Source organism: Mytilus edulis, chromosome 7 (genome assembly GCF_963676685.1).
Source record: "Mytilus edulis chromosome 7, xbMytEdul2.2, whole genome shotgun sequence".
NCBI classification, from domain to species: Eukaryota; Metazoa; Mollusca; class Bivalvia; order Mytilida; family Mytilidae; genus Mytilus; species Mytilus edulis.
Window position 1 is genome coordinate 5,469,840 of NC_092350.1, and position 131,760 is coordinate 5,601,599.

The 131,760-nt window shown below is 32.9% G+C and overlaps 4 protein-coding genes and 1 long non-coding RNA gene across 10 annotated transcripts; 4 read left to right on the forward strand and 1 right to left on the reverse strand.

Annotated features, from left to right (window-relative positions):
• Positions 1 to 27,863: 27,863 nt before the first annotated feature.
• On the reverse strand, positions 27,864 to 81,548 carry LOC139529789 (putative ankyrin repeat protein RF_0381). Of its 6 annotated transcripts, XM_071325688.1 has the most exons (30): positions 81,396 to 81,548; positions 76,775 to 76,973; positions 76,051 to 76,174; positions 75,264 to 75,284; positions 74,850 to 74,870; positions 73,614 to 73,724; positions 72,416 to 72,523; positions 71,695 to 71,841; positions 64,754 to 64,786; positions 63,212 to 63,306; positions 62,382 to 62,463; positions 60,948 to 61,037; positions 60,483 to 60,609; positions 57,693 to 57,772; positions 56,908 to 57,012; positions 56,420 to 56,543; positions 47,822 to 47,901; positions 46,891 to 47,133; positions 46,432 to 46,542; positions 44,496 to 44,595; positions 41,451 to 41,571; positions 40,454 to 40,607; positions 39,478 to 39,636; positions 38,228 to 38,403; positions 37,326 to 37,406; positions 34,886 to 34,963; positions 34,148 to 34,341; positions 33,473 to 33,559; positions 31,480 to 31,505; positions 27,864 to 29,864 (listed from the first exon to the last, which is right to left on the reverse strand). In XM_071325688.1, the coding sequence occupies exons 2-30, from the start codon at positions 76,945 to 76,947 to the stop codon at positions 29,853 to 29,855; spliced, it is 3,063 nt and encodes a 1,020-aa protein (XP_071181789.1). In that variant the 5' UTR covers positions 76,948 to 76,973; positions 81,396 to 81,548; the 3' UTR covers positions 27,864 to 29,852. The 6 variants fall into 6 exon arrangements, with proteins under 6 accessions (XP_071181789.1, XP_071181785.1, XP_071181786.1 ...); XM_071325684.1 differs by lacking the exon at positions 31,480 to 31,505; XM_071325685.1 differs by lacking the exon at positions 31,480 to 31,505 and having other exon boundaries at positions 81,360 to 81,525.
• LOC139529790 (uncharacterized) lies at positions 51,216 to 53,711 on the forward strand. The gene is made up of 4 exons (XR_011665891.1): positions 51,216 to 51,720; positions 52,564 to 52,769; positions 53,254 to 53,320; positions 53,631 to 53,711. It is a non-coding gene; the product is annotated as an uncharacterized lncRNA (long non-coding RNA).
• On the forward strand, positions 80,476 to 81,291 carry LOC139482913 (uncharacterized). The gene has a single exon (XM_071266938.1). The coding sequence runs from the start codon at positions 80,476 to 80,478 to the stop codon at positions 81,289 to 81,291; it is 816 nt and encodes a 271-aa protein (XP_071123039.1).
• A 2,191-nt stretch (positions 81,549 to 83,739) lies between the features above and the next one.
• Positions 83,740 to 109,052, forward strand: LOC139529791 (arylsulfatase I-like). The gene is made up of 14 exons (XM_071325690.1): positions 83,740 to 84,547; positions 86,609 to 86,720; positions 91,807 to 91,858; positions 92,776 to 92,879; positions 95,539 to 95,645; positions 96,459 to 96,523; positions 96,971 to 97,075; positions 97,933 to 97,996; positions 100,544 to 100,641; positions 100,965 to 101,101; positions 101,842 to 101,900; positions 102,168 to 102,273; positions 106,418 to 106,719; positions 108,527 to 109,052. Exons 1-14 carry the CDS (start codon positions 84,448 to 84,450, stop codon positions 108,694 to 108,696), a joined length of 1,581 nt encoding a protein of 526 aa, XP_071181791.1. The 5' UTR covers positions 83,740 to 84,447; the 3' UTR covers positions 108,697 to 109,052.
• Positions 109,053 to 117,139: 8,087 nt separating this feature from the next.
• LOC139482914 (craniofacial development protein 2-like) lies at positions 117,140 to 117,685 on the forward strand. The gene has a single exon (XM_071266939.1). It carries the CDS (start codon positions 117,140 to 117,142, stop codon positions 117,683 to 117,685), a length of 546 nt encoding a protein of 181 aa, XP_071123040.1.
• Positions 117,686 to 131,760: the final 14,075 nt, after the last annotated feature.

A 131,760-nucleotide genomic window follows, 5' to 3' on the forward strand; every position in this document is an offset into this window, starting at 1 on the left:
CATATCTATATACGTTCATTTTGTATTGCAAATTTTAGTGATTACCCAAAAATGACAGGAAAGTGCAATTTTGGTTCTATCATTTAAATTAACTTAGTTGTATCATTGGATAAAACTCAATGAAATAGGACATGAAAACCAGGACAGAGTCAGAGGAAACCGTCTCAGACAGTGGCGTAGTTTGAAATTAATCAGTACCGAGTTACATTCTATATAGATTTAATGTGCTTTGGAAATAATCATTATTTCCGGATAATTATTCCGCAAATTTTTAACAGTGCATGACCAATTAAATGGGAAAAAAATAAATAAAATTCACATTCAAGTACATTATTGTCAATTATCACTATTCAAAACAAATTATATTTCATTTTAGAAAAAGTTCATTTATTATAATATATCAGATGTACTGCTATCTGCTCTTTGAAGCCTTTCAATTCTCGTACAGAGGACAGCTGATGCTTGTAATTCATTGAATAGAAAAATAATTTGTTTGTAGTGGTAATTATAAAACTTAAAATGAAAACGGGGAATGTGCCAAAAAGACAACAACAACAAGAGCAGAAAACCACACAAGTTCACAAATCTTTCTTTAACACAGCGAGAAAATCTTACAACCGGAGGCAGACTTTAGCTTGCACCTCTGGTATTTTCAATTTTCTAAGGGTCACTCCTTTATGGGATTGCAGAAAACTTAGTACATTCAAATATACATCATAACTACTTGCGAAGTAACTATAGGTGTTAAACACAACCGAAAATCTCATTTTATCGTTATTGTCTATGATTGTGACTTTAATTTTCACTCAGTCTGTAGTAATAGCAACACTGACCGTTTTAATGTGTAAACCACAACAAAAAGTTCTTATTCTATGTCTCTTATGTTGTCATACTTTAATTTAACAATATGATGTAACATTTTTTTAGGATGAATCAAGTATAAATTGTAGGAATAAGTCCTCTTTTTCAAGTCTTTCAATTATACTCTCACTGTAGTTGTTTCTTTTGTACTGTTCTAATTTGAGCAGATATCTCCCTCTAATGCCTTTAAGTGCACTACATTCTAATAGGAAGTGTATGATTTCTTTACATAGCCCGTATATAACGAACACAGATCAGATTCTTTGTGTCCGGTGAATTTTGATTTGTCATGTTCTTGTCACTAGTGTCGCGTTAACTTCAGACCTTTTTGCACCTATTATATGTCTGCGACCATTTTCCAGATTTGATGAGGTTTCAAAATGGATTTCAGCATTATGCCAAAACATTTCATTGTTGATATTCTGTTTCTTTTCTCGGCCGATTTCATTTCGTTTCCTAAAACTTCCAAATGAATATTTTACTCTTGTTTATAATATGATCTATGTCGACATATTGCAGCAGAAGTCGCTCTTATTTGGATAGATGTATAATTTAGTACTTCGATACCAAATAGAATTCTAGGTAGAGCATATGTCTTCCAAAGCTTAGCGGCTATAAGTGGTGATATTTCATTTCGAGCATGTAGTCCTGGTCTTAGAAGTGCGTAGATAGTTCGCCTTGCAGTCTGCAGCCTGTCCTCAATAATCTTTTTTATCATCTCCAAAGTAAATGTCGAATTCATGATAAGCTTTTGTAATTCAATATTGGTACAATGTCAAACTTTGTAAGATTGATAGTAACTAGATCATGTTATATTAAGGTATATAGGGGAAAAATTCTGAGACGAGTGCCTGTGCTGGATAATCAGCAATAAATCAATCAATCCTACTGGAAAAAAATCTTTCTGTATTATAGAATGCCTAAATTAAAAGCCTTTTGCGACGCAGGATTCGTCCTTGAACTATATATCCAAAAATCATTTCGGTTCTTTACCGCGCTTGAGGATAATTTAAACTCCCAACAAGCAAATATTGCATGATCTAAATAGATATTAACGACAAAATCACGACCAGCTAAGATGTTGCTACATATGATACGGAAAGTTGACAAAGAAAAATTAAAATGATTGATTGATTGGTATTTAACGCCACTTTCAACACTATTAAACACTAATAACGGAGAACCGTAAAGGTAGAGAATAATGTTAGCTTCTTTTAATTGTCTTATATAAAGTCTGCTTAAAACTATTCATTAAGAAGGGGAAATCGGAATGACAAGTGTGGGTCGAAAAACAAATCCACCAGACGTAATACATATAAGTTTTGCATCTATAAGATTATGGTTGAACATATCGTCTTGTTTGAATCAGTGTGGTATTTACAAAGAATAATTTGTCTAACTCATATGTATATATATTTTTTTTTTTTTATTTTTATTTTTTTTTTATTTTCATTTTTTATTGAAATCTGTACATTTGTTAGTAATGAAAACATCGAATACCGGTACCTTATCCCGGCCTCGTTAATGTTAGTAATAGATCATGCAAATATATATGTGTTAGTATTTGTTAGTTCATTTTACAAAAAAATATATCAGCTGTAGTTACAATTTAATATCTCATTTTTTATTTGCATTAAGAAATAACATATATAAAAGTTCAAAAATAAGGACCACAAATAAATTTATCTTACCTCCTATACATTTCCAGGAATATGATTGGTTAAAAGCGTCCGCGTGCAAACCGTGTATATTTGATATTAGGTTAGTAGGGAGGCGGGGCTTATCTCATACACGGTTAGTAGTGGAGTTACGTCCCTTTATATTCCTTATTAGGTAAGAAGGGGGCGGGGCTTATTTCATACACGGTTAGTAATGGTGTTATGTCCCTTTGTAAAAACAAAACGGTACTGAGAAAAATTCTTAAAAGTTCCAACAGACGAAGAAATTGATGATTAAGATTGAAACAAATTCATAAAACACATTTAAACCTTACAAGTCGTTATTGTTGGCATCTGTTTTTGTAGGATAAATGGAAGTATTTTCTTAGCGCTAACAGTATTGAAGACTTGCTCATTTTGAGAATCACTAGTCTTAATTTCACACGTTAAGATAGTCGGTAAGATAAATTCGTTACATAGTGTGCTAGTGACGTAATACGGTATATATGGGGTCAGAAAATTCCATATGGGGATTCGAGCTTCGCTCTCACCCCATATGGAATTTACTGACCCCATATATACCGTATTAGGTCACTAGCACACTATGTAACTAATAGTATTCATCATATTACAATAATTGTTTAACAAACATACAGATATTCTAAGTTTTTATAGTTTTTTTAAGAATGGAAATTTTGAGGAAAAATAGGTTAAATAAAATTTAAAATAATAAAACAAGAAAAAAATAACACAGAAAAAAAAGAAGAAAATAAATATAAATATAATGTTCTGATGAATATTTTTGATGTAACTTTTTTGTTAGTTCACAAATTAACATTCTATCATGTTTTTCACATATGAATTATAATAGGACTTTAATTACAATCGAACAAATGAGTAAATTGAATCCACAATTTATTGAAACTCTCAAGCTTATTGTTTCTTACTGCTATACACTTCTCTAAATTATAAAGATCTTTTAGAACTTTCTTCACAGCATGAATTGATAAAACTTTCTGGAAATATCTTGTATTATAAATATATTGTTTAAGACACAGAAAAATCAGGTTTGAAATTTCACCCTTGTATACATGTGAGACATCACCAAACAAAAAATTCTTTTTGGTGAATGAAATACTTATACCATTAGATAAAAACCATATATCTATTTCTTCTAATAAATTCTGGACATTTTCACAATTCCATAGTACATGTTCTATAGTTTCTATTTCTTCCTTACAAAAATTACATAGCTGACTATTTATGACATTAATTTTACACAAAAATTTGTTTGTAGCTAATATTCTATGATTTACTCTAAACTGTAACCATTGTAATTTTGTGTTATTAGTAACTGCAAAAGGAAGTTTGAAAATTTCTCTCCATTCCAAGTCATTCAGTTCCAAAATTTCATTCCACTTTTTTTCCCCATTAGGAACCACTTTAGGTATTAACATCCAATATATATCTTTAGTTCCCTTTTTTCTTTTTAAAATGGTTTGAACAAAAGAGGGAATAAAAGGTTCTGTGAGCTTATTATCTCCCCTTAAATACAGATTCTTAGTCTTATTTAATGCTGAAATGATACTATTATACATCATTATATTCCCAGAAATATCAAATTTGTCTTTTATTTCCCCATAGGAGAGAAAATATCCACTATTACTAATCACATCATTTACAAAAACAATACCTTTATTATACCAACTTCTATAAAATACATGTTTGTTGTTGATATTTATATTCTTATTCATCCTTAATGGACTAGCAAGAAAATATTCCCATGTAGAATTTATATCTTTATCTACAAAATATTGCCATGCTTTAAATACATCAATCCAAAATTTGTTTTTGACATTTGAAATAGTATTTGTTGTGTAATGGGCGTCAAGTTGGTTACCTATTCCCTATTCCCTATTCGTTACCTATTCCCTATTCCCTATTCGTTACCTATTCGTTACCTATTCCCTATTCCCTATTCGTTGCCTATTCGTTACCTATTCCCTATTCCCTATTCGTTACCTATTCGTTACCTATTCCCTATTCCCTAATTGTTACCTATTCGTTACTTATTTGATTTTTAATATCCTTCCCCCTTTTTAATTATGGCATGGAATAGTTTAATATGGCTGCCGTTACCATGGAAACGGCACAATTGTGAAAAAAATCAGTTTTTGGTTTTTGGTGAACTGTTTGAATATGCATCAACTCAGAATCATCATATTTTAAAACATTGTAGGTGCCCACTATATACAGGTGTTGGATGATTTTGGCGATCATTGGAACTACTATGTTGCCATGGAAACTACACCAAAATTTTCAAAATTCTCAAAATGCTCAAAACTTCATGAAACTTCACAGTAATGATGAGCAACATTGGTAGATGTGGCATTTGGAGTTGGAATTTCCAAAATAGGTCTTGTTACCATGGAAACAATGCAAAAAGGTCAAAAATTTCAAAAATAAGAATTCTGAGTAAACTGGATGAAACTTTCCAGGAATGGTAACTGGCATAGGCAGAGTTGGATTTTGAAGTTAGAATTTTCAAAATGGCCGCCGTAACCATGGAAACAGCAAAAATATCAAAAATTTCAAAATGTTCAAACTTAATGAAACTTTGCAAAAATGTTACTAGACATCTGTAGATGCTCTCTTTGACTTTGAAATTGTCAAAATGGCTGCCGCTCACCTGGTAATAGGGGGAAGGGTGCCATCCGTTATTGCTAGCAATTACAAATCTAGTTGTTAATACTCTTACATATGGTAATAGTTCTAAATTTGTTGAGGTAAAATGATCTTTTTATGACCTATGTATATGTGTTTGTGCTCAACCGATCCTGTTACTTCATGTTCGATACGCATTTGTTCCTTACTTGTTTTTTATACGTTCTACCTTTTAACTGCTTTATGTCCGTATGTTTGAAGATGGATCTTGGTTCGACGGGATGAAATCACCGTGTTAGCGCTTGCATAAAAAAGAAGATGTGGTATGATTGCCAATGAGACAACACTCCACATTAGACCAAAATGACACAGAAATTATCAACTATAGTTCACTGTACGGCCTTCAACAATGACCATAGCCCAAACCGTGTAGTCACCCATAAAAGGCCCAGACATGACAACCTCATACAATTCAAACAACAAAACTGACGTCCGTATTTCATATACAAAAATAAACGGAAATATGTAACACAAAAACAAACGATAACTACTTAATTTCAGGCTCTTGTCTAGAGACAGGCACATACTAACATAATGTGGTGGAGGTAAACATGTAAGCAGGGTGTACATCGTTTCGGAGCATGCTATTACCTTGTTTAATTCGTTCCATCACTCACTTATAATTCGCTTATAATACGAGTATCTTACGTTGCACCTTTTAAAACATCATTTTCAATTGTTTTTTTGTCTCTGGTGGAAGATTTGGGCTCTTAGAGGTGATATAACTCTATAAGTGCATTTGTATCCGTTCCAGCGCTCGGATAATACCCTGTTAAATATTCGTTACTTATTCGCTTTTAAAAAGATTGTTGTACGTTGCACCTTTTAGAAAAGAATTTTCAATTAAGTTCATATCTGTGGTGGTAATAATGTGTTCTTATAGATGAAATACCCCTATTAGCGCATATGTACTCGTTCCAGCGCTCGGATAATACCCTGTTACTTATTCGTTCCTTATTTGCTTTTAATGCATGAGGTATACGTTGCACCTTGAAATAAATCGTTTTTTAATTGTGTGTTCATGTCTCTGGTGGTACAATGTGTTCTTAGAGATGAAATGACCATATAAGCGCGCATGTACCCGTTCCAGTGCTCGGTTAATACCCTGTTACCTATTCGTTACCTATTCGTTACCTATTCACTTATAATACATTTGTTGTACGTTGCCCCTTTTAGAAAAGCATTTTTAATTGTCTCCATGTCTCTTGTGGTAACAATGTGTTCTAAGAGATGAAATTACCCTATTAGCGCGCATGTACCCGTTCCAGCGCTCGGTAAATACCCTGTTACATATTCGTTACCTATTCGTTACCTATTCACTTATAATACGTTTGTTGTACGTTGCACCTTTTAGAAAAGGATTTTCAATTGTGTCCGTGTCTCTGGTGGTAACAATGTGTTCTTAGAGATGAAATTATCCTATTAGCGCGCATGTACCTGTTCAAGCGCTCGGTCACAGTAATACCCTGTTACCTATTCGTTACCTATTCGTTACTTATTCGCTTTTAATACGTTTGTTGTACGTTGCATCTTTTAGAAAAGAATTTTCAATTAAGTTCATATCTCTGGTGGTAACAATGTGTTCTTATTGATGAAATACCCCTATAAGCGCATATGTACTCGTTCCAGCGCTCGGATAATACCCTGTTACTTATTCGTTCCTTATTTGCTTTTAATGCACGAGGTATACGTTGCACCTTGAAATAAATCGTTTTTTAATTGTGTTCATGTCTCTGGTAGTAAGAATGTGTTCTTAGAGATGAAATGACCCTATTAGAGCGCATGTACCCGTTCCAGCGCTCGGTTAATACCCTGTTACCTATTCGTTACCTATTCACTTATAGTACGTTTGTTGTACGTTGCACCTTTTAGAAAAGGATTTTCAATTAAATTCATATCTTTGGTGGTAATAATGTGTTCTTATAGATGAAATACCCCTATTAGCACGTATGTACCCGTTCCAGCGCTCGGATAATACCCTGTTACTTATTCGTTCCTTATTTGCTTTTAATGCATGAGGTATACGTTGCACCTTGAAATAAATCGTTTTTTAATTGTGTGTTCATGTCTCTGGTGGTACAATGTGTTCTTAGAGATGAAATGACCATATAAGCGCGCATGTACCCGTTCCAGTGCTCGGTTAATACCCTGTTACCTATTCGTTACCTATTCGTTACCTATTCACTTATAATACATTTGTTGTACGTTGCCCCTTTTAGAAAAGCATTTTTAATTGTCTCCATGTCTCTTGTGGTAACAATGTGTTCTAAGAGATGAAATTACCCTATTAGCGCGCATGTACCCGTTCCAGCGCTCGGTAAATACCCTGTTACATATTCGTTACCTATTCGTTACCTATTCACTTATAATACGTTTGTTGTACGTTGCACCTTTTAGAAAAGGATTTTCAATTGTGTCCGTGTCTCTGGTGGTAACAATGTGTTCTTAGAGATGAAATTATCCTATTAGCGCGCATGTACCTGTTCAAGCGCTCGGTCACAGTAATACCCTGTTACCTATTCGTTACCTATTCGTTACTTATTCGCTTTTAATACGTTTGTTGTACGTTGCATATTTTAGAAAAGAATTTTCAATTAAGTTCATATCTCTGGTGGTAACAATGTGTTCTTATTGATGAAATACCCCTATAATACCCTGTTACTTATTCGTTCCTTATTTGCTTTTAATGCACGAGGTATACGTTGCACCTTGAAATAAATCGTTTTTTAATTGTGTTCATGTCTCTGGTAGTAAGAATGTGTTCTTAGAGATGAAATGACCCTATTAGAGCGCATGTACCCGTTCCAGCGCTCGGTTAATACCCTGTTACCTATTCGTTACCTATTCGTTACCTATTCACTTATAGTACGTTTGTTGTACGTTGCACCTTTTAGAAAAGGATTTTCAATTAAATTCATATCTTTGGTGGTAATAATGTGTTCTTATAGATGAAATACCCCTATTAGCACGTATGTACCCGTTCCAGCGCTCGGATAATACCCTGTTACTTATTCGTTCCTTATTTGCTTTTAATGCATGAGGTATACGTTGCACCTTGAAATAAATCGTTTTTTAATTGTGTGTTCATGTCTCTGGTGGTACAATGTGTTCTTAGAGATGAAATGACCATATAAGCGCGCATGTACCCGTTCCAGTGCTCGGTTAATACCCTGTTACCTATTCGTTACCTATTCGTTACCTATTCACTTATAATACATTTGTTGTACGTTGCCCCTTTTAGAAAAGCATTTTTAATTGTCTCCATGTCTCTTGTGGTAACAATGTGTTCTAAGAGATGAAATTACCCTATTAGCGCGCATGTACCCGTTCCAGCGCTCGGTAAATACCCTGTTACATATTCGTTACCTATTCGTTACCTATTCACTTATAATACGTTTGTTGTACGTTGCACCTTTTAGAAAAGGATTTTCAATTGTGTCCGTGTCTCTGGTGGTAACAATGTGTTCTTAGAGATGAAATTATCCTATTAGCGCGCATGTACCTGTTCAAGCTCTCGGTCACAGTAATACCCTGTTACCTATTCGTTACCTATTCGTTACTTATTCGCTTTTAATACGTTTGTTGTACGTTGCATCTTTTAGAAAAGAATTTTCAATTAAGTTCATATCTCTGGTGGTAACAATGTGTTCTTATTGATGAAATACCCCTATAAGCGCATATGTACTCGTTCCAGCGCTCGGATAATACCCTGTTACTTATTCGTTTTTTATTTGCTTTTAATGCACGAGGTATACGTTGCACCTTGAAATAAATCGTTTTTTAATTGTGTTCATGTCTCTGGTAGTAAGAATGTGTTCTTAGAGATGAAATGACCCTATTAGTGCGCATGTATCCGTTCCAGCGCTCGGTTAATACCCTGTTACCTATTCGTTACCTATTCGTTACCTATTCACTTATAGTACGTTTGTTGTACGTTGCACCTTTTAGAAAAGGATTTTCAATTAAATTCATTTCTCTGGTGGTAATAATGTGTTCTTATAGATGAAATACCCCTATTAGCTCGCATGTTCCCGTTCCAACGCTCGGTTAATACCCTGTTTCCTATTCGTTACCTATTCGTTACCTATTCACTTATAGTACGTTTGTTGTACGTTGCACCTTTTAGAAAAGGATTTTCAATTAAATTCATATCTCTGGTGGTAGTAATGTGTTCTTATAGATGAAATACCCCTATTAGCGCGTATGTACCCGTTCCAGCGCTCAGTTAATACCCTGCTACTTATTCGTTCCTTATTTGCTTTAAATGCACGATGTATACGTTGCACCTTGAAATAAATCGTTTTTTTATTGTGTTTATGTCTCTGGTGGTAACACTGTGTTCTAAGAGATGAAATTACCCTATTAGAGTGCATGAACCCGTTCCAGCGTTTGGTTAATACCCTGTTACCTATTCGTTACCTATTCGTTACCTATTCGTTACCTATTCACTTATAATACGTTTGTTGTACGTTGCACCTTTTAGAAAAAGATTTTTAATTGTATCCATGTCTCTGGTGGTAACAATGTGTTCTTAGAGATGAAATTACCCTATTAGCGAGCATGCACCCGTTCCAGCGCTCGGTAAATAACCTGTCACCTATTCGTTACTTATTCGATTTTGATGCGCGGGATATACGTTGCACCTTGAAATAAATCGTTTTTTAATTGTGTTCAAGTCTCTGGTGGTAAAAATGTGTTCTTAGAGATGAAATGACCCTATAAGCGCGCATGTACCCGTTCCAGCGCTCGGTTAATACCCTGTTACCTATTCGTTACCTATTCGTTAACTATTCACTTATAATACGTTTGTTGTACGTTGCACCTTTTAGAAAAGGATTTTTAATTGTCTCCATGTCTCTTGTGGTAACAATGTGTTCTAAGAGACGAAATTACCCTATTAGCGCGCATGTACCCGTTCCAGCGCTCGGTTTATACCCTGTTACCTATTCGTTACCTATTCGTTACCTATTCACTTATAGTACGTTTGTTGTACGTTGCACCTTTTAGAAAAGGATTTTCAATTAAATTCATATCTCTGGTGGTAGTAATGTGTTCTTATAGATGAAATACCCCTATTAGCGCGTATGTACCCGTTCCAGCGCTCAGTTAATACCCTGCTACTTATTCGTTCCTTATTTGCTTTAAATGCACGATGTATACGTTGCACCTTGAAATAAATCGTTTTTTTATTGTGTTTATGTCTCTGGTGGTAACAATGTGTTCTAAGAGATGAAATTACCCTATTAGAGTGCATGAACCCGTTCCAGCGTTTGGTTAATACCCTGTTACCTATTCGTTACCTATTCGTTACCTATTCGTTACCTATTCGTTACCTATTCACTTATAATACGTTTGTTGTACGTTGCACCTTTTAGAAAAAGATTTTTAATTGTATCCATGTCTCTGGTGGTAACAATGTGTTCTTAGAGATGAAATTACCCTATTAGCGAGCATGCACCCGTTCCAGCGCTCGGTAAATAACCTGTCACCTATTCGTTACTTATTCGATTTTGATGCGCGGGATATACGTTGCACCTTGAAATAAATCGTTTTTTAATTGTGTTCAAGTCTCTGGTGGTAAAAATGTGTTCTTAGAGATGAAATGACCCTATAAGCGCGCATGTACCCGTTCCAGCGCTCGGTTAATACCCTGTTACCTATTCGTTACCTATTCGTTAACTATTCACTTATAATACGTTTGTTGTACGTTGCACCTTTTAGAAAAGGATTTTTAATTGTCTCCATGTCTCTTGTGGTAACAATGTGTTCTAAGAGACGAAATTACCCTATTAGCGCGCATGTACCCGTTCCAGCGCTCGGTTTATACCCTGTTACCTATTCGTTACCTATTCGTTACCTATTCACTTATAGTACGTTTGTTGTACGTTGCACCTTTTAGAAAAGGATTTTCAATTAAATTAACATCTCTGGTGGTAATAATGTGTTCTTATAGATGAAATACCCCTATTAGCGCACATGTTCCCGTTCCAGCTCTCGGTTAATACCCTGTTACCTATTCGTTACCTATTTGTTACCTATTCACTTATAGTACGTTTGTTGTACGTTGCACCTTTTAGAAAGGATTTTTCAATTAAATTCATTTCTCTGGTGGTAATAATGTGTTCTTATAGATGAAATACCCCTATTAGCGCGTATGTACCCGTTCCAGCGCTCAGTTAATACCCTGCTACTTATTCGTTCCTTATGTGCTTTAAATGCACGAGGTATACGTTGCACCTTGAATTAAATCGTTTTTTAATTGTGTTCATGTCTCTGGTGGTAACATTGTGTTCTTAGAGATGAAATGACCCTATTAGAGTGCATGATCCCGTTCCAGCGCTCGGTTAATACCCTGTTACCTATTCGTTACCTATTCGTTACCTATTCACTTATAATACGTTTGTTGTACGTTGCACCTTTTAGAAAAGGATTTTTAATTGTCTCCATGTCTCTTGTGGTAACAATGTGTTCTTAGAGATGAAATTACCCTATTAGCGCGCATGTACCCGTTCCAGCGCTCAGTAAATACCCTGTTACCTATTCGTTACCTATTCGTTACCTATTCACTTATAATACGTTTGTTGTACGTTGCACCTTTTAGAAAAGGATTTTCAATTGTGTCCGTGTCTCTGGTGGTAACAATGTGTTCTTAGAGATGAAATGACCCTATTAGCGCGCATGTACCTGTTCAAGCGCTCGGTCACAGTAATACCCTGTTACCTATTCGTTACCTATTCGTCACATATTCGCTTTTAATACGTTTGTTGTACGATGCATCTTTTAGAAAAGAATTTTCAATTAAGTTCATATCTCTGGTGGAAATATAGTGTTCTTATAGATGAAATACCCCTATTAGCGCATATGTACTCGTTCCAGCGCTCGGATAATACCCTGTTACTTATTCGTTCCTTATTTGCCTTTAATGCACGAGGTATACGTTGCACCTTGAAATAAATCGTTTTTTTTATTGTGTTCATGTCTCTGGTGGTAACTAAGAACACATTGTTACCACCAGAGACGTGGACACAATTGAAAATCCTTTTCTAAAAAGTGCAATGTACAACAAACGTATTATAAGTGAATAGGTAACGAATAGGTAACGAATAGGTAACAGGGTATTAACCGAGCGCTGGAACGGGTACATGCGCACTAATAGGGTCATTTTATCTCTAAGAACACATTCTTACCACCAGAGACTTGAACACAATTAAAAAACGATTTCTTTCAAGGTGCACCGTATACCCCGCGCATTAAAAGCGAATAAGTAACGAATAGGTAACAGGTTATTTACCGAGCGCTGGAACGGGTACATGCGCTCTAATAGGGTCATTTCATCTCTAAGAACACATGGTTACCACCAGAGAAATGGGCACAATTGAAAATCCTTTTTTAAAAGGTGCAACGTACAACAAACGTTTTATAAGTGAATAGGTAACAAATATGTAACGAATAGGTAACAGGATATTAACCGAGCGCTGAAACGGATACATGCGCGCTAACATGGTCATTTCATCTCTAAGAACACATTGTTACCACCAGAGATATGAACACAATTAAAAAACGATTTATTTCAAGGTGCAACGTATATCGCGCGCATTAAAATCGAATAAATAACGAATAGGTAACAGGTTATTTACCGAGCGCTGGAACGGGTGCATGCTCGCTTATAGGGTCATTTCATCTCTAAGAACACATTGTTACCACCCGAGACATGGATACAATTAAGAATCTTTTTCTAAAAGGTGCAACGTACAACAAACGTATTACAAGTGAATAGGTAACGAATAGGTAACAGGGTATTAACCGAGTGCTGGAAAGGGAACATGCGCGCTAATAGGGTCATTTCATCTCTTAGAACACATTATTACCACCAGAGACACGGACACAATTGAAAATCCTTTTCTAAAAGGTCCAATTTACAACAAACGTATTATAAGTGAATAGGTAACGAATAGGTAACGAATAGGTGACAGGGTATTTACCGAGCGCTGGAACGGGTACATGCGCGCTAATAGGGTAATTTCATCTCTACGAACACATTGTTACTACAAGAGACATGGAGATAATTAAAAATCCTTTTCTAAAAGGTGCAACGTACAACAAACGTATTTTAAGTGAATAGGTAACGAATAGGTAACGAATCGGTAACAGGGTATTAACCGATCGCTGGAACGGGTACATGCGCTCTAATAGGGTCATTTCATCTCTAAGAACACATTGTTACCACCAGAGACATGAAAACAATTAAAAAAACGATTTATTTCAAGGTGCAACGTATACCTCGTGCATTAAAAGCAAATAAGGAACGAATAAGTAACAGGGTATTATCCGAGCGCTGGAACGAGTACATATGCGCTAATAGGGGTATTTCATCTATAAGAACACTATATTTCCATCAGAGATATGAACTTAATTGAAAATTCTTTTCTAAAGGGTGCATCGTACAACAAACGTATTAAAAGCGAATATGTGACGAATAGGTAACGAATAGGTAACAGGGTATTACTGTGACCGAGCGCTTGAACAGGTACATGCGCGCTAATAGGGTCATTTCATCTCTAAGAACACATTGTTACCACCAGAACACGGACACAATTGAAATCCTTTTCTAAAAGGTGTTACGTACAACAAACGTATTATAAGTGAAAAGGTAACGAATAGGTAACGAATAGGTAACAGGGTATTTACTGAGCGCTGGAACGGGAACATGCGCGCTTATAGGGTAATTTCATCTCTAAGAACACATTGTTACCACAAGAGACATGATGATAATTAAAAATCCTTTTCTAAAAGGGGCAACGTACAACAAACGTATTATAAGTGAATAGGTAACGAATAGGTAACGAATAGGTAACAGGGTATTAACCGAGCGCTGGAACGGGTACATGCGCTCTAATAGGGTCATTTCATCTCTAAGAACACATTGTTACCACCAGAGACATGATCACAATTTAAAAAACGATTTATTTCAAGGTGCAACGTATACCTCGTGCATTAAAAGCAAATAAGGAACGAATAAGTAACAGGGTATTATCCGAGCGCTGGAACGAGTACATATGCGCTAATAGGGGTATTTCATCTATAAGAACACTATATTTCCACCAGAGATATGAACTTATTTGAAAATTCTTTTCTAAAAGATGCATCGTACAACAAACGTATGTTTTTATCCATTAAAACGTTTAATCCCGCTGCAAATGTTTGCACCTGTCCTAAGTCAGGAATCTGATGTACAGTAGTTGTCGTTTGTTTATGTAATATATACGTGTTTCTCGTTTCTCGTTTTGTTTATATAGATTAGACCGTTGGTTTTCCCGTTTGAATGGTTTTACACTAGTAATTTTGGGGCCCTTTATAGCTTGTTGTTCGGTGTGAGCTAAGGCTCCTTGTTGAAGGCCGTACTTTAACCTATAATGGTTTACTTTTTAAATTGTTATTTGTATGGAGAGTTGTCTCATTGGCACTCACACCACATCTTCCTATATCTATATAAAAGCGAATATGTGACGAATAGGTAACGAATAGGTAACAGGGTATAACTGTGACCGAGCGCTTGAACAGGTACATGCGCGCTAATAGGGTCATTTCATGTCTAAGAACACATTGTTACCACCAGAGACACGGACACAATTGAAAATCCTTTTCTAAAAGGTTTAACGTACAACAAACGTATTATAAGTGAATAGGTAACGAATAGGTAACGAATAGGTAACAGGGTATTTACTGAGCGCTGGAACGGGTACATGCGCGCTAATAGGGTAATTTCATCTCTTAGAACACATTGTTACCACAAGAGACATGGAGACAATTAAAAAACGATTTATTTCAAGGTGCAACGTATACCTCGTGCATTAAAGGCAAATAAGGAACGAATAAGTAACAGGGTATTATCCGAGCGCTGGAACGGGTACATACGCGCTAATAGGGGTATTTCATCTATAAGAACAAATTATTACCACCAGAGATATGAATTTAATTGAAAATCCTTTTTTAAAAGGTGCAACGTACAACAAACGTACTATAAGTGAATAGGTAACGAATAGGTAACGAATAGGTAACAGGGTATTAACCGAGCGCTGGAACTGGTACATGCGCTCTAATAGGGTCATTTCATCTCTAAGAACACATTCTTACCACCAGAGACATGAACACAATTAAAAAACGATTTATTTCAAGGTGCAACGTATACCTCGTGCATTAAAAGCAAATAAAGAACGAATAAGTAACAGGGTATTATCTGAGCGCTGGAACGAGTACATATGCTCTTATAGGGGGTATTTCATCAATAAGAACACATTGTTACCACCAGAGATATGAACTTAATTGAAAATCCTTTTCTAAAAGGTGCAACGTACAACAAACGTACTATAAGTGAATAGGTAACGAATAGGCAACGAATAGGTAACAGGGTATTAACCGAGCGCTGGAACGGAAACATGCGCGCTAATAGGGGTATTTCATCAATAAGAACACATTGTTACCACCAGAGATATGAACTTAATTAAAAATTCTTTTCTAAAAGATGCAACGTACAACAAACGTATTAAAAGCGAATAAGTAACGAATAGGTAACAGGGTATTAACCGAGCGCTTGAACGGGTACATGCGCGCTAATAGGGTAATTTCATCTCTAAGAACACATTGTTACCACCAGAGACACGGACACAATTGAAAATCCTTTTCTAAAAGGTTCAACGTACAACAAACGTATTATAAGTGAATAGGTAACGAATAGGTAACGAATAGGTAACAGGGTATTTACCGAGCGCTGGAACGGGTACATGCGCGCTAATAGGTTAATTTCATCTCTTAGAACACATTGTTACCACAAGAGACATGGAGACAATTAAAAATGCTTTTCTAAAAGGTGCAACGTACAACAAACGTATTATAAGTGAATAGGTAACGAATAGGTAACGAATAGGTAACAGGGTATTAACCGAGCACTGGAACGGGTACATGCGCGCTTATATGGTCATTTCATCTCTAAGAACACATTGTACCACCAGAGACATGAACACAATTAAAAAACGATTTATTTCAAGGTGCAACGTATACCTCATGCATTAAAAGCAAATAAGGAACGAATAAGTAACAGGGTATTATCCGAGCGCTGGAACGAGTACATATGCGCTAATAGGGGTATTTCATCTATAAGAACACATTATTACCACCACAGATATGAACTTAATTGAAAATTCTTTTCTAAAAGGTGCAACGTACAACAAACTTTTTAAAAGCAAATAAGTAACGAATATTTAACAGGGTATTATCCGAGCGCTGGAACGGATACAAATGCAGTTACAGAGTTATATCACCTCTAAGAGCCCAAATCTTCAACCAGAGACAACAAAACAATTGAAAATGATGTTTTAAAAGGTGCAACGTAAGATACTTGTACTCGTATTATAAGCGAATTATAAGCGAGTGATGGAACGAATTAAACAAGGTAATAGCATGCTCCGAAACGATGTACACCCTGCTTACATGTTTAACTCCAGCACATTATGTTAGTTTGTGCCTGTCCCTAGACAAGAGCCTGAAATTAAGTAGTTATCGTTTGTTTTTATGTTACATATTTCCGTTTATTTTTGTTTATGAAATACGGCCGTCAGTTTTGTTGTTTGAATTGTATGAGGTTGTCATGTCTGGGCCTTTTATGGGTGACTACACGGTTTGGGCTATGGTCATTGTTGAAGGCCGTACAGAGAACTATAGTTGATAATTTCTGTGTCATTTTGGTCTAATGTGGAGTGTTGTCTCATTGGCAATCATACCACATCTTTTTTTTTATGCAAGGCGCTAACACGGTGATTTCATCCCGTCGAACCAAGATCCATCTTCAAACATACGGACATAAAGCAGTTAAAAGGTAGAACGTATAAAAAACAAGTAAGGAACAAATGCGTATCGAACATGAAGTAACAGGATCGGTTGAGCACAAACACATATACATAGGTCATAAAAAGATCATTTTACCTCAACAAATTTAGAACTATTACCATATGTAAGAGTATTAACAACTAGATTTGTAAATGCTAGCAATAACGGATGGCACCCTTCCCCCTATTACCAGGTGAGCGGCAGCCATTTTAACAATTCCAAAGTCAAAGAGAGCATCTACAGATGTCTAGTAACATTTTTGCAAAGTTTCATTAAGTTTGAACATTTTGAAATTTTTGATATTTTTGCTGTTTCCATGGTTACGGCGGCCATTTTGAAAATTCTAACTTCAAAATCCAACTCTGCCTATGCCAGTTACCATTTCTGGAAAGTTTCATCCAGTTTACTCAGAATTCTTATTTTTGAAATTTGTGACCTTTTTGCATTGTTTCCATGGTAACAAGACCTATTTTGGAAATTCCAACTCCAAATGCCACATCTACCAATGTTGCTTATCATTACTGTGAAGTTTTGAGAATTTTGAAAATTTTGGTGTAGTTTCCATGGCAACATAGTAGTTCCAATGATCGCCAAAATCATCCAACACCTGTATATAGTGGGCACCTACAATGTTTTAAAATATGATGATTCTGAGTTGATGCATATTCAAACAGTTCACCAAAAACCAAAAACTGATTTTTTTCACAATTGTGCCGTTTCCATGGTAACGGCAGCCATATCAAACTATTCCATGCCATAATTAAAAAGGGGCAAGGATATTAAAAATCAAATAAGTAACGAATACGTAACGAATAGGGAATAGGGAATAGGTAACGGATAGGTAACGAATAGGGAATAGGGAATTGGTAACGAATAGGCAACGAATAGGGAATAGGGAATAGGGAATAGGTAACGAATAGGTAACGAATAGGGAATAGGGAATAGGTAACCAACTTGACGCCCATTTGTTGTGTAACTATTTCCTAGTTTGAACAATTTTTCTTTATCTATATTTGTAAATAAAATATTTAACCATTTACAGTTAGAACTAAACAATTTTCTTATCCATGTACATTTTAAAGCTATCATAAATAGATGAATATTTATCATCTTTAAACCACCATTCTTATAATCCACGTGTAACACTTCTTTTTTAACTCTATGAACTGGTGAGTTCCATAAAAAATAATAAATAGCATCATTAATTTTCTTAATCATCTCAGCATTTGGGTTTGGTAATGTTAAAAAGAGATGATTAAGTATTGGAAGAATAAGAGTTTTAACTACAGATATTTTACCAATAACTGTTAAGTTTCTTTTAGACCATGTATTAATCAAATTTTTTATCTGAAGATACCTATCAGTATAATTTAAGTTTAAAATTTTATCAAGATCAATATCAAAGTTTATCCCTAACAGCCTAAAAGAAGTTGACCCCCATGATAAATCTCTGTTCTGGCATAACATTTCTCTACTGTATTTTTTACTTCCAATCCATACTACTTGAGTTTTTGTAAAATTTATCCTTAGTCCAGAAAGTTTTGCATACCAATCTAGCTCTAATAAAGCTTCTTCCATAGATTCTTCACTTCCATCTAAAATCAGTGAAGTGTCATCTGCAAACTGAGATAGTTTATGTTCAACTTGAGAAATTTCTATACCCTGTATTTTCGTATTACCTCTAACCTTTATTGCCAAAATCTCTGCACATAATATGAAAAGGTACGGTGATAATGGGTATATGTATATATTTGTATCAACGTTGTCCGTTGTTTTATGAAACAAAGTTGAATTAATATTTTTTAAGCTGTCCTTAAGTTAACAAGAGTGCACACGCTGAAATATCTCGCCTATAATACTGATGAACATCGATAGTCCTATGTATAAAGTTGTACTATAAGTATCACATTAAAATTTATTATGATCCCCAAAAAATGAGGCCAAGGTCAGATAAATCAAGCCGGAAATACATGTACACCTTTAATACAATACTTCCATACACAGAATATAGATGACCTATTGCTTATAGTATAAAAGAAACAGACCAAACCATGAAAATTTTATATTGACCAATGAACCATGAAAGACAAGATCAAATGAACCCTGTTAGACAGACATGCAAACCTTAAAATCATTACATGCATCAGATATAGTTGACCTATTACTTAAAAGTTAAAAAAAACAAAACAATTCAAAACACTTAAATTGAAAATTCAGCATCGAATCATGAACATGAGGTCAAGGTCAAATAAAACCTTCTAAACTATAGATGACATATTGCATACAGGATTAGAACAGGACACTGAAAAGACATGGATGGAGAGTTTTCTCATTGGCACTCAAAGCACATCTTCTTATATCTACACACTGAAATGTCTTGCCTACTCTACCACTTCTTATATCTACACACTGAAATGTCTTGCCTACTCTACCACTTCTTATATCTACACACTGAAATGTCTTGCCTACTCTACCACTTCTTATATCTACACACTGAAATATCTTGCCTACTCTACCAGGTTTTATATCTACACACTGAAATGTCTTGCCTACTCTACCAGTTCTTATATCTACACACTGAAATGTCTTGCCTACTCTACCACTTCTTATATCTACACACTGAAATGTCTTGCCTACTCTACCAGTTCTTATATCTACACACTGAAATGTCTTGCCTACTCTACCACTTCTTATATCTACACACTGAAATGTCTTGGCTACGCTACCAGTTCTTATATCTACACACTGAAATGTCTTGCCTACTCTACCACTTCTTATATCTACACACTGAAATGTCTTGCCTACTCTACCAATTCTTATATCTACACACTGAAATGTCTTGGCTACTCTACCAGGTTTTATATCTACACACTGAAATGTCTTGCCTACTCTACCAGGTTTTATATCTACACACTGAAATGTCTTGCCTATTCTACCACTTCTTATATCTACACACTGAAATGTCTTGCCTACTCTACCACTTCTTATATCCACACACTGAAATGTCTTGCCTACTCTACCACTTCTTATATCTACACACTGAAATATCTTGCCTACTCTACCAGGTTTTATATCTACACACTGAAATGTCTTGCCTACTCTACCAGTTCTTATATCTACACACTGAAATGTCTTGCCTACTCTACCAGTTCTTATATCCACACACTGAAATGTCTTGCCTACTCTACCAGGTTTTATATCTACACACTGAAATGTCTTGCCTACTCTACCAGTTCTTATATCTACACACTGAAATGTCTTGCCTACTCTACCAGTTCTTATATCTACACACTGAAATGTCTTGCCTACTCTACCACTTCTTATATCTACACACTGAAATGTCTTGCCTACTCTACCAGTTCTTATATCTACACACTGAAATGTCTTGCCTACTCTACCACTTCTTATATCTACACACTGAAATGTCTTGGCTACGCTACCAGTTCTTATATCTACACACTGAAATGTCTTGCCTACTCTACCACTTCTTATATCTACACACTGAAATGTCTTGCCTACTCTACCAATTCTTATATCTACACACTAAAATGTCTTGGCTACTCTACCAGGTTTTATATCTACACACTGAAATGTCTTGCCTACTCTACCAGGTTTTATATCTACACACTGAAATGTCTTGCCTATTCTACCACTTCTTATATCTACACACTGAAATGTCTTGCCTACTCTACCACTTCTTATATCCACACACTGAAATGTCTTGCCTACTCTACACACTGAAATGTCTTGCCTACTCTACCAGTTCTTATATCTACACACTGAAATGTCTTGCCTACTCTACCACTTCTTATATCTACACACTGAAATGTCTTGGCTACTCTACCACTTCTTATATCTACACACTGAAATGTCTTGCCTACTCTACCACTTCTTATATGTACACACTGAAATGTCTTGCCTACTCTACCAGGTTTTATATCTACACACTGAAATGTCTTGCCTACTCTACCAGTTCTTATATCTACACACTGAAATGTCTTGCCTACTCTACCACTTCTTATATCCACACACTGAAATGTCTTGCCTACTCTACCAGGTTTTTTATCTACACACTGAAATGTCTTGCCTACTCTACCAGTTCTTATATCTACACACTGAAATGTCTTGCCTACTCTACCACTTCTTATATCTACACACTGAAATGTCTTGCCTACTCTACCACTTCTTATATCTACACACTGAAATGTCTTGCCTACTCTACCACTTCTTATATCTACACACTGAAATGTCTTGCCTACTCTACCACTTCTTATATCTACACACTGAAATGTCTTGCCTACTCTACCAGTTCTTATATCTACACACTGAAATGTCTTGCCTACTCTACCACTTCTTATATCTACACACTGAAATGTCTTGGCTACGCTACCACTTCTTATATCTACACACTGAAATGTCTTGCCTATGTCTTGGCTACGCTACCACTTCTTATATCTACACACTGAAATGTCTTGCCTACTCTACCACTTCTTATATCTACACACTGAAATGTCTTGCCTACTCTACCAGTTCTTATATCTACACACTGAAATGTCTTGCCTACTCTACCAGTTCTTATATCTACACACTGAAATGTCTTGCCTACTCTACCACTTCTTATATCTACACACTGAAATGTCTTGCCTACTCTACCAGTTCTTATATCTACACACTGAAATGTCTTGCCTACTCTACCAGTTCTTATATCTACACACTGAAATGTCTTGCCTACTCTACCAGTTCTTATATCTACACACTGAAATGTCTTGCCTATTCTACAAGTTCTTATATCTACACACTGAAATGTCTTGCCTACTCTACCACTTCTTATATCTACACACTGAAATGTCTTGCCTACTCTACCAATTCTTATATCTACACACTGAAATGTCTTGCCTACTTTACCAGGTTTTATATCTACACACTGAAATGTCTTGCCTACTCTACCACTTCTTATATCTACACACTGAAATGTCTTGCCTACTCTACCAGTTCTTATATCTACACACTGAAATGTCTTGGCTACGCTACCACTTCTTATATCTACACACTGAAATGTCTTGCCTACTCTACCACTTCTTATATCTACACACTGAAATGTCTTGGCTACGCTACCACTTCTTATATCTACACACTGAAATGTCTTGGCTACGCTACCACTTCTTATATCTACACACTGAAATGTCTTGTCTACTCTACCACTTCTTATATCTACACACTGAAATGTCTTGCCTACTCTACCAGTTCTTATATCTACACACTGAAATGTCTTGCCTACTCTACCACTTCTTATATCTACACACTGAAATGTCTTGCCTACTCTACCAGTTCTTATATCTACACACTGAAATGTCTTGCCTACTCTACCAGTTCTTATATCTACACACTGAAATGTCTTGCCTACTCTACCACTTCTTATATCTACACACTGAAATGTCTTGCCTACTCTACCAGTTCTTATATCTACACACTGAAATGTCTTGCCTACTCTACAAGTTCTTATATCTACACACTGAAATGTCTTGCCTACTCTACCACTTCTTATATCTACACACTGAAATGTCTTGCCTACTCTACCACTTCTTATATCTACACACTGAAATGTCTTGCCTACTCTACCACTTCTTATATCTACACACTGAAATGTCTTGCCTACTCTACCAGGTTTTATATCTACACACTGAAATGTCTTGCCTACTCTACCACTTCTTATATCTACACACTGAAATGTCTTGCCTACTCTACCAGTTCTTATATCCACACACTGAAATGTCTTGCCTACTCTACCAGTTCTTATATCTACACACTGAAATGTCTTGCCTACTCTACCACTTCTTATATCTACACACTGAAATGTCTTGGCTACGCTACCACTTCTTATATCTACACACTGAAATGTCTTGCCTACTCTACCACTTCTTATATCTACACACTGAAATGTCTTGCCTTCTCTACCACTTCTTATATCTACACACTGAAATGTCTTGGCTACGCTACCACTTCTTATATCTACACACTGAAATGTCTTGGCTACGCTACCACTTCTTATATCTACACACTGAAATGTCTTGCCTACTCTACCACTTCTTATATCTACACACTGAAATGTCTTGCCTACTCTACCACTTCTTATATCTACACACTGAAATGTCTTGGCTATTCTACCACTTCTTATATCTACACACTGAAATGTCTTGCCTACTCTACCAGTTCTTATATATACACACTGAAATGTCTTGCCTACTCTACCACTTCTTATATCTACACACTGAAATGTCTTGCCTACTCTACCAGTTCTTATATCTACACACTGAAATGTCTTGCCTACTCTACAAGTTCTTATATCTACACACTGAAATGTCTTGCCTACTCTACCACTTCTTATATCTACACACTGAAATGTCTTGCCTACTCTACCACTTCTTATATCTACACACTGAAATGTCTTGCCTACTCTACCACTTCTTATATCTACACACTGAAATGTCTTGCCTACTCTACCACTTCTTATATCTACACACTGAAATGTCTTGGCTATTCTACCACTTCTTATATCTACACACTGAAATGTCTTGCCTACTCTACCAGTTCTTATATCTACACACTGAAATGTCTTGCCTACTCTACCAGGTTTTATATGTACACACTGAAATGTCTTGCCTACTCTACCACTTCTTATATCCACACACTGAAATGTCTTGCCTACTCTACCACTTCTTATATCTACACACTGAAATGTCTTGCCTACTCTACCACTTCTTATATCTACACACTGAAATGTCTTGCCTACTCTACCAGTTCTTATATATACACACTGAAATGTCTTGCCTACTCTACCAGTTCTTATATCTACACACTGAAATGTCTTGCCTACTCTACCACTTCTTATATCTACACACTGAAATGTCTTGCCTACTCTACCACTTCTTATATCTACACACTGAAATGTCTTGCCTACTCTACCAGGTTTTATATCTACACACTGAAATGTCTTGCCTACTCTACCACTTCTTATATCTACACACTGAAATGTCTTGCCTACTCTACCAGTTCTTATATCCACACACTGAAATGTCTTGCCTACTCTACCACTTCTTATATCTACACACTGAAATGTCTTGCCTACTCTACCAGTTCTTATATCCACACACTGAAATGTCTTGCCTACTCTACCAGTTCTTATATCTACACACTGAAATGTCTTGCCTACTCTACCACTTCTTATATCTACACACTGAAATGTCTTGGCTACGCTACCACTTCTTATATCTACACACTGAAATGTCTTGCCTACTCTACCACTTCTTATATCTACACACTGAAATGTCTTGCCTACGCTACCACTTCTTATATCTACACACTGAAATGTCTTGGCTACGCTACCACTTCTTATATCTACACACTGAAATGTATTGGCTACGCTACCACTTCTTATATCTACACACTGAAATGTCTTGCCTACTCTACCACTTCTTATATCTACACACTGAAATGTCTTGCCTACTCTACCACTTCTTATATCTACACACTGAAATGTCTTGCCTACTCTACCAGTTCTTATATCTACACACTGAAATGTCTTGCCTACTCTACCACTTCTTATATCTACACACTGAAATGTCTTGCCTACTCTACCAGGTTTTATATCTACACACTGAAATGTCTTGCCTACTCTACCACTTCTTATATCTACACACTGAAATGTCTTGCCTACTCTACCACTTCTTATATCTACACACTGAAATGTCTTGCCTACTCTACCACGTCTTATATCTACACACTGAAATGTCTTGCCTACTCTACACACTGAAATGTCTTGCCTACTCTACCAGTTTTATGTTCATATTCACAAAAAACTTAACTAAAAGCACAATCAAAGAAAATGAGGTCCAGGTCAGATAACCAAACTGGAAATACATGTACATCATATAATCATCCCATTATTGCTAAGTTTCTTTTAATCCTAATAAGTAAATCTTAACATGAACCAATGAACCATGAAAAAAAAGGTCAAGGTCAGATGATACCTACAAGGCAAACATATACACCTTGCAATCATTCCATACACCAAACATAGTTGACTTATTGCTTATAAGAAAAGCAGACAAAAACATAAAATTTAACACTGAGCATTGAGTTCATGAAAATAAAACCTGTTAGATTGATATGTACATTGTAAAATATTCCCATACACCAAATATTGGACCTATTGCATATAGTATTAGATAAAAAGATCTGATTAATACACAAAAACATAACTTCAACCACTGAACCATGAAAATCAGGGCAACGTCCGATGACACCTGCCAATTGAACAGGACCCTGTAAGTTATGCACATACCGAATTTAGTTGTCCTATTACTCATAAAAAGGGATACATTAACATTACAAAACATTCAGATTTTTTTTTAAGTAGTCACCATGAAAATGAGGTCAAGGACAATGGACATATGACAGATGGAAACTTCATAACATAATGCATCTGTAAACAAAATATGAAGCATCCAGATCTTCTACACACTAAAATTTCAAGTCTTTGAGTAGTTAGTTAAAGCCACCACTGAATCTTTATTCCTATGTCGAAATTTCTGCAACAAAAGTCACAGGGTCGACAAAAAAATCAAAAATTTAACAATGAGCTATGAACCGTGAAAAATGAAGTCAAAGTCAAATAAAGCTTGTCAAACTGACATGTACATTATAAAACACAAAAATTTGTATTAAGCAATGAACCGTGAAAATGAAGTCAAGGTCAAATAAAACTTGTCTGACTGACATGTACATCATAAAATATTTCCACACACCAAATATTGATGCTGCATTCAGTATTAGAAAAAGAGACCCAAAACATGAAAACTTATCTTTGACAACTTAACCAATAAATTGAGGTCAATGTCAGATGACACCTGCCAGTTGGACATGTACATCTTACAGTCATTACATACATCAAACATTGTAGACCTGGTTATAGCATCTGAGATATGGACTTGACCACCAAAACTTAACCTTTTTCACTGATCCCTGAAATGAGGTTAAGGTCAAGTGAAAACTGACAGGCATGAGGACCTTGCAAGGTATGCACATACAAAATACAGTTATCCTGATATTCATATGATGAAGACATAATCTTTCAATCAGTTTAATTGAGGTCTGGAGCTGGCATGTCAGTTAACTGCTAGTAGTCTGTTGTTATTTATGTATTATTGTCATTTTATTTATTTTCTTTTGTTACATCTTTTGACATCAGACTCGGACTTCTCTTGAACTGAATTTTAATGTGAGTATTGTTATTCTTTTACTTTTCTACATTGGCTAGAGGTATAGGGGGAGGGTTGAGATCTCATAAACATGTTTAACCCCGCCGCAATTTTGCGCCTGTCCCAAGTCAGGAGCCTCTGGCCTTTGTTAGTCTTGTATGATTTTAAATTTTAGTTTCTTGTGTATAATTCGGAGTTTAGTATGACGTCCATTATCACTGTACTATTATGCATATTTTAGGGGCCAGCTGAAGGACACCTACGGGTGCGGGAATTCTCGCTACATTGAAGACCCATTGGTTGCCTTCGGCTGTTGTTTGCTCTATGGTCGGGTGGTTGTCGCTTTGACATATTCACCATTTCCTTTCTCAATTTTATCCTATTACTCATTATAAGAATAAACGTTACAAATCTTTTTTTACAAGTTGTCACTGAACCATGAAAAAGAGGTCAAGGACATTGACATAAGACAGATGGAAACCTTATACCATAAGGCATCGATTAAAGCATCCAGGTCTTTTACCTTCTGAAATACTTTAGCTTTTAAAAAGTTAAAGTCTTAACCTAGGGTTGGTGCTTTCAAACATGTCATATTCTACATATTCTATATGTTCCTGTCCCAAGCCTACATATTCTATATGTTCCTGTCCTAAGCCTACATATTCTATATGTTCCTGTCCTAAGCCTACATATTCTATATGTTCCTGTCCTAAGCCTACATATTCTATATGTTCCTGTCATATTCTACATATTCTATATGTTCCTGTCCTAAGCCTGTAACTCGGTGGTTGTCATTTGCTGGTGTATATCATGTTTGTTTTGTTGTTCATTTAAATCAGACAGTAAGTTTTCTCTTTCGAATTGTTTTCTTTTTCATTTAGGTGTTTTTTATAGCCGACTATGTGGTATGGGTTTTTGTTTTTGTTGAAGGCCCCACAGTGACCTATAATTGTTAACTTCTGTATCATTTGGTCTCTGGTGAAAGTTGTCTCACTAGCAATCATACCATATCTTCTTATTTTTATATTGTACATATGTATACTATACTTGACTCCGTTAACAACATTACTCTAATATATCATATTAAATTCATTTATAATAAATCCATGATGTTGACCTTTGAACTAGGCTCCTTGATCAATATTACTTAAACCTAAGTTTATGATGTTGACCTTTAAACTTGATTCCTTGATAAACATTATTCATATACGTTATATAAACCCTCACTCCCTGATTTTCATCTTTGAGGTGAGCCATTTGATACTTATTAATTAACAGGCTAGGAGATGGAAATCAATTATAGAAAGTATCATCATGGAACTCAAAACATTTCCCGAACTTATTGACTAAAATCAAATGGATGGATTGGTAATCCTATTACCATCTTGATCCTGATCAAACAGGGAGATAAATATTATATTTCAATATATTATTAATAATATTTCAACATATTAATAAAGTACAAACATAAAAAACGACGGAAGATTGGATTTTTATTGAGAAGATCACAGATTGTATCAGCTGTAACAACTAACATCAACATTTATAACATGATAATTGGACAACCAGCCATTTTGTTATTTTAACATTGGCAAATATACCAACTGTTCTTACACTATCACATTTAAAATATAGCTACAAATATATATTTCTGTAAATATTGGACGGAATAATACTATTATTATTAAAAAAAATTAATTAAAAAAAGATAAATACGTTTAAATAAAATTTTCATACAAATATGTATAATTCTTATATAAATCTAGATCTTACAGCTAAGAAAATTAAAATTTGGCATACCTCAGTGTTAAGTGTTCATTTGAAGAAAATTGAACTTTATGATTTTGGCAAAAAAAATTAAAAAAAAATAACAACTAATTATCATATCATTGTCTATTTTGACGGGTGAAATGTGAATTCATTTAAATTTTGCAAAGTGAAAGTGAAAATTTTGGCACATCTCAAACTGTGTAATAGAAAAACATATGGATCGATTAAAAATATGAATAATAAACTACTATGGAATGTACTGATAAACTAGAGCTGAAAGTAAGCTGTATCACTTAGCTTATATCTTTGCATAATGACAAATTCTGAATAATGAAAAAAACTCCAGCATATTCTAACAAAGCTTCATTAGCCTGAATACATTTGGTAGCTTTTACCACTTAACATGATATATTTTTTCAGATTTCTTATATTACTGTTATCTTTTTAAATTTTTTTCAATTTAGTATTTATGATAGCTACTATGTTCAATGGCCTCTAGAAGAAAAAACATGTAGTTTCTGTTTTTCAATGCAAAATTTACCTCCATTTCTACTTAGTGTATCAGGGTCGAGTATGTATATAACCTTATGCAATATACTTTAAATTTAAAAAAAAGAATAACATTTGTTATCAGTTGTTTATAAGTATGATATAATATATATTTGTTTCTAATCAATAAACAGCCTTTGTGTATAATATATTAAATGCCTTGTTCTCACAAAATGTTTGTACTTCTACTTGAAGTTTTAAGGAAGTCCACATCTAAAACTTTTTAAAGATAACAATAGTTTATAATTTTCTCATACAATGATTTAATCGTTCATACTTCCTGGCTATTTTTATTTAAGTTAAATACAACAAAATATTTCTTCACTGTTAAAATTATAATTTCTACAAGATAAGATATTTTGAATGTCTTAAATAAGGATGATAAATTACTTTTGTATGAATATTTTCTTACAGAAGAAAAACAATGTTATGCCCCAGCATTAGTGAACATTGCCTGTGCTGAGTGTGTATGTGTAACAGTAACAATAGACATTAAAGTCCCATGTGATAGGTACATAAGTACAGTATTGTATATACAGGAAATGTAAAACACTTCCTTATTAGTCACCATGAAACATATCAAGAAAAGCAGCCTTTAAAATTTCATTAAAAAAGGTTTATAACATGAATAAAATTTGACCAAGAGCAGTAAATTAATAAAACAATAAATATAAAAAAATGATAAAAATGTAAAAATACAGCATTAATCTTTATCCTATATGACAATACAACACATTATCAAGAATATTTTGACACCAGAGAAATCTATAGTGTGGTGATCATCAAGTCTGCTAATACTAGTGTTGTAATCTTAGAAGTCTAATTCAAACATTCCAGATATCTGACTGAGGACTTGAGTTGAGGTATGATATGGAATAACATCACACAAGTCCAAGGTTACCAGTATGGTGAAGATAGCCTACACCGACAGACTGTCTCCTATTTATTGGAGGTAATATTTGACTAAGTTGGCTGTAAGCTGAGATTGCCGAACCACTAGACAATGGTTTGGACTGTACTGGGCTGTGCATGGCGGACCCAGGAGTTGTTAACCCCATGGTGGATTCTGTTATCATTCTCTGACGTAACGGATGGAATGGATTGGTCTTCACTTTCTTAGATATAGCTCTGACCAAGTCTCTGGCATGCTTTAAACTGAAAGCTGTAATAACACAAATAAACATCAGTCACATTGTTTTTAAAACAATTTATCTATTTGCAATAAAATATTCCAACCGTTTAGCTGTTAATGGGATTCATCTTAAAAAGTGAAAGTGAAGACAGACCACTTTTGAAAAGATTGAAGAATTTTCCAATCGTTTAGCTGTTAATGGGATTCATCTTAAAAAGTGAAAGTGAAGACAGACCACTTTTGAAAAGATTGAAGAATTTTACAACTTTAGAAAGTTTAGCATCCAAATATGGACTCTTATTACATCTTCTCTTATCGGATATACTAGGTGAAATTTAAAAAATCTAAATTTGAAAACTGGGACTATAAGTACGATAAGCATTAGTTTTGTGATAATAAACCTTAAAAAAATGGCTGAAAAAGGCTAACTCTGACTTTTGGCTCATGTTTGCATTGGTACAGTACCTGGCCAAAAGTATTTGTCACCTGCATTTTTTTGCTATATATTTCATATAAAAACACATTAAAAATAAAATATTTTGAGGGCATTAATGGTTGGATTTTTATCAACAAGGCATTAAAAGACATAGAATCATCCAAAGTATGTTTGTTTATTTGGTAATAGTTTTGTCTTCAGGTGTTTTTTGTTTTCTCTTGATGTGAACACATACAATAAATTTTCATAATTTAATTTGGTTGAATATATAGCCAATTTCTAAACAGAAAATAATATTTGTGTTTATCTTGTGAAAAAATGAAAATGATCAACAAAAATATATAACCAAATAAACAAATAAACCTGAGACAATTCTGCTTCTATTGGTACCAAGTTGCCTAAAATCAAACCAAAAATGACCCCAAAATAATATTTTGAAAAATGTAGTTTTATATAGCCCATTTCTAAACAGAAAATAATATTTGAGTTTATCTTGTGAAAAAATGAAAATGATCAACAAAAATAATATAACCAAATAAACAAATAAACCTGGGACAATTCTGCTTCTATTGGTACCAAGTTGCTCAAAATCAAACCAAAAAGGACCCCAAAATAATATTTTGAAAAATGTAGTTTTATATACAATATATAGCGAAAAATCTCAAGTGATGAATACTTATGGCCACACTCTGTATTTAAATGTATTTGTGTCTTTTAAAAATCGAAAGAAAAGAAATCTATAATCTGCTAGTGCTTATATTTTGGTAAATGACCTTTTATGAGTTATTGAAGTCTTATATGAAAAGAAAAATGAGTGTTATTGGGTAAAACATTTTACCCTGTATCAGGTGAAAAAAAACAGGAGTCCGAACATTTGACATAAATTCATAAACCTCACTTAAATACATCCTTAAGACAATCAATGTTTTTAATACCACGTTACATTTCATGTCTGTAGATTTTCTGACTGGATAGTGGTTTGGTATCCACTGTAACAGCACAGTAAAATTATCATACCATTTAAATGGCCAGAATGGTTCTTAATTGTATGCTAGTACAGCAAACTCCATATTGGAAGTTAAAAGTATTCCTGTGGTTTATTGTTTTAAAAATAACAGCATAAACAGGGAAAACCATGCATCAATTAGTCCGTAAAAATTAAACATGCTTTAAATGAAATTTCAAAATGTTGAAAATCAAAATACTTACCATTAAAAGTTTGAAATTTGACCTTCCTTAAATAGAAAAAATATCAATCTAGCCTGTAGTAGCCTACATACTTTGGGGGTCTTTTAATTTTAATGGTAACAATTTACTTTGATTAAAGAAAAATAAATTTTCTTTGATACTGGATTTCTTGCTTTTTCAAGCTTTGCCAAGAAATCTTATAGGGAATTTATACTTTCACTGTGCTTAAACGGCTGTGGGTAACTTAAGTTACCCACAGCCCAAGATGGAGCCGCCTTGCGTCGGTTAGATACTTTTCTTCTATAGAATAACAATACCACGAATGTATCAATTAAACAACTGAATTTAAAAGTTCTATTAATCGTTTAGGTAAACCCCTAAACTGAAAAGGTGATAAAATTCTACAAAATAAACGATCACAGCACGATTTAAAAAAAACACTTAGGCTGTCCGTAACTTCAAAACAACTTGTCCGTAACTTTTTTCATCATACCAATAGAGATGTCCGTAACTTTCAAAGAATCGACATACGCGGATGTAATGTTTAAACTTATGATAGAGATTGCATCGAATACATATTCAGAAAACGAAGTAGATGTCTAGTATGATATAATTCATTGTATCGATGGAAGACAAAATTGGGAAAAATATGAAAAAAATCACGAAAAATCCGCAAAACTCGGGTCTCATTTTGTATAACGTCGGGGTACTAGTTCGGAGGGTTGTTTCCGATCATAGCAGATAAACTGTTGAAACATCATTGTTCGTTTTTATTTTTGAACAAGTAGACTACACATACTTGGACGTTGCGCATAATGATATTGAGGCACCCTGGCCAAGATTTACAGTAAATGGGAAAACTTTAAAAAAGGACATTTTGTATAAATGAATAAACCTGGTTTTACAGCTAGCTGCATATTTCATTTGTATGCAAGTTGCATTAAATCTCATTAAACTGAATAAAACTAAAAGACACAATAGGTAAAAGTCAGTGACAATAAAAGGAAAAGAGCAGTCAACATAGTGTAACAATTCGACATAGTATATACAAATATAAATAACTACGTAGGACAACAGGGTAATTTAATAGTCTAACAACCCCTGATAACATACAAAGAGAGAAAAAAAAACATACTAGGAAACATATTCAAAAAATCATAACACTATATCTAACTGGTGGGATGTATAAATACCGAGCCGCGTCAAAGAGTATTCATCAAAATACACATAGAAAGAAACAGAGGTGAAGGTAAACCGCAAACATATAATTAAACTCAAAACATTAAAGAGTATGGAAAAGCCTTGGTCTGACAAGCGAAAAACGTCGATAAGACGCACATCAGTAAATAAAAGTTCCAACCATAACCAGGATGGAGTACCACAAACCCCACATAAAACGTCTGTGGTGTAAGTATGATGCGTTAATTAAATCACATTTGGTGGTGAATTAGTAGTATAAACCGCCGCGAAGGTTACAAATATGATGTTAGTTGTCTTCTAATTGTTGAAATTATAATTCTTAAAATTTTAAATCAAAAGTTACCCACATCTAAAAATAAAGTTACGGACAGTCTGCTTAGTTTCGATCAAAAAGTTACGGACATCTTATGCATTTTTTAAAGTTGACCTTGCGTTTTAGTGAACTCTATATTAACAAATTTATTGTAATTGTTAGTCATTTCTTTATTCAATAATCCTATAAATATTTACATTCTGCATGAAAAACGTCGTAAAAGGTACATTTTGTATGATTTAAATATCAACGAGTTTAGAGTCCGCCATCTTGGGCTGTGGGTAACTTAAGTTACCCACAGCCGTTTAAGCACAGTGACTTTGTTGAACGTTTTGAATTTGTGGTTGGTATTACATTCAAAAGATCCACAATACATTGGTATCCAAAGATCCACAATACATCGGTATCCAAAGATCCACAATACATCGGTATCCACAGATCCACAATACATTGGTATCCACAGCGGGATAATGAATCCACAGTACGTTGATTTTCTCTTACCTTTTAATCTGGCTTTTATATCATCAGTAAAATATCCACATTCAATCCACTCATCATAATCCACAATGTAATCAAATGCTGTCAAACCTTCAAAAAGTAAACGTATAACATGTTACATGTACCTAAGCTGCAGAGAAAAAGTTGAAATAGGACAACATACTTACGTTTGATTACAACAAATTGTTATCCAAATGATTCAATAATTTAGGCTGTACATAAAAATCTACTTTTTACTGCATAATAAAATTTAGAATGGAAATGTGTAATGTGCCAAAGAGACAACAACCTGACCATAGAGTAGACAACTGCCGAAGGTCACCAATGGGTCTTCAATGCACCTGTTTAACCTAGAAGACATACTGAAGGACCCCTCCGGGTGCAGGAGTATCTCGCTGCATTGTTTAGTTTACACATATTTTATTTACTCAAAGTAAAATGGATTGGACACAAGTAAGCCATACTTAATGTTGAAAGTATGAAAAGGCCATAGAAGAGTATCTTATAACATTCAAAGTATTTCTTTCATTCAGACATTTAAGTTCATATCTATCTGGATTGTATATAACTGGTTTATCTCTAACTATTACTACCAAGACTTCATTCAGACATTTAAGTCCATATCTATCTGGATTGTATATAACTGATTTATCTCTAACTATTACTACCAAGACTTACCATGTACATCTTTCTGTCTGACATTAGCCCCTTGCTCCAGGAGAACACATGCAGCAAATTGATTATTGGCCTGGGTAGCATAAAACAGTGGGGTCCTTCCCTCCTCATTGATGGGGTCCACATCAGCTCCGTATGATAAAAATAGTTCCAGTATCTCTGATGTCCCATCCAGTCCAGCAGAATAATGTAGTGCACTGTAATAGAGAACAAGCCCACATACTAACAAGCCTCTCCCAATTAATCAGTGGTTGTCTTTTGTGACATATACAAATATTTTTGTTTGTGTTTAGATTGATTGCATATAAAGCTTAAGCTCCTCTTTAAGCCCTTTTGGCTATATCACTGCAGCCAGTTTATGTTGATGGAGAAGTCCAGCAATAAGTTTTATATACAAAATCATATCGCATAATGACTGAATCATATAACTTATCAATGATTCTTAGTCTCTTAGGATGTGTATGTGAATTTAGACAACAATTGGATGTAAGGGGACTCTTTGAGTTGAATAAGGAAGCACAAGTAAAGCTACTGATAATTGTATGATCTTAAAAAATTCTAAAAATCAAACTTATTTTAAGATTGCAAGTCATAAACCTGAAAAGTATGCTTTAAATAAAATATATATATATATTGTATAGTACTGGTACTTTATTTGTATGCATTAACTAAATATCAATTATTTAACTTACAAAATTTCTTTACATATGTATTATTCTTAACAAATATAATATCACTTACCAATTACCCCCTGGGTACCTTGGATTAACTTCAGCATCATTGTCCAGCAAAAACTGGACAGCATCTACTGAACTCTTCCTGTAAATATAGATACATTAAATATATTTTATCATAACTACATAATATGGTAAAAAAACTCATATATACAAACTCAGCTGATAATCACTTCAAATTCAGTAAGGCAAATACAGTATAAGTATGAGCTATACTCATATACAGTTATGGTCAAAGATTATAACCACTTTAACTAAAGAGACAAGTAACACATACTCTTGAAAATTACATATTCAGAACTAACAACATGTTGTCAAACGATTCTACCTTGAAGAAACAAAAAATATTATATTATTTATTTTAATAAGTAATAGATTTGTCAATAATAACAATAACTATTGGTTTCCTTCTCCTATAAGGGACACGTTAATGCTTATAAATACTTTTGAACATTACAGTTCTACATATATACACAAAATGTCTGTTTACAGAAAAATAACCAGAGAACAGCACCATTCTACTTTTAACACTAATAGCTAAGGGAGATAATTTGTTAATACAGAAACTAAATTATATAAATCTTAAGACTTTGATGACATCAGAAAAGTAGAAAAATATAAACAGATTTTTCATGGCTTTTATAAAGGAGACCTAAAAATACTGTAAAAACTTTACAATATTCATTAACCCTATCCTCCTGTCACCCATAACTTACCATGAATGTATGCCAAAGAAGTCGATTTTAGGTGGATTTTTACATCTAATAAAAATAGATTGTAGATATGACTTTCTGTTTTATACATGTATGTTTTACATCGAATGAAAATGTAATTTGTTTATACAGTAAACACAAGATTCTAAATGTTAAAAATCACTCTTAGGAGGAACTTTGAGAATACAGAGAAGACTCACCCACAATCACCATTGTTTTTTTCTGAATAGATAGGGAGTGATTTCTAAAAAAATGAAAATGGGTGTACTGTACAAAGAAAAAAGGTCTGAACATTAAAACTACGTCAAACAAGATTTCTACACAGTAGCATAAATGAGGAATGTGGATACAATACTCCAATATAAATTATTGTATCATCAACATATCAATTTTATAGGAAAATCTATAAATTGATAATCAGAGATTTGATAATTGTTTAGACTAATTTTATAACTTTTTTTCACTTAATTCCAATTCATAGTTCAAATAGCGAAAGGTGTAAAAACAATGGTACCAAAATCTGTGACATTACTCATTTACTGTAAATTACCCTTAAATTCTAACAAGAGTGCACACGCTGAAATGTCTCGCCTTCTATACTTATCACTGATATTATGTTGATAGTCCTAAGTATAAAGCTAAGCTTTATACAACTGTCACATAAACTTAACATTAACCAAGATAACTAAACAAAGACCAATGAACCTTGTAAATGAGGTCAAGGTAAGATGAACCATGCCAGGCCGACATGTACAATGCTTCTATACAACATATATAGTTGACCTATAACTTATAGTTTAAGAAAAATAGACCAAAACACAAAAACTTAACACTGTGCAATGAACCATGAAAATGAGGTCACGCTCAAATAAAACCTGCACTACTGACATAAAGATCATAAAATATTTCCATACACCAAATATAGATGACCTATGGCATATAGTATTAGATAAAAAGACCAAAACTCAAAAACTTAACTTTGACCACTGAACCATGAAAATGAGGTCAAGGTCACATGACATATGCCCGCTAGATAGGTACACCTTACAATCATTCCATACAACAAATATAGTAGACCTATTGCATATAGTATGAGAAAAACAGACCAAAACACAAAAATTTAACTATAACCACTGAACCATGAAAATGAGGTCAAGGTCAGATGACACCTGCCAGTTGGACATGTACACCTTACAGTCCTTCCATACACCGAATATACTAGCCCTATTGCTTGTAGTATCTGAGATATGGACTTGAACACCAAAACTTAACCTTGTTCACTGATCCATGAAATGAGGTCGCGGTCAAGTGAAAACTGTCTGACAGACATGAGGACCTTTCAAGGTACTCACATATCAAATTTACTTATCCTATTACTTATAATAAGAGTGAATTCAACATTACAAAAAATCTGAACTTTTTTTTAAGTGGTCACTGAACCATGAAAATAAGGTCAAGGACATTGGACACGTGACTGACGGAAACTTCGTAACATGAGGCATCTATATACAAAGTATGAAGCATCCGGGTCTTCCACCTTCTAAAATATAAAGCTTCTAAGAAGTTAGCTAACACCGCCGCCGCCGCTGTAGCCGCCGACGGATCACTATCCCTATGTGGAGCTTTCTGCAACAAAAGTTGCAGGCTCGACAATAAATCATTTGATTGTATCAAACAACTCAATTTGAAAGTAATAATGACCTATAAAATTTACTCTAACATTTCTCTACTTACAAATTTAACTGCTCTGTTAATATTCTCCTTAGTAAAATATTCTGTTCCTTTTCTTTGAAATAAAATCCATTTTCTATCAGCCTGTAAAATGTATAAAGTTGTTTTTCAAAATTAAAGGTATTTAAAACATTTTGAGCATTTATGGACAAGTGGCTCATTCTTATGTCATCTAACTAATCTTGATCTATATAATATAAAGTCCAAATCAGTAGATCTCCAAACAAGAGGCTCTCAAATTGACAGCAAACCCCATTTTCTTAAATGAAAATTATTTTTGCAAATCTGGACCCCCAAACAGGATCAAGTAAAAAAATTAATATTTTTTTTTAGGGTTAAAAAATGGAAAGGTCATAATCTTCCAAGTATCACTTTTCCGTGCTTAAAGGTTTTCCAACCCATCAACAATAAAGCTAAAATTGAGAAAGTTGACTTTTATTAAGTCACAGGAAACAACATATCTAATTTTGAAAAGGTTTCGTCAAAGTGTCTTCAAGTTATACACGGACAAAGCTCTAAGTATCACTTTTCACTACTTAAAGGTCTAAAATTCAACAACGGTGAATGGTTAAATGTGAAAATAGAACTTACCTTCATTTAATCACAGGAAACAACATATCTAAATTTGAAAAGTTTTCTTTAAGGCGTTATCAAGTAAATGCACAGACTCTGTATGGCAGCCACCCTCATGCATACATCATCAAATTAATACTGATATTTTTCTTCGACTCGGGTTAAAAATGGTTTGACAATATAACTTACAACTTTAAAAAACTGAGTCTATAAAATCATTAGCAACAGCTAGATAGGGCAAGCTTTGGATATATGTTACATACCACTTAGCTGAGTCTATAAAGTCATTAACCACAGCTAGATGTGGCACACTTTGGATATAATTTACATACCACTTAGCTGAGTCTATAAAGTCATTAGCCACTGCTAGATGTGGCAAACTTGGTGGATTCTGATCCTCCTCTGCATTAATTGTTTTTATCATTAACCCCTCCTGATCATTACGAATTAACATCTTCATCACATCAATACGTCCCTGCATAGCACAACAATGAATTGGAAGTAGGCTCTAAAAACAAAAAAAATAATCATATGAAGTTCACATCATCACAGCCCTGATAGGCATAGTAATGTATTACAATTAAAACATCAATCAATGCTTAGGCATGCTAAGCATACTCAACTAACAGATCCAAAATGCACAAATATATATTTGTCAACCAAATCCTAAGACACTCTGTTCAGAGGTATAGAAGAAATATGTGATCCAATATACTAAATTATTTAAAGTATTTGGCAACAAAATAGTAGGTACCTGACAGACAAAACAAATGCTGACACAATATAAGCCTCATCAAGTTAAGCTGCTGATCAAATGATCTTATTCTGTATTTTTAGTTTCTGAGAAGTGTGAGAAAAATGTTTGTTGGACAAACTAACAGATGGACAAGATGATTGCAATAAAGCCCCTACTCCTTAAATGTTGGTATAATGTAACACACACTAGAAGGACACACTAAAATCATATCTTTGACTCTTTTTAATATTGTTACTGAAGTCTCATTTACACATCCATAGGGGGTTCCCTTATAAATTGTATGCTATCCATTGGCAGTTGATAAATACACTAACAATATTGACAAAATAAAATTTAAAAAATAAAGCAAATTATCAAAAAATATCATAACAAAAAAAAACCCATCATTTAACAAATGAAGATCAATTTCTTATTTAAACAATATACAACATATTACACTGTTGTTCCTTTTACTATTGCATTAAATTAAGGATCCCACCTACTTATAACAAGCTATCAGCAATCTTAACCCCCTTTCAATGTATAATTTCCTTCTTTATACATAGCTTATCTTCCAAATGTGGAATGATGATACCAAATTTACTGGGGACCAACAGTGACAACAGGAAGTATTTCTGTAAATTTCAGAAGGAGAGCGGAAGGGGGGGGGGGCTATTACCATAACTTTAAATGTTAATTCATCCTTGTACATGACACATCTTTTTGTAGCGGTAAATAAGCATTCCCTAGTAATTCTATGGATAGAGTGTAAATGATTTGTGATTCCCACTCACAGATGGACAGACTAGCTGAATAGGAGGTGGCTTTAACAATCAGATATCTTACCCTGTTGTTCCGTTTACAAATGTTGGCATTTTTATGAAGCAGAAGTTCTATACTGGCCATTTCTGCTGGTTTCCCTGTTTCTCCGTAACATTTAACATGTAGAGGTGTGTTTCCCTCAGAGTCCTCAGCATCAACTAAAGCTCCTGAGTCAAGTATCTCCTACAATATACAACATATATCATGTAACAAAACATTGATGGTTTCTCCGTAACATTTAACATGTAGAGGTGTGTTTCCCTCAGAGACTTCAGTGTCAACTAAAGCTCCTGAGTCAAGTATCTCCTAAAATATACAGCACATTTTGTCATAAAACATTGTGGACAATGGGAAATCTATCATCAGTGTCTAACTTGTCCTTTCTACTTCTCCTTTTCAGTTTTTTAATTACTAACAAAATAGCATCTAATAGATAAAAGTAAATAGTAATGTAACTATCAAGTAAGATAAAAGTAAATTGTAATGTAACTATCAAGTAAAATAAAAGTAAATTGTAATGTAACTATCAAGTAAGATAACAGTAAATTGTAATGTAACTATCAAGTAAGACAAAAGTAAATTGTAATGTAACTATCAAGTAAGATAAAAGTAAATTGTAATGTAACTATCAAGTAAGATAAAAGTAAATTGTAATGTAACTATCAAGTAAAATAAAAGTAAATTGTAATGTAACTATCAAGTAAAATAAAAGTAAATTGTAATGTAACTATCAAGTAAGATAAAAGTAAATTGTAATGTAACTATCATGCATATATTTTTTTTAGCACGAGGTGATTTTATGAATACAAATTAACAATATTAAAAACAAAATTGGTACTTACACCTATATGACAAGTCTGCAGTGAAATATTTTTTTGTAAATATAAATCATGAAAAGATGTGGAGAAACTCATAAAATGTGTTTGTTGGTGTCACTTTGCACAAATATGATTTATTTTTTCAGTTTCACTTAAGTGTAAAGCTGTAAATCTATTTTTACCTCAAGTATTGAAGCATTTCTGGATCTGTGTAACGCCGTAGCTCCTTTGTAGTCCCTCACATTAACATCGACCCTCAATGACAGGATATCTCTTATTCCCTGTATGTGGCCGTGATAAGCTGTAGTGTGAAGTAGGGTACTGCCATTTATACATCTGAAAATAGAAATACTTTGTATCATCTCTTGTCATATCATTCTTCTCATACAAAAGGCCATACCTCACAGAATCTATATCTGAAGGAACAGATCCTAGGAAAGATTATATGGTATGAATTATTTAACATTATGGGGTTGAATATACCGTAAACCAACTAATGTTTGTGACTTTCATGAGTAGAAAAATAATCTGAATATAAATAGTAGTGAAAATGTGAAAATTGGATCTTTTCTTATTTAACTAAATCCAGTTAATTTGAAAGTCGTGAAATTAAATCATAGTGAAATGGACTATAAAGGGCTGAATGTAAAATAAAGCTTCCACGAAAATAAGTTGGTTTACAGTAGTTAAAACACATGTAGTTCACCTTAAACTGACCTGATCACAAACTTTAACAATTTGTTGACGCTGCCAGAAACAACATACCTAGGTCTCTCGTAGTCAAGGTGAGACAAAAATTTTAAATTGCATCCAGGGTTCTCACTAAGGCGAGTCCATGAGTCCTGGACTCATCATAATCTGTCTGGACTCACTATTTCCAAAACTGGTGAGTCCACAGATGCATTAAGATTGAAATATTTTGTATAAACTGAACACAGTTAAACACAAATATCATCATTTTATAGCAAAAGTTTAAAAGTGATTTCATTTCATTGCTCTGTTAGAAAATGGAGACTAAAATATTACTTTATATTGCAATAAAATATTTTCCTCTTGCTGTTGGACTCATCATACCTAAAAATGATGAGTCCCTGGACTCACCTTCAAAAATCATTGGCAAGAACCCTGATTGTATCTGTTATCAATTTAGGATGAGTCCTACATTTTATTTATACTGACCTGCTTCTTAAACAGCAATACTCTTTATATCCCCTGGAATGGTCTGACAAGGTTCTATCCAATAGATCCATATCACCTGACATTATTTTAGGTACTATATTGGAATAGTGTTCATATAATTCTGGAACAAAACATAGAGTTATCTAACTGAATGCCATGACCTGTTGTACACTATATCTAAACCCTAATTACTATTTTAATATAGAAAATCTAAATATCTTTCTTAGTTATACTGACATGTTCAAGACTTAACAGTATACTTTCTCCTACAAATCTTTTCCAGAAAACTGTTACATGCTTGTAACCAAATAAGGAGATACTATATATTTTTGTTTGATCATTACCAAGGATGTTATTCTTAACCAAAGTTATTTGTCCATTGAATATGAAGTAAATAAGAATTTAACATGTCACTGTAACTTTCCAAGATGTGTACATTCACAAAATGTCATTTCTTTATGACTTGTAGTAGAATTTTCTTGGAAAGCAGTGAGGTTTGTCCTTACTGATTTTGTCTCAAGATTAGCCTTGCCCTTTGTATTTCAGATTCATAAAACTTTTCCTCTCAGGAGCAGCTTTACTATATCCAATTTTATTTCTATCATTTGCTTTTCCCAAATTTTTATGCAATATAAAATGTAATGCCACTTTTCATTGGATGACATCTGCCGTCAATTACATTATTGAGGGTCTGAAGCTCCTTTTCCAAAGAATCTTATATTAATAACAAATTGTAATTCATACCGAAATTTTCAGGACTTAGAAACTTTTTTGAAATGCGTCACAGATGTTAGCAACAAGGTTTCAGGGATAATTCAAAGGTTGTATCTTGAAGATTTAGCTACTATTGCATAATTAATAACAGTACTGTAGAAGAGTTGCTATAAAATCACAGAACTGTTATTCCTACATAAATTGTGAGAGTTTCTGCTAGCTACAAAACCAGCTTTAATCCATCATTTTTATACGACCGCAAAATTTGAAAAATTTTTTCGTCGTATATTGCTATCACGTTGGCGTCGGCGTCGTCCGGCGTCCGAATACTTTTAGTTTTCGCACTCTAACTTTAGTAAAAGTGAATGGAAATCTATGAAATTTTAACACAAGGTTTATGACCACAAAAGGAAGGTTGGTATTGATTTTGGGAGTTTTGGTCCCAACATTTTAGGAATTAGGGGCCAAAAAGGGCCCAAATAAGCATTTTCTTGGTTTTCGCACTATAACTTTAGTTTAAGTTAATAGAAATCTATGAAATTTTGACACAAGGTTTATGACCACAAAAGAACGGTTGGGATTGATTTTGGGAGTTTAGGTTTCAACAGTTTAGGAATTAGGGGCCAAAAAAGGGCCCAAATAAGCATTATTCTTGGTTTTCGCACAATAACTTTAGTTTAAGTAAATAGAAATCAATGAAATTTAAACACAATGTTAATGACTACAAAAGGAAGGTTGGTATTGATTTGGGGAGTTTAGGTCCCAACAGTTTAGGAATTAGGGGCCAAAAAGGGACCCAAATAAGCATTTTTCTTGGTTTTCGCACCATAACGTTAGTATAAGTAAATAGAAATCTATGAAATTTAAACACAAGGTTTATGACCATAAAAGGAAGGTTGGTATTGATTTTGGGAGTTTTGGTCCCAACAGAATAAGGGGCCCAAAGGGTCCAAAATTAAACTTTGTTTGATTTCATCAAAATTGAATAATTGGGGTTCTTTGATATGCCGAATCTAACTGTCATGACTGTGTATGTAGATTCTTAACTTTTGGTCCCGTTTTCAAATTGGTCTACATTAAGGTCCAAAGGGTCCAAAATTAAACTTAGTTTGATTTTGACAAAAAATGAATCAGTTAGGTTCTTTGATATGCTGAATCTAAAAATGTACTTAGATTCTTGATTATCGGCCCAGTTTTCAAGTTGGTCCAAATCGGGGTCCAAAATTAAACTTTGTTTGATTTCATCAAAAATTGAATAAATGGGGTTCTTTGATATACCAAATCTAACTGTGTATGTAGATTCTTCATTTTTGGTCCTGTTTTCAAATTGGTCTACACTAAAGTCCAAAGGGTCCAAAATTAAACTTAGTCTGATTTCAACAAAAATTGAAATCTTGGGGTTCTTTGATATGCTGAATCCAAAAATGTACTTAGATTTTTTATTATGGGCCCAGTTTTCAAGTTGGTCCAAATCAGGATCTAAAATTATTATATTAAGTATTGTGCAATAGCAAGTCTTTTCAATTGCACAGTATTGCGCAATGGCAAGAAATATCTAATTGCACAATATTGTGAAATAGCAAATTTTTTTTTAATTAGAGTTATCTTTCTTTGTCCAGAATAGTAAGCAAGAAATATCTAATTGCAAAATATTGTGCAATAGCAAGATTTTTTTTTAATTGGAGTTATCTTTCTTTGTCCAGAATCAACTTAAATCTTTGTTATATACAATATACAATGTATATTCACTTTTTACTACCAACTGATAAATTATAATAAATAACATTCAGTGATAACAAGCAGTTTTTTTTACATCTTAATATTTTATGATGTATTTAAATGAGTAGTTATTGTTGCAAACTCCATTAGAAATTTTAATTGAGATTAGTTTTGGAATAAGGGAAAGGGGGATGTGATTAAAAAAATTGGGTTCAATTTTTCTCATTTGAAATTTCATAAATAAAAAAGAAAATTTCTTCAAACATTTTTATGCCCCACCTACGATAGTAGAGGGGCATTATGTTTTCTGGTCTGTGCGTCTGTCCGTCCGTCCGTCTGTCCGTTCGTTCGTTCAACTGTCCGTCTGTCCCGCTTCAGGTTAAAGTTTTTGGTCAAGGTAGTTTTTGTTCTACATATGTAAACGTCTGTAACAAGTCAGGCATGTGACAGTTGTTTTTCATTTGTTTATGTGTTTGACTTTTTGATTTTCTTATTTGATAAGGGACTTTCTGTTTTGCATTTTCATTGGAGTAAGCTATTTTTGTTATTTCACTTTTTTTGCATTTTGTGTTAATTTTCATATTTTATTGGTAATATGTTTGATCAACATACCTATCAAATATTTCTTGAAGTCATCGTTTTTGACAGTTTCAAACGGTGAAAGTTGTTTGGTATTTCTACAGTGAACATCACAACCCCATTCTATAAGGAGCTACAAAATTAAAGAAGTTAATATGTAAATTTTACTAAATTATGTTGTTAAAACATTTATAAAATTCTTTTTTTTCTCAAAATTGATCATATCTCTGGAAGCTTATAATTTTTAAAACATATTTAACATTTTCTTTATTCAAATGGAGTAGATTTTAAATACTTAAAACATTTCATAAACTTTTTAAATACTGTCAAATTACATATACTTTGTCAAATGTCAATGAAAAGGAATTTTTGTTTGTTTTAAGAATGGCAACATTTGAGTATTCTCCCTTTGTTATGATTTACACTTACATGACAGACTTTTCTATGAAGACCTTCAATAGCAGCATTCAATGGAGTATTCTCCCTTTGTTATGATTTACACTTACATGACAGACTTTTCTATGAAGACCTTCAATATCAGCATTCAATGGAGTATTCTCCCTTTGTTATGATTTACACTTACATGACAGACTTTTCTATGAAGACCTTCAATAGCAGCATTCAATGGAGTATTCTCCCTTTGTTATGATTTACACTTACATGACAGACTTTTCTATGAAGACCTTCAATAGCAGCATTCATTGGAGTATTCTCCCTTTGTTATGATTTACACTTACATGACAGACTTTTCTATGAAGACCTTCAATAGCAGCATTCATTGGAGTATTCTCCCTTTGTTTTGATTTACACTTACATGACAGACTTTTCTATGAAGACCTTCAATAGCAGCATTCATTGGAGTATTCTCCCTTTGTTGTGATTTACACTTACATGACAGACTTTTCTATGAAGACCTTCAATAGCAGCATTCATTGGAGTATTCTCCCTTTGTTATGATTTACACTTACATGACAGACTTTTCTATGAAGACCTTCAATAGCAGCATTCATTGGAGTATTCTCCCTTTGTTATGATTTACACTTACATGACAGACTTTTCTATGAAGACCTTCAATAGCAGCATTCATTGGAGTATTCTCCCTTTGTTGTGATTTACACTTACATGACAGACTTTTCTATGAAGACCTTCAATAGCAGCATTCATTGGAGTATTCTCCCTTTGTTATGATTTACACTTACATGGCAGACTTTTCTATGAAGACCTTCAATAGCAGCATTCAATGAAGTATTCTCCCTTTGTTATGATTTACACTTACATGACAGACTTTTCTATGAAGACCTTCAATAGCAGCATTCAATGGAGTATTCTCCCTTTGTTATGATTTACACTTACATGACAGACTTTTCTATGAAGACCTTCAATAGCAGCATTCAATGGAGTATTCTCCCTTTGTTATGATTTACACTTACATGACAGACTTTTCTATGAAGACCTTCAATAGCAGCATTCAATGGAGTATTCTCCCTTTGTTATGATTTACACTTACATGACAGACTTTTCTATGAAGACCTTCAATAGCAGCATTCAATGGAGTATTCTCCCTTTGTTATGATTTACACTTACATGACAGACTTTTCTATGAAGACCTTCAATAGCAGCATTCATTGGAGTATTCTCCCTTTGTTATGATTTACACTTACATGACAGACTTTTCTATGAAGACCTTCAAAAGCAGCATTCATTGGAGTATTCTCCCTTTGTTATGATTTACACTTACATGACAGACTTTTCTATGAAGACCTTCAATAGCAGCATTCAATGGAGTATTCTCCCTTTGTTATGATTTACACTTACATGACAGACTTTTCTATGAAGACCTTCAATAGCAGCATTCAATGGAGTATTCTCCCTTTGTTATGATTTACAATTACATGACAGACTTTTCTATGAAGACCTTCAATAGCAGCATTCAATGGAGAATTCTCCCTTTGTTATGATTTACACTTACATGACACACTTTTCTATGAAGACCTTCAATAGCAGCATTCATTGGAGTATTCTTCATTATATTTTTAGCATCAATATTTGCACCATTTTCTAATAATAATCGTACAACATCCTGTAATAAAAATATAAAACGACGTGATACCTATATACGACTCCAAAAATTTGTGCGGTTGTATAAAAATGACTATCAAAGGAAAGGTACTTATGTTGAGTTATCTTACACATTTGTTGATGTGCCGCTATAGTTGTTTTAGCATTTGCATTGTTTCTGTATTTTCAGTGCCTTTGTCTGGCCATTCATGACAGCATTTGTCAGATTTCTGTATGTTGATAGAGAATATACTAAACAAAAATTAAAAAACATTCAAAGTAATTGACTTCAATGTTTTTCCGTGTTAGCATATATTTCAAATAATTATAAAAGACCATTTCTAGAAGCATGATTATATGGTATACATACAAAATGTCCATTTCTACAAGCCCAGTGCAGAGCTGTATTAGCAGATTTTGGCTCCTTAGAATTAATAAATGCAGGATGACTTTGGAAAAACACAATCATCTTTTCAACTGTCTCGTATTCATTGTCTCTTGCAGCTTTTATAAATAATCTCTGCCACGATACTGTGTTGCCATGGAAAACTTGGTACAGAAACTGCTGTCCAGCTTTCAGTTGTTTGTTTCGACTAGAGGCTTCAACATATATCTAAAATGACAAAAAATGTAATACCATATAGTCATAAAGAACTTTTTTAGATGAATTTATTCATGTAAAGTCAAACCTATTTTAAGAGACCGATTAAGTGAAAGCAAAAAGTGGTCTCTTAAGACAGATGGTCTTTTAATACAGGTTCAATTGATATGAAGTGTACTACAGAGGGAACTAAAATTTGTCTTTACTTAATACAGGTGATCTCTTAGCAGGTTTGACTGTATCTTGTGTTCCAACACAAGTTATGTCCCCTGCAGGCCAGTTTGTTGTAAAATTTATCTTGATCTTTAACTTTGGCATTGCAGTCATATACATAACAAGTTATGTAAAATAACTTTTTTTCCATGGAATGTTTTCTTGTGCATATGGTCCTTTAAGACAAATTTTGCAGTGACTTATATTCATGATTTTCTAATTTTGTTAATGTATTTAAATAAGAGTTTATCTAAGTTTGACATATATACACAGCTTTTAATATTAGCTATATTCTTTTACTAGTGAAATTAAAACACTGGTGAATATAGGTTGGTTAACAGTAGTTTGTTATTCACTTCCTTTCCTTATTTTGTTGGATTGAACTAAAACCTGAATAATAATTTCCCTGTATATCAACCCAAACAATAAATTCTAAGATCAGTAAATAACATCCCCATCTCCTCCTCAATATCTACTTTGTACTGACCTCATATTCTGGATGATCATTCGGATGCACATCAACCAAACCAACTGAGGGTAACTTTAATAATTCACGTACACTTGGTCCTGTAAAAATTAAAATTGAAATAAGCATAACTGACTTTTGAAGAAGACTACTTTCACCTGGGAAATGACTTTTTGAATAAATTAAATGATTAACTTGTTTAAAAGATTTACTCATTGTAGATTCAGAAATTATTGAGTGCATTTTAACTGCTACTTTTGAAGAAGGAACAGATATACAAGAAATAATTGCTATTCCATGAGCTGTCACATGGTGACCCCCTTTGGATCCGTAGGGGGTTAGTAAATTTCATAGAGGGTTCATGATGTCACGTCTACTGTAAATGGTGATGTCCTCTATTGATGTTGTTGTATTTCATTGTTTATTTTTCTACAAAACGCAGCAGGAAAAGTCCTGCGTGTGATAAATTCGTTATACGGTTCACTTCTGACCCCCTACGAATCCATATAGGCCTCATCCCCTATGGATCTTACTAACCCTCTATGGATTCCTAGGGGGTCAGTAGCAAACCATATAACTTAAATTGTAGTATTGTCCCCAATATACATAAAAGATTTGCCACTGGGCATTGAGCAAACATTCTGCATTCACACATTACAATTCATCACTAGTACTAAAGAATTGTTAAGACACAACTATGTGTTTGGACTAAAGGACTGATAATGTGATGGCAAAAAACACCACTCTCAAGTATATGTATAAAATGGCTAAAACCAATCTTCTTGAAAAATGTATAGCTCTTTTCCATGCAACTGATGTGATATAAAAAGTTCACCCCTGATATAGTACAAATACAGCAAACACAGGAAAACAGAACCATACAGTGTGCTCCCATTTCCTCTAAGTACATTCAAATCAATCAAATATATTGTCTAAAAACTTATACCACTTTTCTTATCATCCTGTTTTTCTGAAAATTTATAAAAGTTATTTAAAAGTACAAAATATATATCCAATGAACACCAACACTTCCTAGTCCTGGATTTGTTAGCAGAAGCTTTATGAATACAATCAGACATAAACATGTAAAAACTTTCAAAGTATAACTTTGAAATTTTCCCTTATCATCTAGACAAGTGCTGAAATATTTGAAGTTGTGAAACATTTCTTTGACAGATATATATCTTCTAAGAATAATATTTTGGGGATCGAAGGTTAAAATTGTAAACTTAAATAAATATACAATAAAATTAAGAATATATAATAATTATATATATCTACTATCCACTTGTTTCTTGGTTATATTGAATATATAAACAGTTAACATTCAAAAACCAAATTACTGTTAATCTCAGTAAAAAAAATAGGTAAACCATGGTAACAAACTTTGCCTCCTAACATTTTTTTTTCTTAAACTCTAATAAATTCATCATTTTTTTCTAGAAGAAAGTTGGAATTTTAAATCATGAAGGACTGAGATATAATTTAATGCATCCATAAGATTGCAGGTTAAAAATATTGATAAAAAGAAATAATTTAATTCTGATTTTAAGTTTTATCAAAATCATTTAAAGAATTTTTTGGGGGACAAAACCTATTTTTGTATGTATCCTAGATCCATCTCTACACATATGTCACTTACTTTATGATGATGAAAATTAATGAAAGTCAATGAAGCATGAAATCTAGGTCAGGCTTACTTTTAGTTGGAGCTATATAATCCCTTCAGTACATCAGTTATATGACTAAGTCACTTTGTTTTCTTTAAACTAAACACTATTATTAATAGTAATACCAGTCAATGTTACATGAAAATGAAGTCAGAGTTACTTCTCTTGGTATGAATCTAAAATTCATTTACAGCTTTACACAAAGTTGTGTACTTGTATTTTGTAAGATGTGTAATAACTAAAGATCTGATTTTGAACACATGTGATTTGTTTTCAAAGGTGGCTGGTATACTCCCCAAGATGTTCATTACACCAAGCAATACAATATTTGACCCCTTAGTATCTGAAAACTGAATTCAGAGGTTAAGTTTGATCAAAATAAATGAAATGTAAAATATGGATGTGTCATAAATTTTGATGAACCCTAGTTAAAAAAAAAATAAGCCAATTGTTTATTTGTTAAACCTTGACAAAAATTAATACTACACAGAATATGCTATTTTCTTTCATGTAAAAGGAGGTCTTACATTGGTGGAAAAATAAGCAAATAACTGCATATCTAATTTACAAGTATTTGCAAAATCTAATAAATTCAACAAAACTTTATGCAACTGAAAACAAAAAATGACAAAACGCCCAAACCATCACCTATAACAACATGACTACAGCTGTCACTCATAACACGTACCTCTGTATATATTCTTTCCTGTACATAAAATGTATTGTTACTACACATGTTGTATTATCATAAAATAACAACAGAATCTACAAGTCTTATAATTATAAAATGCAGATTAAGGTCATAAATTCAGACTCATAATTTAAATATAAACTTAAATTTCCAAATCCTATTTCCGGCTTAAGTACAGACATTTATTTGTGTGGTTTTTTTTTTTAATTCAGCAGGGAAATCAAATACAATATACATGCCATAATTTTTCTCTTAAAAAAAGCTGTTATGTTACTACTTCTAAGTTATAAAGTCAGCTATGGGTATCATTTGGAAAGAAAAGCAATAATAAACTTTTATCTAAACAAAAGTCAAAGTTCAGGACAGAGGCAAACTCAAGAAAGAAACAGGTTCAAAACTGGTGTTTAGATAAGATTGAAATAGATGACTTTAGCTCCAACTGTAAACCGAGAGCCTGCAGCATTAACGGATATGACCTTGAAAGAAAAGGTCAAAGGGAAGTCACAGTCATTTCTATGTTTGTGGTATAAAAGAAAGAAAAGGCTCACACACAATCTGAATAATTTCAAGGTCAGTCAAACATAAGAATATGGTCTCACACTTTCTAAAAGAGGTTCAAGAGGGTCTAAGGTCAAAAGTGAATTAAGGTCCTGCATGTGTAACAGTGTTGGCCATACACATTCTGAAAAATATCAAACGGGTTCAAAAATAAGGAATCAAAGGTTTAAAATCAACTCGAGTCCTGCATGTATTGTTCTTATTTATTCCGAAAAGGACCAAACAAAAATAAGGGTCTAAGGTAAGAACCACAAACTCCACTTTACCATTATTAGTTTTTCCAAAAGACCATGGTTCAGCATCTACATGATAAAACATAGAACAAGGTCTGTAATATTGTAATCAACTATCTATATTCTGGTAAGTCACATTTCTGAAAAACCTTTTAAGGTGACTTCCGATACTAAGGGAGATAACAACATTTTACTGATGTAAAACTGGTTCCCGTTTAAAAATTTAGGATATATCGCCTGTATATCTAGGTCACGGCAACAGTTCCGATGTCGTCTGTTGTCAACGTGTGTAAACAACTTCCAAGTTACAGCTCATCGCTCAGAAGAAAAGAAGGTTTATCATAAAGGATAAATGCATGCGTTCTTTAAAAATAAAGAATATGAATAGCTTCAGCCTGAAAGTTCACTCAGTCTTAAATGATTCTCAACTTATATAAGTTTTTGGAAGTTGGAGAAATTCGGCGTCCGATCACAGACAGTGATGTTTTGTTTGACGAAACCTGGAAAGAAGGTCGACGGCTAGCTCTGGTTGATCACCTAGCGCAGAATATGTTCGTTAAGATGTAAAACTGTCCCCTGCGGATACTGTCTGTGAACGGAAATACGACCTTCAAGGCTTGTACCAGGAGGTGGAGGCCGTGGAGCATTTTGTCCATACCATACCGTTGTAGCTGCAGTGCATGTAACCTGCATATCATGTGTGACAGTGTAGAAACGAGGGGGAAAATGGGACTGGTGAATTTTTTATCAATTCAAAAGCTGCACATGGTAAGAGAGTTCAATTTTCTCTTTATTATATATTCTCTTTACACATTTTACTGGTTGGAGAAGGTGTATGGTTTCATGTCTTGAATAAATGAACCTGCCCCACACCTCTCTTTCAATTTTCTTTCTTTAATTCCACTCTATTATGGTCTGGGGTTTATGAAGTTTGAGGGTAAAAAGCTTTATTTTGAGGGGAAGTGCTGCCCAAATTTTTTATGAAGCTGGACTTAGTAATTTTTCTGGAATTTTGCCCCTGGAAGTTATTTATCATTTTTGCAATGAACACAAAGACATCTATACATAAGGGGCTTTTTAGTTTTGTATCCAAAAGGAGAGGATTATTTGGTAGCAATTTTAATATATAACCATACATAAAATTATAATTGAAAAAGTAAACAATTGCAGTCACAATGATTCATTCACAAAAATAATGTTTTACAATGTTTTACAAACTCAAAATATTAGTTTTCTTTATTTTATAATCAGAATTTTCATATTAAGTCATCTTTTGCATGTGATCAGAGACCAAGTGGTCTGATACCTTACATATTTAGTCATTTAAAAACACCTAGAATGATGTGTAGAATGCAGGATAATGCATGAAGGCAAAAAAGAAAATTAAGAAGGGGGGCACCCATTCTCATTCCACATTATTAGAAATAAATGTGAGTCTGTGATCTATAAGAATAAAGGTAAACATGAATGCACAATCATATTATATAAATATAAATTCAAAAAATCAATTGTATATTCCAAATAAAATTATGAACTCAAGTCTAAATAGTTTAAAGTTTATCTAATTAACCAATACATGTGCAAACTGACATTTCATATCATATTTTTCAGTAATGATACATGCAGGAATTTGTGCCACACATTTCAACAATTTCCTTAATGGATTGATAGTACTTTCTGTGAATTCATCAGCCATACTTAAAGAAAAAGGAGAATTAAACTGGAAAGAAAATATTTGCAGTTGCAAAAGAATCCTGTAAATAAAGTCAAAAGAAGAAACAGTTTTAAACATGGTTAATTTAATGAATAATTAGAAGGTAATTAAACCTTTAGTCATATAATTTCAAAGTATTTTTTGATAATTTTCCTAAGTAGATATATAAAGTATAACGAGGACCATAATTATATTCATATTTGCACTTAAGCAGTCATAAAAATGAATTAACAGATCTTGGTAATAATTTCAAGTTTAGGGTCAATATTTCAAATCAATTTTGTGGTAAAGCATTGTTATATATACTTGAAGACTTTCATGTATAGAACATGACAGAATTTGTTTCAACAAAAATATTGAACTAGAATTTTGTATTTATTAAATGAAATCTATATTAATGTATATTTTCAACAAATTTAATGAAACCTATTTGGTTTTGAAAGCCTTTATACATATTATTATTACAAATTTCATTGTTAACAGCCTGAGTTTCCAGTTAATTTTAAATGTAATATGTTTTAGCTATAGTATTTGAACACTGCATGCACTTTCATTTATATATATTTGTTATCACTTTTTTTCATTAGGTTGAAGCTAGTTTTGTTGCAGAATTGCAAATGTTTGGTACTGGTTGAAACTATGAAAGTAATACAGGTAAATTTAAAGAATTTAGACTTTAACTTTATTAATAGAAAAGATATTCCCAAATGTCAAGGTGAAAGTGGACATTGTAGATTCTAAACACCCATGTGAAAGCAACAGTCTTCTATGGTGAGAGGATGCCATACTTAGCATTAATGCTCTTGTTATTATATGGAATATGGCTTTTTTATCATTATTTTCACTATTTTGATATTCAACAACCAACATTGATAACAAGTAATATAAAACTCTCACTTTTTATGAATCCTATATCATATTAATTTACTTATTTAATTTTTGTTATATTTGTTATCAATTGTAGGTCTCATGGTTATCATTTAACAGCAGGTTATTAGCAGCAGTTTTGTAGAAAAATGAAGGAAGACTGTGAATGGTAAATACATACATTTTAGGATAATTACATGTAGTTACCTTTGAAAAAAAACTTAGGTTTCATTTGAGACTTTTTAATCTGATAATGGTGTTTTGCAGGCATTTATAACATTTCTTTTTGGACAATATATTTAGTAGACTCAACTATAAAATGTAGGATCATGTAAACTTGTACACAGATGTCACTGACCTACATTTTCCACTTCACTGACTTTGGTTACATTAAATATCCAATTTCATATACAACAAATGTATATCTCAGCAACTAAAAGGTGTCAGATCATGCAAACTTATATATACACTCTCAGAGTCTCAGTAACTCAGCTTCCAGGCAAAGAAGGTCACAGTGATCCACATTTTACACTATTGATTTGTACTTTATTTTATAATTTAAATACAAAGTATATTATCAAGACTGCCACTGGTTCTTATGTGCCACAATTCTGACAATGAAGATAACTATGTGATGTAGATAACTTATGTTTATTTCAAACTTGGTCACATGCTGTATATGTAAATTTTTACCAAAAAGAACAGTTCAACTGTATTGATTTAAGGTATATGGTAAAGGTCACACCTATTAAATATACATGTATACCTTGAATTTGAATTGGACCCTATAATGCTCCCTATATCATTTATGTTGTCAATTATTGCAATCCAAATTGCCATGATTGTACACAAAACAAAAACCACTAAAAAGGATGGCCATCATATGCAAAAGCAATATAAAATGCATACCCATCAGCTGACCTAATTATTGCAATCACTTCAAAAACCTGGCCATATATCATATTATAAAACTCTTAATGAGTACCTTTGTTAGTCAGGTATAATATAATCTTTTTAAATTGATGTTGTAATGCATGATTGGATTAATTTTGCACTCACTGAAATATTATATAGATTTAGTAGTTTATTAGTATATATTGCACCTTTCAGGTAAATGCAGCAATGGAATGTTCCCCTGGAAAATTTACGCAGAATGTTTGGGAAAGTATGAATAAGAAATTAGAGAGGCAAACAGATAACCAGAAAACAAAGATTTTAAAAGAAAAGAATTACCACTAATAGAAATATGATATATCTGACTGGGAACAACATGTACTATTCAATATGGAAGGATTTACAATTTTGACTGAGAACAAAGTGAACTCTAATAATGCTATGACTATCAATAAGTACTTGACTGAATCAGAGGAGTAAACTATTTACATATTTGTAAATATAACAGTTATATGTTTGCTTGATTATTGAGGCATTCAAAATAAAGAAAGTTGAAAAACCTTTGAAAAAGTTATTATTTCATCATTTTTTGGTTATGTTACTATGACAACTGAAATATATAATGTATTATCATTATGCTCGATCAAACTTAAATCATTAACTGAGGAAAAGGTGACAAAGTGCTTTTTAATCCATTTACTTGCATGACTGTTACCTATGAATCGATAATTTAAAAAAAAATATATTTGGTGATTTTCGCTAACTTCTGAGTAATTTATTTTGCTTATTTAAGACCACAGTAATGCTAATATAAGCTGCATTACAATGTTTCATAATATTTGTTTACATTTACATAGAAGCCATGTGTTGTTGGTCTGAAATCATGGTATTTGATCTGCCATTGTCTGTTAGGTTGTTAATCTTGCACATCAGAACAATGCAAAAACTTGAATTTTCCAACTTCATGTCCTGTTGCCATGGTAACCGTTGTTCATAGAAACAAAAAAATTGTTCTCATTTGATTGCCTTGTGAAACTGTATTATTCTGTGTTAGTTTAATAAAGGATATGACAACATATGTCACACTTTGATCACCGATGATGAAAGATATACAAAAAACTGCTTTTGATCACTGTTTCGTTAGGGGTCACAAAAACATTTTTCGTGCAAAAAATAGTCTGGTGACCCATATTTTTTTTTATTTCTTTTTAAAGCTCATTGTTATGACCATATTATGTCAAATTTAAAAAAATATTCATTGGACCATTTTTTTGGAAATTTAAGAAAAATAGAAATTTTTAACAAAATCTGTGGTTTTTTTTGTGGAGCAGTGTTGATGAAATTAGAGACGAAATCAATGAAAATGAATAAAACTGCCATTATTTGTGTTTTATTTACATTTTAAATAATAATTTTGTAATAAGTGAAGAACAAACCCTTCAAAATACTTTCAAAGGCTTGAAAAAAATCCAGAGTTTCTACATCAGGTATGTATTTATGCATACACGTGATGTACCAACTTTGGTGACCGTTACCATGGAAACGAGTCTGGTGACATACTATTTTTAACTCAAATTTTCATAGAGGCCATTGCATAGTATATGTATGCAAATTTTACGAAAAATTCAATGGTGAAAAAAAATTTGCTATATCTGTAGGGATCCACCTTAAGTCTTTAGAGTATATCAAACATTTGAGTTCAATTTTCCCTCCAATAATACAGAAATAACAGTAAAGTGTTAGAACAGGCACCAGTATCAATTTTAAATTCTATTTACTCTAGCAATGCTTTCAACTCATTACTGTTATCTGTAGTCTAATGATTAACAGTCCAGAATTAATATGTTTAAAGTATCCCTTTAACATTGACTATGATTTTGTAATGTTGTTGGCAATGACTCTGGAATTAACAGTGGTCTGATCCAATCAAAATTGGTGTTTCATATTATATGAAATGAGAATTGATATACATCTTTTCCTGCTAATACATACCACGTTTTCCACTAAAATCATCGTGAAAATCTTTTGTACGTTTATTTCTCAATACAACTTTTCTCCCTTCTGGCAGAGATTCTTTCTGCATTGCCAAATAAAATCCTGATCCATTCGTTAAAGTCTGAAAAGTAAACAATAATCAGTTTATTGTCCTTACATTCAATATCTCTAAGAATGTGGCAACTGTAATGAGCCTATTGTCTTTGTTTAGTAAAGTCTACTTTGCCCTCATGGTTCAGTGATGGTGTATTCTGTTGTATTGCCCAACATTTTAGTAGATAATTCCTAATATCATTTTCATGTTCAAATTTTCAACCAATTGCAAATAAAATGATTCAGAGTATGAAAATCTACCAATGCTCAAAACTCACAATTATCTTTTGATCTAACATGTAAAATTAGGGATTTTTTTATACAGAATACATGTTAATTATAACTTATACAGCATATCCTTATTTTTATATCATATCTAAATGAATACTCACTAAGTTAACAACACAAGACAGACAGTAATCATTAACACTGATATTACGTGGCACGTCTATGACATCAAATCTGTCCTTCATCTTATCACGGATCTGTTTCCTAACCTTTAAGGATATAAATAAATGAAATATTTCATCAACCCTTACAATGTGTGAAACAATTTTGCTAAGATAATCTATATAACTTGTTTAAATAATTCCATTCCTATTTTCCGTTTAAAACATCAACATCTCTATTCTTCCCACAAGTCAACAAAATACTGATGTCAATCTTCATCCTATCTGACCTCAAAAAGATGTACTTTTTATCTTGAAATGTTTCTTTTGCAATGTGTTATAACAGTAACTTAATCTATTTTAACACTACTAAAAGTCTATGTACCTGTCCAACATCATAAGGTTTTCAGTATAGGTCTTTAGTAGCATCCTATTGTGTTTTTCCTCATTTGGGAATTGGGTAACAGCCTATGAATATAGTCTCTGATTATTTTATTCAAACCTTTTGTAATTTAGTGCCTGAAATTCCATTTTGACACTTGTCTATGTTGAAAAATGCATAAAAACTTCAGAAAACTTCTTTTATTGCTGTATCTTTGATATATACTGCAAATATCTTTTATTTATATTTTTAACTGTATAATCATTCACTAACTTAAATTTTGGTTGTGAAGACAATATAGACACTTTATGACTTAATATCAAGCTAGTTACAGAAAAGCTGTAAAACAATTCACTTGTATGTGAACATTTATGTACAAGTAGTTATATCCATAACAGATACTAACCTCACTTTTGACATCTTCCACATGCTGCATCCATTTCTGACAGTACTTTATATCAAATCTTTTCTTCAATTTTTCCTGAGCTAAAATAAAATAACAAAAGTTATTTTAACAAAAAGAACTCCTATGTGATCCTATCTCCATGATAGAATGTATATTCCAATCAAAAGCAAGTAAACGGTCAAAAAATACAACAGACCTGAAGCCACTTCAAACAAGTAATGAAATTATTTTTATATACGATGGATTTATTTATTTTCGTGGGTACCATTTTTTCGTGGATTAAGGAAAACTTACATGTTGTTTGGTATTTAATTTCATGATTTTGCTTGAGTCTGCATACAAGCCTTTAGAAAATTAGTCATTCATTGAACATTAAATTCTGCGGTTCAACTGTACCGGCGAAATCAACCAATAATAATGAATCCACAGTAGTAAAATGTCAATGAAATATATATACAGTGCAACTTGCCTAATCCAGCACACTGGGGGACCAAAAAAAATGTTAGATTAAGAAGGGTATAGGAATACTCTGTTTTTTTTCTGCAAGGATAGACATTATCCATACATTGGGACCAAGAACAGGTGTCTGGTAAAGCAGGATGTTGGAATACTCAGGTGTCAGATTAGACAGTGTACAGTGTACAGTGCAATTATATAGGGAAAACAGTACTATTTATTCTGCCATAGGCGACAATACTAACATTTTCTAAATTTACCAGTTTTTATAATAAAAACCTGGATAAAACAGTTATGTGTGGTGTTAATACTTTATTACTGTATTCTAAAAATTGAAGCCAAATAGTATCATGACCAATTTCCAACGGAGCTTGTTTATGTTATACATGCCCACCGTCATTTTGCAACAAATTTATGAAATTTTGGAAGCCTTTTCGAATAATTCTCTAGAAAATATTTCAATAGGTTTTAAAATTTATATTGTAAATTTACACACTGCAGTTATTCATAGATAAATAAAAAAATATATTGTACCCTTACATCCAATCACAGCGCTCCTAAGTTGACTTCCTTCACCTGTCTTGGATACACAAAAGGCCAACCTAATGCTGGGAAAATGTAATACTACCGTTTTCCCTATACTGTGACACAAAGCTATAAAGAATTCTTATGACACCATCAATGCAATACTGGGCTATTGTGGAAACCTTGACTATAATTAATACTTGTATGTCCACATTACTTAAAGAAAGATGGATAATTTTATGCCCCACCCCTACATGTTGATTTACCTCTTTCTCTACTTCTTTCAGGTAAGGCTTAACAAACAACCTGTATCCAACTATATCTTATCTTATTTAAAAAGAATAATAAACATTTCTATTTAAACAGATAAAAATGACAGTTCCATTCAATTTGTATACATTTTATCTAAAATTTACAACATAAGCACAAATTCAAGATTTGTCATACTAATCTCCATTCCATGCTTTAGTATGTGCCATATTGTGGTTCAAAATTTCAGAGCTGGTTATAAAATCCATTATTCTGTCTTGAGATGATAAAAACAAGGATATAAGACACTCAAAACATTAAATCTGCAAAACACTCAGCTGTAAAGTTGTCTTTTTTGCCTGTATTAATATATGAAAAAGCTGAATTATGTCCCTTGGGAGTATTAAATTCCAACAAAAGTCCTTTCAAGCAGTACAAAATGACAAATTATATATGCCTGATATAATAAAAGATAGAAACTACAAAATTAAGCACTATTGAAATATTTGCTGAATGAATTGCCAACAATGTGAGCAACTCTTTACACAGGAGAGTATAAATTCTATCTAAATTTAGCCTCAAGTGGGCCTCTTTTTTTCTTAGATGAACAGTTCTAACAGTGAAAATGCTTCTAGTATGACCAAATACTGCCTTACTATATAAACAGTACAAACTTAGCCAGACAATATCCAATTTTAATAGATTGTGTCAGGGAAATACCCAATTGATACATTTAGGGAACTACACAGCAAAAAAGGCAAATATTTCAGTCAAAAATATTTGTCGCGACTTGAATTCTGGGTTTTCCAATTGAATTAATCATTGCGAAAGGTGAAAACAAATACAAAAGAACAATAGTTTGGTGCAGTTTATACAATATAGTTAATATTGACACCCTAGAATAAAGTTTTATATCAGTACCCATCAATTTGACTTATTATGATGACTCAGCACTTTTCTCAACACAGTACTGTTCTCAGAAAAAAAATTCTATTCTTTGTGATAAAAATCAAATGTTCTTATCAAATGCTTCAAAATAGTATAATATGACTGAAGTCTGATTGATTTTGATTTCCCTTGCTATCTTGAGTATAGGGAAAACGGTACTATTTATTCTGCCATAGGCGACAATACTAACATTTTCTAAATTTACCAGTTTTTATAATAAAAACCTGGATAAAACAGTTATGTGTGGTGTTAGTACTTTATTACTGTATTCTAAAAATTGAAGCCAAATAGTATCATGACCAATTTCCAACGGAGCTTGTTTATGTTATCCATGCCCACCGTCATTTTGCACCAAATTTATGAAATTTTGGAAGCCTTTTCGAATAATTCTCTAGAAAATATTTCAATAGGTTTTAAAATCTATATTGTAAATTTACACACTGCAGTTATTCATAGATAAATAAAAAAATATATTGTACCCTTACATCCAATCACAGCGCTCCTAAGTTGACTTCCTTCACCTGTCTTGGGTACACAAAAGGCCAACCTAATGCTGGGAAAATGTAATACTACTGTTTTCCCTATAAGAAAATACTACAGATATAAACAAACCTAGTTTATGTTGTTCTATTTCCTGTTTTAAATCTTTCCTTCTCTGTAATTCCTGCATGTTAGATATCATTGCTGGCATCTTGTCCAGTTGGTGATTACATTCTCTGATAAGTCGATTCATAAAATCCTTAAAGATTAAAGAACTAGACATCAAAATTATCATAAAAATACGGTTCTTTTATATTGACTATTGTACATTGTATCAAATTCCTTTACTCATAACTTTATCACATATAAATAATTGGAATAACAAAACAATGGCAAAGCCATTTTGAAAGATGCACTCTCATAGATTGCCTACATTTTGGTCTGTCCAATAGTTTTTGTTGAAGCAACAGTGTTTGGATGTTCTTTTTTTACTTACATTTAATTTTTGTTTAATTTGATATCAGTCAATACAAAAATCAATCAAAAATGCACATAACCGTTGGGCACTTTATGATGTATCATTCCATTTATACTTACATATCTACTTAGAACTGCTTGGCTTTGTCTGAACTTATATCCCATCATAAAGAAAAAGCAAAAATAGGCACATACAGACTGAGGGTCAGACTGAAACAAAACAAATAATTATCTTCAAATTATCATACAACCCTGTCAAATTATACAAAGGTGTGGGAGGGTTTTTTTCATTTATTGTTTGATTTATTGGCTCCAAGACCTTCAAGTTTTGCCCCAGATCCCAGACTATTTTTTTCCAAATGGTGCTTTCTAAATTGTGGTATATATATATAATGCTATATTCCTCAACTGTTATGTTAAAAGGAAATCAAGTGCATCTTTTACAAGTACCAAATTGTAAAAATGATACTTCCACAGTCAGGAAATTTTGTATATCCTGCAGCTTATAAAAACATCTAATTTTTATCATTATTCTTAACATATGCATAAAAAAAACAGCAATACTTCCATTTTGACTATTTGTGTGTACATGTCTAACAGAGGTATACCCAATGTCTCAATTCATTCATATATACATAACAAGAATGTGTCCAAAGTACATGGATGCCCAACTCACACTATCCTTTTCCATGTTCCATTGACCGTGAAATTGGGTAATAATCTAATTTGGCATTAAAATTAGAAAGATAATACTATAGAGAACATATGTACTAAGTTTCAAGTTGATTGGACTTCAATTTTATCAAAAACTACCTTGACCAAAAACTTTAACCTGAAACTCCCACTTTCATTTTCAATATTCAGTGGACCGTGAAATTGGGGTCAAAAGTCTAATTTGGCTTTAAAATTAGAAAGATCATATCATAAGCAACAAGTGTACTAAGTTTCAAGTTGATTGGACTTCAATTTCATTAAAAACTACCTTGACCAAAAACTTAACCTGAAACTCCCACTTTCATTTTCAATATTCAGTGGACCGTGAAATTGGGGTCAAAAGTCTAATTTGGCTTTAAAATTAGAAAGATCATATCACAAGCAACAAGTGTACTAAGTTTCAAGTTGATTGGACTTCAGCTTCTTCAAAAACTACCTTGACCAAAAACTTCAACCTGAAACTCCCACTTTCATTTTCAATATTCAGTGGACCGTGAAATTGGGGTAAAAAGTATAATTTGGCTTTAAAATTAGAAAGATCATATCATAAGCAACAAGTGTAATAAGTTTCAAGTTGATTGGACTTCAGCTTCATCAAAAACTACCTTGACCTAAAACTTTAACCTGAACGGACGCACAGACGAACTGGCGGATGAACGAACGGAGGCACAGACCAGAAAACATAATGCCCCTCTACTATCGTAGTTGGGGAATAAAAATGTGTACAAGCTGTATATCATACTATATATCCAAATATCAATGACAAATCAAGTTCAACACTAGGTCCTCAATGTCAGTTAACTTAATAAGTAGATTGGTGGCTAGCTTGGTTATAAATACCTCAACTAAGTCTTCAGAATTAAATGGAGTATCAGCATAGAACATCCTCTCTGCTGCTTTCAGTGCCAGGTTGATTGTCCATCTAAAATGATAAACAGCAAATCAAACATCTACACATGATAATTTTAATTCAAAGCTTATAATAATTTCATAAGCTTGTATGCAGAATTTGTAACCCATGAAATCAAGATTGCATGAAAATACATTAAGTCCTACTTCAACAAAAACTAGTACCAGGAAAATAAATGACGGCCTAGTATAAAATAAATAACTTTTGATGCGGTCATCTTATTTTAAAACAAACAAAATTATATTTACTGAGGTTAGCATGTTAATGTGGCATGCACTATGCTTTAAAAAAATCAATTATCACATAAAGAATTCTTAAAATTCATGTTTGAAGCTAAGTGTAGCATGTTTTATAATTATATCTAAAAAACATTTCAAATCTACAAAATTCAAAATTTGAAATAGGCACAAAATATCAAGCTTAGTTCACCTTGGAAGGTACATCGGATAAATAAACATGAGACAACACACATAAATAAATTTTGGGAACTAAAAGAAGCACTATAATTGCTGCTATTCATCTTGAGAATAGGTATTGGTTTTTAACTTAATCTCTGAGACAATTGGAGGAGTGAAGTGTAATCTGACATGTTATATATATATATATATATATACAAACCTATCATTCAGCAGGAGGTCTGATGTGAAGGTGTTTGGTACAAATGAGTTCACTAGCGCACAAAGAACACGACTGTCCACTAAATCATCTAACAACAAGAGGGAGTGAGGTGTGATCTGACAAATGATATATATATACAAACCTATCATTCAGTAGGAGGTCGGATGTGAAGGTGTTTGGTACAAATGAGTTCACTAGCGCACAAAGAACACGACTGTCCACTAAATCATCTACTTTCTGAAAGATTAATATATGTATTTAATCAGAAATAATACAACTTGTAACAACCAACAACTTCTTACACAGTACTGATTATCTGTATAAATACAGAAAAGTAGCACGACTTGAAGTATTTTCTAGTTGAGCCTTGAAGTAGAAATTGATGTTTTTTTTTTATTATTTGCGTTTTTAAGTTGTTGACTCCTATTCTCCGGTTTAAGTGCATACATAGATTAAATACAGTTTCTTTAATTAATAAGTTTTTTCCTCATACACATGAGACTGTTATCATATTACAAAATTACAAAATCTGTGTTATCTTCAAATACATAAGTTTAGACTTTCTCCAACTGATTAATTGATTTTATTCTCTTAGTATGTAAAAAAAATATAAAAAATTCTAATTTTCTCCTAATTTATATCTCAAGTATTTCTGCTAAATATTTTTTAAATAGCAGTTTTGTATTATTAATTTTCTTTTTCTCTCCATAAACTGAGTTTTAAAGATTGAATTTACAAACAAAAATGTTCATAAAATTACTTAAGGAGGCTTGTGGGTATAAGATTTTCAGAAAAAAAATAAACATTAACTTTTCATTACAAATTTTATTTATTACCTTTAGTAGTTGTTACTTTATCATATGGTACAAAAATCATTCCAAATAATCAATTCATGTTGGCCCCATGTGATTTTAAAATGTTGATATCATTGAAAAAGCTCCAAATTATCTCCCTTTGGTTCAAAAATGCCATTTTTTGGAATTAAAATTGAAATATCTTTTTTAACTCATCGGTGACCTATATTTTCTATTGTTGTTCTCGAATAAGCTGTACATAAACTAAATAATTGTAAAATTTAAGCGATTTCTGTAATTTAGCGAGCCCCCTTAATACACAGTAAAACACAAATAATGCGGACAGACATTTTATTGTCCTTCTTCATCTTGAAAGTAACACTCAAATATTCAGTGATAAATGACACATTTATAACTTAGGTGGAAGCTGCACAACATAATTGTTTCAGTTTTTAAATTTTATTTATGATATGAAATTTTCTAGTGATTGAGGAAAAGATGACAGGAACTGATAATTTGTCATGCAAAAACAACTCAAGTGTTTCTCACTATTATTTAAACATTTTCTAACACATGACATTTCATATATTTACAACTCAATCATTTCTAATTTAAGTAAAGTATTACTGTGAATTCAGAAATTATTGCATGCAATTATTATTGCAATTTTGTCATTTTGGACTTAAATGCAGTTTTAATTTTTGCAATATTGAGAAAACTCCTGTTTGCGGTAATTCATATAAACAATTTCAATTTTTTTTTAATTATTGCTATTACATGTATAACCCTGTTGGATTTTTCACAATAATAAAAACATGGCAATAATTTCTGAATTTCCAGTATTTTATAATATGCTGTGTTGCAGTGAATAAAATTTAAAGATAACTTACATAGGCATAAAGGCTTCTACCATCCCTTGTTGTCTGAAATAAAGAATTCAGTCAAAAATATGATTTATAACATATATGAATCAAGAAATTAAGAACAAGTGCTCTTTTTTAATTATATCTCACAAAATTTTGACAAAAGAGAGCAAAAGCTGTATTGCTTATTGACTTCAAATTTGTATGTATCTGATGAGTAGGTGTGTTAAAGACCCTAACTGAACTGAAATAAAAGTCCTTTACTCCAAGATTAAAAAGTGTTTCAAGTCAATGCATATATGTGAGAGAAAGTTAACTGTAGCAATTAGTATGATAAGGTCAGGAAAAGAGATATGGGTGAAGGTTGACATAATCTCCTGGATTTCAACCACAATTTGGCCTAGGAAATAATGAGCTCTAAATACTCAAGTCTGAATTTTTTTGGAGACACATGGAATTCGTGTTTCCTCAGTTCCAAAAACTGTTATAGCACCCTTTCATTGACTTTGGCTGAAACTTACAGTTCATGTTCATTTTATGATGTGAATTTTTAACAATAAAGACCTATTTTCTATCTATATATAGATATAGGAAGATGTGGTATGAGTGCCAATGAGATAACTCTCCATCCAAGTAACAATTTATAAAAGTAAACCATTATAGGTCAAGGTACGGCCAGTTATAAAAAAAAATCATAGTCATAATGGCCATTTAATCCTTATTTGAAATAAAATCTAGACTTTGAGTCTCTTTTGCTGCCATATCAAGCATATTTTGAAGAATTGAAAAGCCAGTTAATGTTGAATCATTAGAAGGCAATGGATCACCACAGCAAATATTTGATTTTTGAGAAATTGTTTGATTGATGTCTAAACTTAAAACCATACAATAGCTATGTAAAGTTTTTAAGTGACTACGGTTCATTTTTAAAAGAGAAATCTTTTCTTTTTTACTTTTTGGCTGGTATATATAAATCTGTATACTAGGCAAAAGATTTTAAAACTGTGTTTGCTACTTAAGAAAAAACTGGTGATATATTCAGAGAGGAAGTTAAATTCTGTCTCACATTAGAACAAGCCATTCCATGGAAAACATTTAAGTATTGTTTTTTTTTTCAATTCTTTTAAGATTGAGATATACAATATGATATATGACGTATGGACTTTTTTAGTACATTTTTTTTTTTAAAAACATTGTTTTGCTTCTACAAATTAAAAGTGTTTGGTGTGTATTTCCTGCCAGATTATTCTTTGTTGTTGAATAATTTATGTTCTGACAAGCAAAGTCAGGTAGAACATAAGAGGTCATTTACGGAAAGATAGTTCAAAGCCATTACATCTCAAAAATAAATCATCTTCTCCCAGATGCATGAACTTGTGTCCGTGTTTGTTTTCCCATCTTTATGTCGTCCTGAAGTTGCCACGCTAAGTGATGAAACATGTTATGCATGTGGTCCACAATGAATAATTTCCTTGGTTAAACAGGATGTTGTCTTTTTAAAGTTTGCTTTTAAAATAATAGGTCAAGTGATCATGCAGACAGGGAAGTTGTAACATATCACAAAGTTAGTTAAATGCTTTCCCCAGTAATCTAAAATTATTTATTTCAAGAAAGAAATAATGGCTTTTTCTGCTTCTGTCAAAAGATCTCAAGATGTTTTAGTTTGTGGATTATGTGAAAAAGACACAAAAGTTAAAGTCAAGTGTATGGACTGTGATCTCTACTTATGTCAAACATGTAAAGTCAAAGTACATGCTAAATTCAAGAATGCTGATTTACATGATGTTGTGGCCTTGAAGGACATTCACTCACATGATGCTAAATTCAAACCAGTCCAATGTAGAGACCATTCGAAACAATATTCCTGTATGTACTGCTCAACATGTGAACAACTCGTTTGTCCAATCTGTATATCAAAAACTCATCACAAACATGACATGGGAGAAATGGAAACTATTTTTAAAAATAAATTTACACAAGTACAGGGTTTCCGTCAAAAAGTAGAAAACCAAATGGATGAAGTATTAGAAAAGTTAGGCTTACTGCAAGAAACTAAAGAAGAGGATGAAAGACTTATCAAGGAACTTCAAAAGATTGAGGAAAGTTTTGAAAGAAAAGATACTGAAATGTTTATTGGTGGCACCAGCAATCTCCAAAGTGTTATGGAAAAATTCAACAATTCATTTTCAGTTTTCAAAAAACTACATGAAGGCATTCCAATCGCTAAATCAATTGTTATAGACATCAAGTTTGAGAAGATGGGCAAATATGAAACCTCTATTCCATTAATAAAAAGCATAACTAGTGATGAGGATGGCAAGCTGTGGATAACAGATAGTGACCAATGTATAAAACAACTGGAAAAAACAGATGCCATTAATACACTAAATTCATATACTATTGAAGGAGAAATAAATGAAATAAGATGTTTCAATAAAAACAAAATTTATTTCACAAGTACTACACAAATTTGCTGCTTAACTAGAAATGGCAAAATCAGAATCTTGAAAAACTTAACTTCAAACCAAGTTTTCACCATTCATATATCCAGAGGTAATGAAATTATTGTAGGGATGGATCTTAGTGAAACAGAAAGATCTGACGACCAACCAATCTTAATGAGACTAGACTTTGATGGGAAGATCATTCAGGTGTATAATAATACAGGTGGACAATTGCTGACAAGAGACATTGTACGATGCTGTACAACTTTAAACGATGGGACTATTTGTTATCTAGACACTACTTATAATTTTTGGAGAGACAAGACTTTTGGAAGTGCAGTCCGTATTGACATTAATGGAACTATTAGGTGGAAATACTGCGGGAACACTTTTATCAATTCTGAAGATCAGCCATTTTCCCCTATTGAAATTTTAACTACAGAGTCAAATAACCTTATAATTTCTGATGTATTTGTTAGTGTTCTGCATATTCTAACTCCAGGAGGTTCAGTACTGACAATTCTAGAACTAAAATCAATGGGAATTAAAACACCACAAGTGATGACAATAGACATAAACAAGACTTTATGGATTACATGCAAGGAAAATGGAATTCAAATGCTAAATGCTGTCACATATTCTGGATTCTAAAGAGTTTTGTATATGAAAACACCTAATTTGACATCCTTCTTCAAATTTTACATCATAATGAACACTAAGTTTCAAGTTAATGTGACCAAAAATTTTCATGTTAACTACATGTATAACAGAAACATGAAACCCTGATAATGGTTGGTTGAAGGACCACAGACATATTGTCTCTTTCTTTTTATTGTTACTTACATTGATTTTGTCTTTGAAAATAAAAACTTAAATAAATGTATATTGCTATATATGTAGTAAATGGAACTCATGATCCTACATCCTGTCAATATTGTTTACTTTACTTATATTTAGACATTGTATAAGGTCATGTTTTTCTCGACAAAAATGTTATATATCTCTAGCTAGAGGTAAATATGGTCAATTACACATGATGGCACACAATTATATGTAGTATAAGAGATTTCTGTCAATTGATGTTAGGGGAGTTGCATTTATAAGTTGTCATTTTTCACAATAATCTACAAAATAGGGAAATCAACAACTCATACAAAGATATTTGGTAATGAAAAAATTAATTATCAAATTATGTCAAATATTGTGATTCCCATAAAAATGGTTGAATCAAACAAACAGTTTAATTTGGTTAGTTAGATGATGGCCAACAATCCTATAAAAAGTATAAGATCTTTCTAGTTGTTGTATTCACAAGGTGTTATTGTGACAATATACACAAAAATACATAATTCCTGTAAAAATGTTGGAACATGTACATCATTGTCAACTAAACACGTTGGCAAACAATCTGAAGTATGATAATTTCAGTAAACAGAATTATAGGAGTTGCATTCAAAGTGTCATTCAATTTCTTACAAAATCAAGAAAAAAACATAGTCCAAGTCCAATAACTCCAGTAAAAATTGTAAAAATCAAACTGACAATATTGCAAGGTTGGTTGAATATGACATATAAATACTATCAAGTATGATGATTTGATGTCAAATGGTACCTCAGAATTGATGTGTTTCTGACAGACTTATGATCTGCATATCTCATAGGTGATGTGCTGGGGGCAATCAAAATCTTTATATAACTGTAGTATTTGCTATACATATGTAGGAAAATAAATCTTTTGTAAAAAATGAAAACTGCCAGAAATAGTGACCTTTCCCAAAAACATGCCCTTTTACCAAATACAACTGTAGAAATAAACATGTGCAGGGACAGAAACTGTTTATCAAAGTCAATTATACAATATTTCAAAAAGTGTAAAATACATGTTTGCAAAATCAGATGAAAATAGGATTGATTGATATTATGTTCACCTCTTGCTTAAGCTTTTGGGGATATTTCATGAATTTTTTAAACAATTTTTGAATGAAAAAAGTCAATTTTTACTAATTAAAACATGTTTCTTACTTAACCTATCTTATAAAATATTGGTACCCAACTTTACCCTTCTCTAGACTATATGGGTAGGACAATCTTTGTACTCTGTCTTAAAATATGTACAAAATATACCAAGATAAATGCACCATGATGGAAACTATATAATTTACAAAAACCTCAATTTGGTTTTTATTCAATTTCTTATACATATCTTTTGTTATTCCACTGACTGGTCGTACAGTGACCAATAAATGTTAATTTCTGTGTCATTTGGTCTCTAGTAGAGAGTTGTCTCATTGACAATCAAAGCACATCCCCTTATTTATATTTTTATAGATCTTTAAAAGGAAAGGAATTTAAAGTACTTGAAAGCTAGTTTAACTTAAACCAAATGGTGATGTTCCTGTTCATAGACAAAAACACCTTTTAATAGTCTACTGTCTATTCTTATGGAATTAGGAATATAAAGCTTTAACAATTGTATGAATGCTTGCTGTGTTTTTATCTGTAGGTGTCTTTTAGTTTTATGTTGTTGGGTAGCCGTCTCATTTATATTTGCACCACCTCTCTTTTTATTTAATTCCTTTTTTATCAGACTGAACACTTTATTTCTTATTCTGACCAAATGAAATGTACCTGATATTGGTGAAAATAAATTGGAGTTCAATGATAAAGTGTACTTTATTACATTGGTTGCAATGAATTACATTGATTTCCCAGTTAAATAAAAACCGATAATTTCACATGTGAAATAAACGTGATTATTTACGTCATGCAACAATAGGCGTTGTCAAGACATCAATAACGTCGGATCAAAACAAATTGTCAATACGTAGGAAAAAGATATAGTTCCTTACATTTTCTACATTAATTTCATAAAAAAAAAAGCCATTTGCCAATGTAATAAAAAGAATAACTAATCGCCGTATTTGAATATCAAAAATAAGACAACTTGTGACCGAAAGCCGTTATGGATTAAACTCGTGCTGCGCACTCGTTTAATCCATGCGTTGTTCGGTTACGAGTTGTCTTATTTTTGATATTCAAATACGGCGATTAGTTATACTATAGGTAATAATGTCAAAATAGAAGCACATGGAGTGGCTTTGTAATTTAGTACACATGTATAAATACAACTTATGCTTTTTCCATATTGTTGAAAATACTAAGAATCTCAAATCTCTTTGATATTTTGCTTTCAAAATGTGATTAGGTAAAATGCGTTGTATATCTATGAAAAAGTTAGTCAAGGATTTGTGATTATTTGAGCAGACATAAATATTTAGAAGTAAGCAATTGATAATTAAAAGATTTTTGTTACAAGACTTATAATAAAAACTTGAGATAAATAGGCAAAGGAAAAATAGTGAGATAAAATTTACATAATATTTTTTAATAAAAGTTTTTAATAGCTGTAAGTTATTACTCAGGAATAACAGTTTCTTAATGCAGTTCCTAAGCCAATAAATACAAGTTTGGACAGTATAAAAAATGTATGCGCCAAGTTTCTATAATGTATTTACTGTGGAGACATTATTGTTTATGGGGTACCAATTTTTGTGGATTTTTGTAGTTGAAACACCACAAATTTGCAGATTTTGGCAAAAAACAGGATTAAATATCCAGGAAAATACACTTTTCCCTCAATCCAGGAAAATTGGTACCCAGGAAAATATTTAAATCCACATGTACAGTATATAATAAAATCATATACAGATTCTCAATCAAAATACGTTTGTTGAATCTTCAAAAACACAGTTACAATTTCCACAGATGAGAAATTTCAAAGCATTAATTTTACATTATAGAAACAAGAAACATAACATTTTTCAATGCTGGCCTTGTTACTTACTGTTTCTTTCTGAAAAATAAATCTTAATCAGCAAAGACTCCAAATAAAATATATATTTATGGCCAGATTAATGAAAAATCTACTTTCTCAAACCTCAATTTTATGCTCCACATTATTTGTAGGTTAGCCATACTTTCTTTAATTCAGAAACTGCTATGTCAAAAAGAAAGCAAATAGAATTCCAACAACAAAAATAGCAATCTTTATATCTTCATATTTAAGGAATTGAGATAATATTTTTGAATTGCCCTTGTTCATGCTTTGTCAAATGTTCTACTTTCAGAAAAGGGAGGGGTTGACTTTTGACCAATCAATTACATGAATATGTTTTATTTTACATCTCTTTAAACTGTTTTGTTAGTTCTGTTATTGTTTTTATTATGGGCCAACATTTTAATGAAATGTTTTCGTTTCTAGAGATGTAACTTTAAATAAGCAATATTCATTCAATCAATCAAAGGCATCATACATAATTTCAATTAATGATTTTTTAAGATGATCTCTGAAATCAGAGTCTTTCTCAAAACAGTACTTTTCTCTTTGGTCATCACAAAAAAAACCCAGTAATTTGTGTATGGTGTATACAATATTCTATCCTTTATACTTCATAGAAAATTGTTTAATGTTTAGTCGGCAGTAATAACCTACAAGTGATAAAACATATTTCTAAATATAAATACCTTTAATTGATAGTTAACCATTTCCATAATACATTCCTCTGGACTAGGATAATCATCATATTTGACTTTTTTCTTTTTAAATTTCTTTACATAGTCAGCATTAGGGAATCTAGAATACGGCTCTGCTTCTACTACTTCTATTTCATCCTGGAAAACAAGACACAAGTAAGTACTGAGGAGTCAGGAGTAGGACTCCATTGAAATCCAGAATTAAAGTAGGAAAAAAGTGTCCGATTAGTTTTAAATAACATATAAGCCTGCTAATAAATAACAATGGGACTTTTTTCAGCATTCGTTGAGAGGAATACAAATCTAGGGTGCTAGCATAAGGCTGCTTAAGGTGGTACCTAACACTACAGGGAGATAACTCTGTAAAATCAGCTAAATGTTTTAATTACGTTGTGTTGTTAAGGGAATATTAAGCTTCTCAATGATCAAAATAAGTGTTTGTCAAACTGCTATATAACCAGTGTAATTTTCTGATAAAACAGTTGGTTCAAATTTTTTGAAATTTTTATATTTTTGTAAAAGGGTCAAAGTAAATACTTTGTCAAAATTTTAAGAAAATTAAACGAGTCAAATTAATTTTAGTTAAGGTGTTGGGTACCACCTTAACTGCCTTAAAATGATGTAATGTTATTTTTGAGTTACCTGTGATTCTGATTGCTCCTCTATCACAGCTCCAGGACAAAAGCCTGTCAACAGTGATTTCTTTACTTACCTGTGATTCTGATTCCTCCTCTATCACAGCTCCAGGACCAAAGCCTGTCAACAATGATTTCTTGGCTTTCTTTGCTTTTGGTTTTTCTGGAGTAGGTTCTGGAGTCCACTGCAGTATAAAGACACAGTCACGGTAATAGTTATGCGCTAATTATTTGTTCAATAGACATACTTATTAGAAAGCATGGATTTTCCTGTGAAGTATAATCCCCAATCGTAGTTAAAAGTATTGTAAAACAGGAAGGAGGTATCGGACAGATTTTAAAAGTCCACATCTGCTACAACTATATAGTCATAGTTGGAATGTTGACCACATTCATTAATAAAGTCTATTTGTTTAACAGTTTCTGAGATTAATGTGAAGAAATATTTTAATTCGTTCAAAATATCAAAAAAAAATTACGAAGTATCTGCAAATAAGACGCAGAGATGCAACTAATCGTCGGACCCGTCGGACCTAAGGGGCAGAATTTATGCAGGTCCGGCAAAACTCGTAGCTGTGCAGGACCTGATGGCCGGCAATATTTAAGTTCCCTTGGGTCCGCCAAAACTGAAATCCCCGTCGGCCCCGGCAGAGTATTTTGTTTATAAAATTGCGATCATCTTTAATAAAAGTAAATGTCCTGTTCCCCCGCATTTTCTAACTCCGGGAACCAGTATTTCCGCCCAGTAATAGTCTTTCGTACCTTGTCCATCTCGCCCCGAACAATTCCCCGTATTTCCGTCATGTTTTTGTTTTAGAAATTCGCTCTCTAGGAAGGAGGTCTATTAAGCATAGTTGATAAGTTCAGGAAATATGTCATGGCCGATAAAATTTGTATTTGAGTGAAAATATGGGTCTGGCAGAAATTTGATGGGTCTGGCAAAACTTGGTACCCTGTAGGCCCCATTGTCTGACAGGGAAAAAAAACTGTTTGCATCTCTGAAGAAGTAGGTAGGTGACAGATAAAAACAGTGCTTACACATGATAACTCATTACTGTAAAGCTGCTGACCAATTGTTGTCATTCTGTTTGGTAAATTCTGAGAAAAATGTGAGGAATTTTTATTGGACGAATTGCCAGACAGACGAGCTGACTGCAGTATAAATGCTTTATTATGAGCATCAATTTAACATTTTATTTTGCTCAGAAATTTCTGACTTACAATTGGTTAGTGATCATTGAGTATTTTGGTCCAAGTATCCTTTATGTTACATACCTTAAATGGTACTTGGCAGAGTATATCTTCATCTTCGTGTTGCAGGTATTCAGCTCTTTCCCAAACAAACCAAATATCATGGCTGACTAGCCTCCACATGACTTCAAATACCTAAAACAAATTACATTCATATCTTAATAATTGTAAATTCACTTGACTTGGACAAATATTTTGAAAATACAGCATACCTGTATATTTCTATAAGAAGGTTAAATGTTTAAGACAGTCAGATATTGTTTTACACATCATGATTTATCTATATATTTACTGCAAAATTCACTTTCATTAAATCAAAGTCATAGATAATCACATGGTTCCAAGAAATATGATATATGTTATAATTTTTAGCAGTTTTAAATACCTCCTGGTTATTTAATTTTTAAAGACTCAACAATCGTCTTGTGATGTGGAGTAAAAGAAATTCTCAAGATTCAATATTGGGCCTATCTGTAAACTGATCATTCATATATATATATGAAGATATTTGCCAGTCTATGGAAAGTCCTTTCTTTATAGTGGAAATTAAACTTTCTTCTTTCTTATGGTACTTTATTTATACACAAAGAAAAAGTTTAACATCATAAAGGGGGAAAAAACATCTTAATATATATAATATATAGTGTGAGAATGTATTCACAGAGAAGTTTTCTTTGAAGAAGTTTAAGGAACTTTATATTATACACTGAAAAACATTCTAGAGAAATTAAGGGATATTTATATAGGCATAAAAAGCTTTACCATCTTTAGAGAAAAGTAAAAGTACTTATATATATATATTAAAGAAACTTTATAGTCCACATATATACTATAGAGATTTCTTAAGAGAACTTCAAACTGATACATTGAAGGAGTTATGGTATAATATCAAAAAGCAAGACAAATCGACAATACACCAAGTTGTCAGAGCAAACATTTTCAAAGTAATCCCCATTACCATACACAGTTGTGTAGATCACAACGAACGGATAATTTATTACCAATAAACAGCAAATCTTACAGAGACGAAAAGTCCATATGGGTTGTTTTTCCATTTCACATCAATATGATGTTTACATTTATATCTACTCATTTTTTGAGAATTGGAGATAAGTGGTATTTATGAGGATATCTGATTTCTTTTGCTTCTTTCAAAATACACTATTTTTTTGCTCCTTTCAAAATACACTATTTTTATGCTGATTAGATAGTTTGCTGTATATTGGTAGTAAAATCAAGAATTAATTCACTTCTACTCACATAACGATCGCCTTCAAAACTCTAAAAATTTAACATAAACTGCAAAAATGGCCTTTGTTTGGAAAAATAATATGTGATAGTTTGTGTTTTCATACACATTGTGCATAATAGGCATTCTATTGTCTCCATTCAAAAACCTATCGTGCATCAGTGGAAATAAATTTAAATAAAATTAAAAAATAATCAAAAATAAGTTAAGTGCCACCATGATGGAAAATTGAAACATTTAATACCAGAATAGACATTAAAATCATATGGGGTTTCTTTGAAAGACCAAAAAGTTAATATCAATAAAAAGAAATAAAGTTTTCCCAATAACTAACAATTAAAGTTATACAGAAATAAAAATGAAACAACAATCTATTTTATTTAACAACATGTTTACGTTTTTGCATCCCAAAACCAAGTTCTTACCACTGGTTCTCCTTTCTCTTTCTGTAAACACATCAAATATAAATATATTTTGTCATTCAGGGGTTGTCTTTGGGTCATATTTTCTTCTTTTGGGACTTTGAAAATTTGTTAAATCTTTTACTTGATACTTTTTGTTTTCTCACAATTTGTTCTGACTTCTATGATAATGCTTGACATATTGTATCTATAGGCAAAGAAGACCTCCTAAAGCCCTTTATATATTTTAGCTGTTCATTTTTTATGTTGGATTGCTGTTTCGTTGATGTATATGTTTACCCCACATATCCATTTTTTCAATTTGTGTGTATGTCAGAAATCTAACTTTAAATGCTTTCTTTGAACTAGCCAAATGATATATAATTAATGTAACAACTAAAATAGGATCAGAGACTCAAATAGATGGTTGAATGGATTGTTTTACACTGAAGTAAGTTCAAGTAACTGAACATTTAAATATATGGAAATAAAAAATAAAAACAACTCTAAAGTGGAAGGTGAGCAACCTCATCAGGTTTTCAAACTATCTGTGAATTCCAAAGATCTGCAATCCTTTCCACAAAAAAATCTTACAATTCAAATGTTCATGACTTACAAGTATTTGTACTCTTATTTTTTTTTTTATAATAACACCTTGATCCCCCCCCCCCCCAAATAATTTTGAATTATTTTTTTACTAAAAATGACTTGGTTCCGAAGTTTGGAAAAATGAAAAAAAATCCCGAATTACATACCAATAATAAATTAAGTAGCATTATCTAAAATCTAAGAATTTGTATTATAATCAAACCTGATCAGCACTTCTCATCACAAACAACCGTGAATCAACCGAGGAATCCTGTGGTAGCACACCATTGTTCTTCAACTCGTCTACGATCCAGTCTATACGTGTCTGCTTCTGCTGCTGTGACAACCTACACAGATTATACTTCAAAGTTAATTGACAAATCCTATTTATCACTGCCTTACAGATAAATAAAGTTTGACACAACAAGACACATAATTATTAAAATTAAAATGTGCTCTGGACTTGCATTATTGTTTTGAAAGTTTTATCTAACATTCCACCACATTCAGGGTACAACAATAAAACGAGGTACTTTCGACTGCCAGTCTGGTAATACTGCATACTGACTTTTCAAAATATCTCAATTCAGAAATTAAGATATTTTTTTTTAATCATAATTCTTTTTTGCATTTATTAATTATGTTTTGTTTGATTGTCTTGAAGGTAGCCTGATAAGTTCCACTGTAACGAAAATTTGTTACTTTGCTGTGAGATCAGTTCTGTTTTATGATACAAATCTGTGATACAAGAATTACGGAGTGACAGAGCATGGTTACAAATTAAATGTATAATGGCCCCAAAAAAAGTATGATACTGATGGCTTAAGCATATTAAATTTGTTGGCAAGATATTATAGGATAGTTTCAGGCAAGATATGATAGGACAGTTTCATGGCAAGATATTATAGGATAGTTTCATAAGATTTTACTTAAGTACAACTATTTACCCATCAAAACTCTCCAGTCTTTTTATACTGCTACCAGTCATACTCTCAATTAGAAACTTCATATGGGTACCAGTCAGTAGATCCATCAGACAATTGTTTAACAGTTGGTCATACTGTAACAGCCTCATATTGACCCAGGCCGTAAAGCTACGGATCTTTGTTCGAAGAGACATATTTGGTCTTTGTTTGTATCACTGACCTTTAAAAAATAAAATGCATTCACAAAGTTTACTAAAATTAATACTAACAGGTTTCTTTTGTTTATCTACATTGAATTTACATAAATTTGTTCTGGGAAGCGCATAAGATTGTCTCTTTCTGTGCTACTTTTTACATGATGTTATAGCACAGAAAGACATGATTTATTGAAATTGATCGAAAAACATTTTACAAATCTATTTAAAATCTTCTTAAGGTTACAGCTACTGAGAATAGATTTCACAGTGTGCTTTCAGTAACTGCTTAGACATGTTAGTTATTGTTTACTATTGTCATCATGTACTTGTTGTTTTTTTTAATGTTATCTTCTAAAATTCTAAAATACTTTTCTTCTATAGTACTCTTCCTGTATAGATTTGATTAACATACAACATGTACAATGTACCTTAAAACTTTTTTCTGAGAATATCTTGCGATGGTATTGCAATTTATATGTTTATTACTTCGTGGAACTTTTTAAAGTCTTGTTTTTTAGCCTGCATTCTTGTAGGGTTTTCCAGTTTGGATTTAATGGTATTTCAGATACACTGCTGGTGTTGTGAAATCTGTTGCAAGTATATTGTGCAGCTCTTCTTTGCACTTGTTCCAGTCTGTATATATTTTCTGAAGTTTGTGGATCCCAAACTGTGCAGCAGTATCAAGTTTTGGGCTTACTATAATTGTATGATATGCTCTTTCCTTTTGCTAATTTTGAACTTATTTTTATTTTTCGTCTGACAATTGATGTATTTGTTTTTTCTTTGTTGAGACTCTTAAGATGTTACATTTGTCAGAGTGGAATGACATGAGCCAGTCTTGCTCCCATTTTACAGCTGCTTCTATGTCTTCTTGAAGCTTAAATCATTTGTTTTGGCAGGAAATAGGCCGGTAGATAATTGTGCCATCTGCAAAAGTCTTATTTGGCAGTGTTTAGGGTAGTCAGCTAAGTCATTAATATAAATATGAAAGAGTATTGGTTCTAGTACAGTGCCCTGAGGAACACCTGATGTTATTGGAATTTTTTTAGATGTTGTGTTCCTGAGAAGGGTTGTTTAATTGAGTTCTGTTAAATGAAAATGATTGAATCCAATTTCTCGCCTGATCTGAGATGCCTAGTATTTTAATAATAAAGTAAGCGTTTGTGTGGCACTTTGTCCAGTGCTTTGGCAAAATCCATGATTACTAAGTCAGTTTGTATATTCTTATCATTGTTTTGAGCTAGTTGGTGTATAAGAGATATTACTTGACAATTGCATGATCTTTTTGATCTAAATCGGTGTTGTAGTTCATATAGTATTTGATTTGAGGTGTTTCACCATGTTGCTAGCTAGTATATGTTCAAGTAATTTACATGAAATACAGGTAAGTGAAACTGGTCTGTAATTACAAGGATGAAGTTCCTCTCTTTTTTATCTCGTGTAACGTTTGCATGGTTCCAGTCTGATGGTACATTGCATGTTTCTAGAAATTTTCAGAAAATGATTGTATGTCTGAGGTTATTTTGATGTTTTCCTTCTGTGTTGTATCTGGTCCTGTAGTTTTGTTGGTGTTTTTTTTTTAATGAGTTTGTATACACCTTCCAGACTGATTTTTATTAGTTGATTTGACTTCAAAATAATCAAAAACTACCTCGATCAAAAACTTTAACCTGAAGCGTGATAAACAAAAGAATGAAAGGATGTTAAAACCAAAAAACATAATGCCCCTATGTGGTACAAAAAAACAGTAGCAAGAAAATAATAGTATAGTGTTTCCTACAGGTGGTTTTGGCGTGTAATGGCGCCCTGCCGCGATTTCTCGACGCCCTGCCCTTTTTGTGAAAAAAATATGGTGCCTGCCCTAATTTTGTCGAAATTCCTGACGCCATGCCTTTATCGTCGTAATTAACAACCGGTACTGAAAGACATATTTTATGAATACCGCTCGAGTTATTTCCCTTCAAACGTAAACAAAAGTTCACTAGGACGCCATTTTGTAATCGATTTCATAATCAGCTGATTAGCTGTCAACTGTAAACAATCTTGTTCTAGTGTCAGCAAATACCAAATCAATAGATGATTTGGATATCAGGGAATGTGTCAACCTGTTTTTAGGGAAAAAAAGGAGGATTTGTCAATGACAATTGATATGACCAAAGCAATATTTTTATATATATTACATAGTTAAACGTTCTTTCTTGTTTTTAAACATTTTTAAAGAACTGATTTTGTTTTTAATTGTGTTTATTGTTTTAAATATTTCATATATATGTTTTAAACACCTTTTTCTTGTTTAACAATTTGTTTTAATGATTGATTACAGATGTATATGTCCTTTTTATAGCATTAAACTAGTATGTTTTAAATGAATCCATTTTATAGAAATTGCCTGTTTATATTAAGTAAGTGCCCTAAAATTGTTGTCCATCACGCTTTATGTGCCTTCTGAGCTAACAATTACCCTGCCCTTCTTAAAAGCTGCAGGAAACCCGGTAGGTCTTTTTACCACCAAACATCACCGCACACCAACGAACACCCCAAAAGTTTATTATTTTGTCTTTTATCGTTATCAATGTGAATTAAATATAATATTCAAGTTATTGATTCAACAAATCAGAAGATTTAAAGTCAAAATATCTACAGAAAACAGAAAGGAAGCGTCTTATAACACCCCACTTTTTGCACTCCACTGACCCTCATGGATACAACAAATATACTTTTTTCCATTTTTCTTTTTCTATCTCTTCTATAAAATAGTTGTACCAATAATAATAAAAGAGAAAAATATCAAAATCTTACCAATGCACAGAGATCCAGGATACTTGAACTGATTACTAATTATGAATATATTTGAATTTTATAACACACACAATGTAATCCGGAAAGTGATGAATCCGGAGACGTTTTTTCTTATATTGATTTTTGATTTTAACATAAAAATGATGCCCATAAAAATTGAAAAATTGATTAAATTATATGTAATTTAATTTATTTTATCGTTTTATTGTATAATGTCAAAGTTTTTCTTAGTGGTTGGTGGTTTTTCAGGTGTTCGGTGGTGAAAACCCGCAGGAAACACTATAGTAATACTGTTACAGACATCACCCCTTTCAGCTGTCATCTGTCTTTTTCGTATGCTCATAGCAGTATGCAGGTAATATATAATTCATATATTCTACTTCTACTTCTATGTGGTTAATCTGCAGTCGGAAATTCCATAACGCAAATATACTGTGCGCGTGTGTCAACCAGTACACGCCAAGTTAAAAATAACAAACTTTGTGTATTTACAGGAACAAAAACAGATAAAATTATGTGATGTTTGCAACAACTGTACAGGGTTAAAATCAGGTATCAATATTTACGCCAGGAACTGCCACACACAGACCCGGAAGGCGACTGATAGAAAGAACACAAACACAGCCTGGAATGAGCGACCATGAAATTGTGATTACAGATATCAACATCAAAGCAAAAACATACAGAAAAAAACCAAGAAACGTCTATATTTATAAAAAAGCCGACATGAATAGTCTACAAAATGATATTGACCAAGCCTTTACAGATCATTTAAAGAACAAAGATAAGCTCACAAACTCAGTCGAAGATAACTGGATCTTTTTCAAAGACACAATTCTCAACAGTGTTAACAAGCACGTTCCACAAAAAACTATCAGTGGTAAACAAGATGTGCCCTGGATGAACCATACCATTAAGCGACTAATTAGAAAACGTCAACGTAGATACAACACAGCTAAAAACTACGATACATCAGAAAACTGGAAAAAATACAGAAAAGCTAGAGACATTGTCAAGCAGACCATGACAGAAGCACACGATAAATACATCAGGGGTATATTGAACGAGGACAGTACTAATGAAGAACAGAAAAAGCCTACCATGGGAAAGAAATTCTGGCAATACATCAAGTCCAGGAAAAAAGACACTGTCAACATATCAACCTTGAAGAACAGCTCAGGAACCGAAGTAATAGACAGTAAGGGAAAAGCTGCTATACTTAATGAACAGTATGATAGTGTATTTACGGACGAAGATATGAATACAATGCCATCTCTTGGGAACAGCAACATCGAAGACATAGAAATACTAAGAGTAACAGAAAATGGAGTAACCAAACTTCTCAAAAAGCTGGACACATCAAAAGCCATAGGCCCAGACATGATACCAACTAGAATCTTAAAAGAGGCAGCCGACCAAATATCACCATTTCTAACATACATATTTAACCAGACTTTGACATCTGGGACAGTACCATCAGACTGGAAGCTAGCAAACATATATAATTATAAATTAAGGGTTGATATAAATTTAAATATTTAGCAGTACCATACTGTATACATGTATAAAAAAAAAGTATTGCGACTTCAAGTTGAAAGTGTTTGCATTACCAATTTACTCTTAATTATGTATATTCTGATGCTAACTGTTTTTAAATAACTTCAGGTCTTATTCTGTGTTGATTAGGTTTCTCCAAGCCATTCTATTTTCTTATGTAGACTATATAATCAGATTTGTGTGCACCTGCATCTTGGCGGTCACTTGGTCGCCATTTGTAAACACTACAAGAGATTAATTGTGTCTCGGGATTTATCGTACATAAATATCATCTATCTTACAAGTTCCGAAAAAAAATATGAGGACATTTCGGACCACATGTATTTCGTCTTATGTATTGGAGAATTACAATAATTGTTCCCCGGGTACGTTTAGACTACAAATCACACGGTAAGCTATAGGGATGGTTCAAAATTTAAACACTAATTTAAAATATTGCCGTGCTCAGTCTTTACGTAATGATAGAGTTAACATACCTATTATTTTCTATTTAAAAAATTAATAGGCGTTTTTTCTCTCTCTTTTTAATGAAGAGTTCAAAAAAAGACGGGACTAGTGTGTGGACGGAAAGTAGACGGGAATAGTGTGTGGACGGAAAGTAGACAGGAATAGTGTGTGGACAAAAAATCGACGGAAATAGACGGGAATACTGTGTGGACGTAAAATAGACGGGAATTGTGTGTGGACGGAAAATAGACGACAACAGTGTGTTGGCTGAAAATAGACCAGAATAAATGAGGACGAATAGTAGAAGTGAGTAATGTGTGGACGGAAAGGAGACCGGAATAGTGCGTGTACGAAAAATAGAGGGAATAGTGTGTGAACGGTTAATAGACGGGAATAGTGTCTGGACGGAAAGTAGACGGGAATAGTGTGTGTACAAAAAATAGACGGATATAGGATGTGGACGGTACATAGACGGGAAAAGTGTCTGGACGGAAAGTAGACGGGAATAGTGTGTGGACGGAAAATAGACGGGAAGTGTGTGTAGACGGAAACTAGACGGGAATAGTATGTGAACGGAAAATAGACGGGAATTGTGTGTTGACGGAAACTAGACGGGAATAGTGTGTGGACGGAAAATAGACGAGAATAGAGGGTGGACGGAAATTAGAAGGAAATAGTGTGTGGACGGAAAATAGACGGGAATAGTGTGTGGACGAAAAGTAGACGGGAATAGTGTGTGGACGGAAAATAGACGGGAATTATGTGTGGATGGTAAATAGACGGGAGTAATGTGTTGAAGGAAAATAGAAAGTACTTACAGATGAATATGGAGTGAAGAAAAATACTTTATTTGATAAAAATACGGACAAAAAATGTTTTTGAAATTTTGGAATTGACAATAATTATGGATAGCTAAAAGTTTAACAATCATACAAAAAAAAGACAAAAGAAATTTTAAAGAAAAATTAAATACATATACAATTTACCGTTTTTGTGTTAAGACTAGAAATTTCCTTTTTGATAAATAAAATAAAAAAAAAATACGACTTGTTATCATATTTTTGTTTCCCTGATATGCAAACCGACATCATTGAATCAAAAGACAGTCCAATCACTTTCTTATGAATTTAGATTAGCACCGAGGCTTTTAAACACTTTGAGAACACGTTTTGTATTACATGTTTTATATCTTTTATGGTTACCGAGATCGAATTACATTAAATGTTGTTTTTTTGTCATGCTAAGGTGACAGAAATAGCCCGTGATCGGAGCGAAAAGAATAGTCAAACCACCACCCTTAGTTTAATCCGCACATGTTTTCTGTTACATCATTGTCCCAAGTTAGGGTGAGGGTTTGGATCCCGCTAACAAGTCTAACACCGCCACATTCTGTATGTAATATGTCTGTCCCAAGTCAGAAGCCTGTCAGTAATTCAGTGGTTGTAGTTTCTTGCTGTGTTATATATTTAGTTTTTGTGCATTTGTTTGTACATTAATAAGCCTTTAGATTTTTTCGTATGAATTGTTTTGGAGCCTTATTTAGCTGACTATGTGGCATGTGCTTTCCTCATTGTTGAAGGTCATACGGTGACAATTTCTGTGTCATTTGGTCTCTTGTGAAGCGTTGGCAATCATTCCACGTCTTCGATTTTCGATATCTTCGATAGCCCCTAGTTAACCTGTAGGCCACTTTAATCTGGCCCTAGTTAACCTATAGGCCACTTTAATCTGGCCCTAGTTAACCTGTAGGCCACTTTAATCTGGCCCTAGTTAACCTGTAGGCCACTTTAATCTGGCCCTAGTTAACCTATAGGCCACTTTAATCTGGCCCTAGTTAACCTGTAGGCCACTTTAATCTTTATCTTATTCTAGTAAAAAAAATAAACATCATCCCATGCAGTGGATAATGTCGATATCTGTCAGGTGAACGAATTACTGTAAATTGAAGATGGTTCAAAGTCCACGACGTGCTTACGGCAAATAGATGTTAATAAAGTTTAAAGAATTTGATTTTCAATTTAACGGTGTAAGATCTGCGGATACTTAACTACTTAGTTTTTGAATAGGGATCTTTTAAATAACGAGTCTCTTGTGTGTCTTAAGAGTCGATGGTTGACAGGTGTACACCTGAACACGATAGTTATCTAAAAAACACTTAAAATTCGCTAGAAAAGTGACTAATTATATCAATTTGATCTGTAAGCACGTCGCATTCAGAACATTTTAATATTACAAATGCAGACCTCTTCTGAAGAACGATTTAAAAGTATTTATCTGGGTATTGACCTTTTGAGGTCAACCAGTTTAGTTTTACATAATATTGTTGACACACAAAAAGTTGTTAATCTATTGAACAATATCTGATATGTGATATATTAGTTATAAACACGCGACCTTTTGTGCTGTAAATCAACCAAGAAACCTGTATATATATAAACACACACTGTTAGCAGTATCTTTATAGTAACTATTTTGAGAGACCTGTCATAATCGTTCATTCCGAATTCGAAGTGTTTGTGATTAAAGCTAAAGATATTTCACATATCACTGCATCTATTTTTCATTTCCGATTTATTTTTTAAATATTTTATTTCCGATTTCCGAAATTTTAATTGAGGTACTTGGAATCTTAACTAACTGGATGTGATGACGACTGCCGGTGTTTGTTAAATTATTGTGAATTTCTCTCTGACAATGGATACTATATATTTATTTTATTTTATGGTGACAATATTTTCCTTAGTCTGTGCATATCGGAAACCAAATATCATATTTATTGTTGCTGACGACTTAGGTATGTATGGGTAAATAAAGCAACTATAAAAATATATCATTTATTCTGAAAAAGAGAGAGACCAGGGGTATTCTTATTGTAATGGAATTGATAAAGCATGTAAAATGATAAAAGATGTGGTATGATTCCCGAGAAGACAATTCTCCACAAAGAGACCAAATAAAACTGTAATTAACAGCTATAGGTTACCGTACGGCCTTCAACAATGAACAAAGCCCATACCGCATAGTCAGCGGTGTAGGTCTATATATATTTATAGGTGCTGTTTTATCCTTAGATTAAACTAAGATGTTTTAAAGAATTGAATATGTTAACTGAAAATTGTATGAATGTGTTATGATTTTGTCATGAAAATAAATTTGAATCGTGATTTCCGCAAGACTGGGGCTGTTTTAAATCCATGTCCGAACGTCTGGACCCTTAATCTTATGTTATATTTCCTATTTTGCAAATTCGGAATTTCAAAATATATCTATAACATCTCCTATATTAAACCCCCTGTGAGCTATAATCACAACTTAACGTTGTAATTTCAATTAAATTTAAATTATGGGAAAGTAGATAGATATTTTTATTATAAAGTATAACATTAGTTATTCAACATTACGCAATTGTAATGGTTTATAGCTACGTAATTTTAACGGCCTACCGCATCTAATGTAGAAAACAGACTCGCTGTATAGGATAATCAAAGGACGAATGTTTTGTTAATAAAATCACGTTTTGATGCAATGTCTTTTCATTACACTTGCACTATTGCACTATATGTCATATTCATAATTAACAATAAAGGGGGTCTCATTAGGGCATTAATCTATGGCTTCTTATATCATATACATACTCAAATAATAGACATTTGGTTGAGACAAGCAAAATATGGGGTCTGATGTAAGAAGTGGTCGCTCCTATAAATATGATGCATTGTTTTTCTGAGAACATTTAAATTTACGTGTTAATTTGTAAACCCAAGATATAATCTATGACTTCTTATATCATATACATACTCAAATAATAAACATGTGGTTGAGACAAACAAAAGATAGAGAACGGAAACCAGACATACGGACGTACGGACGGACGGGTAACACTTAATGCTCCCTCTAGTGATGACGGTGACATTCACATGTTCTAGTATTATTTGACGTTTGATAAAAGCGGAGAAATATGGGTTAGATTTAGTCCATTGACCGCATTACTCGAGATATAAGATATATACCGGGGTGATATAATCATTAACCTGTAACTAAGTACATAATCAAAGGGCAGAGTGTTCTCTTTTTAGAAACATTACACTTCGTTAGAATTTAACATGAAAAAGTTAATTATATGATATGTATCATTATAACTATAATGTATATACAAATAGTGTTTGTATTCACCCAAATGAACAGAAAAATCCCCATTTCAAAGATTAAGGAGAAAAGTTTGAAAAATATTCATACGGAGGCCAACAAATCATTGTCATTGGTTAAAATATTTCATTATTTACTTTTATTGATTTCTAAAACACAAAAAATGTACTGCTCTCGTGGGAAAAAAGGTTGATTAAACCAGTTTAATTCAAGTCTTAAGGGACATATTTAATATATTAATGTAAAATGCTAGAACTAGTTTAGACTCGTATTTATTCAAGAGCAGGTCTCAAGTCATGAACCTCGTCTTATCTAAGATGTTGGGTTTTTTTCGACAATCCGAAACTGTTTACTTCCCTGGCCGGGATTCAAACTCCTGCTACTGAGGTATCGTGGCATCAATTCGCCCTGCACTATGCCCTATACGCTAGACCACTCGACCACCTATAGGCTCTACAAAATAATAAAGTGGCCTCATGTTACCTTTCTTCCTCAGTTTTTATAAAGCGTCGTTACATAGTACATGATATATATAAAGCATGACGATGAAATATTTACAAATAATTTGAATCATCTATCGTAAATGATCTTACAAATAAATGTAGGATGCAGTCACAGAAATAATTATATTATAGGTTAGTCTGAACCAGTGCCAACTCTGCAACTCTACGACTATATATATATATATATTCATAACATATTCTTTTAGGTTGGAATGATGTCGGATGGAGAAATCCAGAAATAAAAACACCCAATTTAGACAGACTTGCCAAGAATGGAGTTATACTAAACTCTTCTTATGTCAGTCCCACATGTACACCGTAAGTTTGTTCATCAGTAAAAACTATATTGCTTTCGGTGCAGGTTTTATCCAGGGTATACAAATATTCATGTACACTTAAGGAATGACTGTAAAAAAAATCTGTCTATGAAGAAATAACATCAAAAATTTGGTGCACACTTAATTACGCGCGTAGCGGGTTATTTTAATGTGTGCACCACATTTGTTTATGTTAATTCGAATTGACAGAGAATATATTACAGTTAATTCTTATAAATTTATTCTAAATTTCATTTAAACTGGTGCAAATCTTGAAAAAACGTTGATGATGTCACAGTCACATGTATAATTATGTCTATGAGCTGATAGACAAAACACTGTCAGCCAATAAGAATACGCGTTACAGCCAAAATTAAATTATTTTAGAATATTGATTTTAGATAAAAAAAAATGTTTCGCTTTCATTGGTCTGACTTCTTGTTCGAGTTTTGATGCACGTTTTTCTCATTATTTATTTTATAAGCCATCAAATTTTGTATTATACTTTATATACCCAAATATTTTGTTTTCGAGCATCATTGAAGAGACATTATTGTAGAAATGCGCATCTGATGCAGTAGCATTGGTACTATTAATATTCTAGCATCGTCAGAATGTTTAAAATATTATTTATACGATCTTATAAGAACTAGAGGCTCTAAAGAGCCTGTGTCGCTCACCTTGGTCTATGTGAATATTGAACAAAGGAAACAGATGGATTCATGACAAAATTGTGTTTTGGTGATGATGATGTGCTTGTAGATCTTACTTTACTAAACATTCTTGCTACTTACAATTATCTCTATCTATAATGAACTTGGCCCATGCAGTAGTTTTAGTAGAAAATGTTAGTGAAAAATTGATTATGAAGGGTAATTACCCCTTAGGGGGTCAATTGACCATTTTGGTCATGTTTGACTTATTATTGGGTCTTATTTTGCTGTATTTTATTACTGTTTACAGTTTATCTCTATGATAATATTCAAGATAATAACAAAAAACGGCAAAATTTCCTTAAAATTACCAATTCAGGGGAAGCAACCTAACAACCGATTATCCAATTCATCTGAAAATTCCAGGGCAGATAGATCTTGACCTGATAAACAATTTGATCTCCTGTCAGATTTGCTCTAAATTCTTTGGTTTTTGAGTTATAAGCAAAAAACTGCATTTTACCCCGTATATTCTATTTTTAGCCATGGAGGCCATCTTGGTTGGTTGGTCGGGTCACCGGACACATTTTTTAAACTAGATACTCTAATGATGACTGTGGCTAAGTTTGGATAAATTTGGCACAGTAGTTTCAGAGGAAAGGATTTTTGTACAAGTTAACGACGACGGACGACGAACGCCGGACGCCAAGTGATGAGAAAAGCTCACTTGGCCCTTCGGGTTTTCACGTTTCGTAGTGAATACAAATAAACTGTAAATAAATTTCAACGATGTTTTTAGCTTTTTTTTTCTTTTTGGAAACTAGAGTACTTTCAACATGGACCGCGACGAAGACACCAATAAAAGTGTTCGTTCATTACAGAATCATGACACATAGAGTTGATATACGCATGTAAAACACGAAACAGTAATAGTTCTTCGATTTTGCTGTGACTATGGCATCGACGAGTAAGCGAGTTAAATCAGAATGACAAATGAATTTGAAGATAGAGCTATAAAAATGTGTCGATTATCAAAGATGTTGCATGTGCCTGAGACAAAGGTTTTATATATATGTTACAGTAAATACTTAGTAGGTGAAATTAGGAATTACATGTAATTACTAAAATTAAGGAATTACTTGTAATCCCCAATTCACTTAGTAAATACAAGTAATTCCTGAAATGGCCCAGTTATTACCAGTAATTACTAATTTTAAAATGATTTTTTACACCTATTTACTAACTGTTAAAATAATGTTGTAATATGGTCAGCTGATCAAAAGTTATGGTAATACTAACTATAGAAGATCAGTTAGTACCCTTCAACAGTGATCAGCCTAAAATGTTTCTTTTTGTTTGAGGAGAATATATTTAGCTATGAGATATAACAAAAAAAAATATGATTTTTTTTATTAAAACATTAATGAAAATGATATAGTGAAATTATAATCCACTTTTAGCAGTCAATGATCTGGTTCTATTTTACTAAAAAAAAGCTGAGAAAACCTGGTTGATGAGTTGTGCACTTGCAAGTGAATAATTGGACCTCATTGAATACGTATTCATGTATCCTTCAATTCAACCTCTAGCTGGAGATAGGTTACCGATGTATTCAGATTTAAAATAGTAAGGGTTTCGCGGAACCTTTATTTCGCCTACTTTTGCTGTTAGTCACAGGCTCAACAAAAATTGGAAAAAATATTAATATTTTCCTCCAGATACTATCTTTTTCGGAAGCTTCTGTCCAAATTTGGTTAAAATCCAAGATGGTTCATGAAATCTAATAAATGTTTTAAAAAACTTTAACCGCAGAGGGTATGTAATGTTACCTGGGAAAATAACGAAGTCCATTTATAAGGAATATACGAAAAAGGATTTTTTTACAAACTTTACTTCTGGATATTATCTTATGATCATTAACAAGCTTCTGTCCAAGTTTGGTAGAAATCGAGGATATTTTGAGAAAGTTATTAAAACTTTAAAAACTTTAACCACAATGTTAATGTAATGTTAACTGGCATAAAAACTAAGTCCATTTATAAGTAAAATACGGCAAAACTTTATTTTATTTTAACAAAATTTACTTCTTGAAAATTATATCTTATTTCTATTCAAGTTTGTTAGAAATCCAGGATAATTTTAGAAAGTCATCATAATTTAAAGAACTTTAACTACATATTGAATATGTGTGGACGCTGCTGACGACAGAATGGTTTGCTATGTCTCGCTTTTGCGACAAAAGTCGCAGGTTCGACAAAAAAACCCCACCCAGAATGACACAACTAAAAGTAAAAAAAAAAAAGGGATGGACCATTTAATTGACTTATTCAATCCAGAAAAAGATGATTCTTATACAAGTAAAAACTATGATAAAATTTTGTTGCCGGTATTAAAGCTTAATATTGGAGGTCTTGAACAACTCATTTAAAAGAGAAAAACAGAAATATTAAATGTGACTCATAACACCAACAAATTGTATAAATTTGTTTGTGAAGAATGTTAGCTTCATCATAACATTCTGACAAAAGGAGTCTTTTGTAAAAGGAATTTAACTTATGGATTTGGGCAAGTTTATATGCAAAGTATGCCTGATGGGATTTTAATTTAAAGAAATAATGAGATTTTAAGAATTATCAAAGATTTTTCAACCACATTTGGCATTATCGAATTTCTATAATCACAAAGATGTTGCGAAGTTGTCTTTAAACTTCTCACAAATGTTTTTCTTAATTTTGGATTGATATCATTGTCTTGCATGCTGAAAATGATTTTTTGGGAGCTTCAAAATTTAAATACAACCATTTTCCAGTTTCAATTCACAAACACCAAAGAGTATACCCTTTTAATTTGCCTTATATTCTGTAATCATTACTTAAGTAAGTACTAAAATACCCACCCTTTTACTTTCTTATTTGGTATCTTGAATTATATCTTTAATTTTAAAACAAAAATATCATGTTAGTAAATAGCTGTAAAAATGACAAAAAAAATCAGTGAATACCAGTAATCACTGAAACAACTAGTAAATACATGTAATTACTAAATTGGCTAGTAATTACAGGTATTTACTGAAATGTTTAGTAATTACGTGTAATTCCTAATTTCAACTATTTACTGTAACATATATACTAATACATTCCCCATTTCCATTCTCAATTTTAATATGTGATAACTGTTGTTTTGTGTTTGTAACTATGTGTTGTTTATTATATTTGTAAACGAATATTATATTACAATGATATTATATTATGCTCCTTGTGAGCCCATTTTATGGAAATAAAGCATCTTCTTCTTCTTCTTCTTCTTCTTCTTCTTCTTCTTCTTCTTCTTCTTCTTCTTCTTCTTCTTCTTCTTCTTCTTCTTCTTCTTCTTCTTCTTCTTCTTCTTCTTCTTCTTCTTCTTCTTCTTCTTCTTCTTCTTCTTCTTCTTCTTCTTCTTCTTCTTCTTCTTCTTCTTCTTCTTCTTCTTCTTCTTCTTCTTCTTCTTCTTCTTCTTCTTCTTCTTCTTCTTCTTCTTCTTCTTCTTCTTCTTCTTCTTCTTCTTCTTCTTCTTCTTCTTCTTCTTCTTCTTCTACTACTATATACTATAATTCTACTCTATGAGAGCAAACAATTTCAACACTGTTTTCGACCAGCAGTTTAGAGTGATTTCTATTTCTAAATAGTTACGTATTTTTAGTAAGAGTTATATTTGTTACTGACATTATCACTGTATATTCGTAAGACGTGCAGCACCATTAATTGATAACATCATAATGAATTGTTCTCAATATATCATATTTCAATTACGTACAAACTAATGTTACTATCTGTCAATTGCTTTTTACTTAAAATGACAAGCAGTTTAATCTGGCACATGGACTTTGGACTCAATTGATCATTTTCGTACGAAATTATGATTTTTGTTTCAACTTCCCTATGCTACCAAGAAATAACGAATATAAACTAAGTGTAGAACTATCTAAGTTATGTGTATACATAATATGCAATAATATTTTCAAAGACTTGTCTTCACATGGGGCAAGCCTTTACTATTTCTTTTATATGTGATAATATTTGTGATAAAATAGTAATTATTAAAGGATATTATCACAAGAAAAGTTTAATAGTACAAATTCATTGACCGATTTTCAGATGAAATTGTTAACACATTTTAAAAACAACATGATCTGGCACTAACAAAGTTTTCAAATAATTACAATTAGAATTATACAAAACTCTGGAGAAATAATAAAGCAACAAAAATTGGCGTAATACTGGTATATATTTCACGGACATTGTGTAGTAGGGATATTTAAGACATCAAATGGCATGTAGAGACAGCAAAAGACCGATAAAAAAAAAAAAAGAAGTCCAGTAATAACAATCTCTAATATATTTTACATCGAATCAGATATTAAATCAATGACTATATGAAGTTAGTTTATCTTTGCAGATCTAGAAACAGTATATTAACAGGAGTTTATCCATTTAGAGTTGGATTGCAGGTGAGCCTTCCCCTTTTTCTAACAATGTGTTCTCTCAAAAGTATTCGTTAATCTTAACATCTGGTAATGCATGACAAATCCACGTGTGATAGTTAAATCTTTAAACTTTAAAATGCGAGGTTGGCCGAGTATTTTAAACTAGTTTTAACTTCAATGTGTGACTTTTCAAAATGAATTTATTGAAATTTATGAAACTGGTCAGAATTAACAGATATTAAAGCAAATTGAAGATATCACTTTTACAAAAGAGGGACGAAAGATACCAAAGGGACAGTCAAACTCATAAATCTAAAACAAACTGACAACGCCATGGCTAAAAATGAAAAAGACAAACAGAAAAACAATAGTAAACATGACACAACATAGAAAACTAAAGAATAAACAACACGAAACTTCCCATCCACTGAAAGTTAATGTCTAATAAATCTGTTGAACATAAAGCTTTATCACAGACATGACAATTTCCCAATTGTAAACTTTCCTTAACAGAAAAGTTATCTTTTAGTGTTACTTATTGTACAATAGATACACACAAATATATATATATATATAATTACAAGTATTACTTCAGGCTTCTCAATATCTGTCAGTCTGATTCCTGCGTGATAAGCGAAAACAAGAAATATCATATATATTTATTTTATCATCTGCAAATAGATAAGTATCCAATTTCATTACTCCGAATATTTTGTCTCTTCGTGTTAATTTTTTTCATTCATATTTCCTTTTTATAATTTGGATAATTTTTTGTGTGGAGAAAACGTGTTCCTTAAAGAAAGAGAAAAGGTCAAAATGTGGAAAATAAAATGTGGGAAGGGTGAAATATAGACACAGGAGACAAAATTCGGTCTACCCATTTCATGTGCCTTTAAAAATGAGTTTCCAATGTAACCATACTATCTTATTGTATGTTTTAGCATAGTTCTTTACTACCTCAAGACACTAGACATCTGTCATTGGACACCCCGACCCTTCCAGAGAGACTGAAACATCTGGGATATTCTACTCACATGATAGGAAAGTATGTACACTATCATTAATAATTGATTGTTTTGTTTTGTTTATTAAGCCCAAAATCTGGTTTATTGATAATTGCTATGCATATTCTGGTCAACAATGGGTGCTGCGAATGGCATACTAAAATATCTCTGATCATGTGTGTACAAGATATAATTTTTGACATTTGGATAGGGCATGGGAAAAGTTGGGAGATAACATTTTTGCGATAAACATTAACCCATATTTGAATACATTTACACCCATTTAAATAGAATTTTTATTCATTTATGCTGGTCAAATTTTGACTGGTCAGTACAAATTCCTTTTAAACGACATTCAGGTCATAAAACATACATATCAATATAATAAAGTTATAAAAGGATTTACAATTTGAAAAGTTCAGAAATGATCGGTCCATTTACACTTTTATTAAAAATATCAACATAAAAGAATCTTTGATGGGACAGATGTTGTTATAGATTAGTATTGCCTCACAACTTTGATATTTTAATAATTTTACTACAAGGGGTACAAGATCACAAGATATATAACTATCATCAAAAAACGATGAAATATATTTCATAAAAAGTTAAAACGTTGTTACAATTCTATCTGCAGTCTTTTAACAATTGTGACGTCAGTCAGGGAAGAGTAAAGCTATTAATCGTCTTGACCTTTGACCACCCATCCTTTCAGAGTATTTTCGGCGATTAAGGGAATTATAGAGTATTCACGATTCAGGACTTCAAATTTGATTGTCAAGTTACTTAGTATTCACTTATAGAAGGAATTCCTGTTAAGTATGTACGCATTTCCTGGCATCATCATGTCAGTGTTTGGCCAACGTCATTTTGTTTTTAACATACATTGTAATTGTAAAAATGTTGTTACCAATATAAAATGCGTGCATTGAATATAATGTCAACTTTTTTTACATTTCCTTCGCACAAGTTTCATTTCTCCATTTTAAGATAAATATAACAGCAGCATGTGATTTTATATATGAGCACATAGACGTATAAACCAAACTTCCATTTTCATATCGAAATCCCATTTATACAAACTGATTACACCTAATCTTAAATACAACCTGCAATAATTTAATACAAAAATATATAAAAACCCCAACCTGAACAATCGAGAGAATGTTGGGTGTATTCAGCCATGTGATGATATCAAACCAAAGAAACAAACAACCAAAAGACGTCATTCGTATACTCTCAATGATCATCACAAATTAAACGGAACATCTAAAGAACAAATCTTCAACAATTATTTTTCGGTTACTGTTTTGTTTAGACATAAGACTTTTATTTAAACACTATCTCTGGTAGATAATTGTTTCACAAGGCATCATCCAACATCTCACTTTTTTATAACGATATCTTTCAGTCATACTTTACTAGCCTTCATTACTAATGGTTATATTGTAGAAAAGGGGGTGTCCTTATTAGGTTGAGTGTACTGTATGAACAAAAGGCTATGTGGACTATACGCTCGACAGAAATTATCAAAACAACAAAAATCCCCAAAACATCTAGATGTTATCATACGGTCTTCAGTCCCTTGTAATCCGTTAAACGTTAAACGCAAAAATGAAAAGGGGAGAGTTTTGTTTATCAGACTTAAAAAATACCGTTAAATAGTCACAGAACCGTTTTGTATACAATGACAACCATCGAAGTTTTAACCTCACGACAGTTTATTTTATTTGTTTGAAAAACAATCGGAGGTTATGAAGGTCAATGACTCTTCGCTTCTTAACATTGAATAGCCATTGGTCATCCTTTAAACTCCAGATTGTATCCAGTAGAATAGAAGTACTAAGTATTTGTTTATACAATATACGTGGGTCAGTTTGTAAATAGTTTAGATAAAAAGAAATCACGCCATCACTTGACCGTTTATTGCCAGGTTTTACACAAATTAGGTCTGTATGAGGTCATCGACCAACCAGAATTTGGACATTTTTTTGCCAGTGACCTTTTGCACTCACCACTATCAATTTTCTTCTTCCTCAACTACTGGTCACGGGAAATACAAAAATGATTGTATACATATTTCATGCATGAAAGAAGGAAGGATATTCTATCAAATATCTTCTGCATGCGTATTTAGCGAAATATGAATCCAAGAATGTATTAGGTATACTTCAATGACACAGCAGCCCAAAGACAACAATCTACCATGTACACTAGATGTTCGAAAAAAATGATAACAAAAAATGTTTTCGTTTTGTGTATATTTAACCAGATTTCGTTGGTTGCTGCCCACTATATCAATTTTACGATTATTGTTTTATACAAAGTAAGGCGGAACTTCGGTCTGCAAGTATATAAATAGTTTAGCTTCATTGTTACTAGCAAGTCGTCAACTCTGATGTTGTGAGTTTTAAATTAAACATGAATTGACCAGTATTTGCTTTTTATTTTATGGTTTTCACTGGACACTCCGTCCCCCTCCCCGCCAATCAAACTGACCACGATATAACCAAGAGTGTTGTGGCGTTTAATACCAATTTAAAAAGCAACTAATCAATCTCAAATGAGGCTGTTGAAATTTTCGTTTTAATTGACATGACAGTTAGTTACATTTGGTTTCTGCTTGATAGTTGTCTCATTTGCATCATACAATATCTGTTCTTTTAAGGTGACAATTTATGTTTGCTTCATGTTCTTCAGATGGCACCTAGGGTTCTGTGATTGGAAGCACACACCTGTACATAGAGGTTTTGATTCATTCTTAGGATTTTTGAATGGCGGCCAGGATTACTACAAGCATAAAAAAGGTAAGCGGTTGTCAAAACAATTCTATAAAAATGAAATAAGATAAAATTTACATACTAAAAAATACTCTGTTTTTCCTTATTTTTAAAGATTAACAGAAAGATTTTTTTTCTTTCTTCAATAAAATGAAATATTTCTAACGATATGTTGTCCTGGTATCTATGATAAGTTTATTTACAACCACTGCTGGGTCAATGCCACTGTTGGTGGAGTTTATATCACCCGAGTAGTCAGCACTTCTGTGTTGATATGGATTATCATTGATATGGTGATAATCATAAGTTAACTGTTTACAAAACTTTTAATTTTTGAAATACTTAGGCATTTCTATCTCAGGAAAAGATGATTTTAGCTGTATTTGGCAAAACTTTTAGGTATATTTGGTCCTCAATGCTCTTCAACTTTGTACTTTATTTGGTCGATTTATCTTTTATTGATTCGAGCGTCACTGATGAGTCTTTTGTAGACGAAACGCGCGTCTGGCTCAAAAATAAAATTTCAATCTTGGCAGAGACATATATGTATTATGTATATGTATATGTCTCTGATCCTGGTATCTATGAAAAGTTTATTGTTACAGTATATATGAATGACTGTATGCGTCTGAATATGTGATAACTTTATTCAGTCCACCCCTATCGGATAGGTTATAAACATGGCTTTAGCTAACACCACAATTTCATTTTTCTAAGAATAAATTTGAACCAATGTAAATATCAGTGCTGTTTTTATTTTTATTCTAAAGATATCTATGATATAAATTAATAATACTTGTGTTTATTTACAATAACTTGACGTATATTTGTTCGTTTCAGAGAATACCTATGATTTTTGGTTGAATAAAACAGTTTATTATCCTCCAAAGGGAGAATACTCTACGGTAAGACAAGCATGTAATGAGTTTTCCCTTTTTGTTTGTTGGCTACTTGCATGGTTGTTTTCTTGTCAACATTTATAAAAAAACCATATTTTATTGTTGCAGTATATATGATATAATATTTCTCGCTACATTGAAGACCTGTTGGTGACCCTCTGCTGTTGTTTTTTATTTGGTCGGGTTGTTGTCTCTTTGACACATTCCCCATTTCCATTCTCAATTTTATTTTATCACAAATTCAAAAGCTAGATTTTTTTATAAAATTGAAAGCTAGATTAAATCTTTACCAATTTTCTATGGGGAAACATTACGTCCTCTATGAAACGTTAATTAATCAAATAATCAAAGTTTATTAAAAAAAAAGAAGAGAAACACATTTAGTAAAATACAAGGCATCTCGAGAACTTATATATTTTACTTATATTGTTTCCAATTTACTTATCTTTTCAGAAAACGTTTACTCGGAGAGCAGTTGACCTTTTCAGACAACACAAAGGAAAAAAGAATCCAATGTATTTGTATCTATCCTACCAGGCAGTTCACACTCCTCTTCAAGTATGTTCATTCATGATAATCTAAATAATAACATTAGATGTTACGATGATGTATGTTTCATTATCATACATAATTTTGATTTCCTAACACCAATCTCGCGATGAATTTACAAAAAGAAGCATTCAATGCTGGATTAAAATATAGAACTCGGATTTCATTATACGGTATAGTATAAAGAAGTCCTAGTTCTATATTTTAATTAGTTTGAATCATTTTCAGGGAAAAGTATATTTGAGCCGGAATTTCCAAGAAATATTCAGTCTAAAAATGATGGTGTTTTAAATGTTATTTGCTAGCCTAGTCTGTTACAGTATCTTAATCCTGTTTGCGCGTCTGTATCTAAATCTCATGCCTCTGATAGCAGTTTAAATTTTTCTCCAAGTAGTTTTATAGGTAATGTCATCATCGTTCGATCGACCACCACATATACCACTGCGTTGCCATATAGCACAAGGATAATGCATATGATATTTCCTTTGTATATCTTCATCTCTACAATGACAAAGTTCAGGTTAAGGCAAGAAATTTTAAAAGGTATCCACTTGATAACAATAATACCCCAGGGACAGACCTTGAATTCGACGCTGTGTAATGTATATACACCCTTAAGATGAAATGGTAATTGCCGTAGAATTGCAATAATTTGATAATAATGTAGATTAGAATGCCTCTAAACGGGTTAACAAAACACATGTTGTTCTGAAACCATCATAGAGATTCGATTATAAAATCATTCTTTAAAAGTAAAACATGTCCCATTGGTGGCCTTCGGCTGTTGTCTTCTCTATGGACGGGTTGTTTTCGATTTGACACATTCCCTAATTCCTTTCTCAATTTTATTCCCTTTGATATTTCAGGTTCCAAAGAAATATGAGCGTATATACAAACACGTTACAAATAAGGATCGACGTACTTATAACGGTAAATATAAATTTATTGCTAATACATTTGGGTTTTATAAATCAAGGGCAATTACAGTTCATCATGCGTCATTTCAGAGTGTAAACATCCACATGTATCATATATTAAAAGATAAAAGGTTGAAACACCTTTCACGAACTGCATTTCTAACTCCTCTACCATCACTGCTGGTAAGCGGATAGTTACCGAAAATGGGAGACAACTCTAGGGATAAATTTTTCTTTTCCGATTTTCGTGCAGTAAAAGACTTATTTGAGCCGAACTGCTTGTCACAAACATACTAATCATGAGTGCGTTGTTATTGAAATCAAATTTGACACATAAAACAGTCGTTCAAACATTCGTGGATGATGGTCGTAACTTTAAATTGTGATGGTCGTAATGTCAACTATAGTAGTTTGGATGATGGTCGTAACCGACATAAGATGGTCGTAACTTTGAAAGATGACCGTAACTCAAGTATCTAGACGAACTTTTATCAAATTATTTTTAAAGTACTGTGCACATAACCATGGTAATAAACTCAGTTGATATATAAAGTTTACTTTTAATTTGTTACTCTGATAATGGTATGCAGAAATTAAGTTAAAGAATTATCAAACATACATTTTTGATATATTCCAAACGAACATCATTTAGGAGTAACAGTGAAAACCAATCAACTCGCATTAAGCCAAATTGAATGTTAGGGTTGAGTATTAATATATATTTTTTACTGTACGTTAAGGCATCAAATTGTTGAATACATGTGTATTCCCTCATATTTTCTGTTAGATTTTGTTTTGTTTACGACTTTTTATTACCTGCAATCATGTCGGCAGATGACATTTTTGAACGTACAATTTTGAACATTCATCGTAATTTTTAATCAGCTTTCAGTTTTTATAAACCATTGGCTTTCAAATATTCGGCTTTTGGTCGTTCATGATTAATAAAAACCCACAAATGCCTGGTGTTTTTAACGTGTTGTCTTTATTTTTTATCGATTGCATGACGATCTTGAGGTATATCATTGATATTTGTTCTATGTATAGGTACGGAATAAAAACTTAATTCATGGGGTCGCAATGAACATTGTGTTAACCTTGAAAGTAGGAATATTGTTGATATATATTTTACAATGCTACACGCGTTGAATTAAAGAGTAAGATCAAATATTAGTAGTTTATACCCAGGCTTGTAGCCAGGATATATTACAAGGTAGAACTAAATGTACTGCAGCAACTATCACAGGCTTCCACAATGAATCAGTTATTGTAATTCCTCGAAGGTTATTAAGATTGGATGCATCGTTCCCTTTATGAATTAGGAATAAAAACCTTTGGTCCAGGGTTCATGGTATTTTCCATCAGAAAGACAAAGATGTATAGCAAATAGCATGGTACCAATAGGCGTATTCAGAATGTTCTAAAACCACGGATTATAAATATACCTGAACTTCGACATTGCACTTTATAATCACACTGCACTTTTTGCTACCAAATGAGAATACGACTTCTCAAAATCCGGGCTAAGAATAAGGCGTATGTATAAAGTTTATCTTTCCAAAAGATGCTAAATATATAAAGAAAATAAATCAGGATAAACTGTTATTTCAAGTGATGTCAAATTTGTTAAAAACGCCTTTTCTTGATTCGTAACTAAGAATGATCATAACCAGAGCTGTGTTTCTTGTTTTAGAATGAATTCTCCGCTTTTGAGAAATTTATATTGTTATTGAATTTAACCGCTTATAACTATTTGCCTCTTGGTTAATTTTATACATTATATTTAAGTAACAGTGACTGGTTATTTAATTTTGTATTGTTTTTTTCTCGATTCGTTCAAATTTTCTTCCCTTTCGCACTTTACAGGTACCCCTCTCTTCACCCCTTTTAGATTTTTATTATTTGGTGAAATTAATTTCACAAATATATCATATTATATATTCATATAATAAAAGACACGTTTAAAACTCTTGACTTGTCTTATTCGTTCCTATCTAATAAAGAGTTACGACCATCACAATTTTAAGTTACGACCATCCTGAACAGTTTTGTTGTTTTAGTTACGACCATCATGCTCGAATTATTAAATGACTATTTTACGAAAATTGAAATGTTTTTATGTATCAAATTTTGTTTCACTATCAACGCACTAACGATTAGTATGTATGAGACAAGTGGTTTGGCTCAAATAAATCTTTTACTCGCGGCACGAAAATCGGAAAAGAAAAATTTATCCGTAGAGTTGTCTCCCATTTTCGGATGGTCGTAAGTGACGACCAACCGCTTACCACCAGTGTACCATTAAAACCATACTTTTGTATTATTATAACAGTCTGATTTGTATTGTCTATCATCTCATAGACACTATTTGTCATGTGACCGTGACGTCACCAACGTTTTTCCATGATTTATTTCTTAAAATGGAATTAGAATTCAATTAAAGGACTTACAATAATATTTGTTCTGTGTAGTGAAATCATAAAAAATGTGGTACACACTGAAAAACCCACGTAGCTCCTTAAACACACATCACACATAATGTTAGTTTATACTATTACAGGAATGGTAACGGCGATGGACCAATCAGTTGGCACAATTCTCTCTGCTCTTAGGAAATACAAAATGCTGGGAAATACAATTATTGTATTTACAACTGATGTAAGTTACTGGTTGAAAGCCTCGTCATGACTTTGAATTGAACAACAGCAATACAAGTGTTATTCATTTGTTTTTTTTTTCTTGTGTCCTGAAAGAATAACCTTATTTTTCTTTCCACCAGTTAAGGACTACAGGTATTTTATAAATCTAAGCATGAGATTGTATCCCCCCCCCCAAAAAAAAAAGAAGAGAAAAAAAGTAAAGTTTTATAATTGCCATTTCTAGTTATTTTAGATTTAAAGATTAAAGATGAGTAAGTATAAAGCTGTATCACATAAGCTTTCTTTATTTGTTTTTTTTAAATACTTTATTTTTATGTTCAGAATGGAGGAGCAGCAAATATTGCCGGAAGTAATTTGCCTCTCCGTGGGTCTAAGACGACATTGTGGGAAGGTGGTACCCGTGGGGTTGGTTTTGTGTATAGTAAGAGATTGTTCAAGAGGAAATACGTTCATGAAGGGTAAGTAAAGTCTTGTTAAAAAAAGAAATTATGAGGGTAACTAGTGTCCAGGGAAACACATGGTCATGACTATTACCGAAGGAAGTAAAGACGTATGAAACAACCCACAATCCTATACACAAAACACTACATATAAGTACCTTGGAGACACATATATTGTATTTCTTATATATATTTCACGGGGTTCTGCTAAAATGTTCGTACTTAAACGAGAAGTTCACAATAGGAAATTAAACAGTTCACCTTAGTATAAACACCAGAAGAGAGCACACACAGCAATTTTGAGTTGAGAAATTTATGTACATTTTGAGTATTGATAAGCAAATATACAAATGACATTGTTAACCAACATCAACATTCGGTTGAAAGGAAAGCTGTTTTTTGTCTTTAGGTGCACATTCATTCATTTTGATATCTCCTTTGAACAAAACCAGGACTCCCAAAAATAAATACGTTATGAAAGATGTAAGATAAACAAAACATCTCTTTTGGCAGTTTTAATCACTAATGTGTACCACCAGTACTGCATATAGCGGTCTTTTCAATTTCATTTGTTTTGTAAACAAGTAAATCATACAGAGAATCTGATGGTGATGAAACAATACGACAATCCTTAAATAGTCCAATAGAAGCATACATTAAGAATGTGTTGAACTTTCTTCGGTTGCAACGCTCTTTCTTCATCATTTTTTTGAAAATGACTGTTGAGGTATTTACAATATGATTAAAATACTTTTAAGGTTGTTCCATGCTGTTGATTGGGTACCCACATTATTAGCTGCTGCTGGTGGTAAACAAGGTAGGTTTTTACTTAGTTTAACAATTGTGAACAGTTTCATTGACAACACAGGTTTCAATGCTCTGAATTTTCAACCAACACTTTTACGCAAATCATTAAATCGATACATTTCCATTTGGTGTAGAATCCAATACTGGTAAGGGCTCTTTGTCAAGTTATCATATTTATTTTATAATATCGCTTTAACTTGCCCAAAAATCTAAATACTAAATACTACTAAATATATAAAATATCTGTGAGCATATATATCTTTTTCTATGATTTAAGACAAGAAATTAGATGGAATAAACCAGTGGCCTATGTTACGTGGAGGTAAACCATCAAGAAGAAATGGATTCGTCTACTCTATAAGTGAAACAAGTGCAGCAATACGGTAAATATTATTTTTACACTGTTTAATGCATGATTCATATTGAGCAGGATTTGCTAACTCTTCCGTAGCACATTAATATGTGTGACTCTGTCTTTGGTTTTCTATGTTGTGTTTAGCGTACTGTTGTTTGCCTTTAAGTATGTTTTCCCATGGCGTTGTCAGTTTATTTACGACTTATAAGATTTAATGTCCCTTTGGTATCTGTCGCCTCTGTTTTGATTATATCATGATGTTCACTTTTGTTTCTTATATGTATACAGTGACTATAATCACAGAGATAAAATCATACTATGCATAATGTTAATGAGTCTGAAACCCAATTAACTAATAAACCAAAAAAGACAACATTATTTCTTGTTTATACTGTGTAAAACTACTTTGACTCAAACAAGCATTTCTACGTTTTGTATTTTATGGCCATTGACGTAATACATTATAATTAGTTATCAAAGGTACTAGGATTATAACTTTGTACGCCAGACGCGCGTTTCGTCTACACAAGATTCATCAGTGACGCTCATATCAAAACATTTATATAAGCCTGGCAATATTGATGATTTATTACAACCACAACGACGATGCTGGTGGTGGATGTTAAGTCCCCGAGATATAAGAAGATGAAAATGTTAACAAATATTACTGACTTTCTATTTAGTAAAAATAATATTCATGATACTTCAATCTATTTTTCTACCGCAGGAATAAATTACCATAGCTGAATTTGGCAAAAATTTGGTTCCTCACTGCACTTCAACTTCGTACTTTATTCTTCCTTTTTAACTTTTTTGATTCGAGCTCGAGTATAGATGAATCTTCTTTTGTAGACGAAACACGAGTATGTTGTACCAATTCTTGATCTTGGTACCTATGACGAATTGGTCCTTACTACTCTTCAACTTACTTCTTGTTTGACTTTCTCACTATTTTGATATGAGCGTCACTGATGAGTCTTATGTGGACAAAACGCGCGTCTGACATATTAAATTATAAGCCAGGTACCTTTAATAACTATTTACACCACCGGGTCGATACCGCTGCTGGTGGACGTTGCAAAAGTATTAATTTTTTGAAATACTAAGGATTTTCCTATCCCAGTGATAGATTACCTTAATAGCCGTATTGGGTCACCAATACTCTTCAATATTGTACTTGATTGAATTTTTCACTATTTTAATCTGAGCCCTCATATATATGAGTCTTATGTAAACGAAACGCTCGTTTTACGTATCAAATTATAATCCTGGTGCCTTTGACAACTATGCACACCACTGGGTCGATGCCACTGTTGGTGAACGTTTCATCCCCGATGGTATCACCAGCCCAGTAGTCACGCTTCGGTGTTGACATGTATTTCAATTTTATATGATCATTTTAAGCTCACCTGGCCCGAAGGGCCAAGTGAGGTTTTCCCTTCACTTGGCGTCCGGCGTCCTGCGTCGTCCGTCGTCGTCCGTCGTCGTTAACTTTTACAAAAATCTTCTCCTCTGAAACTACTGCGCCAAATTTAACCAAACTTTGTCGCAATCATCATTGGGGTATATAGTTTAAAATATGTGTCCGGTGACCCGGCCATCCAACCAAGATGGCCGCCACGGCTAAATATAGAACATAGGGGTAAAATGCAGTTTTTGGCTTATAACTCAAAAAGCAAAGCATTTAATGCAAATCTGACATGGGGGTAAAATTGTTTATCAGGTCAAGATATATCTACCCTGAAATTTTCAGATGAATCGGACAACCCGTTGTTGGGTTGCTGCCCCTGAATTGGTAATTTTATGGAAATTTTGCTGTTTTTATACGCCCGTCAAAATTTTGACGGGACGTATTATGGTATACATATGTCCGGTGTCCGTCCGTCCGTCTGTCTGTCTGTCTGTCCGTCCGTCTGTCCGTCTGTCCGGCGTAAACATGTCGCACCGTAACTTGAGAACGACTTATCCAAATTTCATGAATCTTAACATAGTTGTTTCTTATGATGGTCAAATGATCTGTATACATTTTGGTGAAAATAAGATTAAAACTTTTTGGGTTACGGCACTTTGTAACTAAAACAGGGGTGTGTTTTTTTCACATGTCGCACCGTATCTCAAAAACGATTCTTGATTATGGCTTAAAACTTAAAACACTTCATAGTTATATTAATCTTAATATCTGTATACTTTTTGGTGATGATTAAAAATTTAATTTTGAGTTATTGAGTATTTTGTAAAAAAAAGGGGGAGGTTTTTTTTACATGTCGCACCATATCTCAAAAATGATTTAGGATTATTTCTTAAAACTTTACACATGTCTTTGTTATATTAATCTAAAGATCTGTATACTTTTTGGTGATGATTCAAAATTTCATTTTTAAGTTATTGAGTATTTTGTAAAAAAGGGGGAGGTTTTTTTTTTCATGTTGTGCCGTATCTCAAAAACAATTTATGATTATTGCTTAAAACTTTACACACTTTTTTGTTATATAAATCTAAAGATCTGTATACTTTTTGGTGATGATTCAAAACTTTATTTTGGAGTTATTGAGTATTTTGTTAAACAGGGGAGGGTTTTTTTTACATGTCGCGCAGTATCTCAAAAATAATTTATGATTATTGCTTAAAACTTTACACTCTTCTATGTTATATTAATCTAAAGATCTGTATACTTTTTGGTTTTGATTCAAAATTTTATTTTAGTGATATTTAGTTTTTTTGTAAAAAAAGAAAACAGGGATGGGGGTTTCACATGTCCCGCCGCATCTCAAAAACAATAAATGCATGGTTATTGCTTAAAACTTTCTCAGAAACTATTTATGATTATTGCATAAAACTTCCACACAAGACGTCGGGCGTATCTTGCGCTCATGGCGCAGCTGTTTATTGGTTATTATCTTGAATATTATTATAGATAGAGATAAACTGTAAACAGCAATAATGTTCAGCAAAGTAAGATTTACAAATAAGTCAACATAACCGAAATGGTCAGTTGACCCTTTAGGAGTTATTGACCTTTATAGTCAATTTTTAACCATTTTTCGTAGTAATCTTTTACAAAAATCTTCTCCTCTGAAACTACTGGGCTAAATTAATCCAAACTTGGCCACAATCATCTTTGGGGTATGTAGTTAAAAAAAATGTGTCCGGTGACCCGGCCATCCAACCAAGATGGCCGCTACGGCTAAATATAGAACATAGGGGTAACATGCAGTTTTAGGCTTATAACTAAAAAATCAAAGCATTTAGAGCAAATCTGACGTAATCAAATTGTTTATTATGTCAAGATCTATCTGCCCTGAAATTTTCAGATGGATCCGACAACCGGTTGTTGGGTTGCTGCCCCTAAATTGGTAATTTTAAGGAAATTTTGGCGATTTTTGTTATTATCTTGAATATTATTATAGATAGAGAAAAACTGTAAACAGCAATAATGTACAGCAAAGTAAGACCTAAAAATAAGTCAACATGACCAAATTGGTCAATTGACTCCCTAAGGAGTTATTGTCCTTTATAGTCAATTTTAAACAATTTTCATAAAATTTGTAAATTTTTACTAACATTTTCCACTGAAACTACTGGGCCAAGATCACTATAGATAGAGATAATTGTAAGCAGCAAGAATGTTCAGTAAAGTAAGATCTACAAACGCATCACCAACACTAAAACACAATTTTGTCATGAATCCATCTGTGTGTCCTTCGTTTATGATATGCACATAGACCAAGGCGAGCGACACAGGCTCTTTAGAGCTTCTATTTATAAATTTACTGCTAGCAAAAGTATTTACTATTCGAAATACTAAAAACTTTCTTATCTCAGGCATATATTACCGTAGCCGTATTCGGCACAAATTCCACAACTTTTGGGATTGTTGGGTCCTCAATGCTCTTCAACTTTGTACTTGTATTTTGATCTTAGCGTCCCTGATGAGCATTATTTAGACGAAAAGTGCGTCTGGTGTATCAAATTATAAGCCTTGTGTTTCTTGATAACTATTATATATATCTACAAATTAGACTTCTTAATTCCGCCATTAAGATAGAAAAGGTAACCCAATTTAAACAACAAAAGATTAATGATTTTTTTTTAATACTGTATCTTTCTCTTGAACATGTATGTCGTGTGTAAATCAAGTTAACATTTCACCTCATGTGTTGGTTTTATTTCAGAATTGGTGACTACAAACTTATTGTAGGAAGTCCAGGAATTTATAACCAATGGTTTACAATACCCAAAACTAAGTCGTTCTGTAACAGTGGAGAAGTCGCCGAAGATATATTTTTATACGATAATTTGAATAATGCTGTCCGAAATATAAAGAGTTACATCAGTTGGTTTGGAAGTACATTGCCTGGATATTCTTATTGGCGACATTATAAACGATTGCATGCTCTACAGAAGTGTAAGCAGAAGGCTAAGAAAGAAAGACAGAAGTGGGTGTTTCCTAAGTTCCTGTTATATAACATAAAAGGTATGAAAATAGTGAAATCTATCTTAATTATAGACTGATTGTATCGCTATAAATTAAAATTTCAGCGGTATACACACAGGAAACCAGAATGTAGACACCACTTAATATTCAACATACAATGAAATATTCTCATACAATATGTAACGAAATATTCTCATTCAATATGTAATATTCTATATACAATAAAATATTCTCATACAATATGTAATATTCTATATACAATGAAATATTCTATATACAATGAAATATTCTACATACAATATGTTATAGTCTACATACAATATTATATTCAACATACAATTTATTCTACATACAATGTAATATTCTGCATACAAGGTGATATTCTACATACAATGTAATATTCTCCATACAAGGTAACATTCTACATACAATGTAATATTCTACATACAATGAAATATTCTACATACAATGTAATATTCTACATACAATGAAGTAATCTGTATACAATTTTTAACCGGATTTTTGTGACAAAAATGTCGGTTATTGATTTGGGGATGTACGGCGGGCGGGCGGTCGGTCGGGCGGGTGGGCGGGCGTTCGTCATTCAAATGTTGTCCGTGCATTAACTCATAAACCGTTCAACCAAAGCTTTTAAAATTTTAATATGTTGTTACTGACAACTAAATGAAGGTCAAGTTCAATAATGGCGATTTTGACTTTTACCGTTCAGGAGTTATGGTTCTTGAAAGATTGAAAAATGGAGTTTCCAGTCGTGTCCGTGCATTTACGCATGAACTGCTTTACCAAAGCTTTCCAAATTTTAATATGTTGTTACTGATGACAAAATAGAGGTCAAGTTCAATAATGACGATTTTGACTTTTACCGTTCAGGAGTTATGGTTCTTGAAAGATTGTGAAATGGCGTTTCCATTCACGTTGTTGCATTTACTCATGAACCATTCAATCTAAGCTTTTCAAATTTTAAGATGATGATACTGATGACAAAATGGAGGTCAAATTTGATATTGACGATTTCCACTTTCACCATTCATCAGTAATGGTTCTTGTGATATTGCCAGGACACAAATAAATATTAATAAATCCGGTTTGCTGTCGTTGTGACAGCCTCTTGTATATTCTTCATACAATGTAATGTTCTACATACAATGTAACATTCTACATACAATGTTAAAAGTAAAATCACAAAAATACTGATCCCCGAGAAAATTCATAACAGAAAGTCCCTCATCAAATGGCAAAATTAATAGCTTAAAATACATCAAACGAATGGATAACAACTGTCACACTCCTGACTTGGTACAGGTATTTTGTAATGTAGACAATAGTGGATTGAACCTGGTTTTACAGCTAGCTAATTCTCTCACTTGTATGACAGTCACATCAAATTCCACTGTATCGACAACGATGTGTGAACAAAACAAACAGACATAATAGGTAAAAATGTCGAAAAGACAGCAGTCAACATTGTTTAATAATCTTAATCTCTAAATCAAACATGCAAATATGTAACAAAAAAGCACAGAATGACGTATAGACCAAGCATATTAGCCAAAATTAAAGACAAGAATACACAAAGTTACCATAACACAATGACGGGATGTATAAGTACAGAACCACGTCATATATGCAACAAAAAAAACACACAAAGGAAATATTCCACATACAATGATTTTCTACACATAATGAAATATTCGTCGTACAAAGCAATATATCAAAAATGTTTAAAATTTGCACATTATGCACCGAATAAATATTCGAATTCAATTGATTTGTTTTACATTTCAATAAACAAAACACATTTGACACTATTTTTTTTTTGTTATAGAGGACCCTACAGAAACCAAGAATCTTGCCGGAAGTAAACCAATGATATTCAGAAAGTTAAAAAGTCGTTTGGAGAGGTACTGGAAAAGAGCTAAGATTTTCCCAAATCAATCTACATTCAGTGATAATACTGGAAAAGTCAATGGAGTATGGACACCTGGCTGGTGCTAAATGTTAGAACATTTGAATTCACGGTTATTAGCTTAAATTTACAAACGACTGGCTTACGTTTGGATTTGAAAAAACTTGAATAGCAATGCTAATTTCAGAAACATGTTTTGAGTATTATTAGATGAGTGTGCAGAATGAAAGTTTTGGACTGATTGCTGATTGCGTTACGTCATCACCGTTTAGAAGTTCTAAATATAGTTTGTTAATTCGACAATCATCCTTGCTTCACAATGTCAGTAGAGTGTTACTTATATATATGTAGGACAGTTGTGTCTCAACAAGAAGAGGTTATAATCTGATCGTTACTGTATAAAATAGTTCAGATTTTTATTTATAAAAATATTTTCTATATTTCATATAATCTTCTATCATGTTGCCATTGTTAACTATTCTTAAGATGTGCATACTCTTCCGGAGCACATGAGATCATTCCCGATCATGCTGACATTGTTAATTTAGCTTTAGATCCACATACCCTTCCGGAACACCTGAGATCATCCCCGATCATGCTGCTATTGCTATTTCATCTTTCGATTTGAATACCCCGATCAAACTCACATTGTTAACTTAGATCAAGATTCGCATACCCTCCTGGAAAACCTTAAATCACCCAGATCATGCAGTCATTGCTTACACATTTTCAGAATGGAATACCGTCCCGGAGCACCCGATCATGCTGCCATTGCTAAATAAAGGCAACAGTAGTATACCGCTGTCAAACTCATAAATCCATGGACAAAAAACAAAATCGGGATAACAAACTAAAACTAACACATAAGATATAAGAGGGAAACAACGACACAACACTACAATGTAACACACACAGAAACGGACCAAGCATCAGACAAAATCCCACGAGAAAAACAAATATAACATCAAAACCAAATACATGAATTTGGGATAGACAAGTACCGTGACACGTCTTATCGCAATGTGAATTTACACTCAAAATTAAGAGAAAACAAACGACGCAACGTTAAAATGTAACACACACAGAAACGAACTATAATATAACAATGGCCATATTCCTGACTTGGTACAGGACATTTTTAAAGAAAAAAAATGGCGTGTTGAACCTGGTTTTGTGGCATGCCAAACATCCCCTTTTATAGCCATGTGAAATATAACATTAAAATGACAAATCAACACCACAGGACTACAATATAAATAAATTGGAGAATACAATTGACAAAGAAACACACGAACAACAGCCAACAAAAGGCAACAAGTTGAAAATTTTAATACGCCAGAAGTGCATTTTATCCACACAAGATCTACTAGTGATGCCCAGATACAAACGTTTGAAAGCCGAAACAAGCATAAAGTCGAACAGCATCGAGGACCAAAAGATCAAAAAAGCTGTGCCAAAAACGGCCAGGGTTTTCTGTTAGTTACCAGAGCATCCTTATTATTTAGAATAATTTAAACTTTTGCAAACAGTAAATTTATAAAATTACTAAACAAAAGCTGTACATGATAGAACTGAAATATTAACTAATTACAGGAAAAAACTGAAATACATTACATAACCAGACACATCCGAACAAGCCCAAACCCCAACGCCAAGTGACGTCATATTTGAAATTGTAAAAAATGACAAAAAATGCTAAGTTATTTTTAGATTTGCATACCGTCCCGGAGCATCTGATATCACCCCTGATCATGCCGACATAGTTAATTGCTTTCTAGATATGCATACGCGAGAAGATATACCGGCATAAAACTCAGGGATAAATGAAAGAAAATGAACCCGATTTTGTTTTTTGTCCATGGATTTATGAGTTTGACAGCGGTATACTACTGTTGCCTTTATTTTATATCCTATATTACGGAAGCGTAGATAAATATAAAAAATAAAATGACTTAACTAAGTCAAGTTGGATTTATCTATCATAAGTTAGTAAATGAACTTAATTAAAACAATTTAAAACAGTATAATTGATGAAAACTCCTTAATTAAGTTTCCTTAACATTAAAGTGTTTTATTTAATGCAACTTAATAAATTCTAAAAAATAAAGATATTTAACTTAACATCCATAAAATTAGAAAGAATTAATATTGCCATAAATAAAGGAGTTAAATCTCTTATAAGTGAGTAAATCATCTAAATTAAAACAATTTAATGCATTATAGTACACGATATGGTATTAATTAAGGTTTCTTAAGCATTGTTAACTAATTAATATAAGGCCCCTATACGCTTCCGTACTATATAGTCTTCTATCATGATGCCATTAATAACTCATCTCTGGATCTGCATACCTTTCCGGCACACCTGAAATACCGCGACAATGCTTCCATTGTTAACTCATTAGGATAAACAAGGCAGGGTGCATTATAAAACTAAAGTTCAACAGTAAAGGAGAGTAAAAGACAAGATATATATGCTTGCATAAAATATATGGGGTAAATGAATGAAAACAAGCATGAAGACCATGGCAAGTCAAAGAAATTGAACATCTAGAAAACCATATCATTGATAATGAGACTGGAAATGGATAAAATAACACATTCACTGACAAAACAAAATAGAATCACAATGAAAAAAATGAAAAAAATAGATCATACAGCAAACAAAGAGTTCTTTACACATTAAGCAAGAACAACGACACCTAAGAATGACGAAAACACAACAAAACACCTTTCTGTAGTATTTTGTTCAAAGATATTCTGTACAGTAGTATTTTACTTTTAAGGCAAATAAAAAGAAGGCAAACCACATCCTCTTGTAGTTGTGGGTAAAGTTGTTTGTCCACACAACGGAAAAACTACTAGCGACTGATTCCTAGATTATCAAAATAAATAACAAATTTCAATAATGTTTTGATATAAAAGTATAATTTACAAATAAAACAATAGCAAAAAAAACAAAACATGTGCCCTTAAATGATTTTCTTGATAGAGGATTGCTGCTAACAAGGAAGCTATTAAACCAAGAGTTCCAAATGGTGAAGTTGAAATCATCCCTTCGTAAATTTTACGGACGCCATCACGAGTTGGGAGATCACCCCTCTTTTTGCTGGGGTTCGTGTTGTTTATTCTTTAGTTTTCTATGTTGTGTCATGTGTACTATTGTTTGTCTGTTTGTCTTTTTCATTTTTAGTCATGGCGTTGTCAGTTTATTTTAGATTTATGAGTTTGACTGTCACTTTGGTATCTTTCGTCCCTCTTTTAAGAATGTGCAAAAAAAAACAACCTTTGTATGTATTTAATATATTTGAAATGATCCTGGCTGTCATTGGTTTCGCTCAATTCAGTTTATTTCTAGTATCGACTACCGGTAAAGTGATTGTGAACAATGATTTCGAGTATGGGTTCCTCAACTGCAAGTTCAACTTTCCCCATATAGTACTCTGATGATTATGTCTATATGACGGGAACGTCTCATAATACATGTACCGTGCCATACCAAATGTTGTAGTCTAAATCTCCACAAGTTAATTTACCGACCAATTTGAATATTAAAAAAGGAGAGGAGATAAGAACAGGCTTTTAAAAGAAAATCCCTTTCTGTTGTATTTAATTATTAGTTTGTTTCCGCAACCTTGCAGCAGTAAAATATACAAGTATATTTATGTGTTTCTTAGGATGAAATCTTTTGAACAACTTACATAACCTACCTAGGTTTCGGTTTCAATTTCGTATTCGGCTTACGGTACAGATTTTCTAAAACCAGTTTCCAGAAAAATATATTATAATTTAAATAAGATAGTGTGACGAAAAAGTGTTAAGTTGGTTATTTTGCCGTGATGCAACTTGAACTCAAGTGTGTATTCTTGTGTGTGTGCTGTCTTGTTTGGTGTCTACGTTTCACTCGTACACGGAACGACAAATGCCAAGTATACTCTTTAACAGGGTTACCCTAAAAATCTCTGGTAGCGTGATTAAGGGAATCCTGGTCACATAAATAAATAAATGGATCCTGGTATAGTCTGAACGAAGTCTTGCAAGTTAACATAAACACAAAGTCGATTAAAAGTTCAATACTGTATTATTCAATAATCCAAACTACATGTAACAGTAAAATAAGTTTACAACATCTAAACTGCAGGCTCAACAATACGGTGGTATAATCATAAATCGTAAGTACACACCTCTCGTACACAAAATCGTCTCCCCCGCATCTACAACTATTTCTCTCTTTTATACTACTCTAGTAACCTGATTACAATATGGTTAAATGACTCTGAACAAAGAAATATTCTACAGGAGCTATGTTACAGGAGCCAGGAGCCCGGAGCCCGGAGCTAAGGTCAACCGAAGCTAAGGTCAATCGAGACACCTGTATAAACTTAGCACAGGGGCACCAGCTGATTAACATGATTGATTTGACATTTAACAAGTACAATCTGATTGAAGGCGATAAACATAGATTGTAAGGAGTTACTTTATAACAGTTAATGCGGCTAAGTAATTAATCTAATTATATCATGATCATAAAACCCAGTGATTCATGTAATAAACGAAAAACGTTACACAAGTAACAAAAGATTACACAAAACTATTGTCAAGGCTTCACTCATCTATGATATAGGTAAATTTATTTATTTAAAACACCACGTAGCTCATTTATTTATAAGTAGTATATCACTACGGTGACGAGCATAAAGTATCAATAATATTTTACCCTTTTCATATATTTGGAAATCTTTAGAGGTATGTAGAATATATAGTTGCATTTTTCTTTAACAGAAATTTTGTGTACAGTTTATTTGATCAAATTCTTGAAAAGTCGAAGATAAACCTTATACATGTAACGAAAGCGTTGTTGTCTCTTTGACATAATCCCCATTTTCATTCTAAATCATAAATGTAACGAAGGCGTACCGTGCACCAGATTTACACATAGTTTGGCATTTGACAGGTTTCATCCGAATATGACCTCATCTTCATGGTTCATTAGAAAATGTTAAGGTTTTGTGGTTTGGTCCATTTCTTAGATACTATAAGTAACTGTCCATTATAATTTTTGTATGAATGATCGCCATGTGTGCAGGTATGTGGTGCAGGTTTAATATCAGCTTGACCTCATTTCATTGTTCATTCGACAGTTTTTAGTCTTAGTGGTTTTGTCTGTTTCTTAGCAAAGGTCAACTATATGTGATGTATAGAAGGATTATACGGTGTAGTACATGTCTGTCTGGCACGGTTCATCTGAACTTGTATAGCTATGTTGATAGACGTGCATACTAAAGGCAAATTATGTAAAAATCAATTATTTAGTGTCAAAAAAACTTTTAAGAATTCCGCTGCTAGCCATGCAAAATGGGTGCAGTTTTGGTACTGTGAAAAAGCCTTATCTGATAAGTAACTCTTTTAGACAACAAAAAAAAACCAAAAAAAAACAACAATTACAGATATCAATTTTTTATATATATATATCTTGTATATACTAAATGAAATTCGAATGGCCCCAACGAGAAACAATGTGAAACATTTAACATACAAAAAAAAAAAAGAAGAACAAAAAGCAAACCATTAAAAAAAACCCCAAAAAACCCAAACAAACAAACAAAAAACGCTCCACTTATAAATAAAATACAACAACCACTGATACATTTTTGCGTTTTCTCCTATCCATGAACAATAACCTTGGATAGTGGTGTATCAACACAACATAAGAACAAACGAGTGGAAATAACTGATCATAAAGTACAAACATATCTAACATCAAGACAAACACACAAAGTTCTCGACTAAAAGTAATTGAACTTACTGATACTAGTAGCTGATTATACCAATTAGAAGTAAAAGATAAATTATGTTCTCATATAGTGTCAATCAGTTAACCTTCCATTGTCCTCAATGATATTCAACTTCGTACTTTAATCACTTTTATTCGAGCGGCAGTGATGAAACGAGAGTCTGGCGCAAATATAAAATTTCAATCCTGGTATCTATGATATTTATTTACAACCACTGGGTCGATGCCACTGCTGGTGATGTTTTTATTCCCCGAGGGTATCACCAGCCCAGTAGTCAGCATTTCTGTGTTGACCATATTGATCATTGGTATGGTCATAATTATAAATGAACTGCTGACAAAACTTTGAATTTGTGTAATACTAATGGTTTTCTACCTCATGAATAGATTAACTTAGCTGTATTTGGCAAAATGAGTAGGATGTTTTTTTTAATCCTGAATGCTTTTCAAATTTGTACTTTATTTAGCCTTTTTAATTTTTTTTTGTTTCGAGCAGATGTCATGAGTCTTTTGTAGGCGATTCCCGCGTCTGGTGCAAAAAATAAATTTCAATCCTGGTATCTATGATGAGTTTATTAAGAACCACTGGTCGATACCGCTGCTGGTGGAGTTTTAATTCCCCGGGGGGTATCACCAGTCTAGTAGTCAGCACTTCTGTGTTGGCATGAATTATCATTGATATGGTCATAGTTATAGATTAACTGTTTACCAAACTTTGAATTTTATAACTACTACGGCTTTTCTTCCTCAGGAATAGATTACCTAAGCTGTATTTGGCAAAACTTTTGAAAGGTTTGGTCCTCAATGCTCTTCAACTTCGTACTTTTAATCATTTTTGTTACGAGCGTCACTGATGAGTCTGTTTTTGACGAAACGCGCGTCTGGCGCGATTATAAAATTTAAGTCCTGGTATATATGATGAGTTTATTTACAACCACTGGATCGATGCCACTGCTGGTGGAGTTTTTATTCCCCGAGGATAGTTTGCACTTCTGTGTTGACATGAATTACCTTTGTTATATTCATAAATATAAATTGTTTGAATTTTTGAAAATTAAGGCTTAATTTTACCTAAGTTATATTTGGCAATTTTGTTTAGGAATTTTTGGTCTTCAACCCCGTACTTCATTTGGCCTTTTTAACATTTTTTGATTCAATCGTCACTGATGAGTCTTTTGTAGACAACACGAGCGTCCGGCGCAAATATAAAATTTCAATTCTGGTATCTATGATTAGTTTATTTACCTATTTGTACGTTGCTAAATTACATTCAGGTCCTCCAGCTGCTTTTACCATGGTTCGGTTTGCATTCGATTTGTATCTGTACACCTGCTTGGACTTAAATAACAACGTATGACCATAAGGTTGTCATTTGGTTAATCGAATGGAAGTCGTATCGTGTAAACATAACGCTGTAAAATTACCCTGGACAACGTTATCATATCTACTAAAATTAATTGAAAATCAAAGGAAATCATAACGTATAAATAAACACATCATAGATACCAGGACTAAATTTTATATATACGCCAGACGCGCGTTTCGTCTACAAAAGACTCATCAGTGACGCTCGAATCCAAAAAAGTTTAAAAAAAGAAAAGGCAAATAAAGTACGAAGTTGAAGAGCATTGAGATCCAAAATTCCTAAAAGTGTTGCCAAATACAGCTAAGGTAATCTATGCCTGAGGTAGAAAAGCCTTAGTATTTCAAAAATTTCAAAATTTTGTAAACAGATAATTTATAAATATAACAATATCAATGATAATTCATGTCGGCACAAAAAGTGCATAACATCATAGCAGCTTTATCTAGAAAAAAAATCCTTTATAGATATTTTTCTATAATTACGATATTTTGCTGATGGTTTTATCAACCATTGAATATTGCATCAGTTTTTTTTTACATATTACATTTTTGTGAAGTTTTGTTTTCAATCGACCCTCTGTGCCAATTTCTATGTGTAAGTTACGATATGAGGCCGACTTAATTGTTTCTGTTGTATCATTTATCTCTAGTTAGAGGGGATAGTGGTTTATGCCACAGGGTAGTGATATGCGTCAAGTGTGGTTACAATTCATTGATTTGTCAACTACCGCTGGCTAGCATACTTGCTGTGTGAAAAGAAAGCCAAGTGTGTAAGTGTGTACTGTCTTTCCTGCCAGTACACAGCCTCTACACTATCAAGACTCCTGCAGTGCCTCCCCTCGACAGTGCACGTAAACTGGGGTCTAGTACCTCAGGCTAAACTGCAGAAGATATCGGAGCAGCAAGGGCCCTAGAGATGCAGTGTGTAGGCCCACCGGTGTGTGGACATGCCCTAGCACTCATCAACCTTGTCCCAGCTATGGGTAAATAGGCGGTTAGATGAGAGTCGTAGCCCAGTAAGGCAACTCATCTAGGAGATGGTAAACTTCGAAAACAAACCTGGATATAATGGATTCATAAGCTTAGGACAGCAGCCCTTCTAGAGGATGGAACCGTTGACTACAAATTCCCTGGCCCTCCAGGTTGGAGTGTTGGGCATGGGGTTAACTCCCCATCCTGTAAAAACAACTACAGTTACAGAAACCACAACAAATGAAATTAGATTACCCTCTGTTATAGGTTCGACGGGGGACTCAAACCACAGCGGAATGACTTCTCCTAGTGAAAGCCCTATTGTGGAAACTAGGAAAATGAATATGAGTTTTCTAGGGCCTAAAGCACAAGTACATATATGAGCCTTTAATGTTCGCACCATGTATGAAACATCAAAGACTGCACAGGTCATCAAAGAAATGCAGCACTACAGGTTAGACATTCTTGGTGTGAGCGAATGTCGTCGGACTGGCTCTGGAAAGACAAGAACAAATAGTGGAAACATCATCCTACACTTTGGAAACATTGACATACATATTAATGGTGTAGCAATAATTATATGCAAAGAAAAGGCAAAATCATTACTAAAATGGGAACCAATCAGTGAAAGATTAATAACAACAAGATTTAACTCCAACTACTGTAAACTTTCTATCATACAGTGTTACGCACTAACAAATGATGCTGAAGATGAGATTAAGGATGATTTTTATGAACAGCTGCAGACTGCCATTTCCAAAGTACATCAACACGACATGCTGGTAATAATGGGAGACCTTAATGCCAAAGTAGGATCTCACAACACTGATGGTGAATATGTGATGGGCAGGCATGGTTGCGGGGTGAAAAATGAGAATGGTGAACGTTCTATCGATCTCTGTCTTTGCAATAAACTGGTGATAGGAGGTACCATCTTTCCATATTAGAAAAAAACATCCATAAACTAACAAGGAAATCACCTGATGGAAGAACGGTTAACCAGATTGACCATATTGGTGAACAAAATGTGGCGTAGATCATTAAGAGATGTACGAGTACTCAGGGGTGCAGATGTAAACAGTGATCACTATCTACTGAAAGCTACCATCAAACTAAAACTAAGAAAGGCAAAGAGACAAGACACAGCAATGTTGAAGTCACCAAACGTCAAGAAAGCTTTTTGCTTAGAATTGAAAAATAGGTTTAGTGTGCTAGATAACTCTGATGATGGAGAAGATAGTGTACAAGAGAAATGGGAGAACATCAAAGATATTTATGTTAAGACGGCAGGAAAGACAGTTGGTCACAAGACAAAATAGAACAAAGATTGGTTAACATCGGAAACATGGCAGAAAATTGAAGAAAGAAAAACTATAAAACTAAAATCAGTAAATGCAAAAAAATCCAAAAGTTTACAAGATCAACTGCAAGTAACATACAGAGCAACAGACATTCTTGGGGAGTTAAGTACAGTTTACAAAATCACCAAACAACTCTGCGGAACATCAAATGCACAGACAGCACATGTAAACGACAAAAATGGCAAAGCATTGAAAACAGAAAGGGAACAAGCGAATCCAACATTTCAAAGAGGTATTAAACTGTTCTGAGTCTGCTTTCATAGCTACCCCTGAACCATCAGAAGATGATTTAAACATCAACACAGAACCACCAACTAAAGATGAAGTAAGAAATGCCATTAAATCATTTAAGTACCGGTCTTTGTAAGAATCATGCAGGTTCCTGTTGATAGGCGATTCATGACCCATCTTCAAATGTCTTTATATTTTGTTTATGAGGAGGGTATGGTATGAAAATAAGTTTCATGTATTAATTTTTTTCTTTTGAACCTTGGTTGCCATGGAAACCATCCTTATTAAATGTTGCCTAAATACGTTCATAAGTAGCCTTTGAAAATTGAAATATAAGGGGTTTTAAAGTCCCATAGAAATAAAGTTAATCAATACAAAAAATATGTATATTTACAGTATTGACAAACAAAACCCCTAACTATACAAAAACGTTAAAATTTTGAATTTACTAAATAGTTTGTTTCCATAGCAACCATTTAAAAATGTGTTAAAATTCGAAAATGAAAAATTTCAAAAAATCTTTAATTTTAAATCTGTTTATCTCCCAAGACCAACAATACCATGAAATGTCATTGACAAATTTTGAAAGACCACATTCTATATATTCATAAAATAAAAAGAAAGTCGTGTGTTTTTTTTTTCTTTAAAAAAATAATTTTAGTCAAAAATTGTCAATTTTCACCAAAATTCAGATTACCAAACAGATGAATACTGAAACATTTTGAACTGAAAAAGCTAAAACATTCCATTTATACGTGCATTTCAGACACAAATTTGGTAATTATAAATGAGAATATATGATTGATAGAGATATTTTGGTAGAGAAGGAATTTTTTTCTCTCTGGGCATGGTGCCACATCCCCCCCCTTTTTTTCAAAATTCAAAAAATTATTAAAAATTTAAAAGATGGAATTCAATTGTGAACATTTTGAGCATTAAAACATGAAATTTCTTCAAAGGGTGAGCGCAATAATAGAAAACCCCTACACCATTTTTATACGACCCCAAAAAAATTTTGGGATCGTATAATGGTATGATGTTGTCGTCTGCGTCGTCTACGTCGTCTGCGTCGTCGTCGCCCGAAGACACATTGGTTTTCGGATAATAACTTTAGTTTAAGTGAATAGATCTTCAATACCACAAAAGGAAGGTTGGGATTGATTTTGGGGATGATGGTCCCAACCGATTAGGAATTAGGGGCCCAAAGGGGTCCAAAACAAGCATTTTTTTAGTTTCAGGATAATAACTTGTGTAGAAGTATTTCAATTGCTCTGAAATCATATCGCAATGTTTAAAACCACAAGTAGAAGGTTTGGATTCATTTTAGGGGTAATGGGGCCAAAGTTTAGGAATTAAGGGCCAAAAAGGGGTCAAAACAAGCATTTTTCTAGTTTCAAGACAATAACTTATGTGTAATTGTATGGATCTCTCTGAAATTGTACTACAATGTTCAATACTGCAATGGAAAGCATGGGATTGAGTTTAAGGGTTATTGCTCCAAGGGGGTTTAAAAAAATTGGGGGGGGGGGGGGGGATTTTTTGTTTACGATTTTTGAAGGGCTTCCTTTTTTTTCAAAATTTTTCAAATTTCGAATTTTGAAAAGTTTCAAGAAGAAATCTTCAATTGCACAGTATTGTGCAATAGATTTGTTAGATCTTTGACCACATTAATTTTGTGACAAAAACCTATATTATTTCAAAAATTTGATCACAATCCAAATTCAGACAGAATCAAGCTTGAATATTGTGACCAAATTTGCCCTAACTGTTCAGGGTTCAACCACTGGGGTCGTATAAAGCTGCGCCCTGCGGAGCACCTGGTTATATATTAAGATCTTTTTTCAGATATGGGGAATGTGTCAAAGAGACAACAACCAAAGCAATCAACAGAAAATAGCCGAAAGGCTGAAAACTGAATGAAGGATAGCTGCGTCCCTAATTACACTTGTTTTGTGCAAATTGAAATTTAAAATCTTTAAGTGCTATTTCATGGTCTTTAAAATTGACTCTGTCCTAGTTTCATAAATTTTGCATCAATGATTATTTGTGTCTTTCAATATATATCAATGAGTGGCTTAAAAATTCAATTTAAATGTTCTTTGTATCTGTCGTTTTTTCTTCAAAAGCAAAAAAATGCATTTTACCCCTATGTTCCATTTTAGCCATAGTGGCTAAGTTTCTTGAAGTACAAGGAAATAAAATACAAAGTTTATACAAGATACTCCCAAGTTGGGCCGAAATCGATTTAGCATATTCAGAAGAAGACTTTTTTTAAAGTAAGCAAACTAGATGAACAAATTGTGAAAAAATTCTTTAAAGGGCTATAACTCCTCAGGATTCAATTGACAATTTTGGTCATATAAACTTATTTGTAGATCTTACTTTGCTGAAAGTTGTGCTGTTTACAGTTTATCTTTGTCATTAATAATATTCAAGATAATAACCAAAAACTGCAAAATTTCCGTACAACCCAACAATGGGTTGTTAGATTTATCTGAAAATTTGCTCTCAAGGCTTTAGTGTTTGAGATATAAGCTACACACTGCATGTTACCCCTATGTTCTATTTTTACCCATGGCGGCCATGTTTTTTTTACAAAATTGAAAATAAAACACAAACTTTATTCTAGATATCCTAAGGATCATTCAGTTTAAGTTTTACTGGAATTGGTTCAGTAGTTTCAGAGGAAATGTTTCAAATATTTAACACCGAACAGACGACGACGGACGCCAAGTGATGGCAAATTTCACAGTTCCTTTGAAACGGTGAGCTAAAAAAAACTACGTCCGTCCTATTAGAAATAAACTGAAAATAAAAAGTTAAAAACTTGTACCATCGAGAGCGCTAACGAGGCCACTTTCCATAAATTTTAATATTTTTAAGGGTCATAACTCTTTAAAAAAAGTCCATTGTCCATCATTATAGAACTTAATTTCGAATTTTTTATTTATAAAAATACTATTTTTGATATAACAAAAATAAAAAAATATTTTATTTTTTTTGTCTTAAAACAGTGGTTTTGATAAGAAAATAACACTCTGTAAAGATTAGACCAATGGACAGTTTTAAGCTTGGTACAGTGTATCCAATTTCATTATCTATGGAAAATACATTGCCTTGTATCGTTTCTTTTGTGGACTAGTATACTATTGCGCAGAGTCAGATTATATACACATAATGGCTGTTACTATTTACCTCCAATGTAAATCGACATGTACATCAAAACCTTTATGCAAACACTTATTTGTCACTATGTCAATTTAACTGGGTTAAAATTGAAATTGAAGAAGAACTACAGAACCTTTCTTTCTATTCTAATATATAATAAATTAATCTAACTTATGTAAAAGATTTGAAATACATGCGGAATGTGTCCATTGGACACAGATGATGCTCCCGCTTGCATATCATAAAAGTTATAAACGGACATAACTGAAGAACAGTAAAAGTGACACTTACCAATTGTGTACTAACTTTTATGGTGATAAGTATTGTGTAAAAGTTTCATAACATTTTGTTGCGGCAAACTAAAGAAAGAAATACAAAACAAAAAATTCAGCAACTTTTTTCCTCTATAAAGAGGCATTGCATAGAACAGTGAAAGTGACACCACCAAAATTCAAAGTTGATCTGTATATGGTGGTTTTAAGCATTGTGTATAATTTTAATAACATCTGGTAAAGACAAACTAAAGTTAGAGAACATAAACGGAAAATTCAGCAATTTTTCTATCTGTAAAGGGGCATAACTCTTGGACGGTTTAAGTGACACCACCAAAATTCAAACTAAGTCTGTGTTTTATGGTAATAAGCAATGTGATTAAGTTTCATAACATTTGGTTGAGGCAAACTAAAGATAGAGAACAGAAACCAACTTTGGGACGTACTGAAGGACGGACAAGGGTAAACCTTAATGCCCCCTCCGCCACTGCGGGGGCATAAAAATGTGTAAATATAACAATTGATTAAATTAGGCAAAATTCAATGAATGGTCATTGCACATGGTTGTCATAAAGGTTTGAGAATCAAAACAGTATATAATAGTTAGGACCAGCAAATTGTCCTCAAGGCCACAAGGAAAATATGTTTTGAGAACCATAAAAAAAATCGATTATTCTGCCGTATACAAATAATAATCAGTTAGGTTTTTAAAAATAATAATAATAGACAAGCTGTCCTTTTCCACCATATACAATAGAAACATTGACAAATTCTTGCACAATTTAATGTAGATCGTTGGTATATTTTTCCTCAGATAGAACATGTAGAATTTGTATGCCCCCACCGTAGCAAAGGGGGCATTAAGTTGTACCCTTGTCCGTAAGTACGTCCGTTCCAGAGTTCTACCATTATATAAATGGAAAAAAGTGCTGACTTTTTTGTTTCCGTTCTCTAACTTTTCATTAAGTTTGCCACAACCAAATGTTTTGAAACTTATTATACACAATGCTTATTTCCATAAAATTCAGAACAGTTAGAATGTTATTGGTTTAACATGTACTGTCAATAAGTTATGCCCCTTATAAATTGGAAAAAATGCTGAATTTTCCGTTTCCGTTCTCTCTTTTTCGTCTGTCTGACATAGTTCATCTTACACTGACCTCATTTTCTTAGAACATTGATAATGTTAAGTTAATATGATACTTGTATTAAAATCTTTACATAACACTTACAGAGTTTCAAAAGTAATTTAATGATAAATAAAACCAACCAGACATTTCAGGGTGAACCTTCTTGCTTAACAGATCTTAGTCTAGGTTTAAAGTTTTAAAGCATTAATCTGTTTCAAAAACGAACAATGAGTTGCATTAAATTGTTCCTGTAACTTTTTTATAGCCATTTTGAAAGACAAAGTATCCTGAGCTATATTTTTTAAAATGTTCATTAAGATTTGTTTTTCTAGATAATCATGTTATGCTCATTGTTGAAGGATATACGGTGACCTGTGGTTGTTTATTTCTATGTCTTTGCTCTCTGGTGGAGAGTTAATTGTCTCATTGACAATTACAACACATCGTCTTATTTTTATACATAGACTTACTAGTAATTAAGTTTTGGATTCAACATTATTCTTTTTCACTGACAGCATCAGTCTTAAATACTACAACGGGTTATGCGTATTACCATTTTTTTTTAAACTTCTGAAAAATCTTACATATAAGATTGAAGGGAGGGGGTACATATGATGCCCTCAACTTTAGAAGTTGTGTTATGCTTAAATTCTTAAAATACTTAGTTCACAAGTAAACTAAATGAGATACCACGTTTTTTTCAACAAATTTTATAATTTTGAAAAAAAAAAAAAAAAATCGAAAAAAGGGGGGTGGACCATACCCAGAGTGATGATTTTTCATTTTGTACAAGTCTATCTTCATTTACTATATATTTTTGTTTAAAATTAACAAATGCGTGTCAGAATTGCACATATAAATGGAATATTTTAGCTTTTTAAGTTACTAAATGTTTAATTATTCATCTGATTGTTAATCTGAATTTTGGTGAAAATTGACAATTTTTGACTAAAAATTTTTTTTAAAGAAAAAAAAACGCACGACTTTCTTTTTATTTTATGAATATATAGAATGTGGTCTTTCAAAATTTGTCAATGACATTTCATGGTATTGTTGGTCTTGGGAGATAAACAGATTTAAAATTTAGGAGTTTTTGAAATTTTTCATTTTCGAAATTTAACACATTTTTAAATGGTTGCTATGGAAACAAACTATTTAGTAAATTCAAAATTTTAACGTTTTTGTATAGTAGGGGTTTTGTGTGTCAATACTGTAAATATACATATTGTTTGTATTGATTAACAATATTTCTATGGGACTTTAAATTCCGTTATTTTATATTTTCAAAAAGGGTCTTTCTTCACATATTCAAGCAAAATGTTGATTTGATGGTTACCATGGCAACGGGCATAATACAGGGAAAATAAAGACAGAATTTTACTCATCTACCAAAGTTCTTATGATATAGGGCAAAAAAAAAATTACTTCTGTGACATGTCATGAATCACCTTCTGCATGATTTTTACAAAGACAGGTACTTAAGACGGGGAAGGCACCAGGCATTGATTCCAGAGATGTTAAAGACAGACTTAGATACACCATCCAAAGTACTCCACAATATTTTCCTTGTCATCTGGGAAGAAGGGGACATTCCATCAGACTGGAGCAAAGGCTTGATTGTGAAATTACAAAAGAAAGGCAATCTACGGAACTGTGACAACTGGAGAGGGATTACATTACTATCTGTCCCCAGTAAGGTCTTTTGCAAAATTCTTCTAAAAAGAATTGATAAAATTGTGGATAAAAACCTCAGAGAAGAACAAGCAGGCTTTAGAAGAGGCAGAGGATGCATTGACCAAATTTTCACTCTGAGGAACATCATCGAACAATGCACTGAATGGATTAAACCACTCTTCATTGATTTCATTGACTTCAAAAAGGCCTTTGACAGTATTCATAGAGAAACTCTTTGGAAAACTGTTAAATCATATGGAATTCCACCCAAGATATTGATGCTAATAAAAGCCTTCTACAACAGCTTTGAATGCAGTGTCATCCTTGATAGCTCTATCTCAGACTCGTTTGAAGTAAAATCTGGTGTAAGACAAGGATGTATTATGTCACCAATCCTATTTTTATTGGCCATTGACTGGATACAAAGAAATAAAACATCAGACAAGAAAAGGGGTATCCAGTGGACCATGTTTAACCAGCTAGAAGACCTTGATTTTGCTGATGACATTGCCATATTATCAACAACATGGGAACACCTCCAAGAGAAGACCAACATTCTTAACAACTATGCAAAGCAAACTGGTCTGAATGTCAATGCCAAGAAGACCAAGGTAATGTCAATAAACACTAGAAATACAACACCAATGACAATCAATGATCTGCCAGTGGACAGTGTTGAAGATTTCACTTACCTTGGAAGCATCATAGGTAAAGACAATGGGACAGGGAAGGATATAAAGGCAAGACTATCTAAGGCACGTGCAACATTTGCAAGACTTAATACAATCTGGAAGTCCAACCAGTACAGTTTAGGGACCAAACTGCGAATTTACAACAGAAATGTAAAATCTGTCCTACTGTATGGTTCAGGAACTTGGCGTGTTTTAGTGAGTGACCTTCAAAAAGTAGATACTTTCCATACTAGCTGCCTAAGAAAAATCAACAAAATATTCTGTCCAAATACAATTAGCAACAAAAGCCTTTTGAAGAAATGCAATGCTAAGAGTATAACAGCAGAAATCAAACAACGAAGATTTAGATGGTTAGGCCATGTACTGAGAATGCCACAACATCGCACACCTAAAACAGCTCTATTGGACACCACCAGGAAAAAAGAAACCAGGGAGACCAAGAATCACCTGGCGAAGAACCGTAACAGCAGAATTAGAAGCAATGGGCTACACCTGGGGCCAAGCCCAGTACATGGCTAATGACATAGAGAAGTGGAGGCAGTTTGTTGTGGCCTTATGTCTCACTTGGGATGAAGACGATAAGAGAACAGATATATGCGTTCAACAAAGTCACCAAATTCTGAATTATTTAGTGAGAGAACATCATCTATAAAGCGGAAAGTAAAGTTAAAGGATATAACTACCTTCCTTTCTTTTTCCTAAGAGGTTTATGTATGAAGTCAGCCTCATAAAAATAAAGGAACTGGTCGATAAGAAGAGAGGCACAATTGGTTCCCGTGGGACTGTCGATAGTTTATTGAAGAACACATCCTCCAAACGTAACAAATATGTCTCCAATCAAGAAATCAAGTAACTTGATAATGTCAGTTTCAGAGAATTAATCTTTTGATTCTCAAACTTTCTCACTCCCTTGGCCACAAAAACACACACATACACACATACAGTCGATGCCTGATGCAGAAGTTCTGTTCATAATATATCTAACAAAACACAATAAGTTCATATTTTCTTATATCTTGTATTGTAAAATCCCTACCTGCTTAGGAATTTGAATAACTATGGTCATTACACGTAGATCTTTATGTACTCGAAGTAACTGAAAGTTGGTTGATTGATTGGTTGATTATTTAACGTTCAGTAGTAATAAGTTCTGAAATGTTTAGGACATAAACAAATTTACAATAAATACATGATGAAATTTGGAAGTGTCATTGGAAAATGAGGGTTAATTGGATATGAACAGAAATTGTGCTTTGAGCACACCACCTACGGACCTAGTGTTCTGAACGTAAGAGAGCGTGACATTCTCGTCCACATTCTGACCAGACATTACTAGTATTGCGTACTTATACATCCCGTACAGCGAAACGGACACCTTACTTTTGCAAGAGTTTTTGAGCATGTTGAGGTTTATTCAAGTATTTGTTGTTAGAATTGATATGGTCGGAACTAAAGTTCTAGTTTGTAGTTTATATATAAGGTGGAATATAATGTTCATACAATTCTATTCATTTCTCATTTCACTTAGGATGAAAGATTAGTTACGATACCGTTGTCAGGTCATTAAAGATTGCATATTTTGGCTTTAATATTGATTCACTTATAGGGTCTTTGCATCGGAAATAATCACATTTACTCTAAAACCAGTTGTTTGTCATGATACAGGTTATGTTCTTCTCATATACTTTATGCTGATATGATACCAAACCCCTAACGGGAGGGATTGTGCTTGATATTAATATAATGAAGACATAATTTTTCAATCAGTATAATTGAGGTCAAGAGCTGGCTTATCAGTAACTGCTAGTAGTCCTTTGTTAATTTATGTATCATTGTCATTTCGATTCGTTTCTTTTGTTACCTATTCTGATATCAGACTCGGACTTCGTTCTCAGTGTATGTAAAGTGCGGATCCTAAAATATCATTTTCACTGTATATGCCAGAAATTTTTGATGAAGAATGATAAATAAACAGACGACTTTTTTTTTATTTTTCAAGAAAATGAAGAAAATTGGTTAAAAAGTATATGTTAAGAAACACATAATACTAATAAAACAAAGTAAGAGATGCGAACGGGTTTTTTCGCGCCTAAATCCAAATAGCTGTGAAATATATACCAAAATAGGTGAATATTTAGGACATTTCACGAACAGATCGTGCAGGTATTTTATAACTAACAGGTAAGATGTTGTTGCAGACATTCCACTATGATGCTTTCTTTATTCGAGTCATGTTTACTGTCGAATAACGATACTATTCTTTCATTTTCACTGTAGAGCGATTCATTAGTATTGTATATGCGGCGCATTTTCACTGTATGATATATTTTTTTTTATCTATTACAGCGTATTTTTTTAAGCATGTAAAGCAAGACTTTAGTTAGCGTGCTTGCTTTTTTTTTTGTACAATCATTATGATAACACCCAATTTAATTCAAATATAATAATTATATATCAATACAGGTTAAACTATGCCGATACATATTGTTTAAAGATGTCAATCTTATTTACAAAGTTTGTATAAACCATTATACAAACTAAGCAATCAAGTCAACCAAAGTTTTGCTTTACATGCATTAGGAAATTAGCTGTAAAGCCTTAATTTAGCCGACTTGCTCAAACAATAGATAAAGTAAGAGACGGATTTGATAAAATTTAACTTACGGAGGAAAGTTTGGTTTTAAAACACTCTAAATAAATTCAATAGAAATAACATTTATTTCAAATGTATTCCATTTTTAAAATTTCTTATGAATCGTATAAGGATCTTTATCCTTGTTTTTTTTTTATCCATTTCCATATCCTTGTTTTTTTATCCGTTTCCATGACACTTCACCACTAATTACGTACATCTTGATAAAGATTGAATCGTTGGTTTTCCCGTTTAAAAGGTTTTACACTGGGGCCCTTTATAACTTGCTGTTCGGTGTGAGTCAAGACTCCATGTTGAAGACCGTATTTTGACGTATAAAGGTATACTTTTATAAATTGTGACTCGTTTTGAGAGTTGTCTCATTGTCACAAATGACATCTTATCTATCTGTGGCTCAACCCGAAACGAGACGGGATAAAAAGGGATAAAAAACACACTTTTTTAATATATTTATAATGGGCTTAATATGAATTTTTTTGTAAGCGTGACACGTGATAGTCGAATGATTGTGTCGTGAAAACGAGAAATAAAGTATAGCGCGACACGGAAAATTTCAAAAAATGAGAACTGCATAGTATAAGCGGGATACGGGAATCTGATAAAGCAGTAAGCGGGATCAGGGATCAGACCCCCCCCCCCCCCAATGAGACCCCAGAATAAGATATTTTTTTTTATCTTCATCCTATTGTTACAGCCATGCCTTCAATAACACATGTATCCAATGCATGCATTTTTATAGACAAAAGACCTTATGGATATTTGGGGTTCTTTGACATGCTGAATCTAACCTTGTATCCAGTTTGGGGATTTTTACCAAGTTACCGAAATAGCCCACATAGAGGTCCAAAGGGTCTAAGATCATCAAACATGAATTGTAGCATGCATGTTGTGTACAATTACCCAAATGTGCATTGTTTGACCTCTGTGGTAGTATCCACTCGCGGATCTAGAAATTTTTATAAGTAGGTGTCCAATGACTACTTAAGAGGGGGCCCGCTCCAGTTATTCCATATAAAAGTAACCAAATGTTTTCCCAAAAAGGGGGCAACCCTCTGTCCCCCTAAATCCTCCTCTGGTATTGAGCTGTTCATTACGGATAATTTTTGTTTGTATCAAGGGTGCTCTACTTCACGTACCAATGCAAACAAAAAAGTTCGCCCACACCTTACCTTTCATGTTTAAATGACTGTGGATAATTTATGTCGCATACCGTTTCACCTTGTACAGTTAAAATCATGCAAGCAACAATCGAATGAAAAACATTTGTTCTACCAAAACTGTCTTTTTCAGAATATGGAAATTAAAGCAGTTGAGGGTACAACTGGGGAAAGTTAATCTTTTATAAGCGTTTCTGTCACCATTGCGTTTCAAGATGCATATTTTTCTGTTCGCAAGTGTATTTATTGCGTGGAAGATAACATCCTCAAATGTACTCGTCTCTATTTTACACAGACTGCACTTAAACTCCGCAATATCAATCTTTGACTTAAAAAAAATACAGAAATATCTTTTAATTTTTTTTTTAAATCAAGGAAAAACGTAATTTGAAGAATACAATATGACATTTTGAGAAGCGTTTTTGTTACAAGTTTGAAAACCTATATATTTGATAAAGAATGAATGAGGAGTTTGTATTTCAATTTGAAAATACATTTATCATAAATTCTAAAGTCATCAACTAAGTTTTTTCATTTGTTTCAAGTTCATTTATCACATAATTCTACAATAAAAATTCCTCGCATCTTCGAAAATTCCACATCAGAAATGACTGCACTAACAGTGATAATTCATCGCATCTATAGTTAAAATGGATCGCTTTCAAAAATGGATATGCTATATTATGTTGCTTTTATAACACTTATTTGAACTTTAATGCTATGTTTGTACATAAAAAAGACATATCACAATGAAAATATGTAAAAACTTTCCTTCAAATCAATTAATTTGGTATTTTCAAAACGTAAACAAATACAGTTTTCCCATGATCCTTTATTCTACAATAGACATACCCGCATATGACAGTGAAAATGAACTAGATGGATTCGCACTTTATATACACTGGTTCTACTATGCGTATAGCTGTGTATTCGTTTTTTTTACGTTCGTTAGAGTATATTGGTAAAGGGAAGGGATGAAATCTCACTAAACATGTTTAACCCCGCCGCATTTATGCTCCTGTCCCAAGTTACGAGCCTCTGGCCTTTGTTAGTCTTGTAATGAATTTTTATTTTAGTTAATTTATATATTTTGGAGATAAATATGACGTCCAATATCACTGAACTAGTACATATTTTTGTTTAGGGATCCAGCTGAAGCACGCCTTCGGATGCGGGATATTTTCGCTGTGTTAAAGAACCATTGGTGGCCTTCGGCTGTTTACTGCTCTTTGTTCGGGTTGTATCTTTTACGCATTTCTATTCTCAATTTTAGTGTTCCAATGACATTTGATGATTAAGGAGTTTTGACGAGTTCAAGTGCGTCTGCAGATAACATTGTCATTATTGTTTAATAAAAAAAGTGTTTGAGAAAAAATAAATATATGTAGGCTCGTGACTGCAGTGCCTGTAGTGCCTTTCGGCAGCTACGCCCCGTTTTTTTTTTAAATTTCTTCGATGCTGTTCTATAATCTGTCCAATGAATTGAATAAACACAAGTTTATTATCAATTTATAAATTTTTTTTTAAACGTTTTTATCAATATATAAATTAACCAAAGTAACATTCAGATATGTTGCATATTTTAAAAAGGAACATTGCATAGTTTTCTATTTTATCGAACTTAGTTTTGTATGATTATTAAGGTTTTCTGAAGTTTATGCATTTCTTTTTTTTATCTATTTAGATATGGCAGTACAGATGGAAGTTTATAGGCTCTTAAGAGAATTCGAAGACCCAACTATTGACCTAATTGCCAAAGCTCCTAATCAGCCAAGTTCAATTGTACATCATGTTGCATATGGATCCTACCATGAATCCCGCTTTATTTCGACTTGTGGTTCACTAAATGATGCTATGACCTTCAGAGCAATCAATCAATACAAAGGATACAAGAATGGACCAATTGTTAAGATTAGCATCGTTGATGGAATGCCTTTCTATGACCTTAATAATCCTTATCAAATAAAAATAATTTTGCAAGCCGAAGGCTTTAAGTTTTCACAACAAACCATTGGCAAATTTCTTTCTTTCGCTGAAGCACGCCACGAAGTGCTAATAGAAGACCGTGTTCCTCGCGGGAACTTGGATGTTTAGATTTTGTTTATTTCATTTCACATCTGTACCTTTTCTATAAACTTAAATATAAGTTTAAAAGCGTTGATCGTAAAAAACTAGGGGATTTCAACCCCGAATCCCCCTTGTGGTTCAGCCACTGCACGATTTCAGCTAGTATAGTGTTACATATGTGTTGGACAGTTGTGCGTCATAGTTTTACAAGAAGATGTTACTTCCGACCATTACTGTGAATCCAGCGAATGGCCTCTCTGCTAAAGCTCCTAACCATCCAAGTTCAGTTGTGTATCATGTTGCGTATGGATCCTACAAAGAATCCCGCTTTATATCAGCCTGTGGTTCCCTAGAATATGTTATTAACTTTAGAGCAAAAAATCAACAAAATAATGGACCGATTGTTAAGATCAGTATTACTGAGGGAATGACCTTTTACGACCTACGTAATTATGATCAAAGACAGGATATTTTGGTGTCGGAAAACGTGAATCATTCACAAGATACCATAGACTGGTTCCATTCTTTCGCTGGGTCGTTTCAGGAAGTTCTTTTAGAAGATAGCGTTCCTCCCGAGAACACCGTTGTCATGAATGTGTAGATATGCTTTAGCATTG

Bases quoted from the DNA above. Each gene is read 5' to 3' on its own strand.
- LOC139482914 (XM_071266939.1), top strand. From the start codon at position 117,140: ATGTATGAAACATCAAAGACTGCACAGGTCATCAAAGAAATGCAGCAC.
- LOC139529791 (XM_071325690.1), top strand. From the start codon at position 84,448: ATGGATACTATATATTTATTTTATTTTATGGTGACAATATTTTCCTTA. The intron at 100,642-100,964 runs GTAAGTTACTGG...TTTTATGTTCAG, and splicing joins TTATTGTATTTACAACTGAT to AATGGAGGAGCAGCAAATAT. The intron at 101,102-101,841 runs GTAAGTAAAGTC...AATACTTTTAAG, and splicing joins AGGAAATACGTTCATGAAGG to GTTGTTCCATGCTGTTGATT.
- LOC139529789 (XM_071325684.1), bottom strand. From the start codon at position 76,947: ATGTCTCTTCGAACAAAGATCCGTAGCTTTACGGCCTGGGTCAATATG. The intron at 47,134-47,821 runs GTCAGTACAAAG...TTGTCATTTTAG, and splicing joins ATGATCATCCAGAATATGAG to ATATATGTTGAAGCCTCTAG. The intron at 44,596-46,431 runs GTAAGTGTAAAT...TTAATTTTGTAG, and splicing joins TTCATAGAAAAGTGTGTCAT to CTCCTTATAGAATGGGGTTG.
- LOC139482913 (XM_071266938.1), top strand. From the start codon at position 80,476: ATGAATAGTCTACAAAATGATATTGACCAAGCCTTTACAGATCATTTA.